The 105,907-nt window shown below is 34.0% G+C and overlaps 1 protein-coding gene and 1 long non-coding RNA gene across 17 annotated transcripts; one reads left to right on the top strand and one right to left on the bottom strand.

Moving 5' to 3' along the window:
* Window positions 1-4,800: 4,800 nt before the first annotated feature.
* On the bottom strand, window positions 4,801-97,042 carry LOC143226282 (FYVE, RhoGEF and PH domain-containing protein 1-like). Of its 16 annotated transcripts, none has more exons than XM_076457041.1 (20): window positions 96,842-97,042; window positions 86,798-87,249; window positions 68,338-68,488; window positions 68,120-68,234; window positions 51,674-52,868; window positions 33,826-34,009; window positions 32,214-32,476; window positions 31,621-31,777; window positions 29,868-29,955; window positions 28,405-28,455; window positions 27,044-27,102; window positions 16,814-16,960; window positions 13,890-14,074; window positions 13,728-13,758; window positions 12,260-12,325; window positions 11,187-11,324; window positions 10,084-10,257; window positions 9,679-9,804; window positions 9,104-9,258; window positions 4,801-7,353 (listed from the first exon to the last, which is right to left on the bottom strand). In XM_076457041.1, exons 4-20 carry the CDS (start codon window positions 68,127-68,129, stop codon window positions 7,296-7,298), a joined length of 3,087 nt encoding a protein of 1,028 aa, XP_076313156.1. In that variant the 5' UTR covers window positions 68,130-68,234; window positions 68,338-68,488; window positions 86,798-87,249; window positions 96,842-97,042; the 3' UTR covers window positions 4,801-7,295. The 16 variants fall into 16 exon arrangements, with proteins under 16 accessions (XP_076313156.1, XP_076313159.1, XP_076313158.1 ...); XM_076457044.1 differs by lacking the exon at window positions 96,842-97,042 and adding an exon at window positions 88,664-88,759; XM_076457043.1 differs by lacking the exon at window positions 86,798-87,249.
* On the top strand, window positions 70,752-74,868 carry LOC143226283 (uncharacterized). The gene is made up of 2 exons (XR_013014537.1): window positions 70,752-71,052; window positions 72,457-74,868. It is a non-coding gene; the product is annotated as an uncharacterized LOC143226283 (long non-coding RNA).
* Window positions 97,043-105,907: the final 8,865 nt, after the last annotated feature.

Raw genomic sequence — 105,907 nt, 5'->3', positions numbered from 1 at the left:
TAAATATCCATAGTTGTTCGAAAAGAAAAAACAAATTTAAATTGCAAAGACATTTTTTGGAAAATGTGATATTGATAATGTTGATTTATATAAAACTCAATTTAACCAGTAAGTACGATTTTTTCACAAAAATTATAAAATATTAAGAACATTTTATTAAAAATTCCTTTCTAATAGCTGTTATAACTCATGTTATTTAAAGCTATTTAATCAAAAGCATTATTTTTACACAAACTAGCTGGAGAGTTGCTAGATAACACATTTCTTAGATCTGTCAAATACAGGTAACGTCTTTCAAAGCGTGCATGTGAACTTTAGTATTTATATTTTGTTTAGAAATAAAGTAAAATATTAATAATTAGAATAAACATCGTTGTGGAGTCGGAATGTGTATGGTGGCTCGACGTGCGCCCCTTGCATCCCTCTCTACGCTATTGTCGTTTCAGCCCGAACAATGGTCCATACTGTCCTGTAACCCCTATTGATTTCCTATACCGCCTTCTGGTCGTTGAACAAAAGTGGAAAGTCTTGTTTTCCTGACAAATAGTACTGGAGACAAGAAGACTTCTCGAAAGGTTATATGCCTCCATCCCACAGCATCTACGGTACAAGTGCTTGCGACTCCCTACTTCTCCAACAAAATTTATGAAGTGGTCGTTTTATTATATATTTATAACCTGTGTTTATATAATATTTACCTACCTGTATTCGGTTCAATCAGCCATTTGGGCCCTCCAGTACCTTCGTGAATTTACCTCACAAATCACTGATTCGGTCTATATTGTCAGTAAAATCCTAAACCACCACCCTCGTGTGTTGGCAGCCTCATATTAGTGTTGGTTATTACTATGTTGTTTTTCATGCTTTCAACTATTCCAGCATTCAACTGGGTAGTTGATTGCCTATATTTATAAAGCAACCCTGGGACTTTATCTTTTGTCTGATGGATGACTTCCCAAGTCAGCGCTTTCTTGTTTCTCGACGGGAAACAGTTTGTTTCATGTAGAGCTTGTTTAATTGCATTACGCAGCATCAAAGCAAAATACATGGTCTTGATAAAAACCATAGAACAAAATTTATGACCTTTGTGGATTTACTATTATATACCTATTTTAATCTCGAGGTTTGTTTGAGTTGAATTTATATTTAGAAATGTACATGGCAGACACTGTTAGAGTTGTATTTCGAAATTTTCGCCTGTTAACTAAAGTTGTAGAAGATTCTCGAGTATAAGAATTAACAATATACATGTGTACGCAAACACTAATGGATGGTCAGTATTATTGTGCAGGCGGAAATTGCTAGAAACTCTTCTTACGCCTATAAATGCAACAAACGCCCTGGGCCAAGAGACAGTATACATATATGTTTCTGTATATATATTTTCATTTGCTACAGTTGGTATACTATAAACTTTGGAAGATATAACAGTGATTAACGCTTATTAATCGTGAACGTCGTATATTTATTTACCATAAAGGTTTATAGATTTCGAACATTTCAAACCATTTTACTTAAATTGATTCACATCAGACGTTTGTATTTTTGGAAAACATTATGTAACTTCCTCAGTGGAAAACTCTCAAAGCTAGCTATCTCTGTACCAAAATCAACATTATTTCGCTCATCGTGAACCCTTGATAAGATACCCAGTTCCAGGTCAGTTAGCAAAGTCGGTAGTTTAGAAGTTTGCGAAACTTTTGCATGTAAATTATTACTTATAATAACCATTATTATAAATTGTGTTGTTATTTGTATATTAAAATATATTTGTATCAGGAAAAAAACTTGTTTGTATCAATCATGTTGGCAAATATCATAAATTAGATACAAATCGGCATTTATTTAACTTCTAAATTTAAATTATACATTAACTCAAGTTTAAGCTATTTTAAATTTTACTACATAACATAATAAATTGGTGGTTCATGTCCGAGATTTGCATTAGAGACAAAATTTAATCTAAATTAAAATTCAAATCATAATTCTATTTATATTTATCAGTGTCAACAAGATATGATCATGCCAGATTATCAAGATATTTTCAGTTACTGTCCCTCGAACATTTAGAAAGGTATAACAAAAGTGAATTAATCGAAATATTTTAGAAACTGTCAATATTTTAGAACCAGAGGTTAAGAAATCAAAGAAAAAAAATGAACTGAAAACTTGTTTTGTTTTGGAATTTCTAACAAAGCTACTCGAGGGCTATCTGTGCTAGCCGTCCCTACTTTAGCAGTGTAAGACTAGAGGGAAGGCAGCTAGTAATCACCACCCACCGCCAACTCTTGGGCTACTCTTTTACCAACGAATAGTGGGATTGACCGTCACATTATACACCCCCACACTGGGAGGGCGAGCATGTTTAGCGCGACGCGGGCGCGAACCTCGGATTACGAGTCGCACGCCTGACGCGCTTGGCCATGCCAGGCCCGAACTGAAAACATATTATTGAAATACTACTCAATGGTGATTATGTGTCTACGGAAACATTAGGGGAATGCTCTAGAGTTGAGTGATAAAGATAAGTTGGAAATCCAGATAAAAATAAAACAAATTCAGTTTGAACAAGCCCGTACCAAAGGCGTTAATAGTATTAGAATTTTAATACACACATCGTTCTTTTTAAAATAAATATATACAGTGAAAATATCAACATATTGCTCTTTCTAATTCTTTTTCAGCTGTTTTATTACATCTAACTCAACTCGTTCCTTGTTTTCCTGAGTGCTATCCTAGCAAACCCAATTCAACGTAAGCCCTACACTCATATATCCCCCGCTGATAACTTTACAGATTTAAAACGCTAAAACCACAGGTTTGATTCCCCTCGATGGACTCAACAGATAGCACGATTTGGCTTTGCTGCGAGAAAATACACAGACATCTTATATATTTTTCTAAAAGCTATTAAACTGATTTAATTCGTTCTACATATTTCTAATCCCTTGTTCAGTTCCAGATACGATTTCAAATAAGAACTTTTTACGTAGTATAAAAACTTATTTTGACTTACACAACGATTGTTATTTATCCACCTGGCATGTGTATTCTTCAAAAGGATTTTCAAACATGACATACAATATTAGAGTAGAATAAGCTGTTTTTATGAGCTTTTGAACTGAAGTTTTGATTCTGGAGTGTTTTTGTTTGTAGTTTTGATTATTTTTGCGTAATTCCTTGTACTGGATAGTTAAGTAAGAAAGGTTGTGCCAAACCAAATAAAAATGTACAACTTAATTTCTTATGTGAAGATCTATACATTTTGAATATTATATACTTACAACTGAAAAACAATAATAATGGTATAAGCAAGCCCGCATTAAGGCAATTTGGGGCCCTTGCGAATGTTTTCTTTTTTAAGGCCTCTTGAATGAGACCTTACAGAGACCAACTTCTATTAAATTTATAATCAACAAATAGCTTAGGTTTCAATTAATTGACTGGCATATTTTTTATATCACATGATGGTACAGATAATTGACAATTTAAATGAAGAAAAAAATCACAAGAAAATACAGTGGAGCTAAAGTTGAATTTTCTACTGCTCAAATGAAGTGATTAGAAAGCCAGAATATTTCCCACAGAAATGCCAATTTCTCAGCTGTTCACACGCAATTATTCTATTATTCCTTGCACTAGTTAACCTATTTTGTGGACAAGTAGGATTGATGTAAAGTAGTAGGATTTACAAAATAACAGTCAAGTGTTTAATAAAAATGACTACAAGGAGAGTGGTATATTTATTGTTTTTCTTATCTATTCTTATAAACGTAACTAAAAATGTAAAAACCTTAGAAAAGTTTAGGCTGGATAAGATTTAAAACAACGAAAAGCACAAGCTTTATGTACTATTTCTTTCTTGTTACCGGATATTTTGAAGCTTTTTTTTTTTTATGGCGGGAATTTTTTAATATCGTGACTTAACAGGCAATAAATTTAATTATAAACATTTAACAGTCAGTCGTATAGAATTAACAAGCTTTAAACTATATAATGTAAAGAAATGTTTCCTGCTACAATATGAAGTAATTGTAAAAAGAAAAAATGGTAATTTGAATTTTTTTTACGGTGGTTACGAGGTCGGTCAAATCAATCTAATCTGTGATGAGTAGAACTAGAACAAATAACAGATAAAGATTTATCAGTTAAAAAAAGTTAAAACAGCAGTTCCTTTCATCAGTGGAAGCCCCTGGCACCACAGTTAATGTGGCCCCGAATATAATAGTTATAAACAAAAACACAACTTTTCAAATGCAAATACCATTAATATTTTTAGTAGCGTTCCCTGTAAAGTTGTTTTATCACACGCAGTTGTCCTTTAAGATGTTAGTAAAACAGCTGTGTTTAATGTCACACGCTAAGTTTATCCATCGTATGATAATGTATTGAGGGAGGATGTCTCCAGCTCCTGCCTATGATTTAGTTACACCCATCCTCAATTTTGAACACTGGATATGCAACAAGCCAGTACTATCTTACATTATAAGTGCCTCTTTGAACCGAAAAATTATATTGAATAATACTTCTGTAATGCACCCACAGAGATACATGTGCAGTATGTTTAATGTAATAATGTAGGGCTCCGTTACAGAATTGATGTGTGAGCCCCTCTCTCTAAATCAGTTCACCTCCTTCAAAAGTAATGGAAAAGTCTGCTTATACTGTACTATATTTGCCCTATCCAGTGTTTTCGTTGGTCAATTAGAGAACAGCATTACAATACATGAACATTGGTGCTAACTTGACGATGAAATGAAACTATAGCTTCAGTGACAAGAACAATAAGTGGAATCTTAGTTAAAGCAGTACAAGTTTCAATATTTATTTATTTTTTGCAATTACATACAGTTTTCCAATGTATCAGTAAAGCTCTAATTACCTATTGTTTGGAAATTATAATATCTAATCACACTTTAAGGTTCTCTAGCAGTAATCACAAGTGAAACTGGTTTTATATGCAATTTCTTTGGCAATAGGGATTGGTAGGATATTAACCCAAAGCATCCATATTATTACCGTTCTATTGCATAAATGCAGCCCATGACATTTAGTGCAAGAATCCCATCAGACTACAGATAATAAGAAAAAAAACAGTACAACCAGAGTCTTGCTGGTTTTGTATGGATGACTGCTATTGAACCTTAATTATTAAAATCACCTTTTTAAAATTGAAAAAAAAAACCACATCAGATGTTAGAGTTGCTTATAAATATGATAAAATAACTAAGAGGCTTTGCTTTTAAAAAAATGAGTTGATAAAGTTTGTGCGTTGAAATCTAATGACACACACCCTATAAAACTTGTACTTAAAATATGACCTAAACAATTATCTAAACATACTGTTTGACTCATTTTTGAAAGACTTTATGTTTTGTGTTCTGTAATTATACATTATAACATATTCATGGTCTTGTAGAATGTGTCATGTGGCCTGAATTCAAAGTGGGATACTACATTTCAAAAACTTCTATATAGAAGTATGGTATACTTACATTGTATTGCACTATTCTACATTCATGGAAACCTAACACACACAGAGCAGAAGGGGCATGTGCTTCTTTACTTTTTCTGTAGTACATACACTATTATTAACAAATATTATAGAATGACTTAGCATTGTTCATTTTCCAAAACATTAATTTTATAAGTTGTAAGATTGTACAGTGTATTTTATTATTCGTATATGTCATAAACCAATTAATTAACATTTTGTACTCAAATTAATACCATTCTTAATCAGGTGCAACAACAGCTTGGAAGTAATACATAAGGTATCGTACATATGTTTTTATCTATATACATGTAATCTCAATTGGTTGTCTAATATGAAATAAGCATATGCTAGACAACAAAAAACAGCAAAGAAATAGAAATACTAAAGATACTAAGTAAAAAATTGCTTGAGAGGCAAAACGTTTTAACAAAACTTAGTTGAGGCTTGGACCATTAGGTAATTTTTACTTGTACAGAACAGCCAAATAACACAAAACAAACGGTTATCTTCTTCAACAGTTCAGTGATGCAAAATAGTTGAAGTTCTGAAAGCTTCTATCACTATATTACTTGGTTGTCTGGGTGAATACACATTTATCAGCAGATCCAACTTAGATTCTCTCTGTTATGTGTCATCAAGCACATTATTTAACACAAGCTAGCACACTTACACCAAAATATGAAATGGCAAACATGCTAGAATATGCAAAGTTCTCTATTATACTTGAGTGACTTCATCACACACACAACACAGATTCAGAAAGGCTAATGTCTCCACACAATGAAATAATCATACTTTAGGTTTATACTTTACTGCAGAACACGTTAGTTATCTTCAGTGCACTACGCTCCTCAAAAACTACAGTTAATTGACAATTAAACCACTATGAATCACAACACACTTTTTCATAATTCCTGATGTACATAACACAGTTATTTACATAAATACTACTACAAACGTTATTTTTAATAATACAGTTTTTTTACAAAACAATTTATTGCCACCAGATTACCAAACTGTTAAAGCACATGTTAAAAAAATGAATTTCTCTTCTATTTTACTGATTATGTCAAATAATGTTGTACATTACTGGGGTATCGAACACAGATGAATACTAAAATACAGACTATACAAAGAGAAATCATGTCTGTACTGCATGTTTCAAAGTACTCTTAATTCAAATTGATTTGCTTTTCACTTAAAGAACCTTCAAATGTATTTTCTGTTACAATGAGAGAGTATACATATTGACTGGCTGAATGATATAATGTTACATGAAATATCTTAACACTTACTTAACAGGGATAACATCAAGTTTCAAGTACAAAGCCATAAAATCAAACCAGGATAGAAATATCTTTTGAACTTACTGTTTAATACAACCATCCACAACAGTTGAGATGCATCTTCATATCTGTCATCAACTAAGGATTATTAAGGATCTACAATGAGCATGTATGTTTCACACAATACCAGAAAATAATTTTGTGGCACTTGAGTAGTTTGATGGAAGTGTAATTTCATGAAATCAGCATAAAATAGTGATGTTGTGCCTTTTGAGATATTATAGTTTAAGAGTATTATTAGGATTTATGAAAATAATTTCTATTATAAAAAAATTAAAGCCTGGAACTGTGTGATTTCAACTCTATGGCAGGCTCAAACTAATTTTGTGACCTTATGTTTAATGGATGCCTCGACTGGAGTGTAAAAATTTTCTACTTGAAGTACAGAAGATGATCAAAAGCCAGTAGAATACAGACGTCCTGTTAAAATATAAATGTAATTATGGATACACTTAATGTTGTCGGCTCAGGAACTCAGCTCGTGATGCTTTTTCTAAGGCTGACATCCACCTGTAGGAGAAGAAAAAAAATCACATAGATCCTGTTAATTCATGTGTATATATTTTTACTTAAAAATAACTAAAGTATTACATAGCATATCAATGAGAATTATTTAAATCTTTTAGAGTGAATTTTAACCATATGTACAAATACTTGTGTAACACATTTTTTTTTGTGTACATCAGCCTTGTCCATTTTCATGAAAGTTAGCCCACAGTGTGTGTGTGTGTGTGTGTGTGTGTGTGTGTGTGTGTGTGTGTGTGTGTGTGTGTGTGTGTGCATGCATGCATACACATAAAACAAGTTCAGAATTATGGTCAACTTTTCCAATACAGGGTCAGTTCAGTTAATTGATTCTGTGTTCATTTGTTTAATAAAGCCAACACAAGCTCTGGGAAGTGTATTGAAACTAATATTTTTACTGTAAACCATAGAATAAGGTTTTTGAGTTAATATAAAACTTGTTGGTCAGAAACTTGCAATGACAGTTAAAGGAGTAGTTTATTAAAAATAAGAACTCGCTGCCTAACAACAATAAGAAACAGAGATCAACTTAAGCTTCATAATACACAATCTATGATTTTATTTTTAATATTTAATACCTATCATGCTATTTTCATGTATTCTGAATGATAACACAGCAGGAATTAATAGAAAATAAATTATTTTCTCACTATAAGTATTATGATTTTTGTCAACTGAATTTTACTTCTTTCTAAAAGGTTTTTAAAAACTACTCTACTGACATGGCTGATTATTTCGTAAATATATTTCAAAGAATGCAAAATTGCAAGAAGAGTTGACAGAACTGAATGAAAATGTAATCATTTTAGTTTTAGTTTTTAAACAAAAAAGAAGGAAATTAGTAAGAATAACTAGAAACTATATTGTAGGACAGCCACACTTACAATGTGGTCTAGATCTAAGAAGAAAACTTTGCAATTTTCTTTTTAAATATTTTTCATTATGATTTTTCTGTAGTTAGACAAGCTGTATGACATTTAATTACATATTTTTTGAAAACATTCCCAAGTCACATGCATATACAACAGAATACTAAAAATATTCTTCCTTATAAAGGTCAGTATCATAAATGATTTGTCACTCCTAGTCAGAACAAAATCCATAGTAAAGTTCCAATTACTGTCTTAGCCATGATAAGTGACTTCTACAGTACAAAATTATGATATTCAATGGACACACTACAAACCTTCCACACTTAACTATTACAAAAGGATGACTGTTTGAGATTGTTAGCAGATTCATCAATAACCACACACAGACAGCACTTTTAATAACAAAAATCATTTGCTGGAACTCAAAATAAAATAAATTTGTGGAAGAAATATGAAAAATAATTAAACGTCCTTCTGAAGTTTCAACCCACTTACTATACCAAATAATATTTGGGATTCTTTTATGGTAAAAAGAAATAACATACTGTATAACACTGTTAAAAAATAAGTGCCTAAAGTATAGTTGCATATAAAAACCAAGCAGTTAGTCAACATTTAGTTCTAAAATAATGTACCAGACAGTACTTCAGATATATAATATTTCACAGATCTGGAGAAATGAGTCCAGTCATGTAAGACTGCTAGTCAAAGGAAGAGCTTTTGAAACAAACGTTTAATAGCTTAACTTCAATCATTTCTACAACCAAATTATTTTTACGTACTTATGCACTAAGTTTTGAAATAATTTGCTATTGGAAATAAAAAAAATAATGTAAAATAAGATATATCAAAATAATGTTCACCTTTTTTGTTCATCTGCATCAACAGCTTGAAAATAATAGACTTTTTTCTTATGGAATAACTTGAAAACATTTTCTCTTCCATCAACGTTCTCAGTTTTATCTGGTATTGCTACAGTATATCCAGGAACCGGTACAGAAGTCAGAGCTTTTTCATCCTGAAGACAGTAAAAGATATATTAATCAATCATAGTATAATCAGATGAAAGTGGCAAATATTACATGATGTTTTCCAAATTATATTTCACCTCTGCATATATAGTAGTAGTTAATAACACAAAAATATTAATTTGAAATTCATCTAATCTGTTAAATGTGGTATTTGCTTACAAATATGTAAGACATTATCATTATACATGACAGTCAAAATACATTCATATTGTTACCTAGACAAGTAATTTTACATCTTTCATGTGCATGTTATTTTACAGTGCTAAACCTATAATTGACTAAATTTTCCGAGACATTTAGAATAAATAATATAGAATCCATGACAGAATATCAGTATAACTTGTGTATGAATAGTCAGGAATTTTGGAAATTATTGAGAGTAGTCACCAATGTAAACAGCTACTTACCTCATGTGATCTAAATGAATACAAAACAAAATCTTCATGCAGAGAGAACCATCTTTGTACCCATGTTCTACTTCTTGACCTCATGTGTAGGTAGCTACTAACAACAGCCAAATCAGATGGCTTAACCTACAACAAACAAAGCTGTAAGTGTATGGTACAGATTCAATTGAAAAAGACATAAAAGGAGTTGGTAAAAGTAAAAAAAACAAACTACAACAAACTCGCATATAATTCCCTTAAATTGTGAACAGATTCAAAGTTCAATATGTCAGATGTAGATAATTAGATTAAGTAATAACTACTACATTCAGGATATATTAAATTGCAACGAAAATTATTTTTTGTTACTCTAAGTTGTTTCATTTGTTACAACCAAAGATAAAGTGCACAATGTAAATATTTTACCTCTAATATTCCTTTTCTTTTGATAGGACTTTCAGTATTTTCTTTCTGACTCTCCTCTTCCTTTCCCTGAGGATTCTGAGAGAGGATATCATGGCACTGGATGCATACTCTACCCACTTTATTATTATCATAAGGTAGTGCAGACTTCTGGGAAAGGCATTTGTTACAAGCTACCTAGTTTTTAAATACAATTTCATAATATGGTAGGTTATTAAATCACTTTGTTCACTGGTAATCACAAATTTGACTGATTTTATTTTCTAATGTGTTGGTATTAAACATGCATTATATATACACAAGCCAGAACTAAGAAGAAAAAAAATATATATATATATGCACACATACATCCTCAATGTTAGAATTGCTTACCTTTAACTTTTCTTGTTTGTATGTTATCACAATATAACTATGTACATCATACACAATTTATAAAACATCATTTTTTACCTCCTTTTGGAGCTAATGTGGCTTAATAACACAACTTTTTTACAAAAAGTAACAATTCTTAGTCAAATATTTCAGAAAAAAAGAAAATTTTATTTAGGATATGTTGTTTTATCACAATTTAATCAGTAAGCAATGAAGTTTTAAATCTTAAGTACATGTAGTACATCTAGAAAACAGTAAAGTACACAGCAATCAATTATAAAGAAAATAAAGCTGAATAAAATGTGCACAGCAACTTTTAAAACCAACAAACATCTATTCTATGATAAAAAAAAAAGAAAATTTAACGTTTTAATATATATCTGTGTGTTTGTTTGGCCATGTGTTTCAAATAATCTAATACCACTGCAGAATATTAATGTAAAAGTTAAAATCAAAAGATAATGAACAGAATGTGGTGAGAACAAATAACACAATGTTGCACATTACATTTTATATTATAAAAACATTGCATAATATTTATGTCAATTTACTACCTTGTATGTTGTTCATGTTGCTGGTTTTAACATCAACAAAACAGTGAATATTGTATTAGCATTTGTTTACTATTCTATCCATTTTAAGCTTCATTTTTGAAATTTCAACACTGAATTATTTCAAATATCTTATTAACATAAAAGTTAAACATTAAAATAAAATATATTCTAACTACTTACAATTCCACAGGCTCGACAGTGGTGTTTTCTTTTAAGAGAAAAGGTGTTGAATTGGCTACTACAGACCATACAATGACTTATTGCATCATGCTTGATAAAAGTTGGTGCTCGTGTTCCTAGCTCCATACCCTCAGGAGTCTGGAACATTTTAAGAATAGTTTAAATCAGTTAATAACTGGAAAGGTTCAAGTACTGTTTGAATCTCTTTAAATGTTTTCTCACAGAAAACTAATTAGAACAGATAATGTGCTATTTTGAATAAAACACTGTGCATGCTTCACAAAATTTTCAAACAGCCATTTTTATATTAAGAAAAGTTTGTATGAATAGGAAGTAAATATAAATATTATCAACCAATGTGCTCAAAGGAAAGAAACATTTCAAAATATAAAGGATAACAATATTCAAGACAAACATTATTTATAATGGACACAGATAAATGTTTCAAAATTTTAAAGATTCCATTTTCAGTATCTAAAGCAAAATAAAGAATTACATCATTCTTAAGTTAGTAACTAAAATACATTGTTATCTTAACTAACTTAATTGAAACTGAAACATCAAAAGTGAATGAGTAACAAAAATAATAATGTACATGTTAAAGAAAGTACAATTTAAGTGAAGGCTATATGTTATTCAGGGTTGCAGGATGCTGTTTAATTGGTGACTTCAGATCAGTATTGCCCTTGAAAATGATACTGAAATTTGATGACTTCATGTCCCATTTCTTCATTATGTTGCCATATAGGGGAAACAAAAGGGTTACTTAATGTTTTTGTGTTTGTGTGGAGATTTGAATATGTTCATTGACTAACTATTAGATAGTGTTTGGTTTTGCCAAAACAGGAGACCTTATGGTCTCCACATGTGTAAAGATATACCCAGCCATGAAGAAAAATGGCAGAAGACCTTTAGTATGGAAAAAGTCCTGCATACATGATGTGGATATAAAAACCTATTCTGAATTCAACTTGGGAGTAGTTGCAATTGATTATTTATTTCACTTCAGTTTTTAAAAGTTAATTTTTGTTTATCAAAATATAGAAGACAAAAATCAATGATGTTCTACTCACTGAAAGCTCACCAATTTTCAAGGAACTTTTTCTCTGGGTAAGATCATGTACTGCCTTGGCTAAAGCCTTAATGTAGAAAAGAAACTAAATTTTTTAAAACTTCCAAAATTGGTGTTACTTATAAAGACTTATAAAATAAACTACATTTTGTTTCTTTAAGATAATCTGTATATCTACTTACTGTTTGTATAATGAAATATTTAATACAGATTATGGTTACTGTAAAATTGCTGTTCATCTACAATGAATAGATGCAAAAACACATTATATATTGGTAGTAAATATTTTAATGTCAATCAAGAACAAAAGACCAACTCTTCCTGGATGATGTTAATGGAACTAAAAATATTGTTAGAATTAATGAAAGTAAATTTTAACCTAAATTTGTAATTCGGCAATCATTAACAATTTTTTGTGCATGAGAGAGAATGTCAAATCTTCTTTTAATACAAAAATTACTTTAATCTGAAATTCATTACATTGAAAAGCTTTTCTATAATGAGGTTATACAAGATAATGTTTTTACCTACTTTCTTATTTGCTGAAAACTATAATTGAATAAATATTATCTTACATGGAAAAGATTTGAGTTGAAAATAATTTTGAAACATGAATATATTGGTTAATCCAAACAATATCTTGATACATTATTTGAAAAATTTAATCTAACTGTTCTCATCACAGTTGCTAAAGGTATGTCAGTAAAATAAGAATCAGGTGTAAGGTTATGAAAAATATTAATATGAGGCATTACTTGAAGGTGAGTTCAACTGCTGGAAAACAGGGCACTTAAAAATTCAACTGTTCAATTAACTGAAGCAAGCTTTATTTGTAACTTTAATTAGACTAAAACAGATTAAGCCAGAAATATTTAAAAAAAACTTGTTTTCTTTAATCTATCAACTGCGAGTGGTTGGTTGTTTGTTTTTTTTTTTTTTTTTTTTGAGTGCATTAGCTAAGGTTGGCTAAAGCAGCCAAAGAATTATTATTTGTGTGTAGTTCAAGAAACTCGATATGGCGTGAAGCATCTAGGTTAAGGAAGCAAGAAAGTTCAATTTGGCTTAACAAATGTAAATCACATTTACATTTTAATACAAGTTTTTTTTCTTTATTTAATGTAAATTTTAAAAAATGATTTAACTAATATAACATTTTTTTCCACTTATTGAAGGAGCAAACTGATATTTTCTAAAGCCTGTGATAATTTTTTAATGAATTTTAAAGCTATGTATATTAAAGAGAGACATTAGTACACAGAATTTGTGTTCAGCACAAAAATTTAAAAATTTATTTATGGTACAAGTATAGTGAATAGAAAACCATAACTTATACTTCTCTTTTCTTTTACAAGATGCATATTTCAACAAATTAATTGAAGAGCATAAATACTTAGGGTGAAGATAAATATTTGATATCTTTCTGAGAAACAAACACACATAAAAGAAAAAAATATTAATGTTATAGTTACCTCCATCCAGGCAATTTTCTCTTTCATAGTTCTGAAAAGAAAATGTTAGAAAATTTAAAAAAGTTACTGTGGTTATTGTGTACAGATAAAATGAAAGTTTATTAGATCAAGTTAAGATTAGCATGATAATGGTTTGTGTGAAACTAATTTTTTGTCACGTACTGTGTGTAGAGTTCTATGGACCTTCCAGTGCTGCGGATGTAGAAGGTATTAGCCGTTTCAAGATTATCGCCCTCCTCTATTACAAGCCCTTCCACACCTAGTTTTGCCCTCACTCGAAAGCATGGGCCAGAGACTACTCGATTAGAGATTAAACGTTGACTACACAGCAGTAAGAAGTCATTGAACTGCAATTGAAAATACATTTGGTAGTCAGTAATGTGATTATATTAAATATGAAACTAATAAGCACAAGGGTTAATTAAAATTCAATTTTATGAATGATGTAAAATTAAACATTGTCTTATAATATTAATAAAAAGATATAAAAAATCTATATAATAATTTATTAAGAAGAAGACTTTTCAGGAATCGTGCAATTAGCAGAAGTTATTTTTAATAATTATGAAGCATGTAAGAAAATAAGCATTTCTAATAATTAAAAATAATTGACCCTTAAACTAATGACTTGTTTTTATACTATCAATAAGTGTGGTTCCACATATTCCATCAAATAAAGTAAATTCTATATTTTTGCCAATTACAACACTCAATATACAAGAACTGAGCATAATTACCAATTTTCCACATAAAATAGCAAGGATCCAATCAGTAATTAGTAGAATTAATTACAACACTTAAGTTTTTTTTTATATTTCTTTGGAATAACACAAAAAATTATTAATTAAATACCATGTAAACCATAAAATAAAGGACACAAAATGCATGCACAAGTAATTAAATAAAATCTTTTCTTTTAAAGCTGATTGTTCATATTGACCTCATCAGTAACTCTAGGATTAACAAATTTTATTGAAAATAATGCTTCAATGTTTTATTGTGATGTAAGAAAAAAAACAGGATACATTGAAACACTCTCAAAAAGCAATAAAAAGTTTCACTAGTTAAAGTTATTACTAGTTTCTGGTTCAATAAAACTAATCTTATAAAATCAGAGTAAATGTTGAACCAATACAGAAACCTATATGTTAAAAAAAACATCAAATGTAAGTAATATTTTTCACAAGAGCATTATCTCCTACATATATTTTTTTAATAATCCCTTTTGAGACACTAGCAACTGAAAGGGAAAAACTTGTACATTGTATCTCCAATTGGAGGGAGAGCAGCACTTGGCAAAAGACCAGATCCATGTCAAGCATTGAATACTCTTTACCAAGTACTAATGGTTGTTCAGAGGAGTTCTGTGAAAAGAATTTTCTGCTATATTAGGAAGTTAGCAGACTACAGAGGTTAACAGTGGCTAAAGGAATATGCAAAGTTATACAGTATGTGAGAAAAACTTATGATGAAAATATGCATATTCAAGATGGAATCATCCCAGATCTGCTTTCCAAGAACTGAAAACCCCTCTGGCTAGTGACAACCATTGAGAATAGAGTAGCTTATAATGTTGGGAGCAGTCCACACTCCTTTTCCAGGTTGACACCCTTGCTACAATTTCCTATCAAGGGGAAACCTAAGGTCCTCACTGAGAGACTGTACAATTGGTTACCATGAACAGAGACAGCAGAAACTGTTCTGATGAGTAGCTTTTTATCCATTACTTTTTATTATTTTCTTTTTAAATAATAAAGAAAGTTATACCAAGTGTTTTCATGGCTTTCAAGATGAGAAGCAGAAGAGGGTAGGGGGGCCAAAACCCTCACAATAATGAGAAACCTGTTGGATTTTCCTGGACCTAAATAAGTGGAAACTAAAGTGAGCAGAAACAAGTGATTAGCTACAACCAGGACTAGGAACTTTCAGTATAAGCATCTAGAATGAAGTGAATCAAATGCTGTTCATTGAAATAAGATGCAAGACATCCTGACTAAACTTTCTCAAACTAAGATAACTGAGCAAAAGATGAAGAAAAATGTAGAAACTATTGAGAACAGGTAGGTGCAACATTCTTCAGTTAAGTTGTTGGCAGTCACATGCAGAGCTTCAAGAAAATAAGAATTTGAGCAAGTAAAAGATCAATATAGACAGACTAAAGGGGATGGAAAGCCAAAGTAGGAGAACATATTATCTAAAGGAGAAAAATGTATGCAAGAGATGAGAGCTCTATGAAAGAAGAATCCTAACCATAGATCACAGAGGGATCCCAAAGTCAAGATGTTGGAAGTTAACAGAAAGCTGAGGAAGGAAAGAGCCTGCATCAATTCAAAAATCAACTGATGGAGTAAGAAAAAAAGGGGTGATCCTAATTTTAAAGTACATATAATAAGTTCACCCACAAACTAACAAAACCAACTAGAGTAAATGAACAAATTGTTCTACATTTGAGTTGTCAGAATAGCAAAGGAAAAAAGTAGGGTTACCTGATTCTTTATCAGGCCTAGAAGAACCAGAAGAAAGGTTAGGCTGTGCAAAGAATGTTCTCTTAGCAGAAGTTAATGAAGTAGAATAATAAAACTCCTAGTAAGTAATGTCTGGGCTTTAGGAGACATCAGAAAAATTAATATTAGACACTGTAACTGAAATTATTTTAAATAAAAAAAAATAGAAGCAGCACAAAAGATTTACAAAAAAAGGAGGCTTAAAAAAATAAGTAAACAGTGTAGTGTCAAGGAAATGTATGGGTTTTGGTTTATGCAATACACAAGGGGAGTACTATGGAAGGATAATGTGCTGCCTTTCTTATTGATTGAAAACTATAGTCTAACACCAATTATATTATATATTTGTGCAGCTTTACATTATTACATGTAGGTGTAAGAGCTCTTACAATAGTGGCACATGTGCAAAACATTTTGGCAGTAGGTTTGGGAAACTAATTATTAATATCCTAGAAAAGGTGAGTAATGCAGTCTGAAGTGTATGATTAAACATTTTATAGTGCACCACAGTATGTTAGAACATTAGAGAGTGGAGAGTTTCCTTTAATGTTTTATTCTGTCAAACAAGTTTCAGGTACTTACCAGAAATAAATGACGCTCTTGATGATCGCCACTTCGAGCTGAAATCTTGATAATTTTCCCCTCCTTCAAAAGTTCTCGAGTAGGACTAACAAGATCTACAACACCACTTATCATTTCTTGAACCTCCAGTAATTTCTTAAATTTATCCTGAAATATTGCAAATATTACTAAGGTAAAAAATTCTATTAATCAATTAAGATTACAAGAACACTAAAATAAGCAAAGTGTAAATTTTAACTCTCTCAACATGGGTTCAGTTGAGTTGACTGACAAAGTGACCTCTTTTAAAGTCCTTATAGATTTAATACTTTCAATACAGTGTATATATCTTCACTAAATTCAGTAATATTTCAGTTAACATTAGAAGTCTTTCACATACACAAAAATCCTATTTTTTAATGAAGTATTTTAATAAACTAAAATAAAGATTTGTCCATTAATATATTGAGAATTTGTTTGGAATAACCTGTGTGCAAAGAAATTTTCATGTAAGCCCTTCCTCCCCCCAAAAAATCAAAATAAATCTAAATTTCCCCTTTTTTCCCCACATCACAGAATAACTTGAAATTAAATTCGTTTATCCTAATAAGCTCTAATCTTGTAACAGTATACATCTATCTGTAATTAAAATTTTTTTTTTTTATTACCCTTTGAACAATGTCTAATTACAATTGTAACTCACTGGGGTCACGTGCAGCTCACAATATGCTATTGAAGTACATTACCCATATGCTGCTTGCATGTGTGAAACATTTATTACTACTCATTTTTACCTAATTTAATCCTAACTTAAAAAGATTCTTCTTTTTACATTTTAGTTACTTTTATAATAAATAAATAATAAACATGAAAAACAAGAAATATTATTTACACAATCTTCTCTTCTCTTGCTATCCATTGTTGAGGAAATTTAAGTCTAATTTTTATACTAATGGTAGGAATGCATTACATTTTTATTTAATTAAATAATGCAACAAAGAACATAGACTAATATATTATATGCAAAAGGTAGACAATTTCCCCCTCTCTCACATTTTTTCTGACTTTCTAACTATGCAATAAGAACTGTTACAAATTTATCCAAGCTAGCCATTAAGTTTTTCACTGAAACATTGCTTGTACTCTAATATGTTTAGAACAAAATGTTACTCAATACATCATTTGAGAGATGAAAACTGATTTTCTATCAGTTACATGTAATGTTTAATTAAACACAAGGATGAACTATAAACATATCCAGAAAGAGAGGATGTGAAAAGTAGATGTGGCTGGAGTGGTCTTATTTTCTATTGATGGCTTTATAACCAAACAGAATTGAAGGCTATTAAAAATATGGTCTATCTCAGAAATGATGATTTTATATTAAATATTTTATGTTTTATTTTTTACACTTTATAGAGATGGTAGAACAAATAGAAAAGAGAAGATACATAGTGAAAATGTGTCACCTGTGTCATAACTAAGGATTAAAAAAAAATTCCTTGTAGAAATAGGAACTTAAAATGTATATACTATTAAAATATGGATTGTTAACCAAGGTTTTATGCTTTAATAATTGATATAACAAACAAAAGGAGTTTAATAAAAGTTTGAATATAATACACTAAGTCTTTGTCATGTGTAATAAAGGATAGCTGGGGCAAAAAATTTAATGGGAACCATCAAAGATATCCCCTCTCAAATTAAGTACCAACTCATAAAAATGTAATGTCTTACAAAAAAACAACTTTAAAATAACTACCAATACAGCATACAGCACATCATAAAGATATCAACTGCATAACCTATACTTTTTTTTGAGAGAGAAAAAAGAAAAACAATAAAGCACAAAACTTATACTTTACCTTTCTAAAATACAAGGCATTATTTTAAACTTATCAGATCAGAAGGACTTCTAGAATATAGTCTATTCAAAATCTTTGCAATTCTAAAATCTTCAATCATATCACATTTAGCTTTTTGACAACTTAGAAACAAATGTTTAGAACTAAATTATTTTAACCAGGTGTCAAATGAGTAGATCCTCTTAGAAAATCACCATCCTTTCTATGTAAATAAATAAATAAAAAACTCAGTATTCCCAAAGAGTTCTGTGTAGTCTCCTTGCACAATGATAATATACTCTTCAAAAAAGAAACGCAAAAGGCAAAATATGAGACAAATTGTTAACAAGTTTATTCCGGGTAGTTCTGTATGACATGTGTGAAACTTTGCACATTCACTGCTGAACATCCAAAGTTTGCAAAGGCGAAGTTCACACTCACTAGGTGAAGTTTAACGTCACTCAACGTCAATAACGAGTATGCCCCCCGTGAGCATCAATAACTGTTTGGCGTCTCCTGCTCATCGATGAGATGACGAATCACATCCTGTGGAATGGCTGTCCACTCAGCCTGCAAAGCTGCTGCAAGCTGAGGTAGAGTCTGAGGTTGAGGTTGTCGCCGTCTCAGACATCAGTACAACTTGTCCCAAAGATGTTTGATGGGGTTTAAATCTAGAGGGCCAGGGAAGAACGTTGATGTTGTGGTGTCTCAAGAAGAGAGTGGTGAGTCGGGCTGTGTGAGGACGGGCATTGGCATGTTGAAAAACGTCGTTGACATTCACCATGATGGGTTGCACATGGGGCCTAAGAATCTCGTCGACATATCGTTGAGCCGTAAGATTCCCTCGAATATGCATAAGGTCTGTTCTGGCATTGTAGGCGATGGCAGCCCACATCATGACGCTGCCACCACCATATCTGTCAACATCCTGCACACAGTTTGCTGCAAAACGTTCACCTCGGCAACAGTAAACACAGGTCCTTCCATCCTGCCTACTAAGCATAAAACGTGATTCATTGCTGAACCAAACATGCCTCCATCGTCGATGAGGCCATACCCGATGCGCCCGAGTCCACTGCAGCTGTGCTGAACTATGTTGCTGGGTGAGGATAACGCCTCTGACTGGACATCGAGGTTGGATTCCTGCATCTCGTAGACGGTTGCGTTCGGTCTGATCAGAAATCCTACACAGCCCTGGTATGGTTGAGGCAGTAGACGTCGCAATGGTGGTCCTATCCCCGAAGGTGACATAACTGGATGTTGCGATCTTGTGTGGGCATGGTCACACGAGGTCTGCCAGATCGTGGACGGTCACGAGTTGATCCATATTGTTGGTGACGATTCCATAGTCTTGTGATGGTGCTTGGGTGGACATTCACAGCTCTGGCAACATCTGATCGAGATTCGCCTGCTTCCAAGCGACCAATGGCGTTGTTGCGTTGTGCTTCAGTCAGTCTTGGCGTAACTGTATTGCGTGTCGGTGGCTTAACACTGAGCTATGGAAACCGAGAACCCGTCACTTTTATAGGGATTTTGCACATGTTGCACTTGCAGAACATGCAGATCTCTCAAACAAATTTATTGGACACGCATGCGTTTTGGCGAAAAATCCAATGTTTTCCTCCGTTATCAAAGTGCACAACTTTTATTGTCATTTTGGTCTGACAATCAGTGCCTTAACACATGTAGCATCACATACTCTGAGCTTGTAACGTTATTACATATATTTCTCTTTAAAATAAAAGAAATATCCCTTTTGCGTTTCTTGTTTTGAAGAGTATATTTTTACTCATTTAATTCAAATTTGTATAGATAAATACTAGTATTCTGTTATATCTAATAGACACAATTAGACATCACTGTTTTGTCATTAAACACTTTTATATGCTTTTGGTTCCTTAACACCATAAGTTATTCTAACAAAACATTCAAATCTTGTTCCTTTGTCCTAAATCAGTGTTTTCTAAACTGTGCAACATGACAAGTTGCTAGGAGTGTCACAAACATTGCACTAAAGAAAAAGTAATTAAGAACCTAACAAGTAAAAAACTCTATAAAGAAAGAGAAAAGATATTCCTACAGTGAAGATGTATTTCTGATAGGTGTTTACTTTCACTATCAAGATTAGCTATTCTCATTCAGTGCTGCCCTCTGTATGCAAACTTTTTATTTATGCATGTCACAGATCGTCTGCTTTCCTTGTTGGAAATGGAAGAATCCAACAAGTCTCTTTTTCAAATCATTATGCACCACCTCTTAAACAGTAGAAGCATGGTAAATTAATGCAACACATATGGTTTATTCTACACTCCTCTACAAAACCATCACTTTGAAATCTGGCAGAAGATGCAAGTATTGGAGAAATAAGGGGAGGAAGGTGGGAAATGAGAGTAGACACAAGTACCTATCAGAAATAGATTTTTAGTGGAGGAAAATTATAACTTTCAATATGATACCCACTTCCACTAACAATATTAGCTAGAATAATACACTGAAGAGGAGGAGGAACTGGTCTGAGGAAATGACAGAAGTATCCCAAAAAACATCCAGGTTGCTAAGGTGTGGCAGACCATACTTGGAAATGAATCAAAAAGCCGTGTTGTCCCATAAGGTAACAACTCAACTTCGGTGTTTGTGCAAATAGTATTAGAAGGTCACATTTACCAAGAAAGTGACAGCTCAACCTCAGTGGTTGTGTAAATTTTATAAAGAGGCCATGCCATCCCTGGATGTGATGGCTCAACTGCAGTGGTTGTATAAATGTGATCAGTAGACCACATCAACCACCAAGATGACAGTTCAACTCATGCAGAGGCCATGTTTCATCTACATTACCAGAACACAACTGCCCTACTCTCAACTGAATGATTCTAACTTGTTTCTTGTTGAACTCATTCACAAGGGTGCTTCCATCTTCAACCACCCTAGCAAATTGGAGCTGGAAAGTGGCAAGAATTCCCATACTCCACTAAAAAAAAAAAGGGTGACAATGCAACAGAGACTCCAAACAAATGTCATCAATCAGATTTAGTGCAATGAGTGACCACAAAATCAGATTCCAAAAAACAGACCACATTGAATTATTCACTTGAGACATGGCAGCAATGGACAGCTATCCCATTCTGCTTTATCTATGTAGTCCATTGGTGGTATGGTCCAGAGCAGACATATTTATGAAACAGTTATCACGAAATAAGCAGCTATCAAGTGATTTTATGAAATACTCCATCTCAACGACAAGCATGCAGAATCAGTCAAGGTGACTTACAGTGCAAATTTAGAGTTAACAAATACCTGATCAGGCATCACTCGCCACTAAACAGGGTCCATGTTATAAATAGCAAAATAAGGGTTTCTGAAAGTTAAAAAAAAAAAAAAGAGACAATGAATAAATATTACCAATTAAGTTGCACCAAAGCCTGAGGAATGGTCACAGGTGATAGAAAAAATCCTGACAAGTAGGAAAATTACAAGATGACATAGACAGTTGGAGACTTAAGGACGTGTTCCACAGGTTAGAATACAGAATATTCTACACTGAACAAAGAGAAGAAGCATAGAAAACAGCATGATGTAGGATCAGATGAAAGAAAAACTTAAATTTCTGCCTAACAAGTCAGTGTAGGTCAGTCAGTGGGAAACTCTGGCAGTATACCAACAGAAGAAAACTAATCACTTGCATCATCTACACCACTGTATATGGATGGGATTAGCAAACAAGAATGCTACTGAAAGTGTGAAATCGGATCATGTCACTAAGGGTATGGCAAAAAGTAGATGTGAAGACACAAAATGTGCAGGTTGAGATGTAGAACATGTGATTAAGGTTGATGAAGAAAGGAGGGAGAAGCAGACAAAAGACATGGAGGCATAACAATGGTATCCATGTGTAGAGACTCTACTGATGGCAAAAAACTCCTTGAAAATGAGGGGATCTGATGCTCATTCAGTGGGATATATGTTGTGAGGGGTGTAAAAGACAATCCACGACCACATGTAAAGAACCCTGCACAAAATAAGTAATAATGCAAATATGATTTGTGTGGTCAAAGTATAAGAGACCCAATGACGAAAATATTGATCTGTTGATCAGTTGCTCACATGCTGGGTGATTTGCCACTACCATAAAATTGCCCAAGAAAATCATCCTCAGACAATGTCAGGCAAAGGGAAGGAAATGACATAACACCCAAAACAAAGACAGAATCTTAAAAACAAATACATACAAGGTACCAAAGTTTGCAGACCACTGGCCCAAAGCATCATTGTGATTGACACATGCATCCCATGCAGAAGGGAAACTTCCATGAAAATATGTAGACTTGGACACAGGGAAGGAAGTGGCACACCTGCCAACATATAGGTGATGTCCAATAATCAATGCAGATAGTCTTGTAGAAAAGGAAGGGGGGGTGTAGAAAGACGATCCTAATCAAAGTTCTATCATTCACGAAATACCCTCTGAAAGGATTGTAAATGAACATAACCATGAAAGAATAATGGTGTCATGGAAGACCAAATCCCCAAAAGCAATAAAACCTAATGAGCAGTAACTGACTGAGCCAAGAGAGCATGGTGAACTAAAATTCCATTAAACTAAGTTGCCACAAAAAAAAGAGGTGTATTGTCAAGTGATTAAGTGTAGGAGACATCCATAGATGATATACACAACCCAAGATAAAACACCTCAGCATACATCCACCACTATATTGGTACAGATATGTAGACGACACGATTGTGGGATTCACAGAACACAATTTTTTCAATCACATCAACTCGACACATCCCAACATTAACTTCACATGTGAACAGGAAGAAAGCAATCAAATATCATTTCTTAACCTCAAAATTACAAGCACCGATACACAATTTAAAACAGAAATCCACCGAAAAATCACCCACACTGGACTATACATTCCTTGGGACTCAGCACATGAAACAAAACAAAATCTCAACATACTATGAAGCCAAATAAACACAGCTATAAAACCATGCACACCAGATAAAATTAATGATGAATTACACAAAATAAAACAATACTTCTTTAACATCAATAAGTTTCCTCCACAAAGTGTAGAAAACATGATACGCATACATCTAGACAAAAAGCAAAATCAACTGACAAAAGTAAATATACCCCATGATTTAAAAATATGAAGCCATATACTGCTGCATACCATATATTCCCAACATCAGCAGAAAAATAACCAACATTTGGCAAAAACTAGTAACAAAATATGACATTCCAGTTAATACCAAATTTATTCAAAACCAAGGCACAAAACTAAGGTCTATACTATGTAAAAACTACACTGATAAACACAACACCAACATTATTTGTAAAATACAATGTGATAACTGCCATGACTTCTATATTGGAGAAACAAGTAGAAAAATGAAAACCAGATTCAAAGAACACAAAAAGTCACCTTCACACGTTTTCAAACACTACAAATCAAATAAACACAACATAACCATAGAAACCACCCAAATACTAAATAAAGAAACAAATGCAAAATTGAAAAAGCCTTACTTATACAACAACTCAAGCCCAAAATAAACCAATACAAAGGAACACCTTTATACTTATATTAATAGATGTAAATCAAACATCTAAGCATGCCCTCTATCAATTACACAACCCACTTTAAACATGTGGTTATATATCAGTCAGTTACCTCTTTCTTTCTTTGTGAACCTGAAAATGACCAAAGAAGGTTGAAATGTTGTTTGCTCCTCTACATAGTGCTTTCTCAACCCATACCAGCCATTTTTACATATATATAAAACACCTATCTCAGGGAAAGAAAAACTTCAAGGTGAACACAGATACTGATATGAACAGGTTGAAGCAAAAACTATCAATTACCAGCCACCAAACCCTGGTTGCCTTGAGGAAAACTATAAGGTTGGAACAAAAACCCCAAGAAAGTTGAGAACAGGTCTGAATGCCCAATGCCAGAACAATTACTAAACAGCTTCTAGCAAATGCAGGTTGACTGTGGGAGCTAGTAGATGAGGAAAGAAAAGAGTTAAAGAAGAAATCAGAGGTGATGCTCTAGAGAGGAGGGAGATGGAGGCAGTCATGGCTCCAGCAGAGTCAAATAGCTACAGTATTTGCAATGGATGGATTGTAGGTGGGCCAATGACACCCAAGGGTTGATAAATTCCAGGAATTATCAAAGACAAGACACAGAAAAGAAGCTCTACTTAAAACCCTAAAATAAATTGAGGATAAATGGACCTGTACCAATATAGTATCATGCCTTCTAATTATCCCAGCAACAAAGAAACTACATATGTAAAACTGAGAGACACAGATAATTTAGAAACCACTCTACAATAAGGTAAGGAAACTTAATAACTACTGTTATAAAAGTGATAGACAATTCAATGGGAGGAAAGGTCAAAATAAGCCAAAGTCCTTGGGGGTGCAGGATTGTAACTTCTGTATTGTTAGCTAGGTATGGCTGAAAGGTCAATATACTAAAAATAATACATCAATATAAATAAGTAATGTTATGAGATTAAAGGTATTTAGTCTAAACATGGTTTTGTAGTCAGTAGTTATTATAGAATGAAAAAGGCATAATTTACATTCATTCCTTAATTTTACATTGTGGTTACAAGGTTGGTAAAGTCAACTGAACCCAAACAAAAATTTGTTAGTGAAAGTAGCATAAAATAAAGGTTTTTTCATAAGAAAAGTTTAATAAAACTATGTGGACATTATAAGAATTAAGCATGTAAAATTTTATTATGCATAAAAGTATTTTTAATCTTAAAATGAAAATTACTTTATATGTAGGATAGGCAAGATGCAAAAATAAAGGCACAAAGAAAACTGCTTAAAAAACCTTAAGACTTAAAAAAAAATTCCAATATTTTGCATATGAAAGCCTTGTAATGTTTACTAATACTCTGCCAAATTTCATGAAAATACACTTACTAATTTAAGAGCAATACCATGAAAACTATAACAAGCACAAAATGGTTATGAGGACACATTGATTAGGGTATAAAAGACTGGAACATGTAAGCATGTGCTTATATAGACAAAGTCACTGTTGAAAAACAGCCACATTATCAGCTGATGGTACAATTTGGAAAATTTAGAAATAGTTAGAAAAAAAAATAGAATAAAATTCTGTCCTCAACATAATTATCGATACACAAAAATTGACCACTTATCTAGAAATATGTTTTTGTAAAGCTTGGGTATTCCTTCATCTATCAGAAATGCTCAACCAAAATCTTCATTTCTGTTTTATAATGTAAAGTCATAAAGTGCATTGCTAGGTGCTTAAAATATTTAGGGCTCAGGCCCCTAGGCAGAGAAAATCTATAGCATTGATCATGATTTTCCATCTTGAATTTTTTCAAAACATCAACTGAGGATTCAGGGCATAGGCTCCAAGTGCCAATGCCTAGCGACACTTCTGAAGTGCATTTTTAAAAAAGTAAATATCCGAGTACAACCTTTTACATTTTTATTTAATGAATATTAAATATAGTAAATAAAAAATTCTGACCTGGAAATGATAATCCAACTTGACTGGCACTTTATGTTACAAATGTGCTAAATGGTCAGATTTAAGTATAACTACACTGGTTAAGAAATGCTGACCAGAGCAAGGACAACCAGTTAACAGCACCCATCACCTAGTAGGGAACTACTTCTTAACTGATTACAGGATTGACTATAGGCTATAACATTGGTAAAGATGGATCACCAGGATATTGTGACATAAATAATGGACTATTTAATCCACAGACTGACATGTTAACCATTATGCCAAACCAGGTCAAAAGACTTGCAAACCTGGGCAGGAGTCATTGTATGTTAAAATTATTAACTTGTAAAACAGTTTATTTAATTCTGTTGTACATGCTACTACTTTATATACTTAAGGTTTTTTGGATAGGTATATGGATGCGAAAGCTTAGAATTTCATTTTTTTAGATACCGTTTTTAGATAAATGGTCTTTTATAACTAAGTGCAGTTACCTTCAACTTTATCTTAAATTATTAGTATTGATATAGATATGAAACATTCTTCCTTTTCACTTTATACTATGAACAATAAGTACTGTAGCAAGTTTTCAGTTCCAGTACCTACTAATTTAAAACAATATATGGCATAACTAAACCAATTTGAATACGGTTTTAGTGGATTAAAAAACAGCAACTTAAACTTGGTTATTTTTTCAACTTAAACTGAACTTATCATAATCCTGAAATGTTCTCAAAATAAAAACAATAGTAATGTTGATAAATTCTGAAAAATAAATCCATAGGAAAAAAAAAACCTTCTAAAGTTTACTGAAAACAATATCAAATAAAACTATTTTGAAAATCTCAAGAAAAGGTATATTTATTGATTTTTTTAAAAACAAGTCTACTTACAATTTTCTTCATAGCTTCATTTGCATGTGTAGCAGCTGTAGACACCAGTTCAAGAGCTTCTAAAAAGGTATAAATATTGTAAGAGTACATTTCAACTCAGCAATATTTGCATGACTGTAAGCTTGTAATACCACCAGAAGAAGTAAAGTGTTAACATAAACAGGAATTTGAAATAAAAGCTATTGTTACTCCAATAAGATGAAATAAATAAGGTGAATTATGATAGATAAATGGAAGAGAAATTTACAATTGGAAAAGAATGGGCCCCAAGGTTACACTAAAAACATTACAGCTACTGGGGTACTACCAGCACTCAATTACATACAAAATCTTCAAAATGAGGCTGTACATAGATCTGATTTTTCTAGTATAATTAACATGCTATTAAATCAACGATTAAATATTTTAATTAATTTGGTGGTATAATAAAATTATACAAAAGTTGTCACCAGAATATAGAGCAAGAAAGTACAACTCACAAAATAGAATGATAAATGCATACAGTGAAAACTTAAAAATGTCAATTAACAAAGTAAGTGTTACATGCTTAGTACATTTTTACACCTGTTTCTGTTAAGTTTCCTGCCATTTCTGTTTCTTGTTACAACATAGTATCATCATTGCAATTGCATCATATATTAAACCTCATTTTGTTGCATCTCTGAATGTAAAAATATTTACAATGTGGTTTAACAAACATTAAAACAACCAACATTTGAAGCCAGTGGTACATGGTGAAACTCTATAATTACAGAATTAAAGAAAACAAAACAGTATATTTCACAAATACATCTGTTATTGGCAACCATGGTTTTATCAGTAAACCATGATCAAAACCACTGTTGTAAATAAAGAACATATTTACAAAATGTACCATTGTCTTTGTTTTCCCCAATTCTCCAATAATTATCTAAAATAAGATTACATTCTGAACAACCATTTTACTGAAATGCATAATTCTGGTACATAGGTATAAAGGACAAAAAGAACATTAATATGAAAATAGAACATATAAAAAAACTTCCACACTTACAGTTATCAGTTATTCCAGTAGAATATTTGTTTCAATAATTTATATATTTGTTTTACCTTTTTACAGAAACTGGAATACTTTCATATCACTTAAGGAATAACAAAAATTAAAATGTGAGAGAAACTAGTGATAATTAATTTATACAAAAGAACAAAAAATATTATAACATTAAATGGTACATATTCAAAAATATTGTAATAAAGATCCAATTAAAATTCCAAAAGTATTTTGTAAAATTTAAATATATGAAAAATATGATATTTGCACATGCTTTGTATTTTTTTTTACACATCTACAAGTACACTTTGCTATTATCATATAAACTTACTTTCTGTATCAACTCTATCTGCTGAGTCGTCTGGTAGTTTCTTTAAATAGTCTGGAATTAAATCAAGGTGAAGTGAAATGAATCATGTTTATAATGTTTTAACACCCTCCATAAGAATTGTATAATATGTACATCCAATGACTGATAGTTACTATGTCTTGTCAAAACTTGTATCAATTTTGACAAAGAACAAGGCTTTTCCAAGTATATTTGCACTCCAGAAACATCAGTGTAAGATATTAAACTTGTAAGTTAAATAAATTTCTTAAATATCTCTTGAGCCAAAATTTGGATTTCAGGAAAAAGAAATTTAATGAAACTAAAAGTTTTACTGAATATTAAATAAATGTCCCGAATCAATATCACCGTTTGGATTATGAGGTAAAGTAACTATTAAGAGCTTCTGATTAAAACCGAACTAATTACATAAACCAAAACTGAAATAAATAAACAAAAAACACATACATTAATAAAAACAATATTGCATTGGTTAGAAATATCAACTGTCAGTAATAAATACACATGAAAATTAAATCTATGATTATTACAGTGAACAAAATCATCAGTTAGTTACCCTTAGTGTTATTTTCTGTTGTGATTTAAGTTTCAACCAGATTAGTCCTACATCCTTATATTAAACTAAGAATACAAAATAATATTCAGAAATTTAATATTAATGGAAAAAAGAAAAAGTTATTATAAACAACATGTAACAAAACAAAGAAAATGGAATATGTTATTATTTGTAAAATATATTAAAAACACCAACTGTTTGGTAGTAAGATCCAAATAACTTACAGGAAACATGAGTACCTTTACAAGCTTTCATATGTATGTAATAATATATATCCTACATCATAAACTAGTGGATTCTACAAAAGTACCAATCTGTAAACAAATGCTAACTAATTATATTTCTCTGTTCTGTCACTTTTCCTTACTCGTTTGTTTACCTTATTTCCTGAAGCTTATTTAACAACTGCCAACAATGACAAACTAATAGAGCATATGAAACTACATATGCTAATATAACCAAAATCTACTACATTTAAGTGCAACAATCAGTTTCTTGTTTTTGAATTTCATGCAAAACTACATGAGGGTTATTTGCACTAGCTATCTTTAATTTAGCAGTGCAAGACTAGAGGGAAAGCAACTAATCATCATCACCCACAGCTAACTCTTGAACTCTTCTTTTACCAACAAATAGTGGGATTAGTCATCACACTATATCGCCCAGACGGCTGAAAAAGCAAACACGTTTGATGAGATGGGGATTCGAACCCACAACCTTCGGATTATGAGTTGAGCATTCTCACCACCTAGCTAAGCTGGGACTACAACTAGTTTTAAAACAGTAATAGTTCAATCATGAAACTGTCTACCTTTATCATCCAAAAAATAAAACAGATTTTAAATTACACTGAAATGAGATTAATAATAATTACACTTTGTATTCTTACCTTTTAACAGCAACTGGTACCTGGGAACCCTCTGGACTGGAGTTAGCAAGTGATGTTGTAAGGTTAGGTTACCACATTCTTCCATCTTCTGTCATTCAAAATAAATCATTGAATTATATAATTTGTATTATGGACAAATTGTCTATATACTTTTCAAAGAATATACTCAATGTCAGTTCAACTACCTACTCTTCAGAGCATATAGTAATAAAAAAGTAGCTCATAAATATTTTTTTAAAATAATTATTTCATTAAATTTCACATAGAATTACTTAAGAATATCTGTACCAGTCATCCTTAATTTTGAAGTGACATCTTTGAGGAAATACAACTAGTGAGTATCATCTTCTGCAAACTCTTAGGTTGGTCCTTATCATTAAAAAATGGGAATTAACATTATAATACCCCCATAATTTAACTTTTTCACTACTAGCTTGGTCAATTTGACCCAAAGTGACCATTAATTTCCATACTGAGCAGTGCAAGTCTTTCATAGACAAAGAATCAGAATTTTAAAGAAGTACTTTCACTAAAACAAAATATTTCCATGAATACATGGAGCCCAAGTATTCAATGCTGCAAATGAAAAGTGTTTTTCAAGTAAAGATTAAAAAAAAAAATTATTTCTCTAAAAATTGCTAAATTTCAGCTACTTAATCTCTAAATCTTTATAAATAAATTTCAAACTTCTTTTCAATAAATTTTATCTGTTATTTTCTCTACAAACTCTATACAGGGATGGCCAAAATTGACTGACCTTATAACCATTATAAATTTAAAAATAATAAATTGCTTAAAGCTAGTAACCATATACACACATTTCTACTCAAATTTTTATAGTTTAATTGCCTTTTTAACCCTATATAATTAATAATCCTTTCACACAAGTTGTAATCACTCAATGTGTACCACATATTACCTTATCAAGTTATGAACACACAATATACTGACAAGCTGCTTATAAGCATATCTTGTAAAAACTATTTAATTTTAGTTACTTTTATAACAATAAAAAATACACATGAAAAACATGAAATATGGTTTTAGATTAAAACTTTGGTTTTCTATTTCTGTTTGGTATAAATAAGAGTATTAAACATCAAAGATAACTATTGACAACTTTTAACAGAGGATGTGATAGGTGGCATGGTAAGAGAACTATTTTCTAGTTTATTGCTCTACAACCATGCAAGATTGAAGGCTATAAAAATTATCCATTACCCAAGTAGTAATAATGTTATAAATGAGTAATTTACATTAAATTTGGAACTTCTTGAAGGAATGGTAAATAGATTAGAGAAGGGATACTTAGAGAACAAATGTCACAATTCTCATACTAAGATGAGATTAAGGATTTTTAAAAAAATATTTTCTTTCAAAATTAAGACCTTACACTTGTATTAAAATTTGATTTATTAACATTTTTATGCCAATTTTATTTGTGTACCATGATAAAAAATAGTGTAATTAAGTTTTAACTACAACTCTCTAAAACTTCAATGATGTGAACTTCGACCTACCCATAATAGAAGGTTGAAAGGCAAATATGTTTAGTGAGGAAATCTGAGAAAACAACACCCAGGTTGAAAGTTGAGTGAAACATATAGAAACTATCTTTAACCTAATAGCTTGAACACATCACATTTTTAATTTTTTTTAGAGGTGCGAGATATGATTATTATGCAATATTTCTAATAAAATTTCTGTCTTATAATGAGTTTTGAATCTTCAGTTCTCTAATGACAGTACTTACATGGATATCATCCATTATCTGTGCAAAATGAGGATGTTTGTTGTACCACAAATTGATCAAATTCATTGAATTGTCATAATTTTTTACAAATTCTGTATACATCTTCAAGAAAGGAGCAAAATTCTTCATGATGTCTCCTATTTTGCTTTTAGTTTCCCTGAAACAACAGTTTACTGAAGTGAATTATCACATCAATCTCATTTTCTATGAAAGTAATACATACCTAAGATCAGTCTTATTGGTGTTAGTTAAAAATACAAAAATATTTCATGTTTTTAGCTGTTATATATTTCTAATCTAAAAGCATTAGTAAAGATTTCTAAAATAACAAAATTTATTATTTTAATTTCTCCATTGTTGCTTGAAATTAGTGTGTGGAAAAAATAACATTTCAAAATTTAATTGCTGCCCAATAAAATTATCCATCGAGTACCAGAACTCACCATTTTAGTCGAATGATTAGAAAATATTATATAAAATTCTAATAATAATATCTGTAGCTAACTTCTTTTTAAAACAAAAATCTTTTAAATTTTCAAAATGACAGTTTGAAAACATATAAAAAAATCTAAAAATTTTGAAATAACTTTTACCAATTCTCAAGCCTTTCCTCCAACTGGGGAAGTAGGAAGTCATGATGGAGTTTGTACAGTGACTTAAGGTTTGAGAACATCTGAGTAACAACCTCTTGAGGAAACATTGAGTGAACTCGATTTTCTTGGTCAACACGAAATGCAAAGACCTGATCCAGCAAGTGCAAGATTGACACATAAGTTCTCTCAGTTGTCATTAGCTCCATGGCGATCCTGTGAATGTTTTGTTGCATCTTTTCCATATTCTCCCTTTTAATACCACACTAGTAAAACGGGAATAATATAATCAGAGATTTTAGTATAACTATATATAAAATATTGTACAACAATGAAACAAATGTTTAATTATAGCTGTTTTTCAAAACTGACTTGTTTACATATTTAAATATATTTTTAGTTACAGAAAATCTTACATTCAACTAGCAGAATAACAATCTGGTAAAACAAATGTCTATCTATCCCTAGAATATGAATATAAAGAGAAAAGAAAATATGCAAAATATAAGTATATGCATAGATGCAAGGTCTACTTAAGAGCAACTCTTATGGTTGTTTGTTAGTATCTGCATATGTATGTTGTTAAAACCAAATACAAAAAGAAACTTTTTACTTCAAAAGTTTTATAACAATTTATTTAATGCTGCAAAATCAAAATAATTTTTACAAGGTGGTTTTTTTTTACAGTACAGTTTTATGTCATTTTTATGCTATTAAAATACATTACATTTTCATATTGTAAATAAAATGCAATTATGTACAATAAGCATGTTGGAACACATCGTCTCCATGTTTTGAAGAGACCTGGTGTGTAATTTTTATACTTTTGTTTACAAATTAAAAGTTTTGTTCAGTTCCAAGAATTCTATTGACAAGTGCAAAAACACAGATGACTAATTTTAAATTCCAAAGCTGGAGCAAGTGGTGTTCACAATAGTAATGATGCCAAAGTTGGTTCTTAGTTTTGGAAGAATTTTGAGAGTATACCTCAGCAGTCAAACATTTGATTTAGATGGTTAGATAAGAATGAAAATAAGGGAACTACAGCTACATATTCTGTCAAATTTTGACACATTCTACTAGTAGAGTAATATTTCTTTACAAACAGTGAATGTAGAATCATACTTCTGAATAAATAATTACTATAGCATAATTTTTATGTAAAAAAACAGCTAACACATTGTTTTTCTGTACAAAGTAGAAAATAATATAAGCAGCTAACATAAATTCATTTTTCTGCATAAAGAGCATATAGTCATTTTAATTGTAAAAAGTATATATACAGTAGTCTAGTACAAGATCAGATTTCATATAAACAAAGTAATCATTCAATGTTTAAACAGCAAGTCATTATTCTATATGTTAAAATATTTAAAATTAAAAGTGAAGTAGCTGATTTTAAATAGCTTTTTCAACTTTAAGCATGCTAGTGAAAACAAAACAAATCAACAACTTATAGCTATTAAGAATAGCTTCATCATAATCTAAAATGAAATGTAGCTTCAATTGTAATTGTATTTAATATAGCATATATAATAAAAAATTGAGGTTTAAAGAGTAAATAGATACAAAGTTAAGCTAATAACAACAGACTGCTAGCTAAATGGTAATTCACCTCAAGGGGCAGCACACATCCAGACATACTAGGAATGTCCACATCTTGTATGCTATTATCATCATATTCACTGGGTTCTCCTGCTGTGCTGATGACATCATCCAGTGATTCTTCATCATCTTCACTCTCTGATATACTGTCATAACCCTGTTCATATCTCTGAATGACATGTTCTGTGCTGAACCTAAAGGAAAAGGTAATTATTAATTATCAAACACCAAATATCTGAGCAAAATGCACCGTGAAATGAAATACACTTATTAACAATATCATATGCTTGTTTTACTGTCAAATTTTCATTAAAATGATTAAAACTTCTCAAATAAAAGTAACTTTTATAGCATTCCACCAGTAAGTTTCTACTTGTTGATCCAAAAGACCTTCATTTAGTCTTTTCATGCTGTCTTCTTGGATAATATCCTCTATAAGGGTTATACATAATGTATAAAAGAACATTCAAGAGTAACATAAAATTTAATTGTTAGATCTACCATAATATTTATTACTGTATCCAATAAACTTGTAGTAAATATCTAGTAGGTGACAGAAATTGAGCTTGCGACACTAATTTCATGTGTTACCCAGCATTCACTGACAATTCATAAGGTGAGTTTTTCAAGCTATACATAGTATCTGTGCTTCTGAATTATTTGATACTTAAAAATCGAGAATGACTATGTTTGTCTCTTGTTAGTTATTACTTTACCTGCCCTACAGTACTATAAGAAACTATATCATAAAATAGCTTCCAACCCCAGTAGCACAGATAGATCTTGTGTAACCTAAAGCAAAATTCCAAAAAATTAAATAAAAAAAAATCCAACCCCAGTCTACTAATACATTTCATTAAAAATTTCTTATTTTTTGGGTCCATTAGTTTTACATCTTCCTTTTTACTTAGAAGTAAGTAAATAATTTGTAAACATCTTAGGGTTATAAGCTTGGAGCACGTAAAATGTACGTCCTCTTCGTTTACGTTACTGTGATTGTAGTCTAATTTATGTTTTCCTACTATACTCCGTCTAGTCTGAAACAATAAATTTGTGTTGACTATATGACACCTTTCTAATCAATATAATTTATAGATCTAACTAGGCTAATACTATTACTCTATCAGTAGTAAATATTAACAGTAATACTACTAGTAGAAATAACTAGTATTATTTCTGACACTATTGTATAGTCTAGTAACTTGGATTTTAACTATAACATTATTAAATACAGTACTGTATTAAAACTAAGCCGATGGCACCACATATTTCATTACTTTTACGAAGACTGACTTGTACATGCTGTAAAGTTGAACAAATGTCAAGCGTCGTCTATCTGAATCAGTATTTACGTCGCTTATGACGACCTAGGAGGATAAGGTATAATGTAGACCTCTTTCTCCGCTTCTTTTCTGTGGATATTTGGGTATGTTGAATTTTAGATACCCATGAGGGTCAGCTGCACAAGACCTCTTCCTCCAATCTCTTTATTCTTAACAAATGACATACTAACTTCAAATATGGCGCTCGCGAACACTGGGTATGACGTCATGCGCGTCCAAACAATATAAACTACGTTTGATTCAGCTTCTTGAGGTCACTGATATTACAAATGTTTAACTTACTTTCGAATTAGCAGCATAAGTCATTTACTCGAAAGCAAGTTATTCCACAAAATCGTAAATTCCAAGCCTTGGTGCTGCACTGCCTTGAAAAATGCATATCCAAGTACACCATCTTATGACGGGCTTTTAATTTTCGGGCTCACTCAGTAGAAAGCTCAGAAAAACGACGACAAGAGTTTAAAACTGTTCGTGAATGTAAGCCCATAGCTTGTTAAAAAAATCGAATGAACTATTCTTACCTTCATCCTTTTTGGGTATATAAGCTAAGTTAGCAAGCTGGTTCATTTACATTCCATTATCTCTGGAGCAGACAACACACCAGAGGTCGTTCTGTCAAATGTTGATCAGTTTTTAAAATTCTCTTTTATTGTTTAAGCCTTTTTCTTTTTTAGTTTATATTATCAAAGGACTCTTATTCAACTTGTTCACTATGCTAATGTGTAATTTCTTTGATAAAAACGTAAGTACAATATACTTTCGTGCTTTGATATGAAATGTGCGTTTGTTTTGTTATTTTTATTACAACATGATGGCCTGGCATGGCTCGGTGGTTAGGACGCTTGACTCGTAATCTAATGGTCGCGGATTCGAATCCCCGTCACACCAAACGTGCTCGCCCTAGTCGTTGGTAAAAGAGTAGCTCAAGAGTTAGCGGTGGGTGGTGATGACTCGCTGCCTTCCCTCTAGTCTTAACACGACTAAATTAGAGACGGCTAGCGCATATAGTTCTCGTATAGCTTTGCGCGAACATTAAAACAACACACAAACATTTACAAGAATCATAAAAATTTCATGGTAAAATAATCAGCTACTTCCTCAATATTACAAACCAAAATTTGTAGTGTCAAAATCCAAGAGGCTAAACTAAAGTATTTGAATATCGTACCCTCTAAAAGTCAAATAATTATTCAGCTTCGTAATTTAAATTAACTTGTATGACGTCAAGTGTTAAATAACTTCATCGGTTTTCGGGTATAGGATTTCTCGTGAATCAAAGCAATTAACGTAAAATAAATAAACTGGTTTCAACTGGTAAACGTATTGCGCAAGCTTTAAGTGCTAAGATCATTCAAAGGTCTTACATCCTTTAACTTAACAAACTGCATATGTTTATTGGAATGCAAATAAGGTCAGATTACTAAAATACCTAACAACTTAACGTTTTGTCAGTATTTATTATTACATTGCGTACTTAATGTGTTGTACTTTAATAACTAAATGACATTATTCTAAGTAAACCCCTTTTTTAACAACACAATTGGTACCGATATATTTGTAAAAAAATAATAATAATACTTCAATAGTTTGTTTCTGAATTTCACGCAAAGCGACATCGAGGGCTCTCTGCGCTGACCGTCCCTAATTTAGCAGTGTGAGACTAGAGGGAAGGCAGCACCACTCATTGCCAACTCTTGAACCACTCTTTTACCAACGAATAGTGGGATTTCCCGTAACATTATAACGCCCCCATGGCTGAAAGGGTGAGCATAGTTTGGTGTGAGGGGAATTCGAGCTTGCAATCCTCGAATATCGAGTCGAATGCCTTAACCACCTGGCCATGCCAGGCCGTATAATACTTTAAAGGAAACTTGGTAAGTGAAATGAAAACTTTAGAAAAGATGTACCACTAAATTTTGTGTGTTGTTAAGTATAAAACTATGCAATGGGTTAATTGTGTTGTACCCACCCTCGGTATCGAAACCAAATGCTTAGCGTTGTAAACACCCAGATTTTCCGCGGAGTTACTGGTAGTGATAGGGGGCATATACTATTAAAGTAACACTAACTCGGCAAATAGTATATGTATGTTGCGTAATGAACTACATAAAATTATCATTATTTTAATAGTAAGTTATTCCATTATTATTTAACGTGAGCTCCGTATTTCTTTAGCATACGTTATGTTTAATCTTTATATATTTCTGTTGTTTAATTTAAATCAATCCCTCTTTCTAAAAACAAACTTACTACAGCAAAAACGATAAAAAATTTTGTATATCTATCTGAGCCATTGTGGTCAGTACACGCCACTAAATTTGATGTGCAAACTTTCAGCTGTATGTTATGGATAGTCGATTCCGTAATTCTGTTCAAACTGGAAAAAGCCCCTGCGGTGATAGGTGTTATTGATTGGTTGCTATCCCTTTGTTCAGCAGTTCTAATTTAAAGAAGGCTATAACTGAATTTTAGAAAGTTTCTGACCTTGTCATTTAGCTCATTTGTAGCAGAAGTTGCCCTTCAAGCACACATTAAGATATGACTTCGCCTAAAGCTACAAACGTGTTGAGACCATCAATTAGTCGAATGTGTTTGCGCGCATTATTCAACAGGGTTCTGGGTGATAAAGAGCTATCTTTGTCACACAAGTCCCTTTTGTGCTTAGAGCAAACATCTGTGGGAAAATGACGTTTAAAAAGTAGGAAAATTATCGGTAAGGTTGCGTAAACGTGTTGCTCACAGAAACAGCGCATTACGCAACAGAGGATGTCGGTGTAACAAATAAGAAATAACCTAATAACTGACATTTTCCCCGTTAATCACGCTACAGACGTTTCCTGTCGTTTTGTAACTTGATAAAAGTATTTCATTCTTGAAATACTGTTTGTGGTCGTTACAGATGGTATATATAAAAAGAAAACATTTAAGCTAGAGGAATTATTAACTTTATCACGGAAATATTAAAGTATATAATAAAGTGTAACGTTTTAGATCGTGCTGGTATTCGATATTTGCAGTAGGAAAACACATGATTTGGATAACTTGTAACGCGAATTTTTGAATAACATACAGTAAATTAATAAACACAAGTTGGGAACAGCTACGAAAAACCCTTTGTTCCAAACTCTGGCTATTCAAACATTTATTGCGATATATGATCGTATACCCATGCAAGATGCTTTTGGGCTGGATAGATGTTTAAAAAAAAAACTGGTATTGTGACTGTTTGAATGAACTAACAGCTGATTTTGCATGTTTGTTTCGAAATTTCACTTAAAGCCACAGAAGGGTTATGTGCGCTACTCGTCTCTCAACTAAAAGGCAGCTAGTCAGTAATATCCACTATAAACTCTTGGGCTACTCTTGTCAGATCGATTAGTGGAACATGACCATCACTTTACAACGTACTAAGCCACAGTCTCAAAGAGCGAAATTTTTTTATTTTTTTTGGAAAAGGGTAACGAACCATGAACCTGGATACGTTAGCTTTTGATCATCACTTACTCACTAACATTGCGGAAAATGAAAACATCAAATTATCTGAAGTACGAAATTCAAAAACGGAGTTATATATATAGTCTCTCTATTAAATAGTTTTTGAAAGATGATTACAACCATATGTAAAACGGACAGCTGCTGTTGGATCTAATACACAAAGAATAATTGCCATTGCAAACACACAACAAATAAAGTATTGGCGGCAGCATACCAAAAGGCAGAAGAGGCAAGGAAATGGAGCAGTTTTCAAAATTAACTTTGTTTAAAACAAATATGCTTTTTAATAAATTACTCTGATTATCGTATCCGAGTTATTTTCCTTTGTTGAAACATAAAGAACTAATATAAAGCATAGAAGCAAAGACAGGGAATAAATGATGCTTTCTAATGTTTATATAATAGTCTGGTTTACTGTGGCCCATATTTAAACCACTGGCCTTATTTTTGATAAAACTAGGATCAAAATGTATGGCTGTTACTTTCACCCAGCTCAGGATATGGGATAGATCCAGTCCGTACTAGATAATTAACACATTATTTTACATAAAAGTCAGTCACTTAATGCACAGTACGATTTTAAACACGTTGTCAGAGGAGGGTTTAAAATTGCGAAATACCTACTTATCGTGATCACCAATGCAGGAGTGGTGCTAAACAGTTTTATGGGCTATACCCACTGTGAGAAACTGAAATAATATTATTCACATTCTAGACCCCTTAATCAGGTGATGATAAACATTTGCTAAAATGCAACAGGTTTCTTACATCAATTACTGACAAGACGTCGTGAATTTTGGTGTTTGTGTTCATCACTACTCAACAGTCTCATGCTAGATTGGCTACATAATTAGCTTAACAAATAGCTATGCGTATCATCTATCATATCATTTTAACATTTCTGCACAACGAATCACGATTGAATTGGTAAATGTCATTAAAAAGACAACTAAAAATAACATTTGTGTAATAATGTGGAGCACTTGCTTTCGTTTTCTTAGCACAAAGCTACACAATAGGCTACGTACATTTATTTAACGCGGGGGAATCGAACCCTGTATTTTAGAGTTGCAAGTTTACAAACGTTGTTGATCCACCGAGAGCCTATACTAGGAAAGCTGTTAAATTTATAATAATTAAAATTAATTATAAACAGGTTTAAGTACGAGTAACACGTGGAATCTGCTTAGTAATGAAGTTATAGAGCATAGTATTTGTTTACAGTTAAGCGCAAAGCTAACAGGACAGGATTAAGGATATACGAAGCCTGGAACTGAAGGTTTACAGTTGGTCAACTTACACTTGTTCATAACACGGGAAAAGTTAGTAGCCATTCAAGCTTTAAATCTAGCAATATATCATCAGCTTAATATTACTTAAGAAAATGGTGATAATTATTAATGACGAGTAGTCTGATAAATGTTTTTATAGAAGACAAATTATAAATCAATTTGAAGATTTCATCACAGTCAGGCGCGAATATAGAATATTTTTAAAGGGGGTTAAGCCTAAAATTTAGGACTTTAACATGTATAATTCTAAGCAATGTTCATAAATGTGTTCATATCAAGACCCAAGGTAATGTGTCGTGCAGCCAAAACAACCTGCTAGATGCACTGTGTTATTAATAGAAGCGATAGTTTCGCAATTTTCTGATTTCTATGGCTCAACTTCAGTAATCCAAACTATCACATATTTTCAATTAATATGATTTGCCCTACCCTTACTTCATATATTACATTTCAATGCAATCCATTCAGAAATACACAAGATGTTAGATCTCCAAATTTTATTGAAGTTTTTTCTTTGTACCGAAAGCTCTTTACAACTTATAATTAGGTGTCAGATTTGGTTTAGATATATCCCACATGTAAAGTTATTCAACAAAAAACATGTATTTATGAAAAAACGTTTTGTGTACGCTTGCGCAAAAAGTCTGGCATGGCCAGATGGTTAAGGCACTCGTAATCAGAGGGTCGCGGGTTCGAATCCCCGTCACACCAAACATGCTTGTTTTTTTAGCCGTGGGGGTGTTATAATGTCATGGTCAAACCCACTATTCGTTGGTTAAAGGTGGCGTGTATTTATTAAAAACAAAGTTTAACATTAAAGTGATAATATTTCAGACATATTATGCTTCTGTTATAGCGAACGCTAGCAGTTTGGCAGCCTAGGACAACACTTCACCAGAGGTCACTTTGACGTGTAACAAATGTCCGAGTCATAAATTGTTTTATTCTGTGTTTTAGTTTTAGCGCACATATTGTGCGAGCTCTAAAAATTCAAAATATCATGTTTTCTAACAACGCACGTGACATCATTTACCCAGCTAGTCATGTTATGAACAGACCAGAAAAGTAGCAACTTCAATCATTTCAGTAATGTTATCTTTCTTGCTTGATTAATATGTATATCTTTCATGTTGGCTAAATAATGGAGAACATGTGCATACTGTGTGCAGTGTTACTGATAAATCTTCCACTGTGGCAGGACCAGAAAGAATAAAAAAGTATAACAATACAAAATGATCTGTACAGAATTTTAGAGATAAAATATTAGAAAGACAAGAATTTATTAATTAAATGTCATAAATAGTGTGTCTCTAAACACATCTCGTTTCACCACATCTCTGGATAGAAGAACAAATTTGTTATCAACCACATACAGTAAATACTTAAGATTTATAAACAGATAAAACATTTATTAAAATATTGCATTCAATAGAGAAAATGATAATTACAACTGCAATTAACACTACAGGTTTGTACATGACCCTATTGTGGGGCTTATACCTCTTTAGAATTAACTGCTAAATGTTTCAATGTGTACACGTCAACAAAATCTTGGTGGTTCTACAGATTCTAGGCTGTTGACGGTTACCATTCGTGCAATCAAATTTTTAAACTACCTTTACATAACATTTTCAGTCATTTGCTTTACTTTTGAATCGTTTTAATCTGTGTGTATTTAATTTTATGAATATCATCACAAGTATTAGGTATTATATTTGAGTAAATAGTAAACTCTAATCATAATAATGTGAGGTATATAATTTTTGAATGTGTTTCATGTCTGTTACGGAGACCCAGAATGGCCAGGTGGTTAAGGCACTAGACTCGTAATCCCAGGGTCGCTGGTTCGAATCCCCGTCGCACCAAACATGCTCGCCCTTTCAGCCGTGAGCGCGTTCAACAGTCAAACCCACTATTCGTTGGTTAAAAGTGGCCCAAGAGTTGATGGTGGGTGGTGACGACTAGCTAGCTGCCTTCCCTCTAGTCTTACACTGCTAAATTAGGGACGGCTAGCGCAGATAGCTCTCGTGTAGCTTTCCGCGAAATTCAAAACAAACCAAACAAGTGTTTTGTTATAAAATTTACTATAATTTTATCTAAGAGTGAAGGTGGAAGTTTTTAGTTTTTGTCATTCGGATTAATTATGGCTAGTTTAAAGCAGTAAATCATTAAGGTGAAAAGATGTGCAGATACATAGAGGTGGAGGGTTATTATCTATTGTGTTGAGTATCATGTGATATTAGTTAACGCAATTAGTGTAAATAATGGTGTTTGAAAACGTTGTACCGAGTGCATGCGGGTGATGACAGGAAACCATTAACCTTATTTTCATTGAGTTACTATACCAGTGATAACAGTATTCCAGAGAGGAAAGACTACTACACATTTAAATAATTCGATCTGTTCCGAACAATAGGTTTGCGATCTTAAACTAATGTTAGTTACTGTCGAGTATCGCTTTCTTACTTGTTGTGGTTTGTTGGGAAAAATCTTTTTTTTTAATTAGCGCAAAGCTACATGTGGACCATCTGCGTTAGCCGTCCGTAATTTAGCAGTATAAGACTAGAGGGAAGGCAGCTAGTCATCACCACCCACCGCCAACTCTTGGGCTACTCTTTTACCAACAAATAGCGGGATTGACCGTCACATTATAACTCCCCCACAGCAGAAATCATAATACCTAATGAAAAACTAAGTAGTTGTGAAAGAGGTGCAGCCAAAAAAACATCGAGCTTGCGACTTTAATAAATGAAATCAAAATTGGCGGTCAAACCGGTGGCTATGTTTACAGCATTGATAAGAATTTTGCAGCCAGTATTTGTTTATTAGCTAACTGGACCGCGTATTTTGTTTAATACACCAGCATGCTCCAAACTGAACAAAGATTACGGCTTGGCTAAAACTTACAAAATATTTGCTGTAAAATTCGTATCAATTAGAAGTTCAGTTACCGGTTTTGGGGCCAGTTTTGTTTTCGGTTATTAAAGTCAGACGCTGAATCGTTTTTTGTTGTTGTTAGCTGCATCTTTTTCACACGTGGTGTTTTTGAGTAGATTTATCATATACAAATTACACAAAAACAAGTGCATACAATAAATTTAGGAAATCCATATTTTTTAATAAAAATAGTTTACATATACCATACTTAAGTTATACTGAATGTATTACTTCGTTTAAAAAAATACCACATAAGTAGGCCAACAATGAAAATATGATAATAATTCTGTACCATTTTGGTCAGAATAAATACCCGAAGTAAAATAACTCAACGCTGACTTTGAAACAATAAAATATTTTACAATATTTTGGTTGAATAAGAGGATGACCTTAATAAGAACATCCGAATGAAGAATCTTCAAATTAATTTTGTTTCAATACTTTCGAGTAAATTATTTTAAAAACAAAGTATTTTACGCGTGTTTTATTAACTCAATGTATACAAGCTAAGTAATTTTTATTGACATTGTATCTCAGAATGGCTGGTATGGGTATTCATACATTTATTGACAAGCAGACAACAACGTTTCGACATTCTTAAGCCATTTTCAGGTTAACAAAGAGTTTGCAAGTGACCGTTGCTGGACACGTCTTAAAGACAAGAGTATAAACAGTTACGGATTATAGGGGCCGTTAGTGATATTGTAACTACCATAAAAAATCTAAGTCTAAATTATCCATTTTCTTTCTAGGACGGTTGCAGATCATGACAGAAAATTATAATTACTTACAATAATGTGGTCTAAAAAATTTTGTATTCAACTTAGAGTTAGAACTATTTTCACACAAAGAAAAGAGAATGTCCTTAAACCTACGTAGCTTATCTATCTTTCTAACTTACTCGTACATAGCCCCTTCTCCTCAGTGGTACAGCAGCTTATTTACAAACTTACACAACCATAAATCGAGTTTCGATACCCATGGTGGGCAAAGCACAGGTAACCCATTGTGTAGCTTTACGCACAAACGAACAAATAACTAACACAGAAATGTCTTAAATTGTTACCATACCTGGCTAAGCAGAACCCTAACAGTGATATCGAAGAAAATCATGCTCAGATGTCGAAATTATTACTCCACTGTCACAGACCTTTATACCCAACAACTCTCAATTCCGTGACATCTCGGTCTTTTATTTGTTACAAATAATACTACAGCAAACGTCATGGATAATTCATAGCATATTTTGAAAGCAGGATGGTCAGTGGAAGTCTGTTTGTTATCAAGCACAAAGCTACACAAAAGGACCACCTGTGCTTTGCGCATCACGAGTATCAAAACCCAATTTCCAGTAGTATAACTTCGCAGACATACCACTGTGCCATTGAGCTCAGTGGAAGGCATAGCATTCGACCAGTACTTTATACTGCTTATATCTTCATAAAGCAAAGCTGTATCGGTAGCAAATCCTCGGCAGAAATACAGTTTAGCTTGAGAATATAAGTGCGAAATTCCACGGAAAATTAGTGTCTCAGAAGGCAACAGAAAATGTTGAAATAGTTTGAACTGATAAAGTGTCATGCAACATAAAGTGTTAGGAATGTTTATACTTTTAAAAATGTATCGAAACTTTTACGAGGGCTGTTCAAAAAATACGCGGACTGACGTCATAAAACAAAATGTACTTTATTTAAAAGTTACAGGTCTGGGACCCCTTCAAAGTACTCTCCTCCCCAACGCACACACTTATCCCAACGGTGTTTCCACTTGTTGAAACAGTCCTGGTACGCTTATTTTGTAATGTCCTCGAGCTCCTTCGTCGCATTTGCCTTAATCTCGGGAATCGTCTCAAATCTTCTTCCTTTCAAGGGTCTTTTGAGTTTGGGGAACAAGACAAAATCGCAAGGAGCAAGGTCAGGTGAGTAGGGGGGATGGGGAAGAACAGTGATCGAGTGTTTGGCCAAAAACTCACGAGTTCTGAGGCACAAATTTCGCAGCAACGCGGTGTATCTTCAATTTTTCGGTCAAAATCCCGTAACAAGATCCAACTGATATCCCACACTCTTCAGCAAGCTCCCTGACAGTCAGACGTCGATTTGCTCGCACCAGGGTGTTGATTTTGTCGACGTGTGGGTCGACAGTTGACATGGAAGGACGTCCAGGACGCTCATCATCTTCAATGGACTGTCGACTATCCTTAAAACGTTCATGCCACTTGAAACATGCCGTACGCTTCATAGCAACATCACCGTAAGCCGTGTTAAGCATAGCAAAAGTTTCAGTCGCAGATTGTCCAAGTTTAACACAAAATTACACAGCAAGTCGTTGCTCCTTCAGGTCATTCATTCTGAAATCCGCCAAACGAAAAAATCGCACTTCACTTAAAACCGCGTAGCTAATACACAAATGAAGATATCTGCAATCGGAAAATGGTGTCGTAATCAGTTGATCTGTGCGAACCTAGCGACACCAATTGGATTCCCCTGGAACCAACTGGAGCCGCGCAATTCAAACAGTCCGCGTATTTTTTGAACAGACCTCGTATGTCATATAAATTATATTTAAAGCTAACTTTATTGATATATATATATTAATAATAAATTAGTTTAATAAAATTTTGAATGCAAGTGTACAGGGCCGTGACATACGCACTTTTATCTAATCGTAGCAAAATGGTTAACTTTCTCAATACAGATTCGGTCCCAGGGATCGACCATGTGTTTGTTTATTTTAAATTTCGCGCAAAACTACTCGAGGGCAATCTGCGCTAGCCGTCCCTAATTTAGTAGTGTAAGACTAGAGGGAAGGTAGCTAGTCATCACCACCCACCGTCGACTCTTGGGCTATTCTTTTACCAACGAATAGTAGGATTAACCGTAACATTATAACGCCCCCGCGGCTGAAAGGGCAAGCATGTTTGGTGTGACAGGGATTCAAACCCGCAACCCTCAGATTACGAGTCGAACGCCTTAACCCACCTGGCCATGCCGGGCCTCACCATATGAACATTGTTTATTTGTATATAGTTTTAATACTATACCTTTTAATTCTCCAAGTTCAACTTCATAAAATTAACAAATTTTAGTAAACATTACATATACAAAGAATTAATTTAAGACCCTTTTAGGTGTAAAACTTCTTCGTACAGGGAAAATGACGCAATGAAATTTATATAATGTGCTGTTTCTTTAAATTTTAATAATGATTATTTACTCAGATTTTAGAAAACCAATAAACATCGATAAATATGTCGCATATTGAGAGCATATTGCATCGAAGATGCCGAGTTAAAACCCCCGGAACTCCACTCCTGCATCGGATGCCGGCAGACACATACTCAAACATGGGACGCATTTCTTGCATATCAGACATCCTCCAGTGGGACAGCGGTAAATCTTTGGATTTACAACGCTAAAATCAGTGGTTCGATTCCTTTCGGTAGACACAGCGGATAGCTCGATGTGGCTTTGCAACAAGAAAACGTGCATGCGAAATAGATTTTGTCATTTTCATGCCACGTCCAGTTCTGGTCGCTCAATAACATTCTATCTAGTGGATCATCTGAAATTGTGTATATAACTCAGTAACGTTTTTTCTGTAATAAATTTAGGTCTAACAGAAATGACCAGAGCTGCCTGTGTTTTCAATTTTTTAATGCTGAAACCTGCTGTTGATGTAGGAATGTATCTATTTTCTAAACGCATGCTTTTTTTAAAAAAAAAACCTGGTGGGCCAGGAGCTGTAGTACCACCAGCCTACGCCTTAATCTGGTAATAGGAATTTGTTGTTTAGCGTCATAAGCCTTTAGACATGCTGCTGAGCCACTGTGACGGATGGGAAAAGAATTTCTAGGAGAGAAATATATGGTGGCAAAAAAAGATACGAGTATCTGCCTTTTATGTGGAGAATTCCTGCGGGTCGCTAGTTCAAATTTTTTAACCGAACATGTTTGCCGATTCAGTTGTGGGGACATTATTATGTGACAGTCACTCCCAATTTTCGTTGGTAAAAAAAAAAAAAAGACCAAATACTGGCTATGAGCTTTGTTGACTATCTGCCATATCTCTAACTTATCACTTCTAGCGTAGACAGATCTCGAGTAGCTCTGCGCGAAATGTCCATTTTATTATTATTGTTGTTTCTTACAGTAATGATATTCAACTTAACACGCCTCTGTTGAAGAAATACCCTAAACATATCTTTATCACACACGAAACTAGAGGTACGCCTTTCACATGTAAAACTAATGCCTAGATACGTGATGAGGCTCCAAAATCGTTTAATATCGTTTGTATATGACAAAATTGCATCTTGGCAATAGCGTAGCTTCGTGTGTTAAACGATCCGTCTTAAATTTGTCATATACAAATCACATCACCCTATCCTACATGCTTCTAATAATTTATCTGACATACAAGAACGATTGTTTCCTAGCGTTCATGTCAACAGTCTGATCACACAAATATCTATGGTCGTTGCGTGTGGCGACTTGACCAATATGTCTTGGTAGTGAGTAGTTTGGTTGCATACCCGTTTTGTTATCCAGTTACTTGAGATACGCGACTGTATAACGGGAGGTGTGACTGAACGTCTTTGCTTAGTCAACCCATACCCTGGTTGCGTCGTTTCTGTAAAAAGCTGTTATTTCTTTAAAATATAACACAGATAGGGCAACATCGTGCAATAAACTTTATTTATAAGGAATAGTCATTTGACAAAATATGTGTGTTTTCTTACAAGAAGCCACATCGGGCTAACTGCTGAGTCCACAGAGGGGAATCGAATCCCTGATTTTAACGTTGTAAATCCGTAAACTTACCGCTGTACTAGCGGAAGACTTGACAAAGTAAAAAAAAAAAGCTTTACAGTCGTTAAAATATATTGTTACACAAGCTGATAAATGAGAATGTTCTATGGTGATAAACAAATCTAATATTTCCAGTGTCGACCAATTATGAGATGAAGATTCATATATTTTCTCCTCAAAATTTATCCAAATTTCAGTCCATTAGAAAGCACATTGTTAAAATATTTTCATATTTCAGTAATAAGAATAAATATACCATTAGAAATTCCGTTTAATTTGTTCAAAAAATTAAGAACATTAATCTAAACCCTTCTTGGTATCATTTGATGTAATTTATTTGTTTACTAAAGTCCTGGTACAAGATGCTATTAATCGCTTTCATGATAGATTAGTTCAAGTTTCCATTTCCCTGTTGAAATTGTTGACATTACTAAATTAACCAGAGTATGTGTTGAAACTTTTTTTTTTTTCCAAATTAATGATATCCTGCATTCTCCACTCTTGTGTGATCTTTATGTAGATAGTTTTGAATGTATTACTCTTGATAATGCAATTTAAAAACTAGATTGTTGGATTAGATTTGGATTTGTTGATGACACCTTCTTTATGGTCTGGCATAGTCAGGTGGACTAAGGCGTTCGACTTGTAATCTCAGGATTCCGGGTTTGAATCTCCGTCGCACCAAACATGCTTGCTCTTTCAGCCGTGGGGGCGTTATAACGTGACGGTCAATCCCACTATTCGTTGGCAAAAGAGTAGCCCAAGAGTTGGCAGTGAGTGGTGATGGCTAGCTGCTTTCCATCTAGTCTTACATTAGGGACGGTTAGCGCAGATAGCACTTGTGTAGCTTTGCGCAACATTCAATAAACAAACAAACAAAACCTTCATTTGGCGACTTGGAGATAACGAATTAAAAATATTTACCGACTACCCCCAAACAAACCAGTTTACACATGAAACTGAACAAGATAATTGTTTACCCTTCTCAGACGTACTTGTAAAAATAAATAATAATGGAGCTAATTCTACAACTGTTTACAGAAAACTTTACTCACTCTCTATGCTGCCACATCAAAGATCGTTTTACTCATTTAACCAAACGTTAGCAGCTATTCTTACTTATATAAACAAAGCATATAAATTTGTTCAGATTCAAACCATTTAGAAAATTAATCAAATTATATAAAAGTCCTTGCTAGTAATTGGTTTGTTTTGAATTTTACGCAAAGCTACTCAAGAGCTATCTGTTCCTAATTTAGTAGTGTAAGGAGGCTAGTTATCATCACCCACTGTCAACTTTTGGAATGCTCTTTTACCAACGAATAGTGGGATTGACTGATACATTATAACGCCCCCACAGCTGTTCGTGTGACGGGGATTCGATCCCACGACCCTCAGATTACGAGCCGAGTGCCTAAACAACCTGGCCATGCCGGGGCTGCTAATAATAAAGGTTATACTGTTGATATAATTGAACGTTTGGTACAAATAAACTACAATTCAAATTTAATTAAACAATGCGCTACATTAAACAGTGTTTATGATAATAAATTGTTGTTGTTGTTTTTGAATTTCGCACAAAGCTACTCGAGGGCTATCTGCGCTAGCCGTCCCTAATTTAGCGGTGTAAGACTAGAGGGAAGGCAGCTAGTCATCACCACCCACCGTCATCTCTTGGGCTACTCTTTTACCAACGAATAATGAGATTGGCCGTCACATTATAAAGCCCCCACGGGTGAAAGGGCGAGCATGTTTGGCGCGACGGGGATGCGAACCCGCGACCCTCAGATTACGAGTCGCACGCCTTAACGCGCTTGGCCATGCCGGGCCATTATGATAATAAAAGAAACAGTTATATTAACTTATGTAAATAGTACAACTAATCACGTTTCCAACGTATTTAGATAACAATTTTAAGCCGTTTATTAAAGTCAAAATAATACTTCCTAACACTAAAGATAAAAATGATATTCTACAAAAAAAAAAAAGTACAAACCAAATTACATGTGAATGCAACAAAAACACACTAACCAAACTAAATGTAATTCGAAATACCGCATTAATGATCATAAAGCTCATGTACGTAATAAGTAATATTTTCCGCTGGCCGATCACGTTGTAGAAACATACGACTCAAGGCAGTGACATAAAACAAAAAAGAATTAAATGAACCAAATACAGTAAATGAGTTTAAGAGAACCTATTAAAATTTTGAGTTGTTAGATTTGTTAACAACTATTTGTTAAGTAGAGACGAAAGGTTGGCTGGCTATAGTACTGTATTTGGGGGGGAGGGTATTGATTTCGTTTGTTTTTGTTTTGAATTTTGCGCAAAGCTACTCGAGGGCTATCTGCGCTAGCTGTCCCTAATTTAACAGTGTAAGACTAGAGGGAAGGCAACTAATCATCACCAGCCACCGCCAACTCTTGGGCTACTCTTACCAAAGAATAGGGGGATTGATCATGACATTATAACGCCCCACTACTGATTTTATAAGCAGCATTTATAACGCTTCTGTGAATCACAGCGAACTTGACCATTTTTAAACAAAAACCCGCTGTTCGCTTAGTTTTTCTTTTACTTCTGATAATCACAGTAAGAGCTTCCGAAATATTTTAATATTCGGAAGTAATTTTAATTTTAACCAGTTAAAAAAATGACATTTACCAAGACATACAAACTATTCGTTTGGTCTCATCACATACTGTCACTTTTCTACAGCTTGTTAGAGTTGATACAGTCTTCTACAATTGGTCGGTCTTTCTTTAACATGACGTAAAAATGTGTATACACGCGACTTCTGACGCTTTTACAAACGGAGATAATTTTTAATTATGTTACATACTATTGCCTAGGGCCCGTGGACAGCTTTTACCACTGACTTTTGTGTTCATGGGTTATGAATGTTATAAGACGTCACAATGTGTTAACCACAGGTGGGTTACGACTTGTTTCACGTCTCGTTTCGGATGATTCTCTCACCCCAAATTGATCCTTATTTCTTTTTCTTTTCCAGCGTCATTACGTACAATGTATATTCTTGTCTTAGAAATTCTAAATTCTCAATATAAACATAGCTTTACGATCTTAGTGTTTTAATATTTTGCGTCAAAAAGAAGTGTTACATAAGTTTCCCATAAACTATAGAATATTGGTACATCACACTATCTTTGAACGTCAAACAACATCAAAAACAAACGTCACAGTCACCTGACTTTGCGATTTACGTATTGCAAATTGTTTTAATGTAACAACCAAATTCTCCCCTTTCCCTGTTTACATAAAACTTCATTTTTTTTTTACTTTTTATTTATCAATAAAGAAAGAAATCATATCATGGTTATATTATTTACATCCCTTCACACAATCTAGTTGTCTTCACTAAAAGAAAATGAAACCAAGTAACAAGGTATTGAAATAGTTACTCCGTGAAACAGACAGGAACTGCACAAACTTTTTAAAAAGTTTTCATGCAAGTATTTGACATTGAAAACAATTAATGCTCGTGGATGAGCCCCTATAATAGCAGATTAAAGCTGTATAAAAAAACTAGACTTGCATTAACACATCGAAAAAATGTATCCAGATCAGTTTAAAACCTGATCTAGAATATCGAAACCATCTTCAAGAGATAGTTGGACAAAGTGATGTCTCAGAGTGAACCGAAAACCTAGGTTAGGACATTTAATCAATGTATCAAAAAAACATATGAAGTTGTTTGTTGACTTTCTGAGAAAGTTATAAATGAGCTCTATAAAACTGAAATACAAATACTGTCTACGAAAAAGCGCTTTAAATCTATACAGAAAGACCACGGTATCATGTACAAAGAAGTAAACAGATGCTAGCAGAGCGAACTTCTGTCTTCAATATGACGTACGAAGCCCGTTGTTAATTACGTTCAATGTATACATATTTGTGAAAGACAAGAAAGTTGCAGAAGTTCAAGTAGCTATTAACATAAAGTAGAATAAAATGTTTTACCTGTATGTGTTCGTATCTCCACAATATTCGAACGTGTTTCTTGAGGACGTCATATGATAGGCACCACTTGTAGTTGTTTTGAAGTCAATGTTTGTGGGAGAAGCAAGGCTAAAGGCGACTGGAGATACAGTTTGAAGACTGGGAAAGCTGGAAAATGGGGGATTACGGAGGTCTGTTTTTGAACCTTTGCTGGGGTTATAAGCACCAGTTTTTGACGAACAGACAGTGGAGAAACTAGAATTACTGACAGATTTTTTAAATTCCTGTCTTTGGTGACAAAATGCAGAATAAGTAGTTGTAAAACTACAAGCGTTGTTGGTGACGTGCTGAAACTGAGAAGTAAGTGGTTGTGACGAGGAGCCATTTATTTGATTTGAGTTCATACTTGACAATCCGTTACTCTGTGCAGTAGTTCTAAAATTCACAAAGCTCGCGTTACTAGCACTAAAACTTCGCGCTTGACTAAACGCTTCTTTTTTTTCTGCAGTTGTTAATTGGTCCTTATCAGCACCTAACGTAGTATTGTCAAAACACATACTTGTTGCTTTTTGAGTAAAATTGCTAAACGCAGAAGCCATGCTGTTTTCCTGCAATAAATTTTGAAACTTTTCTTGGTTTTTTCGAACAAACTCTGAAAACAAATCACTGTTGTCTACAGAACATTTTTTTCGCGTTTCCTCAAACAAACCTTTTGCGTTGTAAAATGCGTTTCCAGACGGCATTTCACTGTGCCAGTTGTGGCTGTCTTTGCGAACGCGAGAAAACCATTCTCGAGTTTCTTTCATTAACTGTGCAAGTCTTTCTTGTCTTTCTTTATCGCACAGAGAATCTTTAGATATCCTCCCTGAAGTTTCTCCGTAATTATCGTTCATTGTTTCGATTCCATTTGTGTTCCAGTGATGGTCACTGTGAGACAAGAACCCTACAAGTTTCACCTTTTCAGACTTGGGCGATGGCGGGATGTCATGTCTTGGACTTCTCCGGCCATTAACTGTTATTACAAGTGGCGGGTTCAAACAAGGTTTTTTCCAGTTAACAGGCTTTTCACACTTATCTAGTTTTTCACCTGCGGAGAAACCTATCAATTGCACTTGTATCTCGTCCTTTGTTGGAGTTAAATAAGCATCCATGTTTGTCCCACCTGCATCCTTCTGGGACACGGCGGTGGGTTCCGGAGACATGTGAAGGAAAATATCTGTAACAGATATATACATGCGTGTATAATATGTTTGTTAATTCAGAAGTATTTCCAAGTGGTTTTTTTGTTTTAAAATATCCTATGTAGTACACAATTACACAGCAAAACATGTGTAGTGTCAAGTTCTTATTTTTTTCGAAATACCAATGAAAGTGAAATATGATAGCTAGCTAAAATTGAAATATACATTTATAAAAGTTTGATTACGAATAATTATAACTGGACAAATGAATTTACAATTTTAATCTAAGTAACTTATATCACATGATAAATTATTTCTAAAGTTTTTTATTGTCCAACTATCACTACTTTCTGAGAAGGTAAAATAAACTTATTTTTTCCTCAGTTCACATAAAGAATAGAAAAAAGGAACTCGTCATCTTTAAGTTAGCAAAAGAAACGTCAATACATTGTTTTCCTACAAAAGGAAACAGTTTTGAGCACATTGTTCATTATTTAAGTCTTGTTAAGGAGTATTTTAAACGAGTTACAAGATGTCAGGTAACAAGCACAGTTTAGAGTAACAGCTAGTACTGTGAATCATTTCACGACGGTGTCATCATCACTGGCGTTGATATACACATAAAAGAGTTCCGGATGCAGTGTTAACGAGCCAGAGATTTGGATATCGAAATAGCTCACTTCCAATAGACCCGTTGCACGAGTGAACCAATATAATCTGCAAATTCTACACACTGACTCTATTAAAATGCATGTTTAACATGTTCAAAATATTGAATTTGTTAATGCTCAAATTTGGACCACACTATATCAGGTCGAGGTTAGGTGCTAATTTACCACTAGGCATTTTCTTCCTATAGCAATATTCAGTTGTGGGAACTGTTTATTAGTTCATGTGATAGCTGGCTGTATTGTGTAGGTTGGACTTTCACCGGGAGAACAAGTATTTATTGTTTGTTTTTTAATTTCGCGCAATGCTACACGAGGGCTATCTGCGCTAGCCGTCCCTAATTTAGCAGTGTAAGACGAGAGGGAAGGCAACTAGTCATCACCACCCACCGCCAACTCTTGGGCTACTCCTTTACCAACAAATAGTGGGATTGACCGTAACTTTATAACGCCCCAACGGCTGAAAGGGCGAGCATGTTTAGTGTGACGGATATTCGAACCCGCGACCTTCGGATTACGAGTCGAGTGCCTTAATCGCCTGGCTATGCCGGGCCCAGGTATTTATTGATACTACTGTTCACTTTTCTGATTGGTCAGCTACAGATTAAAGGCAAACCGTAAAGGCAGTTTTCGGTGTGTTTTTTTTTTTTTACGTGCTGCAAAATCTTGTCTTCGTTTTCTGCATTTTCTAGAAACATGTTGATCATGTACGTGTTTTAATTTTTGTGTGAATTTCATTTTTACTTAATTTTGTTTCAATAAAACTTTTTTCCGACGCATTTAATTCAATACAATTTACTTAACTTTGATTCAGTCTACACAACAATAATCTAATTGTCTATACGAGCAAGTAACGTAACTTTTCTTCAAAATAATAAAGTTCAGTACCTGGTACAGTTTTTCTTCTGCATACTGTCTGCAAATCTTAAGATATTGCGAAGACGAGGTGTGTGTGTGTGTGTGTGTGTGTGTGTGTCTGTGAATAAAGATCTTGCCAATAACCTAGTTTTAAATTCGGATGTGAATGTTACTTACAGAACAGTAAGACACATTAGCACCAAATTGCCCCAGTGGATGTGTAGCTGATCAAAAACCTCTGCTTAAAAAAATGACCAAACGAAAAGGCTTAAATGAGCATCAGATTCAATCAGTTGGATAAGCAGAGAAAGAAAGGAATATTATTTATAAATGAACCCAAATTCAAACGGTTTAAAACAATCAACAATAATTTCTGTTCAATGACAGAGAAGAACTCTATCATGGTCAACGTATAGTGCCTACAGTGAAGCGTGCTAGGGAACTGATATAAACGTGTGCTGTATATTATCCAGTTATGTTGGGGGTCTATACAAAACTTGTGTCACCTCGACTACTGACAGCTTCAAACATCTTATCTATCATGTCATTCCCTTAAGAAATGTGTCCTGTCAGGCAGGAATTAATCTTCTACAAAGACAGTGATCTCAAGCGTGTGGCAAATGTAGCGATATGATATCTAGAAGGTAAAAGTGGAAATGGAATACTTGACAGCATATCTCAGGCTACAAGACGTTTCAATAGATATATTGAATATATAGAAACTCAAAAAGTCAAACAGTAACCAAGTAATTTGGCCAAATTGTGTGTAGTAATACTGGACATTTGGAACAATATTTCACATTAATGCATTGTCAAACTGATAACATGGCAATGAGGTTTTTATTTTTTCTGCAATAGTGCATTTTAATAATTATAAAGTGTCCATTTATTTCACATTACTTATTATTTGTGACTCCTCTATGTATATCACTCGTATGTTTCAGTAATTATTTCCAATACTGCAAGTGTGTAAACACTCAGCATAACATATGTTAACTTAATATCTAAAGGGCAGAAAGTGTAACAACATTCTCACTTTTGATGATTTATCAAAATTTATGCAAGGTTAAAAAATAAACGAAATAAATAAACGTTGCGCGTACAAAAATAAGCAAAAGTAAAACTAGAGTACAAATTATAATGGAAGTAAAATATCCTAATAAAGAGAAGTGTGAATAAAAGTAGAATCTACATATCAGTGGAGATACGCCTTCTATCTAAAATAACCTCAGTTCACAAGCTTAGCATACGACATAAAATTAGAACTTAAAAATTATAAAAATATGTTGGTGCCCAAGCCCACAACCTACACTTAAAACTACCATTCAGCCCCCCAGCGACTCAGCGGTATGTCTGCGGACTTACAACGCTAAAAACCAGGTTTCGATACCCGTGGTGGGCAGAGCACAAATAGCCCATTGTGTAGCTTTGTGCTCAATTCAAAACAAAAAACAAAACTACCATTCAACCAATAAAAACTCAAACAACTGTCTGACTAAATGTTGTACAATTGATACTCATTTGTACGAACGTTCTTGAATAACCAAGATTTGGCAGCTAAGCAACAGGGACCAGTGATCAAAAATGTCTTTACGTACCAGACTGATTTTTTCTTTGTTTGAAGTTAAGCACATAGCTACACAATGAGCTATGTGTGTTTTTCTACTCACAGGTATCGAAACCCAGTTGCTAGTATTGCAAGTCCGCAGACATACCCGCTGTGCCAAAGGTGTGAAATTTTGGAGAAATTATCCTGCAATCATTAGTATGGTGAACGTAAGGATCAAAACTATTACAAAACGCATAGATAGTCTTTACCTACAGTTTGCAAACCATCAGAAATCTGAAACCACTTGAAAATTAGTTCTGCTAAAGCTCAAACATAAACAACTTTTATGGTGATCGAAATGTTCAGTTTCTATTGGAACTTAAATTTCTTGGATGTTTGTGCTCTTAATTTTTTGAATTTCAGTCTAACTCTAAAATGATATTTTGTTTAAATTAATGGAAGTTTAAAAAAAACTGAAAATATGGGCTCTCTGAAAAGATGCACATCGAGATAAAGAGAAACATGTTAGAAGTAATGTTTGTCCAGATTAAGATAAACACATTAAAGGTTGTGTGTGACAAGATTAAGAGAAGCTCGTTTGTTATAATGGTTTGTCCATGTCGACCTCTCTTCTTTCATCACTGCGTGTCCAGGACTTGCCTCGCCCTCTGCCGCTTTCAAGTCTTAACTCTTCCCAATAATTCACAATCGGCCTCTAAGAATATTAATCCATACGATCTATTAATCACCAGTACCTCGATTTGGGCAAAGGAAGATTGCTTAATCTTTAAACACCTCTGATGATTAATTAATTCTTTTGAAATTTTTATCATCAAAATAATTACCAGACAGAATAAAATAAGGCTTAATACAAAACGATAAAACTCTATAACACGAGCGCGTTTAAATGATGAACCTATGTTATTCAGAGACAAACATGATGAAGAACAAAGGTCCACCTTTTAAAAGCGCTCCAGTTATAGGTTTTTATCATTTTGTGTTAAGCCTTCTTGAACCTACGTGTTTTTCTGGCATCATGAAAGAACTTTAAAAGTAATGTGTGTCGAGAGTAGGAGCATTTTTCTAGTTTCATTTAACCAATCGACACACATACTGAATTCATAAGAAACGCCATGTCACACATTTGGATAAACAAAAGTAACCGAAAAAAATCCGAACTGACAACATATGTATAACAATAAACATCAGAAAACAATAAAAAGTACGTTAGTTTTGTTTTACAACAGTTTGTGTTTTACTGAGTAAGTAGCGGACACGTCACAAATCTTGTGTATAAACAAATTAATTGTATAAAAACGTGGTAACTACTTAAATATTATTACAGTGGTATAATACATTTCAGAGTTTCTTGTAGATTTTTCCTATTAATACCACACATATTAGTACAACGAAAATAAAGAGAACCGACAGAAACCAGCTGTGACCTGTATTAATTTAAAACAAGCAATTGCTTAAGAGTTTCTCAATATTTATGAAACTACAGCAAGCTTTTTACTTCGGTGTCAGTTACAAGTTATTAACTGTGTGCTCAATAGTTGTGTTTATACAGATTTCAGTTTCACGAATGTTGGTTTAATGATGTCTGTTGTGTATGGTAAAACGTTAATACTCTTGAAAATGAATTGTGTGTTGGCATTTGACTAGAGTATTTCACATTGGTTCTACTATGGCAAATAATAACGCTAGATAAGATACATAATCAAGGATATTTATGAAATGATTTAAAGATGTTCCTTCCACTATCTCTCATAATCTTATCCTAAATAAGATCATCAAATAACAATATTAAGTCGATTAATAAAACGTTTTTTTAAAAAAAGCAAACAGGTCGTTTCCAAGTATGATTAGGCTAAAGAGGTAATTAATAGCTATGACTTCATACTGTCATACTTTTACACGATATGTTATCAAAATTCCATCGTACAAAATACGAGATATTACATCGCTGTAAACGTAAACCTATCTATAAAAACACAAAAATTTACTAAACGTTCCTAAGATACATGAAACATTTCACTTTATTGGTGTTTGGCGGTGACTGATCCTATGAGGTCAAATCTCTTCAAGGGTGAGAGCTGATTACAAGTAAACTGTTGTCAACGTTACCGAAGTGCTGTCGACTAGAAGTTACAGAATTATGTAGAATGTTTGTTTGCTATTGAGCACAAAGTTACCAAAATGTGCTAACTGTGCTCTGCTGGCCGCAGATATCCAAAGCAGCTTTTAAGCGTTATAAGCCTTCAGACTTTCCACTGAGCCACTCGGAGGGCTACTGTGTAGATATACTTAAGTGTTTCTTGGATAATCGGGAGAGGGGGTGAGACGGACCCTTCTGAAATGTCGTTGCATCCCCAAAACTAATGCTGTCCATTAATCTAATTTTAGATGTGGCTATCGTTATATATCTCACTGACCACCCTACTCCCCATTTATGAAAAGCTGGAGTCGGGGCCGCTAGCTAAATTCATAAATGGGATCATGTCGAATTGGAAAGCACGAACAAGCATTATTCTGATTCATCCTTGATGACGAGAAATCCATTTGAAATAAAAATGTATCTCAGAACGGCTGGTATGGGTATTAACACTTTTGTTGATAAGCAGAGACCAACGTTTCGACCTTCCTAGGTCATCTTTAGGTTAACAAAGAGATTAACTGATACACTCCGCCTGAATCTACTCAAAATTTTGTCTAGTTAACAAATAAGGGCGTGAGTAAGTTTTAACTTCTGTCCTAATATATTTGTAACATTGTTACCGCGAAAAATATCTAAACAAAAACTCATTTTATTTTATTACGTTTCACAATGATTAATTACCGATAAATGGATGTAAGAACATTAGCTCATTAACCTTATTTTATGCTTAAAAACAAATGGTTTTAAATTTGAATATATCCAAATAAGTATCCTTAAAATACCCATACTGTCTAGTTAAGAAGTGACACCAAACTATGTTCGTGACCCACCTGATATCCTACAGTATAAAAACGTGTTAAAAAAATGCCCACCTTTTAATGTGTCGCTGATCCAGCCGAGCGTGTTATCCTAACAATCCCTTAACAATACTCACTAGCTGAAATGATTAATATCGAAATCTAAAGCAGTAGTCCACAGATAGATGACCAATACTTGAACAGAAAAAACGTGCGCCACACCAACCGTTTTCCGACCATATACAGCTAGCCGCGTGTCAGCAACCTCGTGCATTCTCGCTGAAGTTGAGAATTATACGAGAATAAAATCAGCTGCGCAAAAGTCCTTGGAAAACGAGGGCCGGAACTTTAGTGAGGTTCAAACTTTTTGTTTTTTTAATATCATCACGGGATTTCACGAGTACAGTAAGGCCACAAGTCAAAACACCTCCCAGTCAGTGTACGTATATCAATTTCACATCCACGTGATACGACCCTTTGGGACCCCTTGTGCACCTGTTTTCATTTTGAACTTCTATCTTGTCAAGTACGAATAAGTTGAGCGGCAAAGAAAGAAGTAGTAACGTCACCAAGGTCCTAATTGTCATCCAACCAGACTCAGTGTCTTCTCTTATCCTGGTGACACAGGATGCTACTAGTCAGTTTTATAGTAAATAAATATGTACTCTTGTATATCGATACAAATCGAGCACTGTATGTGTCAAGCACCTATATATCTTATTCTTTCTTTTAACTCGTCTTAGCAACAACAGCATAAAAATAAATGAAGTGCTGCTAATTAGACGTTTATAAATGCTTTATGAAAACAGTGGAAATTTGTAATTTATTCATGGCAAGTTTTGTGAGACAACTTAAGATATATAGACCAAAACCAACACAGTATAATTGAAATTCAAAAACACGCCTTTTCTACCATCCCTTACTGTCGTCCTTAAGTCACAAATTATAATGTCTGTGGCCACAGCACCTAAATGCGTTGGTGATATTCCACCTATCTGGTAAAATCCAAACGTTGATGAAAAACTTGTCAGCAACAAGGGAGAATCATTTAAGGGTTAAGAGTTGGGTGCTTGACTCCATAACGTCTCAACTCCAGCTGCCATTCGCTGTTGCAGGAAGGCAGTAATATTTAATTCTTAGAAGTAGCTTTAAAGCAGAATTACACCAACTTCAGATAGCTGAGCTAGTCTCCACTCAACCGATGTATGCTTGAATGGTAATGGTCTCGTATTTTGGTTAACATCAATTAAAAGGATTGGGGTAGATTGGGCGTTTTCTTTTGGGTAATTTTTTTATTGCGTTGGTGTTATTTTATTTTAAAGATACTTTTAATTATCAAGGGTTATTTTCTTCCCACAACTGACTGCAGACAGTGAAAGGCAGTTAAAGTTAAGATGTTGTGGATTTAAGCACAACTCTTAAGTGATTCTCCTTCGTCGCTGGCCAGTTTTTTTCGACAAGCGTTTATATTTTGCCTGATAGTTGAAATATCACCCAAAACATTTGGGTGATATTGCTGCAGGAATTATCTTTTATGACTTAAGGACGACAATAACGAATGATAACCGAAGCGCGATTTTGAATTTTAATCGTACTGTAATACTTTTGATTTATATTAAATTTATTATTGTTTTGTAATGTCAATTTTAACCGCCTATGAACAACTAAGTATTGCAAAGTATTATATTCATTAATCTATATGTGGAAAGAGCGAGTTAATTTTGCTTGTTTTTTAATTTAGCGCAAAGCTACACGAGGGCTATCTTCGCTGGCCGTCCCTAATTTAGCAGTGTAAGACTAGAGGGAAAGCAACTAATCATCACCACCCACCGCTAACTCTTGGGCTACTCTTTTACTAACGAGTAGTAGGACTTGTGATGACGATAAACCCACTTGAAGTAAATGTATTCTCAAGGCGGCTGGTATGGGTATTAAAACTTTTAATTAAAAGAAAGTACAGAAAAACAACGTTTCGACCATCTTCAGGAATAGTGGGATTGACCATCACATAGATAACGACCCCTCAGCTGAAAGGGCGAGCACCTTTGGTGCGATGTGGATTTGAATCCACGACCCTCAGATTACGAGTCGAGCGCTCTAACCACCTGGTTATGCCGGGCACTACCTAATTTTATATGACCGATAATGCGATTTGAATGTCATCTTATATAGCACCCACTGTCCCAAAGTGCAAAACGGGTTTATATTCTGGTTTTTGCCACGCAGAGGCAGCTTTTATAACTGGTTTCATTCTGAGATAGGAGGAAAAATGTCCCCAATATCACTTAGCAATACCTAATCCGTATAAGTTATAAAGGGCTTCGCCGAACTTTTAAGCTGAGTAGAGAAATCTCAGCCTGCTAGGCAGGTAGGTATTCATCAGGTTGAGTTTCGTTCACATGCTTGGATTTGTTTTGAGACGACGTTTCGATCTGCTAGTGCAGCTCCTCAGATGACCCGAGTTAATACACCAAAATACAGTTTCTGAGCAAATAAGTAGATACAGTCAGCCAGTTTTCATGATTGAATACAGCATTTCAACCAATAAAGTGTCCATTAGAGTGGCGTAGAAGTAAACCACGTTAGGGTTCATACTCCCTTTCCCCTATTAACAATTGTATCTGATCTAGTCTCTTAAGGTTTCAAATTTTGTACATTATGACTTCCAAAATCATTAAAGCGTTCATTTTCTCTGCCCGAAGTTAACTCTCCGATCCATGTCCACATCAAATAAAAAATCATTAAAATTCCATTGCTTCCACCGAAACTTAATTTCAGCAACGAACAACCAAATTTAAGACCCTGGTTATAACATTTGATAGGGCCAGATCCGATTGTAGAACTTGTTCAGATGGTTTATTTAAAACACAACATTAGCCACGAATAATGACTGGATAACGAAGACAAAACAGTGACAGACAGAGATAGAAAGAGGCTTATCACGAAATGGAAGGAGATAAGAAGTAAGTATTTTTTAGATGGGAAAATGAGGTACAAAAATAAGTAAAAGGTGCATTTGTTCTCTTAGCTCTTATACGTGATTTAAAATAATGCAAAACGTAAATCGTGTTTAAGACATCAAACGTTATCACAACTATCAATGTTTTGAAGTGGATAGGCTGTTAAACCTTCACGTGACTGTGTATCATACACGATGCACCTTATATTCGGTTAGGTTGTGTTTCTTGACATCAGTAATGTCACCACGATTTTTAATGATAATTTCCTCTTTGATGACCTTTGCGCGAAATTAAAAACAAACAAACAATTAATCAAACTACAGAACAACGCACGAACTACAAATGTTTCCTACATTTTCAGATGATAACCACGGAAAGTGTAATTAACATGCAGAGTTTAAAGTGTTGCTACAACAGATTCAGGCGATTAAAAATGTGAAAGCTTGCTTTATAGCTTATTCAACAACACAGTGAAGCGCAGATTCGCGCTAGTTTTTGTTAAAGTGAATAGTCTTTTGTTATAGAAGGACTAATTGTCATAAAATGCAGATTTAAAACACAAGATTTTCACATTTGTAGGTCTCTTGGCGAAGTCATACGGATGTATTAACTTGTTTGTGTTAAAGCACAAAACTACACAATGTACTGTCTCCACTGTGCCCTTTGAAACTAGCAAAACTCAATTTTTAGCGTTATAATAAAAGCGGAAGTTTACCACTGAGCTACAGGAGAGTCCACAGAGTTCCTATTTACTAATTCTTAATTACAGGATACAGGGTTAACAATGTAAGACATGTTGATAAAAACAACAACAGATTATTACCACAAGATCTAATAAATGAAACAGGTAAACTTTAAGGATAATAAACAACCAGGGTCGAGCGAGTTATCTTTGAAATCGACGAAAGTAATGAATCGTTAAAATGTTTGTTTTACATTGTTTAAGTATTGTTACTTCTAAGTAAACTTATGAATTTAGTTGTAAAGATTTTGTGTGTGTGTGTGTCTGAAGAGACAAAGGAATTGTTTCAATATAGAATTTCAAATCTAGTTTCCGTTAATGCATTGCTGTTAATTCTGGTAGGTTTTTTTAATATCTGTGATGTAATTAACACCGAAAACAGTCCTTATTGTGTTTGCCACTAATAAGCATTTAAAATATTCATTACGGTGAAAGTATGAATAAGATAATTTTGTGGATATTAGTTAAATAGCCCCGTTTATGCGCATTATATAACTTTAGTTAGCTTGTTGCTCCACCTCTTGGCACAAATATTTATCTGAAGGAAGAAGATTAATTTTCTCTCGAAATTCTCGATTAAAGAGAGTAAGTGTTAATTCACTTGTTAATAACGGAAAAGGAAATCACATTTTAATCGTCTTGCAGACAAATAACATTAACAAACGTAATGCTACAGAGAGCATATGGTCAGACTGTGGGTGGCTAGTATTATTTGAAAGAAAAGTTGGAAAAATGTGTTGGCAGACTGTAAGAGAAGCTGAGGTGATCTGTTCACGGTCTTTCACTACCAACAGCTTTGAGAGTAAATATATAATCGTTTATAGCCAGTAAATACGCTAGAGACGAATGAAAGAACAATAAATATTATTGTTCGTCAGTATGTAATAGAGTAAGACAAGTACATTATAAAACCTTTGTTAGTCTACACGAGTCGAGGCACTAAATAAATTAGGAATAATGATTAGGTAACATAGGGGATTCAAGAACCTCGAAGTTATTAATAACATTTACGTTCATTATGAAGATACCTAGGTAATGGTGGTGGTATTGATAGCAGTAGTACAGATGGCTAGGTATCATTAGTATTGTGGTAGGAAATATGTATTCTACAAATAGATATATACATACAGTGTTGTACAAAAGTGTCAGGACGAGAGAATATGTTATCATTCTTTCCATTTCATGAGGCTGATTCTTCCATGACATTGCATAATGCAAATGTCAACACTATGGTAATGCTTCACTGATCTTGTTGACAACTGAATGAACCAGGGTGAGAATACTTATCATTCTTTAGAATTCTTATATACTTGTACCAAGGACATGTCACAAGGACTCTGCTTGAACGAACATATTGATCTAATTTAGGATCCGAAATAACTGCCATGGTACCCCAAGTAGTGTCTTAACTATACAGAAAAAAAACTAGCACATGGTACCGGTATATGCTGGAAGAAATCAACTTAATAGCACTTCACAAATAAACCTTGATAAAGATAGTATTTAATAATATACATTAAGTTTTGTTGTCATGTCACAGCCCAAAAACGTGTAGAGAATTGTTTGTAGAGCAGAGAGTTCACATAAAAAAGTAAGTGATACTGTTTGGACTCTCCAACAGACTATTTCAGACTCAAAATGCTCCCCAAACACTGTTAAGTATACTTTACACATCACGAAACGAAGACGAGTAGATTTGAAAATGAAAAAGGAAGAAGCAGAACACCTAAAGTGAGTTATAATGATGTTAAGTATCTTTGTTTATACAGTCTTCAAGACAGAAAGAAGACTGGTACTGATTTCAAGCATGAGATAAACAACCTTGTAACAAATGACAAAAAAAGTGTCTAGATCTACAGTATCAAGAAGACTCGACGAGAACAGAATATTCAAAAATATAGCAATTAAAAAAAAACTTTACTTCGATCTCCAAATATCATCAAGAAACTAAAACTTGCTAAAAAAAAAAAGTACAAAAATTGGACTATTTATGATTGAAAGAGGTTGGTATGGACAGATGAGTCCAAGTCTGAAATATTTGATTCAGAGCGTAGGTTATACGTCTGGCGGAAAAAAAAAAGGTAAAATATACATACCCCAAGTGCATAGCATCTACCGTGAAGCATATGGGAGATAAGTGGTGGTTTGGGTGTGCGTTTTTCCAAAGTGACAAGATATACTTGCAAAATAAATGGAATAATGGACCAACACAAGTATCATCAGATACTGATCCGTCATGGTATACCCAGTGGTTTACATATTAATGGAAAAACATTCTACTATCAAGAAGATAATAACCACAAACAATCATCCAACTTACGAGAAACTACTTAGCTGAGAAAGAAGCTGCTGGACTCATTCAAATGATAAAATGGACTCAACAGAGCCGCAATCTCAACTGAGCAGATATGGGATTTGAAGGATGAAAAACATGACAAATCTAAAGTTACTGCAGTTATTAAAGCTAAAGGGGAACTCAAGCACTTACAACGAGTTTCTGTTGTACTAAATATAATTATTAAGAAAGTATGGATGTTTCACCTGTGATTTACCTTCCACTGCTACACCGACATTTACAATCAAAGATTAGCCTGTTTTTGTTTTGCGTTTTTTTTTTTCTACAAGTAAAACTAAGGTTAGAAGATGAAATACAAAGGTCTTATTGTATTGTGCTTAATTTGCCATAAGAATTGTTTTTATAGTAACCTGTTAGTAATGAAGCTCCTTGTTAGTGGCGTTTTCATGGTAATCAGTTCATAAACCTAAAATAATATACGACTAGTTAATAAACTTGGAAAAAAGGTTTTATAATGCTATTTCATTATCTATTATAAGGCCATGAAAACAAATGTTTATTTTTTATAAACTAAGTTACTTAACATTCACTGACGGAAATATGCTTTCAGCTATAGATTTTATTGTGGTGTAATGCAACAGTACTTTTTTTAAAAAATAAAGAAAAACTGGTATGATATCTTAATTAGAACCAAAGAAATAAAACTACCAATGTATGTGAATATTGGAGCTAAAAAATAAATATCGGCCTAAAGTTTTGATATTTATGGCCAAATTATGCCGTTAAATCAGGAACACGCGTGATGGTGGGAATCCTCAAGGGACACCACGACAACTCGGAAAGTTAGATGTATAATGGAATGGTTAGGAAGCTTTTCAAAAAAAAAAAAAAAGTTCTTTTAAACACTCGATATCACCGCCGAAAGCAATGCTTGTTCAATGAACTTTTAATGAGCCTACTATCTTTCGATGTAATCACAACCCAACAGATATTATTGAGAGAAAAAAAAATGAAGTATAGAAATAAATGACTGATTTTCTTTTTTAAACGTCTATGGAATAGAAATTGTTATAACTAAAAAACAAGGTATGTACACGAGTCAGTAACCTTTTAAGCAACTTCAACTAATGTTGCTCACTTGGCAAGAGTGGTGTGGTTAAAGAAATACAAAAGTGTAGCAACGCCAAGAACAAATTAGGTTTGCAATGCTCCTTCTAATCTGCTTGTCGCCACGAAGGAATTTTAGTCATTAAACAAAAGACGTCCACTCCTTCTCCTGAAAAATGGATACCCATAAAAACAGTCCACCTCTTCTCCTGAAAAATGGATACTCATAAAAACAAACAAACAAATGCTATTTACGTGATTTTTACCATAAATGTTAGGTCTATTGGTTTCTAGTGCATTTCAATTATAATACTTGAGATTGATTTTGAAATGAAAAAAAAATATATTTCTATCAGTATTGTAACCAGAGCTTCAAATGTTAAGTGAACGCCTGAAGATGTCACCACTATGAAAATATAAAAACAAAAGAAACAAAATTGCTGACGTTGGTTCGTGTATCACCAGTGAACATAAAATTTCAGTGGGATGAGCTGAAGTAGCTTTTGAAGTTTGATAACAGACTCGTTAACAAAAAACAGTAGTCGAATATTTGATGTATTACTAAGCTTTTTAAAATGAAAATCAACTTTGTTTAAATGTTACATCTCTATTTGATAAAATCGATATTGAGATGATCCTTCACTAGCCTAAACTGCATATGACATCGACTGGGCGTGGCAGTTTTATCAAAAGATGTTCGCTTATTTCTGGTACAATCTCTCAAAGTTGCTTTGCAATTGATATTATACATTTTTTAAAATTAAATTAGCTTCGAGACTTTAGTCTATTCATTTCATAATGTATAATCACTAACGCTTTCTTTCTCCTCTAAGTATCTCTTATTAAGGTTATTATGTACTTGGATCATTTCCTCTTGCTTAAAGATAAAATTAGTGGGTACTGAAGTGCGAACAAGGGTATATAGTATTTCTTCTCCTTGGTGACATATAAATTATATCTACTATCCCTGGGCAATAAAAAATTACACAGCATTTAGTGTGTACTCTTGTTTAAAGTTCAAGCTCTCGTGTCTCCGCACAGACACTTTCCAACAATCTCTAACAAACGCAATTAATCCACCGCACTGTATCTTCACTTTTTGTGACCTTTGGTAACTTTAAACTTTTGAACTTGATCAATAGGTGATGCCAGTCTCTTCAATCATTGCTCAGTTTAATGGAAGTTTTAAATTGATGTAATGTAGAAATGTTTGGAATGGTACTATTCTTTTTTGATATTATTTAATTCCCACTTGAAGCAAAACAATAATATTCTTTGAAACTTTCAAGCAAATAGACAATAAAGTTCATTTTATCTGAAAGAAAATTAATTATTATTATTGTTTTTACTGCTTAATTCTAAATTAGTTTTCCTTATCTTTCTTAGATTCAGCCATATTGAAACTAGACATGTTTTTGGATTGTGCCAATCCTTTCCAAGTAATTCACTACAATTAGTAAAGTATAAAAAAGTGGCTAAAAACAAGTGTTGCAAAAACTTCATCATTATAAAAACATGTATCAATGTATCAAGCCCATTCAACCCAAATTAATAGTACCAAGAAACTAATGTGCAATTAAGACACTGTGATATTTCTAAAGAGAATAACAATTTGTTTGTTTGTTGGCACAAAGCTACACAGTGGAACACACGTGCGCTACCCACCACAGATATCGACATCTAATTTGTAGCATTATAAACACTTAGACAGACAGTTGAGCCACCAGGTGGGGAGGGACACAACAAGAATTGTTCAACAATGTTCTCATAACACTTTTTGTTATTACAGCTATTTTACACCGAAATAACTATTGAGTTATTTTGAGTCTTTTTAGGCTCAAACTTCAGTTCGTTGGGGTTAAACTAGTTAATTGAAATTCGACTGTACGTTTTAAGTTTAATAAAGTGATATATATATATATATATATATCACACACATATTGTTTCGTCAAGTTTGAATGTTTTGATTTTAATAGACTTGTGTATAATATCTATTCACATTGAGAGTAAGTTCATTAGCTGTGATAATCTTGCACGATTTAAGCTTACAAAACTCATAAACATACTTTATGATAATACTAAGTCTCTCCTCGCCGAGTGCAAGCTTTTCGAATTTCTTTAAGCTTACGTATTTCTAGTTGGTTGACTCACTTGGTGTCATGTTCAAGTAAATCTGGTTTCAATACTGTTCATACACGAGGTAGAAAACGATGACAGATGCTTGAGAGTTCATATACTTGAGTTAAAAGGGATCGCCTCAATAGCCCTTCAGAATACACGGTTTTATATTATTATATTACAAAGCAGAACTGAAATTCTATAACATTATTTAGAAACTACAATTAATGAGAAGTGGATATCTTACATACCTCATTTTCCATATCCTTTTTGGCTACCGTCATGAAGTCTTCGCACACGTAAAAAACATCAGCTTAGCTCAGTGGGTGACGCTGTTCACCACCACTCATCTGCTTACCCTCCTCTAGATCGATATCTTCTGGATGCTGCACGAAAGTCACCCTGCAACAATAATACTAATAAAACATGGCATAACTAAAACTGATCTTCGACGCTACAGCTTTTAAAAACATAATACACTAAGGTCACCAAAAACACGTGACATCAAAACTTTCTCATATAGCTAAAGTGCTAATTTGAAATTGTACAGAAAGTTCCTAATAAAATATATATTTATTTTGTATACTTTGAGTGAGAAATTAAGAGTGGAGAAGGTTAGTGGTGCTTGCTATTAATATCACAGTAAGTACCAACTTGTACATTACTTCATGGAACAAGAAAATTACAAAAACCTTTTAAAATATTCAACCACGTGATTGAGAAATTAAACTTTTTTACTATAGCAACCAATTGCTGTCAACCAAATTCTCGAAAAATATATAATAAAGATTTCTATTAGGGAATTCGTGCCTTGGAATGTATATTTAATCTTCTATCTTAGTTTCAAATTTTATTTCTAGTCTCGGGCAATCATTAATATTGATTAAGTTTGAAACTTGGGTTATTATATAAAATACTTTTACTGAAACTTAAAAAGTTACATAATTTTATAACTTGACCCTTTTAGTAACAAAAAGAGTGAAATTAATGTTTTGAGAGTGAATTAAGAGTTAGTAAATAGTTACAATAACAAATTACAGAGGGCAATTAGCATAAGGTAACTGCCCATGTGACTGATAAAGTTTAAATATATATACAGGGTGGCCCATAAATCCCTACCCATCCATATGTTAATATGCTATATTTAATTACGCATGTATTATAAATTTGTTTCATTTTCTTCAGAGAAATATGGCCAATGTAAGCCCATTTACACTTGAAGAGCGTATTGTGACAAGTACGTGGGTATATTATGCAGCGAGAATGAGAGACAGCACACAAATACACTGGATACATAAGATATATGGATGGGTAGGAACTTACGGGCCACCCTGTATATATGTACTGACATCTACACACACGAACATGTATCAAAGATTTTAATTTGTGATAAGTTTAAACTTAACTTATAAATAAATAATATTCTACATACTCATCACTACTGATCAAACAAGTATAGTTTTAACACTAGTAGGAGATTTTCACGTAAACAGTAAGTTTAGTTAGGTTAAACTTATTATTGGTTATTACTAAACAGCCAAAAGAAACCAGGTAAAAACTTAAAGTTTATAGCTGCGAAGTCAATAGTTAAAAAATCTTAAGTAGGTTACCTCCGCTGTTGACGCCCCCTTTATTTGTAATTAGTAGAACGGAATTAATCTCAAAATGTGTTAAGATTACTATTCGGCTTGATTACACTCCTTTATCTTACGGTCTTGAGCACGAACTTTCCACCACGTTGAACCAAGTAAAGAAATTAACTTAATTTTTAGTTGCAACTTGACTTCCGAACCAAATATTTCTAACACTGAAGTCACGTGAAGCATTGAAAAACAATAAATCTAACACTCATGATAAAAATAATGTAACAAAACTAATACTTGTGATAAAAATTATGTTAGATGGAAATACTGGCTTTTACGGTTTGATCTGAAATCCATAATGAACAAAATTATGAGAAATGTAGAAATAAATATCTGCAGTCTGGCTTTATTTTTACTACGATTATTAGGCTTAAGATTTTCCTACTTTATCATAAATATCTCCAGAAAGACTACTCCTACAGACATCCCAAAGTAGTAAAAAAAGTGGAAAAAAAGTTACAAAAATAATATATTCGGTGCTGCACATAATTAGATTTATTTTAATGGAATCAATCTGAAGATAAATATGCTATTTCTCAAAACACTAATATCAACAGGTAAAAACGCCGCATACTTGTCATGGCTTTCTTCTTACCTACAAGCTACACTACCTGCGAACTTCCTAACTAAAGATGTAGAAAACTGCACTATGTTATCCAACAACACAACATTCAACAAAAGTTAACACACAAAGAAACATCTGGATTCTGGAAGCCTTGACTTGAGGGGAAGGGAGTGTCACAGACTGTAAACATCCAAACAACCGTCAGGGTGGGGAAAGATAGACTGGATGGGAAAGTGTAAATATTACTAATGTGAGATATCGTTTCTGAGGGTCTTTCGGATTGTTGGTGGTAGCAATACTTTAAAACTCTACATTTAGAAGTCTCGATGAGTGACTAATAAGATTCACATGTATCTGTGACTTATCTTCTGAGGGCTGTACTCCGGGAACGGAAATAAAACACCGGAAATTATTTCAGAGAGAGTTACGTTGCGAAACAGTAGTGGTAAAATACTGAGACACAGCTTTTCACAAAAAGTCAACACCGTACAACTTACGTATAGTGAATAATAATAATTTATTAATACAGAAAAAACACTTTTTATTTTTAATGTGGAAGATCTCAAATACACCGTAACAGCGGAAATGAGGAAACACATGTAAGTCAGGGACTGGCATTGAAGCTGAAATGTTAATGTCCTGTGTCAGTGAATCTAAAAATACATCCCATCTGTAAAACAAACCAAGTAGAGGAGACTGGTCCTGTGCAGCGTAATGTAGAGACCAACATACGTAGCTACAAGATTAACTAGATTAAGGTAAAACCAGTTAATTTGCTTTAATCCAATTTATTCATTAAAGTTGCAAAATGGAATACTTGAGCTATGCCCACCATTGAGATTAAACATGGAATTAGAGTGTTAAATACATTCAGGTTTATCGCTAAGTCACCCATAGAGTAAGATAAAAATATGCATATATGTATATATATAAATGTTGTTGTTGTTAAGGGCATGATATTGTTAAAAATGAAGTAAAATACAAAACTCTTCAGGGTTCCCTTTTCTTATTACTCTCGTTATCTTAATGTACGTACTTTCAGAAGACAGTTGGGAAGTTCAACTAGAAAAATGTTAGTAATTATTTTTGTAAAGGGAAACCAAATATTAATGTGTAGAATGATTGAATTAAGATAAGCATGAATTGAATTCTACCATTAGTCTTTAGCTTTGTGTGGTTTAAATCTTATTGGTTAGCGTGTTGGACTGCGAGTCATAGGGTCCATGGTTCCAGCATGATCACGATCTGCGCTTTCAGCTATGGGGAAGATATAATAGTGACAGTCAATCTTGCTACTTGGCTAAGAGAACCCGCATAGAAGGTTCACCTTCTTCTAATCAGTAGTTCTAAATGAGGGATGGTTATTTGCCTTGACCTTAGGGGCCTCTAATACGACCCATGCATTGTACAAGATGTTCAGAGTTAAAAGACTAGTTTCGTTTTTCTTAAAGGTGCTTGTTCACCTAAAGGTTAAGTGTACGTGTACGGATTTACAACATTAAAATTTGGGATCCGATTTCTCATGGTGTAAAGGTAAAATACGTCTCGAATTCACTACACGTTTCAGTTTCCTCACAACAAAGATTACTCTCAACACATTTTAATCTGTAGTCTCCACACTCTAAAGAGACTAACTGGAACGACTGTAAGAATACCAGCCCTTATCAACTGGGTGAATTGTTCACACAGGGGTTAATAAAGCCAGAATTGGGGTGAAGGATAATAATGGAGCGAATGGATATTATAAAACATACAACAAATTCAAGAGTAAAAAAAAGTCATTAGTTATTGTTACTCATTCTATTCGTAGTTTGATAACTACATGATATTTTTTGTTAATTATATTTTGTATTTAATCTAGTTGTGGTTTGATAAATACATGATTTTTTGTTTATTATGTTTTGTATTTATTCTAGTTGTAGTTTGATAAATATATGATTTTTGTTTATTATGTTTTGTATTTATTCTAGTTGTGGTTTGATAAATATATGATTTTTGTTTATTATATTTTGTATTTATTTAAATCGTGGTTTGATATATACAGGTTTTTTGTTGTTTATTATATTTTGTATTTATTCTAATTGTGGTTTGATGTATATTTAAGTCATGATAAATAATTCTGTGTTTTAAGTTAGAACTTTTTTGTCTTTCTTTCGAACTAGATCGAGTGAACTGTTGTGAAAACACAGTGATGAATGATGTTGGAAAAGTTTAAGAAGCACTGATTTCGACTACGAGAGAGGAAATCCGTTCCCAACTAAATTTTAACACACTTATACAAACGACCCGGTAAACGAGCTCCCATCTAAATTCAATTTCTTAAAACATTGACAGTGAAGTCTTAGTGAATAAAATTCTTTCAATATGGGGTCTGTTTTCTCGTAGCGAAAAGAGAACAAATAACCTACTGTGTAACTTGGCGAATAAAGAAACTTGTAGATATTTAGTGAAAATTATGCTTGTTAAGTGAACATTAAAAAATAGGGAAGTGCGATTTCGAACAAAAATATTAATAAAACTGGGAACGCAAACGACAATATAAGCAGCTTTTACGAAATTAAAGACTGTGAAAAAAAGGTTTCTTTCTATTTTGCGACGAGTCATGTACATGCTGCCCTTGGAACTGGTTTTTCCATTATGGGTCTCCTTAAATCTATGTGCCTCGATTGCATACTATTGCTTATCACTAACAACTTCCATTGTAACAGTCTTCTGAATTGACAAGAGGTCAGTTGTAGTGCAACGATCTTTACAAATCTTCCATACAACCTGCACTTGATGTGAACGTTGACTTTCAAGACAAAACTTAAGCTACAACGAAGCGCATGTGCATGTAAGAAGATAAAGTTCACTGGTATATTACATAACAGTAAATAGGAAGAACATCGGTTTACTTTTCAGTGGTTCGTAGGGGCGCTGTTGTAGACCGAGACAGGTGATTTTAGGCATTATCCTGTTGCAGCCATACTTCTTGGCCTCCTAACTGTATTGTGCAGGAATTTTATCTTGATTAATTGGTTAATAGAAAAAAAAAAAGCTTCACCTGGTGGAAGAAGAGTTCATCTACGTTCATCATGAACTTTTTGAAATTAAAATTTTTTTGTTAAGTAGGAAACCTTTGGCAAATTAACAAAAACTTACTTCTTGGAAAGTTTTTATCACTTTGGGGTCGACAATGCTGTTTTCTTGTCGCCGCGGTTCAAGTATACTCAGATATCGTCCAACAGTGTAATGACTTCGCGGATAAGGTATTTTTTCTGCTAGTGTGTCTGGAGAGCAGCTTCACAACGTTATTTGCAAATTATCTTTTGCCCTGTTAACTGAGGTATCTGCACTTGATAAAAAAAAAACAGAACAAGAAAACTTTGTACATGAGTGGGGGAAATTAGACGACCACTTTACGAACTTTGGCAACAGTAGCGGAAGTCTAGCATGTGGTGGGATTTGTTTACGCGATTTCAAATAGTTGCATGAATATCTTGATATTCCAGTGTCAGTACTTTTAATTCTATTACAAATACTCCTTTCCTGGTAAATCCTGGCCTTTCCGCGGAAACTGCTGAGGTAAAGTCTGTTGCCGTAAATCTATCCGTGGCGGTATTTTAGTGTTGAATGGTCAGCAATTCAACGCAAACCAAATATATAGGTGCTAAAATGTCACCAGTAGCACCACACTACTGTATTACTACATAGAAATTTTAATAACTCTCATTAAATGTGATCTCTCTTCCTTGAGAGTAAACTTTTAATTAATGCGTCATTATACACACACATATACATATGTAACAACCTTTTAAGCAATGGGTGTTACCAAATAACATACATAAATACACATGTTAATAAACGAGTTTTATTAATAACACGCATATATATATATTACAACTAATAGTTAATGCAGCTTATGATATTTTCAAACTATAGTAGGTTCTACAACACGCACAAGAGAAGCTTTCAGGTCACGAACAATCGACAAAAATGTAGTCTCGAGTTCATTCCACGTTTAAGTTTTCCAACGGCAAAGATTGTTCTCTGTATTTTTCTAATCATTGGTCTCCATGTCGTAAAGAGATGAACTGGAATGACTGTAAGAACAGTTTAGACAACAAAAGAGGAAATCCGGTCCTAACTAATTTTTAACACACTTATACAAATGACCCGGATAAGCTCGCTCGCTTCTAAACCCAATCTCTTAAAAACATTCCAAGTGAAGCCTCAGTGAACAAAACCCTTTTATTTAACCAGAAACTTCCTTCCTCATTACTGTAGCTAGTGACGTCACAGTGGGGAGTACGTTCTCATGAACCGAGTTGGAGAAGATGGTTGCGCGCATCGATCTTCTTGACCGTGAACTATAAACCGAAATCAGTTGGACTTCAACCTGACATAAGACGACAAACCTAAATAGTATCAAGAGTTTCACTATTATAATAGTTGGGTTTTTCTTTACTGCACATTTTCTGTTGTAACAAAATAACAAAGCACAGTTTTGTTTTAAATCACGTGATAACTAACAGAGTAAGTCATACGAAACTTCCTGTTATACTTCTCTTGAATACCTAAGTTTAAAAAATAAATTTAAATATCGCGTATCGAAAGGCAGAAAGATGATATGAGGCGTTACAAATTTAACAACAGAGTGCGGCACCTGCCCTTGTAACGGTCTTGTTTAGTTTGGTAACCACGCTATATTTGTTTGGTTTGGTTTGTTTTAAATTTCACGCAAAGCTACACGAGGGCTGTCTGCGCTAGCCGTCCCTAATTTAGAAGTGTAAGACTAGAGGGAAGGCAGCTAGTCATCACCACCCACCACCAACTCTTGGGGTACTCTTTTATCAACGAATAGTGGGATTGACCGAACATTATAACGTCGCCACGGCTGAAAGGGCGAGAAACGTTTAAGATGCACGTTTTATAAAAATCTGTATTAGATTTAAATGGGTCCGAAATGTTTGTATCTGGTTATTTACGTACCACCATTAGTGAAAAACAAAATGATATTTTTATAAATAATGTAGGTTTTGCTTGTAAGTCTTCTGCTTTCCTTCAGTTTGATTGATATTGGTTTGCGACACATGGGCTAAGGGCCGGTTCAGTGACCTCTAAGGTTCAGACATAACCATTCCTAATTTAGAACTGCTGAACAAAGGAAAAACAAGTCAACAGTACATGTCGCCTATCCGGCTACTCTTCACCAAACAGTGGGACTGATTGTTACTGATACAGCGCCCTCATACAACTGAAATGCGGAGCCTGTTCAGGGGTATTTCGCGGCCCAAAAATTAAACCTTTTGATCGGCCACTTCGGTTAGAAACAAGAGAGGTTTCAGACGGGAAGACTAAAAATATCTCTGATCACAACATAAGAAACAAGTAAGAACCGTTTAAAACATTTTGAAAAACTGCAGCGCCAGTGTTCAGAAAAAAGGGAAAGGATTCTATTAATCAAAGAGTATTACCAGTAGTAGGCATGTAAAGTATTAAATTATCTTTAGTTAAAGCTTCACAAAAACTACTCGTTAAATTGGTTTTAATTTGTTACGTTGAACTAAACAGCAGCACAAAGTAGATACTTTATGAACAATCTCAATTGGTCTTGAAATCGAAAACAGAGGGAGCTTTAAAATGCGAGCAACACCTTTGGATTTAATTAAATTCAACAAAAGATTCTTACAGAGAATAATGGTGTTTAGTTCCTACCGCAAGAATATATATACTGAGAAAATTAACAAAATAACATAACAAACTTAGAGAGATTAACAGATAGAGAGATTAAAGAAATGAGGAACTAATTCTTAATAGTAAAAAAAAATCCTTTCAGATTTTAAAATATCGGTATTCAAGTTGACGAAGCTTTGCTTGGTGTATTGACAGAACATATTAAATGTATAGGGTAGAGTTATTCGAGTTGGCGGCTGGTGCTTAGTAAGCGTTATTTTAGTATTATAACACTGTGAATTTGATATGACTGATATCTGCCGAGAAGTCGCACATTGTCGTTACTTCATCCTACAGTCTGCTCACAACTGTGTAGCCACAATGTATAAATTCACCATTGTATTGTAGCTCCAAAACCACATTGGTACAAAAGGTATTAATTACTCAGTATTACACTAATTTCTACTCCAGCTTAGATAACAGCTAAGAAATTTGTGTCTGCTCACAAAGAATTTCTTATGACTTAATGGTCACGTTACTAACTCATAGCTTCAGAATACTGTGTTTTTCTATACTTGGATTATATTCTAACTTCAGTTGGATATCATTCAATTTCTTCGTCATCCTTTTGTTATATCCTACATACCAAACCTTCTGTGTCACTGATTAAAAACAAGAAACGACATTCATGGAGTAGAAGACATTACTTCCAGCAACTTTCGTCACCCTTTACTAGAGTTTCAAAACCTACGATTGTCTTCACTTACTTTCAAGCGTTTATTTACATTTTTCTTCATGTAACTTTTCAAACTTCTCGAGCTTTTAGAGTCAGTTAGATTTGGAACTTTTATGTGAAACTTAGTGAACATTTTTTTGCATGTCTTACTAACTTAAAACTATAGAAAAAAAGTTGACAGCTAAACAAACTTTGGACTGTCATTCTGAGCCTATGATGTTTAGAGTATAAATTATAGAAGATGAACTTCATTTACTATTTTGTGTTTTTTTGTAAAAAGTCATGACAAAAATTGTATCTGGATAATTGTTTGTTTGTTTTGGAATTTCGCACAAAGCTACTCGAGTGTTATCTGCGCTAGCCGTCCCTAATTTAGCAGTGTAAGACTAGAGGAAAGGCAGCTAGTCATCATCACCCACCGCCAACTCTTGGGCTACTCTTTTACCAACGAATATTGGGATTGACTGTAAAATTATAACGCCCCCAAAGCTGAAAGGGCGAGCATGTTTGGCGCGATGGGGATGCGAACCCGTGCCCCTCAGATTACGTGTCGCACGCCTTATCACGCTTGGCCATGCCGGGCCTGTATCTGAATAAAAATATATTTTATTTCAGTCTTATACATATATATATATATATTGTCTTAATGACTTACGTAGTGTCGTATTTCGTTAAAATGAATCAACGACAAGGTTTGATTCAGTTTTTAATTTTAATTGTTTCTCTTGCTTGTGTGGCAAGTTTTCCTTATCATAAGGGGTTTATGTCTTAACTAATAATAATAATCATGATACATCTCTCATTAATATGGAGAATACCAGACATGAAGAGTTGCTTACACACAGAACTGAGAAACAACACTTTTGTTCTGATTACGTAAATTTTAATAACGAAATAGTCACCTGTTTGTTGAACACCTAATTTAACAACGCATAATTTATCACTTGCTTTAACAAACAGACTTAAATTCATGCGCTACTAACACATACTTGAACATCTAGTTCACCAACACAGACTTGAACAACTACTTTACCAACACAGATGTGAACACCTACTTTATCAGCACAGACTTGAACATCCACTTTATCAGCACGAACTTGAACAACTACTTTACCAACACAGATGTGAACACCTAGTTCACCAACACAGACTTGAACAACTACTTTACCAACACAGATGTGAACAACTACTTTACCAACACAGATGTGAACACCTACTTTACCAGCACAGAAGTGAACACCTACGTTATCAACACAGACTTGAACATCCACTTTATCAGCACAGAGTTGAACATCCACTTTATCAGCACAGACTTGAACATCCACTTTATCAGCACAGACTTGAACACCTAAATTTCTAAACAAAGACTTAAATAACCACTTAAGCAACATAGACTTGAATACCTACTTTACCAACACAGAAGGTTATGTAATTGATTCGACTGTCAGCTACAAATTGTAACAACGTTTTACTATTTAAATTTCAGTATCAGAGCAAACCCAACGAGGTAAAAGGTATCAGCGTTATAGCACAGATTAAAACCTAACATTTCTGCGCGAAATATAACAAACGAAATAGTAATGGAAGAACCAACCCCAAGAAAAAATTAACACTTACATTATAATCACGTATATAGGGGTCGAGAAGGAGGTTGGCCCGTATTTGTGCTTCTGGTATTTCCCTAACTGAAGAATGCAGTAAAAAACTGACTTCACTAAGAGTGAACATAGATGATTATTCACATCGATTCTTCAATATTGCAAACAAATCCAATATTGCCACAAGTGGTCAACGACAAGCTCAATGTACAAATGCAGAACATTCTTCCATGGAAGATTACCTTAATAAAACAGTAACCATTCCTTTTCTTGACCATATTATCACTAATCTTTCCTCCATATTTGATGCACATGTAAAAAATGCAGCATCAATTTAGAAACTTATGTCATCAAAACTCACACAATAGTTTTCTATTTCGGATATAACACAAGTTATAGATCTTTACAGGGAGGATTTGTTTGTTTGTTTTTGAATTTCGCACAAAGCTACTCGAGGGCTATCTGTGCTAGCCGTCCCTAAATTAGCAGTGTAAGACTAGAAGGAAGGCAGCTAGTCATCACCACCCACCGCCAACTCTTGGGCTACTCTTTTACCAACGAATAGTGGAATTGACCGTCACATTATAACGCCCCCACGGCTGAAAGGGCGAGCATCATTGGCGCGACGGGGATGCGAACCCGCGACCCTCAGATTACGAGTCGCACGCCTTAACACGCTTGGCCATGCCGGGTCCCTGGATTTGTCAAACCCTAATAATTTTGATGAATAACTTCATCAATGGAAGATAAGATAGCTTTCTACACCTCTCCAGGACAGGCCACAGACGGTGGCTGACTGCTTGAAAACGTGTTTCAGGTACCAAATTTTTTATTTTACTTAAACTCTTTGCCATTAAGTTCGTGTTCATCTGTTCTCCAAAGGTTCAATAATTACCTGAGGTTTACAGAAAGACTGAGTGCTGCAGTTTTACTACATAATCGTTGTGACACTGTTACCAGAACTGATACTGTATGTAAGTTATTTATGGAAAAGTGCCCCAGGATAATGGAGCAAGCTAGAGTGTTATTTCAGTAGTGCATACCTGTACGTATACGATAGCCAATGACTGAAATATCTAATATGCTGCTGTTGTATAAAGTTGTTTAAATTAGTAATATAATTATACAATTAATAACTACTCTACACGTAGATAGTACAATATTGTACTATAATAAAACGCTCATATTTATCCCACTTTAAGTCTAGCTCCTCATACAGTGTTACTACAGAATGATGATTTGTTGACTTTTAATTGGATGTTTGTGGATTTTATGAGAACAACTATGCAACTGTTTAAGCTATATTTCACGCAAAATTACTTCCAGATTTAATCTCATAACACCTATGTTTTACAAATTTTCTGGGGAAAGGCATGTTCTCAGACTTCCCGTAGCTTTACTATGCTTTGCACGCTGATTGTGTTGGAGTTTGATTTCACAAATTAGAACACCCTCTCAAACATTCTGCGTACCTATTTAATATAAAAATAAATTCCACTTTTAATTTATCTTAAAGACTGAATTATTTTATCGAATTATTTAAATGACGTTGGAAACGTACGAGCCCTATTAAACTGTTTGTTGTTAAGCACAAAGTTACACGGTGAGCTGTTTGTGCTATTAAACTGTTTGTTGTTAAACACAAAGTTACACGGTGAGCTGTTTGTGCTATTAAACTGTTGTTAAGCACAAAGTTACACGGTGAGCTGTTTGTGCTATTAAACTGTTTGTTGTTAAACACAAAGTTACACGGTGAGCTGTTTGTGCTATTAAACTGTTTGTTGTTAAGCACAAAGTTACACGGTGAGCTGTTTGTGCTATGCCCATCGCAAGTATCGAAACAGGAGCTATAAGCAATCCCATTCCCCGCTGGAACAGCAGTAATTCTTTGGATTTACGATGTTAAAATCAGGGGTTCGAATCCATTCAGTGGGTACAGTAGACAGCCCGATGTGACTTTACTATTAGGAAAATACAAAAACCCACAATCCTTCAGGCGCCATTGCGGGAGTTTTGTCATGATAATACTAGCATCATTTTCCAAAGTTGATTCTTGAATGACACAAATTTTGGCCAATCAAAAGATATGCACAAAATAACATTAATGGTTGTCACAACAAAATCGTACTTTCTTTTTTTTGAATTGGCAAATACAGTTCTTGAGTTGGATTTTTAACAACCATGCTAACAAGAACTATAACAGCTACGTGTGACGTGTTGGTATGAGATCTCGTAAGGTTTGGAAGTTACGTTGTTATAATTAACGCGTGACTATTTTATTCATCTTGTACAGTTCACTTCCAATACGAGACTGTGACGTCATGAGGACAGTCATGATCTATTATATATTTTAGAACAGATGTCAGTTTATCTCCAACTAAACAATACGACACTCTTTTCTACGTTTCTAGTGTAGAATAACTTCATAGTTTCGTGATAGGATTTTCAGGAAAAAACTAAAATTAGATAATGCAATTCAACCAATAATAACCTTTCACTCGATAATACAGGGCTATTCATTCAATCAAAATATTACACAGATTACCTGACAGTGGTGACTAAAATGGTATAGAGTTGGTTTATTTTGTAATTTCTAGCAAAGCTACACAAGCTATTTGCGCTTGCCGTTCTTAATAAGGAAATAATAGCGTCTGTGTTTTCTTATAGCAAAGCCACATCGGGCTCTCTGCTGAGTTTACAGGAAATAACAGACCAGTCACCATCCCTTTCTGCCAACTCTTGGGCCAGTCTTTACTATTAATAGTAGTAGGATTGACTGTCACATTATAACGTCTCTGGAGAGCATGTTCGATGACGGAATTCGAACTCGCGACCTCACACCTTCACGAGGCTGTAAAGACATTCTAAAATGTTTTATAACATTATGAATAAACACTAAAATACTATGTTGCAAGCTTATGTGTGCCCATAAAACAACAGTATTGTATATTTTATAACAGAAAAGACATAATTTAGAACATTATACTTCACATGAAGGAGGACGTAGACTACAACACTATATGTGTCACATGTATGAGGACGTAAACTACAACATTAGGAGTCTTACGTGAACGAAGACCTAAGCCATAACATTACACGAATGTAAATTTAAAATCAAAAATTAAATTAACTAAAAGAAAAATGGCAGTCTGACGTCACGACTATCACTATCAGCCATTCTCAAATATCTGACAAGTTGTGGCATTTTCATCAATATTTAATTTTAAATAATGCCATCTGTCATTTAAAGCTGATTTTATTTTTTATTTTTTTTACAAACTCCATGTTCGTGCTATGGGATATTCGGTTTCGTTTCACTAGCTAAGATATTTATGGAACACATTAATAATACTGACTAAACTTCTTTTCAAATTCAGTAAAGTATTGGTGAATATCCACTGATCACATCTTTATCTATACATTCGAACTCTCAAAATAAATACATTAAATTAAGAGAAGGAAAAAAAAATATTTTTCTATACGTGTTAATGTTTCAAACGAAAAAAAAAAGTGCTAACTGTATTTTTCATAAATCAACTCATACCAATAGGTATTTATTTATATTCCAATCCCAAGTCACATATAGAGGCTGTTGTGTCTACACTGAATCACTGAGAGCCATAAGAAAAAGATAAAGAGCTAAGTTTCATTCAGAATATATTGAAATCAAATGGTTATTCAAAAACCTTTCAGATATATGTACATTTTTCAAAAAATACCAAACCAATACTTTAGCTTTAGATTTGGGTAAATAATTATCTAGAATTATTTTGTCTACGAATAAAGATGTTTATTTTAAGCATTGTTCTTTAATTAGACATGATTAAGTATGCCTTAATGGTAAGAGATACTCTTTAAAAACTCAAGAATTGTTTATCAAATTAGTTGTAAATATTAGAATATTAAGTAGATAGAGAAACAAGACAACAATTATTGATTAGTATATGAAGTACATAAAGAAACTCATATATCTACATAAATAATAAACTAAATACGTCAAGCAGTAGGTGGCTGATTGCTATTCTTATAATACATATTCAGAGGTTAGAGGTAATCAGACTCATTTCCATCATATATGCCGCTATATATGAACAATGAAAGATTTATATATCACGTGTGTTCAGTGATATGTCTACCGCGTAATCCTCACGAGTCTCCTTCCGACGGATTTGTGAAACATGAATTAATACACTAATTAGATTCAATTACATGCCATTGTTTAATTAGGAGACATCGGTTTCAAACTCTTCTCGGCTTGTTATACAATGTCTGGAAAAATAGATCACTTTTCGTACGAAAACAAATCTCAAATCCGCGTTCTCAATAGTGGGATTGTTTAATATGATCTTAAGTCATTCGAATAACGGAAACCAACAGTGAATACTCAGATGTTATCTCTATAAAACAACTTCTGAGAAGGAAAACAAATACGGGATTATAGCTGAGTATTAGTCATCAGGATACAAACTTGGATCAATGATAAAACTAATATGTTTGCATGTAGGACAATAGTAATGTTATAACATGTATAAGGTGAGCGGGCCGTTTTAGAAAAAATAATCTTACAACACTTATGGCATAGCCTACCCACGATAGATTAATATTAATATTTTTTTATTTAAGACGCTGTTCGATCGCATTCGAGTGACCTTGTACTGTTGGTATAATGAAAAGTGCCTCTGTGATATTTCTCCCAAAGAAAATTACCCACAAAATTCAAAAGATTAAATTGATAATCACTTAACACTAACCCAGCTAACACAAAACGAGACAGAATAGTTGTGCATTGATAAAATTCATAATGTTATGCATTATATGTTGTTCCAACGTTGTGTCACTGATAGGCTGTAACGGTGAATTTACATTTTAATGAACTAAACAATTTATAAAAATCCCAATAACAGTTTACATGTTTTAAAATACTGAAGAATATTATCTGATATAGTTTTGGTATGGTTTATGTTTTGCAAAATTCACCAAGTAGGAAAACGTTTTCACAGTGTTACAGTAATGTTGTAAGGCCCGGCGTGGCCAGGTGGGTTAAGGCGTGCGACTCGTAATCTTAGGGTCGCGGGTTTTTATCCCCGTCGCACCAAACATGCTCGCCCTTTCAGCCCTGGGGGCGTTATAATGTGACGGTCAATCACACTATTCGTTGGTAAAAGAGTAGCCCAAGAGATGGCGGTGGGTGGTGATAACTAGCTGCCTTCTCTCTAGTCTTACACTGCTAAATTAGGAACAGCGAGCGCAGATAGCCCTCGAGTAGCTTTGCGCGAAATTAAAAAAAATTAATATCGTATGTACAATTTTTATTGAAACACAAATTGTAGCTTAAGTATTACGATTCTACTGTGTAAAAACTTACTTCATTTATTTTATGAATGAGAAATCTGGGGTGTGTCTCAAATGATTCCCTTAATGTGTTTTCATCTAAGGATGGCTTCCTTTCATGTCCTTTGTGGTCTTAAACACTCTCATCTCCATGTCGAAACCTTTGGAACCAATGCTGAACTGTGCGTTCAGTAACAGATTCATGACCGAAGGCTTGGTTTAAGCTCTGTGTAGTTGCGATAGCTTTTCGTCCAAGTTTGAAGACGTAGAGGAAAATCAGACGAAAGTCCTCTTTATCCATGCTGCCTTGGCGGTTGCGAAACTTACTCTGAGTAGAGTTGAAACAGTAGACAATTAAGACACCTTGTAAGCGACAAATGTTGGATTAAACCAATCAACCAACAATAAGTTACTCAATAATCAGTTTATAAATGTCATCGTGAGAATTCCGACATTTATTTCTGAACAACCCAATAAAACATCCTTGCTATTAAACCTAATTTTTATAACAAATATTAAAAACATCATAATACCAGAAATATATTTAATATGAACGTTTCGGAATTCCCTTAAATTCCATCATCAATTATGATATCTCAAAAAGTAGTTCATGATATTCGAATTACAGAAAACAACGTTAGCATTAAGCGAGTTTTCACATTCAATCCGAAGTTTAGAAAGAACAGATTTAAACGGTAACTTTCTTTCTTTCGAATTAAGCACAAAACTACACAATGGGCTATCGGTGCTTTGCCCACCACGGGTGTCGAAACCAGGTGTTTAACGTTGTAAGTCCGCAGACATACCGCTGAGCCACTAGGGGGCTAAACGGTAACAATGGAATGTTCGATAAAACATATTTTTTGTTTTAAATATTAGAAGCACTTCTAGAATTATGTTTTAAAGTTTGAATAATTTACTATTTGCACTCCGTCCATCGCGGATATCGAAACTAGAGTTTTAGCGCTATAAGTTCTCAGGCTTACCGCCGAGCACCCGAAAGGGGAAAGATGAGGGTAATATGATAATATGACAATTTACTTTTTCTGTGTCACTTTGATGATTCCATCATTGTTGTTATATTCCATCTATTATGTAATACATTCCTGTATCTCCTGGTCAGAACAAATATTTATGACTCCCTCTGTCATACTCTTAAAAACTGTTTTTTTTAGTAATGTTAATTTAAATGAAAATGATTTAAAAAAGTTAACAGTATGTGGTTTTCTTATACTTCAGTTTTTATTTTATGTAATCATTTGAAACATATCCAAGTAGGCTGATCAAAGTTTCACGAGATAGTATAGTTGGACCACGTGATAGCAGTCAAAGGCAACAAGAAATCGCCAGTTTACTTGCAATATGTTGTCCACAGTTAATAGGTTGACAATGGATTCCATTTACATAGGTAAACAACAGTTTTTGCATGACCATCGCATCTAAGACCAATAGGATGAACTCTTCGTGCTGTGTCTCTTTACATCAAAAACCAATAGGATTAACTCTTCGTGCTGTGACTCTTTACATCAAAACCAATAGGATTGACTCTTCGTGCTGTGTCCCTTTACATCAAAACCAATAGGATTGACTCTTCGTGCTGTGTCCCTTTACATCAAACATTAATAGGATTAACTCTTCGTGCTGTGTCCCTTTACATCAAAAACCAGTAGCATCAACTCCTCCTGCTGTGCCTCTTTATATCAAAAACTAACAGGATGAAATCTTTGTGCTGTGCCCCTTGCATCCAAAACCAACAGGATGAATTCTTAATGTTGCAAAGAGAAGTGTGAAGAATGGTCCAATCTAAACAGCCACTACTGCTGTAGGACGTCTGTAAGTGTATCTCTTTATATAATGGGCTACAGAGTTATAGCTCAGCCTTATCAGACTTGCATTAGTATGTGAACATTTAGGGTATATACTACTAGGTTAACATTTAAGGTCAGCTCGACTTCCTTGATTTGCAACAGTACACGAACGTTTAAGACATACTTTACTAGGTTGACATTTAGGACATAGCCCAGCCTTTCTAATCATTCTACAAGTTAATATTCTGTTACAGTTTGGGCCACAATTTTCTCAAGTACTTATTCGATAGGATAACAATAAAAACCAACTCGTGCCCAGCCGATACTAACTCATTCCATTAACTCTACGGAAACGATCAAGAAACATCATTAGCAAGAACCTTAAGATTAATGACAAAGATGTTTAGTCGATTTCCTGAAAAAGTTAGGCCAGAAGAAGTTAATGATAACGTGTGTAGACTATCTTTTCAATAAGGTCGAAACCAAGTAAAATTGTTAGCTTGGCCTTCTACTGAATAAGATGAAAACCAAAGATAGTGAAAGATGATTGATTATCCACTGTCTTACTTGGTTGGAAAATTGAGGAACTTGTTCATGATTTACAATTACAACAATTGTCATTCAACTTTAACGACTGTTTAACAATCGCGAATATTTGGATAGTAACGCTATTTGCATTATTTCTGTAGCTTTGATTGATAAAGAAGTAAATCTATGTGTTTATTAGGTGTGAAATGTACTTGATTGTACTTCCAGATGGAACATAAATCTGTCATTGTCTATAAATAATCCAAATTCCTCCTTTTATGTCGAGTCGTTCATAGCCTAAACAGTTAAAAATACTACTGTAGTAAAACGCTAAAAAACGCTAGTACGTAGAATTCAAGTCCATGAGAGTTGTTGCTACAGTTCACAGCCGTCAATATATTTATCCCAACGTCAAATAGCCAGTTAACTAACTAGTAGGTTATCCATTTCATCATTTGAATATAATGCGAGTAATAAGCACTTTTGTATTCCATGGACTGGATCTAATGAGTTTATTTTAAATATATGTGTTTGTTATATGTTCTATTTCTATAAAGTTACTTTAATTTAAAGTTTCTCATGCGCAAAACACAAAGACACATGTCATATATTTGTATACATATGCTACTTGTGTTGAATTGCTGTGGTATTTCTTGAATATATTTACGTCATTTGTAAATAGTCTAAGTAGTCCCGACTTATAAATACAGGTATAGTTTCGATACGGTAACGACAACAGGGTATACACAGCCATGTCACGAACAAAAGCATTATTTTCACGAAGTTGCGTAGTTGGGCATCACGTAAGAGTTGGGCCAAAGTCGTGAGATAGCATCACGTTACTTACGTTACCGATAGGCTGAAAATGCAGTTCCAAGTACGTCGAAAAGAAACTTCTGTCCGACCGTGGAGCCCCAAACCAAAAGAATGGATTTTTCCTGGGGTGAGGAACAGTGTGTAGAATGATCAACATCGAACGGCTGATACTGTTGAAAAACTCATAGAATTGTGTTCTAACTGGCTGGGCCTGGGATGGCCTGGTGGTTAGAACGTTCGACTTGCAATTTGCAGGTCATGTGTTCAAATCTTCATCATCGAACATGCTCACCCTTTCAGCTATGGATGCATCATAGTGTGACAATCAATCCCACTATTCGCTGGTAAGAGTAGCTCAACAATTGGTGATGGGTGGTATTGACCAACTTCCTTCCCTCCAGTCTATCATTGCTAAATCGGGGATGGCTAATGTAGACAGTTCTCTTGTAGCTTTGCGCGAAATCCAAACCATACTCAACCTATCTAGTTAAAATAAATAACATTATTAAAACGGCCATTTAGTGCTAGGCATTATCAAATTTTCTCTATAATTTTATAGTAAAAAAATAATTTATTTCAAAATAAATTTATTGGTTGATATTACATTATTAGTGTGATAGCGTACAGTGTAAATGCAGGACTTTGTGTAAGTCTATATCAACGATGTGTGTGTGTGTGTGTAATTACGTGAAACTGATTACATTGGCCCATAATATGGACAAGGCCTTAAAAGGGCATTGCAAAATTTTATTTACCGACGGTATTTTGTTTACAGTTAAGCACAAAGCACGAATGGGCCATCTGTGCTCTGCCCACCTTAAGGAAAATAAATCTATTCTTATGTGACTGACTGTTGGATGTATCACCGTAAAACTTCTAGGCGGATTCATTAAAAACTAAGCAACCTAGACACAACCTTACTCGCACAAAACCTGTAGAGACATCTTGCGGTGTAAAGTCGACCAAACTACAATATCAAGAAGTGAAAGCTATAAACAATAAAAAATACCAAATATCAGCTTTGAGGGAAAATAAATTAAATATGAATTCTGAAGAAAATTATACAGCAAAAATAAAAGTAATGAAAGTAAAAAAAAAAAAGAAAAACTATTTTAAGGAGGGGAGGAGTGCGAGGTTGAACATGACTCTCTAGGATCCAACAAAATCGGAACTAAAAATCCGATACACTACATAATTTCCTGGCTAACACCAACACATAATCAGTTTCATAACATAATCTACAATGACAGCTGTGCTAGAAAAAATCTACTTCTCACTACAGGCAATATGGTTCATCGATAGCTGTAGGCATCACAGATACTATCCCAACCTCCAGTTTTTTAGAAATGTAATTTTTCCCCAATGATTCTAGACTTGAAAAATTATCACACAGTGGTGACTGTGCTTCCAGATTTAACACGATTTTTGTTAAATCGTCTGCAAACACGATAAAATACAGTGCCGTTTCTATTAAGGTGTGTAGTGCCGCTTGGGCAGATAAAGGAATTCGTGGACTGCTACTCGATACATCACAGTTCTCGGGAAACGTTATTTTACTTGTCCATACCAATAACACACTTTCAGTTGAGACAGTGCTTTTATGCAGTGTAGGGCTCATACAAGGCTCGAGACCCAAACTGATGTCTTAGGAAACAGTTGTGGGTTGCCAAACGCGTTCAGAAAAGTTTATATCTGACGACTGGAGTGGCGTTGTAATGCCCTGTTTTCTAAGACATCAGTTTGGGTCTCGAGCAAAACAGCCATGAAACTGTTTAGTCCGACACGGTTTCAGACTTAATTTTTGCAATGAAAAGAAGTATTGAATGCTAATTGTAGTTTTAAAATGTTTGTTTTATTTAATAAAACAATAATCATTTTGTATTGGATGTCTACTTACTCAGTGAATATTCAGGAGAGCTCAAACTGCCAACATGAACAAATCTGGCTACAATCATATTAAGTACTATTACACAGAGGGCCCGGCATGGCCAAGCGCGTTAAGGCGTGCGAACTTCCAAAACAAACAAACAAACAAACAAAACAAACTATTACACAGCCAACTGACGTCACAAGATTACGGGAAAAAAGTTATTCATAGTGTACAGATAGTACACGTCAGTCACACTGGCGAACTAGATTTCAAAAAGTATTAGGTACAAGTTTATAAATAGTAGATGTCACAATGTCGAACGAGGTTACTGGGAATTTCAGGTTTTACTATATGCAGAGTAAATGATATTTCTTGTAATTTTAGGTGATAGTATAAAGTCAGTAACTGTTACTTTATGGAAAGAGGTTTCTAGAAATACTACGAACTATACTGTGCAGAGACAGAAAACAACACATTGCTGAATGCTGGTTCTAGAAATATTAGATACTAATGTTATAGAGACTGTTTGTTTTTGAATTTCGCGCAAAGCTACTCGAGGGCTATCTGCGCTAGCCGTCCCTAATCTAGCAGTGTAAGACTCGAGGGAAGGCAGCTAGTCATCACCATTTACCGCTAACTCTTGGAATACTCTTTTACCAACGAATAGAGGGGATCACTGTCACACTATAACACCCCTACAACTGAAAGGGCGAGCATGTTTGGTGCAACGGGGATTCGAACCCGCGACCCTCAGATTACGAGTCGAACACCTTAACATACCTGGCCATGCCGGGCCTATATAGATACAGAAAACATCACATGATCGAACACTGATTCTAGAAAGATTAGGTAATATATTATATACAGAGAGAAAACATTATTTTGGTGAGTGGTGTCTCTAGGAAGTTTAGGTACTATTCGCTCTCTCTCTCGTTGTTTGGGTATTTGTATAACCGGGAGGTCACGTGCACATTGACCTCTTCCTTCTTCCTTTATTTATCACAACAGTTAAATTTATGGATAAGGGCTGTGTCCGGTGCTTATGGGATTTTTTACCGATACATTACCGATGAAACAGACACTATAGTGATAGGTACTGTATTATTTTGTTTGTTTCGTTTTTGAATTTCGCTCAGAGCTCGACGAGAGCTATCCGCGCTAGTCGTTCTTAATTTAGTAGTGTAAGACAAGGGGAAACGCGGCTAATCATCACTACTCACCGCCAAATCTTGGAATACTTTTTTACCAATGAATAGAGGGGTTGACTGTCACACTATAACGCCCCTACAAATGAAAGGACGAGCTTGTTTGGTGAGATCGGGATTCGAACCTATGACCTTCACATTATGAGTCGAGCGCCCTAACCACCTGGCCATGCCTTTCCTAATGTATTGTTTCATCTACGATAGTTTCATTCGCTACTTAATTAAACACACAATTTCACTCGCATGATACAAATTTAAAACATTATACAGATATAGTATGTATACAATTTGTATATTAAACAACAAGATCAGTTTTGGATTGTTGATTTTTATATTAGAAATTAAAGAAATAGTTAAAAGTCGGCTAAAATTTCGTCATGTTTTCTACACTTAGTTCATATTTTGACCTCATACGACCAAATAATGTTGAAGTTAGATATAAACTGTTTGCTGTTTCAAAAGTTTGTTATGTTGTGAGTATCTTATCTTGTACATACCAAGAAAGGCAGTAATGCGCACAGACCTTCCCCTACTTAGCAAATTTGGACTTGTGACCTTTAACCTGGAATATGAGAGGATATTTTTCGAATTTGTGTACAAGATAACGCAACTAGTACTACCCTGTTTTTTTTTTAATATTCCTCATGATTGTTTGTTTGTTTTTGAATTTCGCACAAAGCTACTCGAGGGCTATCTGTGCTAACCGTCCCTAATTTAGCAAAGTAAGACTAGAAGGAAGGCAGCTAGTCATCACCACCCACCGTCAACTCTTGGGCTACTCTTTTACCAACGAATAGTGAGATTAACTGTAACATTATAACGCCCTCACGGCTGAAAGGGCGAGCATGTTTGGCGCGACGAGGATGCGAACCCTCGACCCTCAGATTACGAGTCGTACGCCTTAACTCGCTTGGCCATGCCGGGCCCTATTCCTCATGAAAGATCCTATAAGGAAACACCTTCAAACCATTTGGCCTTAAACATATTAAGAAATGTCCTACCAGTTCTCGAGCTAAACACCTTCAAAAATTTTCAGAAGCATAGCAAGCAAGATGGGGACACTTTTAAATCTGTCCGGGTAAAAATGCTTCAATATTATAAAAAAAAAATACTTTTAAGAAAGGAGAATATAATAATTAATCCAGCCCTGGACTCTGGACATAACAGTGGTGTAGCCAGATTTTCCATTCAAGGGAGAGTAAGAAAATTTTAGGGCTCCAATAAATTAAAAAAACTCAAATTGGTCTAAAGTTTATTAAAGTAGTCATTGAAACAGATTAAATGTTTGTAGCAGATTTATTTTTTAATTAAATGATACAAAGCAAGTTTATCTTTTTTTTTTTTAATTTCGCGCAAATTTACACGAGGGCAATCTGCGCTAGCCGTCCCTAATTTGGCAGTGAAAATCTACATTACCACCCACCGCCAACTTTTGGGCTACTCTTTTACAAACGCTCAACCAAATAAGCTTCGCACACCAAACCTCGGCCCTTTAACCTTGTTTCCTACGCCTCTGGTTTGGGCCTAAATCATAAATAATGCCGACTGTCGGACTAAACAGTTTTATGGCTGTTTTGCTATGTTTACAACTGGAACGTCACTGTTTTTATGCTTAAATTTTTTTTTTTTAATTTGGATACCCATGGTGGGCAAAGCACGGATAGCCCATTGTGTAGCTTTGTGCTTAATTCTAAACAAAACAAACAAAAATATTTTCGTGATTGATATATCTATAGGGGATTGATAAAGTTGTAAAATATGAACTTGTTGTTGTGCTTATGTCTTTCAATCAATATGAGATTATCACGTATGCGTTTTCATGACAGAGTTGGCATAACTTGCCAGTCGTGACTCTCTAATTACTGAATTTAAACTAAATATACCGATTTTATCAAACACACTCGGCAATGTTTAAGATTATCATAACTATCCTATGCAAATACATATATCATAAACTTGAACTAACATGATGAATAGCGTTTGGTAAGGGTTATAACACAGCCTACGTGTATAGCTTGAACTAACCTAATGAATAGCAATAATATTGCTATTTAATAGCCTACTTTATTAAACACATAGTGTGTTTGGATAAATTTGCAGGCTTTAGAATCAGTGAAACTACGGATATTCTTTGAAATGACTAGAAAATGAGCTTATTTCGCTGATTATTTCGAGCATTTCTCAAACACTTCACATGTTCGTGGAATTACAAATCTCATTTCACGCTCGTTCAACTTTCAGTAAATTTTTTTGTGTCAGAAAGAAAGGGAAAGTCGAACTGGTTTATATACCAACCCTTTACTAGAATTAAATGCAAAGTTTAGCTAAGTTCTTTAGTTACGTTAATTGTTCGAACTACATACTGATTAAACATATTTCCAGATAATTTATTTTAATTGTAATATGTGTTTTAGTGCTGTAAATGCTTGTCCTTTTTACTGTCTAAATGCATGTACATATTTCATGTCAACAGATGTAAACAAATTGCAAATACAAATATACTTTAGTAGGCATTTTGTAAAACAACATATTAAAACCTTATCAAACTTTCTAAAAAATGTCTAATGTTAGGTCGTAGAATAATATTATACATTTACCTACAGTAGGTTAAGTTTAGCCCTAACTAAACTAATGCAAAAGACATACGTCACATAGTTCATCTAACTCTTTATCGAATACAGGCTTTACTGAATAAACTTAAAGGCTTAACTAATGCTAGAATTAAATTAAAGATCGAACACTCTCCATCACTTTTTGTATCATATATTTAAAGAAAGATAATGTTTCAAGCTAGTGATCTTCGTCATATCGTACAGTTTAAACCTAATATTAGGCCTAAGACAAGTGGACTTTCAGATTTTGGTGTATGTGATTGTAATTCTGTTGTCTTGGTCTAGAAATCCTGTCGTTCAAAGAACTACTGTTACAATAAAGATAACTTAAAGTGGCTGCAACTGCTTTGCAGGCCTCTGCTAGTAACTAAATATTTTAATTTTGAGATTCTCAGTTAACTCTCACATTATCGACTTGTTCGTTTACGGCTCACATATTGCATAATATAATGAATAAATGAGTAATTTTATATTTTGCCTGTTAAAACACTTAGTATGACGAACCGACCATACATTGAGTGAAATATTTACTTTTTATGTAAAATAATTAACAAATACTAACATTAATTACTGGGATGACTTGTAATATTGAAGTTTGTTTGCTTTTTTAATTTCGCGCAAAGCTTCACAAGGGTTATCTGCAATAGCCGTCCCTAATTTAGCAGTGTAAAATTAGAGGGAAGGAAGATAGTTATCATCACCCACCGCCAACTCTTGGGCTATCTCTTTTGAGCGTCACATTATAACGCATCCACGGATGAAAGGGCGAGTATGTTTGTTGTGACAGGAATTTGAACCCAGGATCCTCAGATTACGAGTCGGGCGTCCTAATCATCTGGCTATGCCAGGCTATATCAAAGTTATATTTAGTTATGTTTTTTGCGAGACTCGAATGTTATTAAAGATCTTCGAACCAACACGGTCATAAACTCACAATCAGTTCATAATCTGTTTAAAACACCGGTGGGATCGGTAATTCTAGAGTTAAAACCAAGCTTTTAATGCTGTTTTAATCACTCAATACCCTAAGGCAACTTGAGAGTTGTTGGAACCTGAATAAAATTAATTTTTACAGAGGATTCTTATAAATTTATTGGCATGTTCGCACATCTATCAGATAAACATTATTTATCATAGAGAAATAACTTTTGGTGCTTATCGCACTTAGATCACGTGGAACACGATTTCTGGTCACGGGAAATGTCACGAGAAAGCACTACATCTGCTGAATATGGTCACTCACTATTCGTGTTAACGATACCCTTCATCTATGGGATATTCTGATATAAACCGCTGCACAATATCTACCACGTTGTCGCAGCACCCATTCGATTTGCTGTTGTTGGTTGGTTGGTTTGGTGTTTTATGGTGCAAAGTAACTAGGCTATCTGCACCTCGAGTTGCTGACTATACGGTTTATTTTTGTCTTGCTTATTTAATGATGTATTTCACGCAAAGCTACTCAAGGCTATCTGCTCTAGCCGTCCTTAATGTAGATATGTTAACCATCCACAACCAACTCTTAGGATACTCCTTTAGCAACATAAAGTGTGAGTGAGCGTTACTTACAACGCTTTCAGGGATAAACGGGCAAGCATATTCGATGACAGGACTCGAACCTGTTTGATAATCATCAGACCATGTCAAGCCTAATTTAAAATTAGCATGATTTAAAACAGTATAATTTTGGGTTAAGAAGTCAAATGGATTTATTGGTTTCTGATTACTGTCTTGTTTATTTAGCGTTCTACTAAAGTAGGGTGGGATTAGAAAAGCTGGTGAAGATATAAGCTTGAGTTATTTTGTTTGTCTGTTATTAAGCACGAAGCTAAACAAAGAGCTATCTGTGTTATGCCCATGACGAGTGTCGAAACCCGGTATTTTGCGGTATGAGTCCGCAGACCTGCCGCCAGGTCATCAGGAAGTAAGCTTGAGTTAAAATATCAGAGGTAAAGTATGTGTTAAATATAAAATGTGTTTCACGTCGCAATTCATACTCGTTTTATAGTAAAATATTTCCACGTTTAGATACCCATTTAACGATTTTCAGTTATCGAAGTTTCGTTACTGTACTATATCATTATGTCTCAAATATTAGAAAAATAAAACAACGAAATAATTATTTCACAAATAGATAATTAGTGCACAAATCCAGTACATGTGTAAAGTGTTTCGCTCTTTTCCACACGTCATCAATAGGTCAGCGGTAAGTTTATGGAATTGCAGCACTACAATACGGGATTCCATTCCCTGTGGTGGCTGAAGTGCAGATGTTCCCTTTTACGTTAAAACAAACTGCGTAAACTCTACCACATTTAGCGTTTATTTATTGGTGAACTTTATTTTAGCAAGAAGATTGTGTTTCTCAATTGGTATCCAAACCACCTACTTAACCAATCAGTATAGCTGACATGGAGATCGTGTGTGTGTGTGTGTGTGTGTGAATATATTTTCATGTTATCTATTTAGCCATTCAGCAATGCTGATATGAAGGTTGTGCAGGTGTACGAATACATATCCTAATCAACTACTTACTGAATCAACAGCGCTAACATTTTAAAGTTTCATTCCATTTGGAAAGAGTATGTTAGAATTGTCAACAAAATTTTGAACATGGTTTTTAGTGTTGAATCTTGTATGTAGTTTATGTTTTGTTAACATTTCAAATGATCATGGTCTCGATTATGGGAAAAAAATAGACGATTCAAAACAGTAAATAATGCTGGTAATTATTCGTTTGGTGTAGTGCAAAGCATTATTTCGTGTTTCATTACCTTTTTGCTAGCAGAGTATCTGATAGTACTGAAAATTTTGGTGTGACTAAATCGAAAGAAGGAACACGAGGTCAAACTAATTGTTCTCATGTGATTGCAAACCCTTGTACTCGATTTATGATAACATCAGTTGTACTTTAACCTTTTGAAGTTCAAACTAGAAATGTTGGAATTTATCAAATCATCACGTTGCACAGGATAATTTTGTGAGTGACATGACTTTAAATGGCGTTAAAACTGTCATGTTTGTTTGTTTTGAATTTCGCGCAAAGGGATATCTGCGCTAGCCGTCCCTAATTTAGCAGTGTAAGACTAGAGGGAGGGCAGCTAATCATCACCACCCACCGCCAACTCTTGGGCTACTCTTTTACCAACGAATAGTGGGATTGACCGTCACATTATAATGCCCACACGGCTGAAAGGGCAAGCATGTTTGGTGCGACGGGGATTCGAACCTGCAACCCTCAGATTACGAGTCGAACGCCTTAACCCACATGGCCATGCCGGGTAAACTGTCACGTAAAGAACCTAACTGTATGGCCAAGCGTATTATGGCGTTCGACTCGTAATCCGAGGGTCGCGGGTTCGAATTCCGTTCGCACCAAATATGTTCGACCATTCAGCCGTGGGTGCGTTATAAAGTTACGGTCAATCCCACTATTTGTTGGTAAAGGAGTAGTCCAAGAGTTGGCGGTGGGTGGTGATGACTAGCTGCCTTCCCTCTAGTCTTACACTGCCAAATTAGGGACGGCTGGCGCAGATAGACCTTGAGTAGCTTTGCGCGAAATTCAAAACAAACAAACAAAACCTAACTGTAAATGCAATTTCCAACTAAAATACAGATTGTTAGTTACAATACGTTTGAATTATTTAAATAATTTCAAAAAGATAAATAAGAATGAATCACGTTATTGTTTTGGATTTCCGTTTAAAATTTTATTTATTTTTCTTTTGCTTTGGCCTGTACTATAGAAATTACAGCGCCAGTTAACAATCCTACATATCTGAAAACAAATAATTTATGAATGACAATTTACAAATCTCTTGCCCGATAATGGAAATTTAATGACCGCAGACATTTAAGACTGAATAGTTTGAGAATAACCAATGCATAAATATTTACCTGTTTAATATAAGAATATTTACTGCGTACAGTTAATGGTTATTGTATATATACATATATTGTTTTTGAATATAATATTGATGACTATATATGATTATTGTCGAATAATACAAAAAATGATTTCTGATTAGTTTTCCACTGAGTGACTGATGATTTTAACACTGGATACTGAGAACATGGTGATTGTTAATACTTAATGTATAACCACGTAAGCATGATGTCATAGAAAGTTTCGTTGTTAGTAAGTTACGTCAGTGTTTTAAATAAAAAGTCTATTTCCGATAGACGGAATATTTTATGCGCCTGTGCGATGTGCATTGTACATAGAAAGTAAAAATAATTTACTTATAAAAGCGAAAGATCCGTAAACTGATAAAGTCAGCTGAAGTTTTTATGAACAAAAGATCTCTAATATTGGAAGAACTGATCAATATTTTATATACTGTACGTGTTAGACTGCATCCCGTTAAGGAAAAGTGAAACTCACTTACCAGTTATTAAGTCTGCTGTTCTTCAGCAAGTGGTTCAACAGAATTGAAAGTTGTAGTTATTTAAGCTTCAACTGTACCTGTTTACCAGTTTTCACAGATATGACGTCATACCTGTTTAAAATGTATTTATGGGTGTGAAAGCAGCATTAGTAGATTTCAACGTGACCCATCGTGCAGGTTGATGTGATTCGACGAGAATGCACTTTAGGATTTTGTCTTTAACGTTTCTATTGCCTGGAAAAACTAATGCAATAACTCATTACATCCTGATAGTTATACCCGTATAACAATATATCTTTGTCTGCAGATAACAAAGAAAGACGTTAACAGTAGTTTTTGCCTTGTTTTCTATACAAATCAACTGCCCTCTCAGTATATATATATAATATAAAAACACATTATTGTTTTTGAACCAATAGTAAAACTGTGTGAATACTTAACGTAAACTATTCAAATACAGGATTTTTCCGCTAGTTTCATTAATATACAAGCACCTTTAGAAACCCTGTAATACAGAAGAACTCATGGATAGAGTTATTAGTGTTGTAGCATTTCAAATGAGTTCAAGATGATGAAAATTATCGAGAAAACTTTACAACTGGTGAAGATGGAAGAGATTTAAGGTACATTATATTACAGGAAGATGGAGAATAAATATTAGTTAGAAAAGGATATCTAAAATATTATACTGTTCATGAGATCAGGAAATATTGAAATTACCAAACTGTTTCAAATCATGGACGATATCATGTATGCTATTTAGCTCACAAAGACATAGAAACAACGAAATGATTGCTGCTACGATATTGGTGAAAATGCAGAGTCACAGTTGCACACTGAAAGGATAGGACTGTTTGTTTGTTTTGAATTTCGCGAAAAGCTACTTGAGAGCTATCTGCGCTATCCGTCCTTAATTTAGCAATGTAAGACTAGAGGGAAGCCAGCTAGTCATCATCACCCACCGCCAACACTCTAACTACTCTTTTACCAAACGAATAGTGGGATTGACCGTGACATTATAATGCCCCCACGGCTGAACGGGCGAGCTTGTTTGGTATGACTCGGATTCGAAACCGCAACCATCGGATGGTTGAGTCGAGTGCTTGAACCATTTGGCTGTAATGGTGTTATATATTTGATAAGAATGTAAAATTATACATTTTATATCAAGTGTTTATGTTCACAAATATGCAAAAGTCTGAATATAGCTGGCCCGCCATGGTCTAGCGTGTTAAGGCGTGCGACTCGTAATCTGATGGTCGCGGGTTCGCATCTCCGTCGCGCCAAACATACTCGCCCTTTCAGCCGTGAGGGCGTTATAATTTCGATCAATCCCACTATTTGTTGGTAAAAGAGTAGCCCAAGAGTTGGCGGTGGGTGGTAATGACTAGCTATCTTCCCTCTAGTCTTACACTGCTAAATTAGGGACGGATAGTACAGATAGCCCTCGAGTAGCTTTGTGCGAAATTAACAAAAACAAAAAACAAAACTGAATATAGCTCCTTCTGTTGGATAATTTCTAGGTGCCACGTAATTTATCACGATGGATACCATTAGCGATATCTTGTAAATATGTAAAATCAAAAGTACCAAATAAAACTGATGACAAAATAACAAGGGTTCTGAACAATTTAGGCTTTGTTTTTGTGTACGAGAATTTGAGGAACATATGTTTAGCTTAGCTTCATTACAATTTTTGTAATGAAACTATTAAGTTGCTTCAGTTAATAAGTGGCCACTTAATATTTCAAACTTGTCACAGATCATTAGAGCATGAAACTGAAAATACAGTTTATTGGTTCTTTAAAATTTTCAATCAATAATTGTTATGGTGAATATTAGTAAATAACTGGCTCAGTTTAGTGATGTAACAGCTCTGGATTTACACAGTATATTTATGTCGAATATTAACACATTTACATGTAAATGACTCCAGTAAAAATATTCTATCATTGGATATTAAATTTATTTTCAAGGTATTTACAGAAATTGAAGTGATATTTGACAATCTTATGAATTACATTTTGAATGTTATTAATATTCGAATAAAATTATAGTGCCAAAATCATTAATACACGAATACCAAATTGAAATAATATTAAAAACTTAACTGTCCTTTCATTTTAATTTTTTTAGCTATTAGATACCTATAGTTGGATTAAATGCTAACCAGCTTCATTAAAACCTTTATAATAATGAATATAATTATACTGTTTCTAAACACTAGGATGTTCATCCAGTATTTGGTGGGACTACAATAATAGTATGGACACAGTGTAATATAGTCTCGATAAGATAGTGAAAGTTTTTTGTTTTAGATTGTAATCTGTTCATCACAGAATATGGTCTTGCAGTTCTAAGATGCTGAAACATGATTACATTAGCAGCAAAAAGGTTTTCCATCAGGTTTGCACAACCATATTGATATTCAAGGGCTAAAGATGAACGAAGACACTGTTGTACTTTAACAACGGTCCTCGGACACTGCAAGTAAGACCGATTATTATGTTATCATCCTGAACGAATCCTCATGGTGGAAACACAACACTGGAAAGTGTGTGTGTGGGAAGGTACGACTAAAAACAACATTGCTCAGTTATATTATGAACGTTATTGACTCTTCTCAAATAAATTCGAATTCACATATTATCCAAAACAATTGCTATGGAAACAAGTAAGAATGAATAACTAAATTCCAAAGCCAATAAACACATGACAAATATATATAAAAGAGTTTCACCCTAACAGCCTATGTTTTAAACAAATAAATTTGCTATTTTCAAACACTTAAATCATTACATTTTTTCTCGAGAAAACTAAAAGAAAATTTACAAGAGTTTATCATGCATTTTACCAGTAAAGAGTTCATCGAGAAGAAGTTGCAACTTAACATAATAGGTGTTTTAACAAAAGGTACGCACACAACGATTTATAAGCATAAGGTTTGTTTGTTTGTTTGTTTTGGAATTTTGCACAAAGCTACTCGAGGGCTATCTGTGCTAGCCGTCCCTAATTTAGCAGTGTAAGACTAGAGGGAAGGCAGCTAGTCATCACCACCCACCGCCAACTCTTGGGCAACGCTTTTACCAATGAATAGTGGGATTGGCCGTCACATTATAACGCCCCACGGCTGAAAGGGCGAGCATGTTTGGTGCGACGGGGATTCAAACTCGCGACCCTCGAATTACGAATTGAACGCCTTAACCCACCTGGCCATGCCGGGCAAAACCTAAAAGGAGTATTCTATTGAAATTCGGGTTTTATCAATTTGTCAGCCATATTGAGTAACAAACATTCATTTCCATCTCGTCTTATTTTAAATCTGTCTGTATTATTCAAATAATTCGCCAAATAAACCTACGTACTTCAACTGTTAGCTCTTAAATATAAATGACATAAACTTCTCGATGAAGAAACAGCCTGATGTTTGCTGATGCTATGCTTCCGCCATCTATGAAATCATTTTTAAATGAGAAATTTATATCAATGTAAATGCACTTTATTTTTGCTAAAATTCTGTTTAAAAAATGTTTCCTAGTCGCTACTGGGTGATACATACGTCTCATACATGCAAAATCTACCATTTACAGAGAAAAAATCACATAAAGATCATAATATATATAAAACCTACTACATAAATATATCGTTCTTGCAGGTTATTCAATATTTTCTTGATACTTAGGCATTTTTTTATACAGAAAAGAAATTTTGGTGAAAATGTTTTGAAACGAAATAGTTTCTATTAGTAAAAAATTAACATTTTTTTTAAAAAAATATTTCTACCTGAACAATATCCAATTTATTGTTGTTAACAGTATTGTTTTAAACTGGTTGATTTTGATTGGCATTTGAGACGTGGCATAAACATACTTTCAGGGACGTTGACCTCTAACCGACAGATGCAGTCAAATTCTTCAGGGACTTTGATCAATAAATGCAGACAACCTTGGTAAAAAATCAAAGCTCCTGGGGTGTTGCTTGAACTACAACAACCTACCAAAAACATAACGACATAGTATGACCCAATATTTGTAATAATATTAATTAATAAACATGTTATTACCCTTATGACAAAGAACATGAAGATTGGTTGGTGTTATATCTTGAATTTAATATCTCTTTTTTTTCTCTGTACCGTATTAGTAAATAATTTAAAAGGTGTTGTTAAAATTCTTGAAAAATATGAAGTTAGTTGTTTCTTTACGTTCTATAGCCAGACTTGGGATCATCGTTAGCGGCTTGAACTGTGAATTTAAAAGTTTATGGTTCATGCCCCGTTACCATGAAAATGCACGTCGCCTTTATAAATGATTATGTTCTGGTTGCCCTTATATATCAGTTTTGCGTAACATTTTAAAACACATAGATGTGTTTTGAAAGCAACGGTTCCTCTCTTTCTTTCAGGAATAAGTTACAATTCTGAGAAACATAAATGATAATATTTTCAGACTGTGCACTAGGGATAAGATTGTTTAAATCAATTATTGGGTAATCTGCATTTTAATTACAAGGAATGTTCAGGACTCAATAAGATAGGCCTCCAGTGACACAGTGGTGTGTTATAAACTTACAGCGTTAGAATCCAGGTTTTTGATACACGTAGTGGGCAGGGCACAGATAGCACATTGTGTTGCTTTGTGCTGAACTTCGTGCATACAAAAACTCAATAAGATCGCAACTAAAACTGAATTCAGTTATTGTGAAGCAGAAAAAACACGCTGAAACTAAAATATATTCACTTTTGTTTGTCGACATTGGAAATACGCACTGATAATTTCTACGTGTCTGCAGGATAGTAAGACAATCTTGATCAAACTGACTATGTAGGATACTAAGATAATTCAAGTTGACTATGCAGGACAGAAATCTTGGTAGAATTGACCAAGTAGGCTAATGAAATAATCTTTGTCGGATTAATATTCATCATGTGTGTGGTTAGTATTGTGGTCAACTAATGATTAGACAACGCTTCGATCCACATCAGTCTATCTTCATCAACAAGAAAATCAAGGTACAATCTAATCAGAAGGTCACTTAACAGATTATCTACTCGAACAACTTCAACTTTTAAACTGTTTATTATATGTGCAAAAAACAGTACTGTATATTACCAACTGTGATTTTTACATTCAGCTTTAGCCAGTTGAATCCATAGATATTTTTTTGTCTGAGCTAATTAACCTTATTTCTTCCTAAGTTCAGAAAGACAGGAACACTAATAATTCGATTTTCACTCTCTTACCAACATATCCATTCAGATGGCGCCACAATGTTGGACCAAGACCAAGGCTACAAACAAAATCCTACTTGAAGTAAACTCTTAAATGTTTTCATTTATTTCTTCTTTTGAATGCAATTGACTCATTAACCCTAAAATTGTCGAGCATTTTCTTTAAACACATGTTTCTAAATCATTTATGTTCAAAACTGTTCGTAGGCCCACGATTTTTTCGCATGGTATCATAGACACGTAAATTCAATAGATAATTTTGAAACATAAACTTGTTAAAAAAGTTTATTTCCTTCATACTACTGTGCATTGCGTCTCAAATTGTTATCCCTACATAAGCTATTGAACATTGATATACTGATTTTTATAATCAGCATTAATTATTGTATATTGACAATTAATTTCTTTGTTATTTAAAGGCTGAAGGCTGGGTAAATTAATTTTTATCATAAAAACAAAATTACCTGTTTAATTTATTTTAAACATATATAACATTTCGTGCCAACGAAATAACGGTTACATAGAGTTTCAACACATTAGGCCTAGCATGGCCTAGCGCGTAAGGCGTGCGACTCGTAATCAGAGGGTCGCGGGTTCGCGCCCGCGTCGTGCCAAACATGCTCACCCTCCCAGCCGTGAGGGCGTTATATGTGACGGTCAATCCCACTATTCATTGGTAAAAGAGTAGCTCAAGAGCTGGCGGTGGGTGGTGATGACTAGCTGCCTTCCCTCTAGTCTTACACTGCTAAATTAGGGACGGCTAGCACAGATAGCCCTCGAGTAGCTTTGTGTGAAATTTCAAAACAAACAAACAATTCAACACATTATACCCGAACTTACTCTTGTATATGTAAATTTAAAATGCTTGTTACTGTGTTAAAATAAATTCCATTACACTAGAGGTATTATCTGAGACTGATAATAATAATAATTTGTTAAAAAGTATACATATAAGGTTTTTGATTACTACAATTTCTGCATCCCATAATTGTAAACTAAAACCTTAAACGTGCCTGGAAATCAAATCTCTTTAGTTTATGAAGTCATACACTGATTTTTATGTCGTTTTAATGTGTTCACATGACGTTTCAAGACGACGAGCTACTAACTCGGGTAATTAAACGGACTGGCTGTGCACTCGTGTAGGATGAATTGGGTGGATTTATGGCTGTCACCGATCTTCTGATGTTTGAAAAGCTGGTAATTGTCGCTGTTTATGTGAGCATGGAAAGTATGTGTGTGTGTATGATTACAGTTTTAATGAGGACTTACCACACTTTTTTACGACGGAAATGTTCTAGACTAAGAAAGTGTTGTTTGTTTTATTGTAGTTTAAAATAAGGCAGAAGTATAGTACATCCTGCGACTTACACCAACACAAATATTATAAAATATACACAGAACACTGGGAAAAAAGACCAGGTTTACTGTGCCGTGTACTGTCTATGAACTACGCGCCAAATACCCAGTAATAATCTAAGACTGACGCACTCTGGACACGTGTACTAAGGGATAGACTAAGCTAGGTGTGTTGTAATCCATTTTATACTGTGATATGGACTAAGACAGAAGCGCCATGGAGATATAACTGTTGTTGACTCATTCTATAGTGTGACATGAAACGAAATAGAAGTACTATAGGTTTGTTTGTTTTTCAATTTCGCGCAAAGCTACACAAGGGCTATCTACGCTATCCGTTTCTAATTTTGCAGTGTAAGACTAGAGGGAAGGCAGCTAGTCATCACCACCCACCGCCAGCTTTTGAGCTACTCTTTTACCAACAAATAGTGGGATTGATTATCACATTATAACGCCCTTACGCCTGAAAGAGCGAGCATGTTTGGTGTGATGAAGATTCGAGTCTGCGACCCTCAGATTACGAGTCGAGTGCCTTAACCACCTGGCCAAGCCGGCCCCGTACTGTAGGCTTTTTGTGTTATGTGACATAACGAAAAACGAGTAGTGTATAACATACTGTGGCATAAACATAAATGTTGTAGGTTTTTTGTGGCGTGGACTGGAACAGAAGTGATGTTGGCACTTTGAGTTTTTGAGACGGAAGTGTTGGTCACTCTTTGTATTTTGTGACATCGTACTAAGACAGATGTACTATAAATTTACGATTCATTATAACATTGACTAGGATAGATGTTTTTTGAACCAATACCTAACGAATAACTTAATGAAGGCGTGTGTGGCAAATTGGGGAAATTCGAAAGCAGAGTTCTAATAATAACTCTTAGATTTATAAATCGTGTATGTGAAATAATCATCCTGAATTGTTGACGTTATGAAGAAGTCTGGATGAAAAACTGGACCAGATATGTGATGCACAGTAGCAGAGGAGAAAGAATAATGGAATAAGCTGTTACATGAAGACTTAATGGAGCTCGAGAAAAAGGTGAGCAGAGAATAACGTGGAATACGAGAAGGAAGCCAAAGATCTGTGGGTTAATGTCGATTGGAGTAATGATCTCGACGTGTTTGGAGTGGATTCATGGAGAAGCTCTTCGGATCACCAGGGCCTTAAGACAAATTAACTTAACCTGTGATGTAGGCCTACGGTATGATGTGTCAAGGATTAAGGCATATGCTGTTTGTTTGTTTATAATGGTTTTTCCAAAGCTACGTAAAGGTCATCTCTGTACAGCATTTAGACCTAATAGACTTGAAGAGAGGCAGGTAGTCAATAGCACCTACTCCAAACTTTGAAACTACTTTTATTTCACTCCTTAAAGGGATTGGACCTTCAACGGTATAACTCATCCACAGTCCCAATGTGCTTGGCACATTTTTGTGGACCTAAACTGGGAGCTTATGAAATATTAGGTTACGTCACTCCTACGACAAATGTAATAAATACTTCAAGTGTGCCATGGCACAAACATGTACTATCTTTTAAATCAAAGCACTGATAATTCCTGATTTTCGTTAACAAAAGCTGCATAACAAAAATTAAAGCAAAAGAATAGAGTATCCGTAATTTTAATTCATAATAAATATTCTGACAACGACTTCAGAAGAAACCCATCATGTAAATCCCTTTTATATGTTTTAACAACGACTACAAAAGAATTCCGATATATTCTTGTTGTGAAACCATAATATACATTTTAGCAATGTCGACATAAGAATTACTGAACATTGGTATCGTGAACCTATAATATAATATAACGACCAAGACAAACATACTTCAAACCTGTGTTATAAGCCCACGATGTTATGTGACAAGGACTACAATATAAGTACCCCGAGACAAAAAGTGCTCTCACAAGATACAGGACAAAATGTAGTCTTACGCAAGATTAGGAAGAAATATTACGAAGATATATACTCTTAAAAAAGTCAGAGAAGATATAAAAAAATGTACTATTCCTCAAGATTAGAAAATATATATTACAGACAAATTTGCTTTTACGAGAGATTAGGAGAAAAGATATTATAGATAAATGTACTCTCACACAAGGTTAAAAAAATATAATGCGAAGAAAATTATTTTCACACAAGGTTAGAAAAGATATATTATGGAGAAACGAACCCGTGCACAAGATTAAGACAGGTTAATTGGTTGTTATTCTGTGCAAAACTGTCACAATAGGTATCAAAACCAGGTATTTAGCATTATAAGGTTGCAGACTTACCGTTGAGCTACTGGAATGTAAATATATTTTTACACTAGACTAAGAAAAACACATTACAGACAGAGTAACTATTAAAGAGATTGAAAAAGATATGTCATTGAGAAATACTCTTACACAGATCAAGAAAGAGACATTCAAGTGAGGAATACTAAATTTTAAGTAGTTCATTACCACAGAATTTGGATAAGGTCTACA

Source organism: Tachypleus tridentatus, chromosome 9 (genome assembly GCF_004210375.1).
Source record: "Tachypleus tridentatus isolate NWPU-2018 chromosome 9, ASM421037v1, whole genome shotgun sequence".
NCBI lineage: Eukaryota > Metazoa > Arthropoda > Merostomata > Xiphosura > Limulidae > Tachypleus > Tachypleus tridentatus.
Note: the sequence above shows the minus strand (reverse complement) of the source record. Positions and strands in the feature narration are given on the sequence as shown.

What these genes read in the sequence shown, in the direction of transcription:
- LOC143226282 (XM_076457041.1), bottom strand. An exon ending in AGAAAATTGCCTGGATGGAG is followed by an intron (nt 12,326 to 13,727) that starts GTAACTATAACA and finishes TTCTACATTAAG; the next exon opens with GCTTTAGCCAAGGCAGTACA. An exon ending in ATTCATTTAGATCACATGAG is followed by an intron (nt 9,259 to 9,678) that starts GTAAGTAGCTGT and finishes TACTGTCTTCAG; the next exon opens with GATGAAAAAGCTCTGACTTC.